This window comes from Conger conger, chromosome 9, assembly GCF_963514075.1.
Source record: "Conger conger chromosome 9, fConCon1.1, whole genome shotgun sequence".
Classification (NCBI taxonomy): Eukaryota; Metazoa; Chordata; class Actinopteri; order Anguilliformes; family Congridae; genus Conger; species Conger conger.
Window position 1 is genome coordinate 40,132,559 of NC_083768.1, and position 144,179 is coordinate 40,276,737.

Sequence of the window (144,179 nt, forward strand, 5' to 3'; positions counted from 1 at the left end):
CACTCTCATGGTCCGCCTAGTTTGTCTCATTCCCCTGTGTATTTATACCTGTCCTTTTCAGTTTCACCTTGCTAGTTTGTCTTGTCCTGTTTTGAGTCCCAAGCCCTTTATTCCTTCCCCCTGTTCTAGCCCCCTTATTCCCGAGCCTTGTTTTCCCGAGCCTTGTTTTCCCGAGCCTGAGCCCTGTTTATTGTTGGATTTCCTGTGTTTGGCCCCTGCCTGATTTTTGGACTCTTCTGTTGGATCTGCTTTTGTACTTTTGCCTGTGGACTGACCCCCTGGTTTTTGATCTCTTGCCTGTTTGTGATTATGCTCTGTCTGCCCCTTCATCTGCTAGTAAACCTGCCATTTTCCACACCCCTGTGTCTGCTTCTGGTTCCTCTGTCCTCCCCGCCGTGACACGTTTTTATTGAACAACACACAGAATGCGTATTATGGCTTTCGTTTCATGATCGTTTTTAGTAATTTTCACTCTCACAAATATCAGTGAGGCATCTTTTTCAGTCCACACATTCCTTTTTCACATTTATTCATAATAGTAAAACATATTAGAATGTGTTACATGGCTGTTTTAGCTATTTTCTTTAGACTTGAGTCAAAAGGGAGAAGGTGGGGCTTTGGGGGAATTTGACACAGTTAATCCCAGGAATTGAATAAAAATGCTTTTACAAGGCCAGCTGGTGAAATAAAGGTCAATTGTATATCATTAGGACAATCTATCTGCACTGTCGTGGGGGAAACAGAGCTTTTCAGAAGACTTTCTCATCTGTATGCAGGTCTACCCTCTCTCACCACCGTCTAACAGCACAGTTCTGCATATGCAGATAACCCACAATTAGAAGCATTTTGCTTACTCTTTCTCATTCCAGAAGTGTGAAAATGCGAAACATGACAAACCCCACCGACATTTAATTTTACATATGAACGTGCAGTGACGTACAGGTTTTGCTGTGTATTTTGTTTGTCAATCCAAAGTAAGAAACGGAGTAAGATAATCACCATTTCGGTGAAGCCAGACTCGATGATTGCAACAGAAGATAGGAAAGTATAATTACCAAGCATGTTAAAATGTTCAGACACAAGGTGTAATTCTTTCATACTTTTACCAAAGTTACCAAGGTAAATGCATACTTCATGGGGAGGAGACGTTGGCCTTTGTCTGACTGATTCCAAGACACTAATGTTACAAGACATCGCTTTACTCAGCCAGATGGTAGTGTGTCCCCTCTGTAGCCTGATGCATAAACATCAGCTATCTGTTCTCAGACTAAATATCATGTTTCCTATGCTAAAAATGACTTTTAGCATAAGAAACTGGCAAAGTGATGATCCAAAACTGTGTGCTGTTTTTAGTTTCTGTTGTACAATTTCTCCCTTGGGGATCAATAAAGTGTGATAACCAGTGTGAGGAGACAGCTCTTCCAAGCATACTTTAAGCTTACTTACTGTAACTACTTACTTACTGAACATCTACTATGTTCTCAACATTTAGAGAAAACTTATGTGCTGATAATTACATTTTGTCCATTGTTTTAATTTTGCATACCTTGTCAAATGTAGACTCAGATCTCTATGAGGTTGGAGCCACTTACCTTATTTGGTCAAACTAATTGCAGAAATAAATATTTAAAATAAAGAGTCTATTCTAGTCAAGACAGTACTTAACAGTAGTTAACCTTAGCCACTAGATTACATGCTGCCCATACAGCACCATACTGTAGTAGTAGTAGTAGTAGTTGTAGAAGTAACAGTAGCAGCAGTAGTACTAGTAGTTACAATAATATTAGTAGTAGTAACAGTTGGAGCAGTAGTAGTAACAGTAACAGTGATAGCAGTAGCATTAGCGGTTGGGTATTTGGTAGTAACACTAGCCCTGGTCTTATTGAAATATTTCTTATTTCTGCACCCTGGCATGGCTGACACATGGGAATGCAGGCGTTTGAGTAGAACACAGACCACAGGGGAGGGCTGCAGCTCCCCCTCCCCACTGCGTCCCCTCCCCGTTCCCTCAGGTGATGGCCTGGGGGGCGGTAGCACTTAGAGGTTAGCAGCACACGCACAGGTACATGCATCCCCAGGGCCCTGAGGTGATTCCCCATTGGGATTTGAAGGCTGCACAGCCAGATTCTCTGGATGTGAGTGTAGCTTTGCTAGGAGGAGTCCTTTTTACCCAGGGGTAACCTTTTTTTGATCAAAAGCCCTTAAGAGTCTTCTCCAGGACTACAACCTCTGTGAATACATCTAAATCTACTGATTTAGAACTAAGCAGCAGATGCCTCCTGGAATTGGATTCTCATTGATTGGTTAACAGTTGTACCCAGCCGCGCATCTGTCCAACACCAGAGGGGTAGAATTCAACGTTATTGCGACTGCTTAAAATGCTTCACCTTGAATTTGCCGACTGCTGTGCTCAAAATGAAAAACTAATTGCTGCAAGGTTATTAAAAGTTTTTAAAGTCAGGACAAAACAAAAGAAGAGGTTGTAATGAATAGAAATAAATGAAAAAAAAAAAAACATATAGAGGTTCAATAAATGTGCTGCTGAAATTCCTTCAGTGAGACTGAATGGATTTGTGTGTTGATTGAATCTGTTAGCTTGCCATTTGTGTGGTTTTGGTTAAGCCAGTGAAGGCATTTAGAGTGAGTTCCTCCCTTTTTGAAGCCACTGAATAGGAGAATAAGAGGGTAGACAGAGGAAAATGGGCTGTGAAAACCAAGCTCTATGAGCGAGATTAGTTTGTTTCGAACAAAAACTAATTTAACATCATCAAGTAAGCGTGGAAATCTGTTTCACACCTTTGATGATTGCAGCCAGCATGAAATGTGGTTTTGTGTTTTATTAAATCATGGTAAATTGGTTTGACCAATTCAATTTCCTCTCAGACAGGCTATAGAAAGAGTAATGGGGATTATGTGTCCGTGGGTCTGTTGGATTGTTTTTGGGTATGCGTTTTTCTGTTGGTATGTGTGTGTGTGCAAGTTCATTATTTCTTCTTGGACAACCGCACTGGACTATACTTTTTTTAAAATTATTTCTCAGAACCACAACTACAAGATAGATGCATTTATATAGTGTTTTTACACACTCAAAGCACTTTACAGTGATTAGAGGGTAAATCCCACCAATGTGTAGGACCCACCTGGGTGATGCATGGCAGCCATTTTCTCAGATATCAGCTGCAGAGTAGAGGGAGGGAACAATTTTTATCCAATGAAATCAGGGGCTGATTAGTTAATAGTTGTCAGAGCCAGGGCTGCAAATTTAGCTAGGTCACCGGGGGACCCCCTACTCTTTGCGATGAGTGCCATGGGATGTGCTGTGATGGGGACACTGTGCTGTAGGAGGCACTCTCGTTCAGATGAGAAGTCCTGACTCATTGTCGTGTCGTTCATCTGAAAGAGAGTGCCTGCTACAGCACAGTGTCCCCATTACAGCATAGGGGAGTATTTGACAAGAGGGAAGACTGCCCCCTACTGGTCCTGTTTACTTATAACTTGGTTTCCCCAGGAGGTCCCCCATCTTAGTATTAAACAAGCTTCTGCTTAGCTTCGGCCATATGGCAAGTGAGTGGTCTGGCTGCTGGCAAACTACTGCCATATTAACACTCCAGGCCTGTATTGACATTTCAAGTCTCTGCTAATACCTCCTCTTTCAGCACGCAAATGTAGTTTAGACCATAATGAATGCGACAAGGTGCATACAGTTGGATTGATGGACATGGGCAGCATGGAACCTAAGTACGGAGTGGTACAACTAACTGAAATGGACCAAGGTGGAAAAATATATGAATTATACAAAAGCGGATTATATTATTAAATCATGATTTCTGTTATATACACTCAGTGACCACTTTATTAGGTAGGCCTGTACACCAGCGTGTTAATGCAAATATTTATTCAGCCAATCATGTGGCAGCAACTAAATGCATAAAAGCATGCAGACATGGCCAAGAGGTTCAACTTTCAGACCAAATGTCAGAATGGGGAAGAAATGTGATCTAAGTGACTTTGACCATGGAATAATTGTTGGTGCAGACAGGGTGGTTTGAGTATCTCAGAGACTGCTGATCTCCTGGGATTTTCAGGCACAACACTCTAGAGTTTGCAGAGAATGTTGCGAAAAACAAAAAATATCCAGTGAGCACCAGTTCTGCAGGCAGAAGCACGTTGTTAATGAGAGAGGTCAGAGGAGAAGGGCCAGACTGGTAGAAGCTGACAGGAAGGTGACAGTAATGTAAATAACCACACATTACAACAGTGGTATGCAGAAGAGCATCTCTAAACACACAACGTGTCAAACCTCTAAGTGGATAGGCTACAGCAGCAGATGACTTAATAAGTCTAAAACATAAGTCATAATAAAATACCTATTGAAGTACTCAGTATTTTCATGTACTGAGTGTACATGAAATTTTGTATATGGAATACCAAGCCAGACATTCAGTGCTCATTGTCTGTTTTGGCCTGGAGAGAAATGATTGAATAAACTGCACGATGTACAGTACAATATCTCATCTCCCTTTGAAATGGGCTCAGCTCCAACAGGCATTCCTTTCTTCTCTTCTGTTCTTTCTCCTCTCTTTCCCTTGTCTATCCTTCAATTGATTACCGAAACGAGACAGCTCGTACGCCCTAAAGCTGTGCGTTTGAATGAATGGCTGGAGCAGAGGACAGCAGAAGAGTCAGCAAACAGGAAAGCTGACCCAGAGCCCGCTTTTCACCGACAATGATACAACCAGCCCATTGTGATAATTAACTACGCCATTTTCCATAACAGTGCAGTCTTTCTCTTCGTCAGGGGGTGCACATTTAATTAGCCTGAGAGAGCCGGGTCTCGTTCTAGACCAGATAATGCCAGGGTGAAAAGAACAAGAACCTCTTCATTGGCCAATTACAGGCAAGGTTATGATTAAGCCAATGGGAGAACACAAATTAATGTTGAAGATGGAACTCCACATATTGACAGATATAATGTATGATATATAGGGAACAGGCAATCCTGTTCAAATGACATCCTCGCGGCTGTGAAACATGTACCATGTTCCACTAATGTATTTTTTGCCCTCATTGTCGGGAATGACCCAGCTCATAATGTTGACATATTGTAGTCATGGGCAAAGTTTTCATTTGATGGCTATAAACAAAAGACAGATCCTGAGAGAGAGTATCTTTTTGGTAATATGTAGGACATTTTCAGTATTATATTTCATGTAATTGGTCTGAGATTTTCAATGTAAATATAAATATAAAATACTAAGAATGTTATATCAATGTTAAACTGTTATTTTCAGTGCATGAGAATTAATTGAAATGTTTATTTATGGTATGTTGCATGAGCTCAACATAAGTGTTATATTTGTGTGCATTGCCTCACACAAGCAATCAACCAGCCAAAAAACATGTTTAATGGTTTTATACCATTTTATGATTTTTTATGAAATGTCTCCTTATTAGCATTGAATATTTTAATACGAAATGATCTATTGCAGCATAAAACCTACAGCAAAGATGAATGATTTAATTTATTTGTTTAACAATATCCCTGCTGGTACTAGTGATTCAGCAGGTAAATAATTGGGATTCTATTCACCAAAAAGTTGAACTGATGAGTCTTCTGCATTTTTTAGCATATTCTTGGAAGGATGTAAAAGTGAGTAGAGATTTGATGGCCTGCTTACTGTGCAATATAACAAAGGTGTGGTTAACAGATATGCCATTATAAGGACAATGTATGTCTGTAAAGTGCCCTGCTACTGCTGGTGCTGGACCGGGCCCTGGCAGTTGAGCGAAGTTGGGCTGTGGCTTCAGGGGGGTGAGGGTGGGGATTTCATGAAGCAGGATTACAGAGTTAGCTGGATAACTACACTGAGTCAAACTCAAATCACTCTCAAATCTGGAAGATGAAGTGAAAAGAGCTGTTCTGGGTTATACTCAGTGCAGTTATCCAACTAACTCAGTAATCCTGCTTCATGAAATCCACACCCTTTTTTTCTGAGACTGTGTGTGTTCTCTTTCAGCATTATTCAGCATGCTGTGATTCATGGATCTCATCTATTAGCAGCTCAAATGAGATTTGGTGAAAAGGAAAAGAAACCGTGGGATGGATCCTTCCTCTGTAAATGAAATAATCACCCGATGCAGACACCCAGATCTACACTGTTTTAATCACCCGATGCAGACACGCAGGTCTACATTGTTCTAATTACCCGATGCAGACACACAGGTCTACACGGTTTTAATCGCCTGATGCAGACACACAGGTCTTCTTTTTATTTCGGAAATGTGTGTCTCTGTTCCTCTTCCATTGTGAATGGCAGCGTTTATGCTGATATTATTATTCTCATTTGCCTTAAATACAATGCAAAACAACATACAAACTAAACAGGCTGTAAAAAGGTACCCAAAAAAGAGTTCTTCAGTAATCACAAGGACAAATCATATAATTGTGAGGAGCAACTCCCCCTTGTAGTTCATAGCTGAACCCATGCAACTGATCCATTTTCCCAGGTAGGTCAAAGGTTATTTAACCTAATGATTGCTTTACACATTATTTAGATAATGAAATCATTCATTGCCACATCTCCAGGCCTGGAAAGTCAAAGATCAGCATGACAGATAGGAGTACACAGCACTAATTAGAGACTCACTCACTGATTATTGCTTTTTTCACTGTCCTGAATATTATCAATATCAATATTCTTTCTTGCCTGTGTGAAAGCGCAGCCATATTAATATTTTGACATCATTTTATATAATAATCCAGGAATCCTGATCAGAATTGTGGTCAACACGGAGTATTGGGCTGTCATGTTCAAGCATGTACTAACTACAATTTACATTTTTAAGCTTAAATTATTTGGGGTACAATTTCCTGGATTAACCAGCGCTGAAATCACAGGTTTAGGGGTTACTCTGAAGCCTCAAAGCAGACAAACTAAATGAGATCCTAACATCTCAGTAATTAATCCTGCCAGTTCTTCGTCCATCTTGAGTTTCTTTTCTCCATTTTTTTCAAATTTTTGTCTCAGAAGACATGAACAGAATAAACATCAGAAATATAATTACACTGAAATTAATTTGTTCAAAGCAAGGCAACACAACATTTAACATCAAAGTGCATATAAATGCAAAGAATATTAGGATGAAAGCCATTTAGATGTGGAAATGGGGACCTTTGCATTTTACATCACAGCTGGGTATTTAGCCAGAAATTCAGTTTAAACACTCTGTTTCTCTGGAGTATCAAACCTGATCTTTATATGGTATTTTTCTTTTTAGAATGAATTTTAATTAATTTGAGCCATTGGGTGCAAAAACACCTTTTTTGTGATGAGTGTCAAAACTTCTGAATGACACATATATATACTTGAATTAAGTGGCCCAGGCCCAAAACTGTTTAACAGCCAGCTGTGGAGTGATGGATTAAAGCTACATATACACTTCACATCCTAAATCCCCCTTGGCAAATAACAGCCCCAAGAGCAGATACACTGTATGGAGATGTTTAAAGTATTAGTTGATAGGAGTATTCATAGATTATCACACTTATGATAGGGGTGGGGTTGGAGGGTTGAGCCAAAATAATTGCTAAACCCAAAGATGCAGGACATAATAAAATATGAACTGAGACTGTTCAGCTGCCAGCCATACAGTAATATCCATATATACTATTGATGATGGAAGAGAATTCTATAGCTACAGATGCTACATTGAAAGTTGACTTATTTTAAGACCATACCATGGATTCCCTCATGGATCTGTCCTTAGCTTTGCCCTCAGCTTTGCCCTCAATTCAATTACAAGCCATTTTTTACCCAGCAGGTTCAGCAGTTACCAAAATGAAGGGCTCATTTTGTTTGGGTTTAACTGCATTTAAAAAAAAATAGGTCAAAGTTAAGGGTAAATGTTCTAAGAATGCAGGCCAACGTGACTCTACAGGGGACATGATTATTAGATGCGCATTAGCTGCAACACATGCTAGCACTTAACCAAAACGCTGCTGAGCAGTGCAAGGTGTTCGACTGAAGCCAGGCTCCACCAGGGTGCAGGCTGGAATTAATTTGCGCTAAAGACGTTCTCTTTGTAGACCTCTTCAGTCTTCCTTAATGGGCCAGGAGGGGAGGAGGGAGAAGTGCCCCCTTTGGGAAAAGAAGGATGCCATTACAGGGCCTGCAGACACACAGGTGGGGTCTGCCTGCCTGCAGCTGCCATAATTTAAAGCTGTTCATGGGGCCAATAGGGGGCAGCGTTAATGAGCGGCCGTCCAATAGCATCGCAGCAGCGGATCAATGCAGCAGTCAATCTCCCGTGAAGAAGCAGTCAATCTCCCGTGAAGAAGAGAAGGCTCAGTATTTAGGCTCTCTGGGAGAATGGTCGCACTGCTGCAGAGGAACGAGAACTTGCACAAAGGTGTGGGGGTCACTCTGAGGCGAGGTCCCAGTGGATCGGATACATATAGGGGTTCACATTCAGCTGCCCTACAGACCGCCCCATGCAGTCCGCCCAGAAATTGTACTGTTACTGTGGAGATAGTGATGAAATTGTAAAATTTCAAAAGAAAGCTCTGTTTTACACATTTATTTAATTTATTTATTTTACTTTATATTCTTATTTAATTCAGTTTTATTAAGTGACCGATTGTACTCAACAAATCCAGCTGAGTCCATGCTGATTTTTCACAGAAAGCAGGAAATGATTCACACTTGAGCTTTTTGAGAGGAGTATTTTTGGCTTCCTTCGAAAAGTAATAAAATGATTTGACATTTTGTCTAGTGCTAGTCAATAATTGTAAATGTTCCCCTAAAAAAACAAGATCTTTAGAAAATGTGGACAATTTAGCTGACACTTTTATCCAAAGAAACTTACAGTTAATTAGACTAAACAGGCGACACTCTCCCCTGGTGCAATGCTGGGTTAAGGGTCTAGCTCAAGGGCCCAACAGCTACTCTGATCTTATTGTGGCTATACCAGGACTTGAACCACCAACCTTTTGGGTCCCACTCCTGTGCCTTAACCACTACCCTAGTTGAGCTTACAGGGTTGGTTGATACCATCCTGCTTTGTCTTTGTTGGAGCATATGCCTGTTTCCTGTTGGTGAGAAGATGTCATGATGACTCATCCCTATTTTAGCATCGCATTTGTCTGAATCACTGAAAGCCGTTTCCACATCTTAAAACTTACCTCTTCCTTTGAACAATCTTTTGGCTGTATATATGCATCATTTGGCTGTATGAACACACATACCCTTTTATAATAATGTATGTACATGATAATGTATAGGAAGCAGGAATGTTGGCATATATTGGGGTATTGTGGAGTGTAATAGGGATGTTGATCTTGAGAAACCATCAGTTGCCACACTTGCATGATGGCAGGATAGGTATACACTGTTTGTTATTGTTCATTAGGGATCCCCCATGGTTTGTCATATTGGTGTCTCTGCCCAATCCCAGTGTTCACTGACTTGTATATATCCGCTGCTTGGCACCTTGGGAGGGTTTTAATGTGAATCTGAAAGGATACTGTATGGCCTCTGAGTCCTACCTCCAAGGCCATTCATGATGGTTCCCAACCTTGTTCCTGTTGATACTGTCCTGTCAGTTCCAATCCATGTTTCACTCCACCGCTGGCAAAGCACACTCCATTCAACAGCTAGAGATCTCAAATTAGTTGAATCAAGTGTACCAAATTAGGGCTGAAATGAAAAGCTACAGGGCGGTACGGTAGAACTGAAGGAACAGGGTCAGGAACCACTGCTTTATGACGTCATGAAGTGCACACTCAGTGAGGGCTTATAGGGAGAATGCAGGGCTCTGAGTCCGGGGCTCCGGACCTCAGTCCTGTTTAAAGGTCCCATTTTGTACACCTTTCTAGTCTTTTATTTTAGATTGTGATGTCCATAAGAAGATGTTTGTGTGGTTTTAAATACAAAAAACAATTTCTATCCAGGTTTACATGTCCATTCTTCAGTGCCTCTCATGAGCTTTACCAAGAACAGGCTGTTTTAGTGAGTATGTCTTTAAGGCTCATTAATATTAATGTCCCTCTGTTCTGATTGGCTGGCTAGCTTTACAAGGAAGCAAGAACGGCATCTGTCCCCAGGCCTTGGATTGCCTATGGCTATAAGGTGGGCTGTGCTGAAGGCGAACATATGCAAATGAGCGTATATGCTTGTTTAAATGCAGTTCTTTAATACGGGCAGTGTATTTATACCACTTTCACAGTGTATTTATACCACCTATAACTCCTTCATAATCCACATAGGCAGGGAAATGTCCTTTTCCACAATATGGGACCTGTAACACAAGCCTGTGGTGCCAGACAACGCTCCACCGGATCTTTCCCATGCTCCACCACAACCGCTAAGAACAATTAAAAAAGACGGACAGCCAGCCAAAGCTCCTCACTAGACTCAAGTGTGACTGCCTTCACCATTAGGGGCATTCCGGCATTCCAGTAAGGAGGGTGGGGGTGGGGGTGGGGGTGGGGGGGAATGAGGGGGATGAGAAAATCAAGAAAAAAGGATAAATGGAACTCCCATTACTGGCTCACTCTGGGCAGCAGCTGCATTCCAACGGGACAGCTGCCTCCTCAGCTGTGCTGTCTGTATGTCCGAAAACATCCGCTGTTAAAAAGACCCCATTTAAACACACAGGGCCCATCTTACCTGCAGGCCTTGGCGTCTGTCTTATGAGGACAAAGGAATCATTTCCTCTATTTCTGATGACTTTTTACTCCTGTTTTACTACTATCTGTTTATTGCTGCTTTATCAGAATTTAGCTTGCGTATATCACTAAATAAGCATTGTACAGAAACAAATGGAACATTCATGCACACTAAATCTACAGCACATTCATTTCAAACACACGTGCAACATAACTACACCATTTAGCTAACAACAAACAGTTGCTAACAATGCCCTCCTTGCTGATGTTGTTCATTTGACAATGGCACATTTATAGGATGGCAGAAATGCCCATGCTAAGTTACAGAAATTCAGCTCTTCCTTCATCTAGAACAAAGCAGAAACATACATTAGCTCCAAAATTAGCATTTTATTTGGAGGGTTGGGATCAGAGATGTCACTTGTATTCTGGTACATAATATTATCCACAAACCTTCTGACAAAAAAACAAAACTTTCCAGTCTTAAAGCTGTTATTAGCAACATTGGTGTCATAACACCCCCCTTTTTTGGTACAAATTCAAACGGTTGTGCTGATTAGACTTTTTTTCACATTTTATTTTTTTTATACAAAAGACTTACCTTCTACTCTTTATATGTCACCCAGTTTTGCAATGTCTTTTTTTTTGTAAATAAATTTTGGAAATACCTTTTTTATAGTGAAAAGATAAAAACATGCAAAAAACCTGTAGTCCAAATTATACATTTACAAGTTCTGAACTTTTTGCACATTGTAGACTACGTTGAAAATGATGAAGAAAGAAAAAAATAAACATTATGTACACACAATTTCTTTACAGTGAAGTAAAAATCAAAGTTTCAGAGGGTGACTAAGGCAAAGAAAGTGGACATGGATTAGAACAAAATACATATGTTTGTGTAAAATACTATACCACTTCAGAAAAACAAAACTTATTCCTCTACAAAATTATGATGTATGACTCCCTTTGCAACCAGCTGCATAAGTTTCAATTTTTTTAGTGAAAAAACTATCTAAAAGTCTAGCGAACTGTACATTGCCATTCTCAGATGTTTCATCCCGTCCAAGCTAACAAATATTCCTTCTTTTTTTTTTTTTTTTTGTCATTTAAATAATTGTTTTCAACAAACAGCAGTATGGTGTAACCAAAAAAAGCATGTAGAAGCATACTGTAGTTTAACATACTCTCTTTAAGTTTTGAAATCACTCCAAACGTCAGTACCATTAAAGCCTTGAACATAAAACTAATCATTCAGATCCAAAGTTGTACAAAAAGGCACATAAACTCCCAGTGCTTCTGTACTGTGAAATTCAAGTGTAACTGAGCGCCCTAAATATCAACCATCCAAACAGAGTCAGTTCTCCCGATGTGCCCCTTCGACCACAAACCGGACAAGCAAGACCGCGTCGAAGCCTCTGACAAGCGGGTGCGCAAGTGGACTGCGTTAAGCCTCTTTTTAAAATTTCCTTTTTTTTATTTTTTATATTCCCATCACCGTTGTTGGATCTCTCTTCGGGAACATGGTTTAATTTACTTTTTTTGTTCCTGTTCCCCCCAAACGAAGCCACATCCTTTTCTGCTCTCTTTTCTTCAACATTTTGTTTGTTAAATTAGTCGTCGCTGCCTCCATACATGTCTGCCAGCTTCCTGAAGCGCGGCCCCCAGTCGTTGAGGTAATCGTAGTCCTGGTCGCCCCCGCTGCTGGAGGAGTTGAGCGAGCTCAGGGAGCCGGCGGTGGAGCCGCTGCCCTCGTAGTCGAACACCAGCAGGGAGTCGTAGGGGGGCGCTGTGGGGTCGTTGTCTGCGGCCTTAAGCCCCTGTAAATGAAGAATGGAAAAAAAGTGAAGATTAAGGTCACTCCGTTCAGAGATTGCGGTCTGCCCCCAAGGAGATATTCCTGGCATATTCCCTCTTTTACCTACATGTGTGAGAAAAGTCATTTCATTGTTTTTTTTAAAAAAATAACCTTTGATTTCAGAGTCAGTACCGTGATATTAAAGCATAAATCTGTCACTGCGGGATAGCTGGTTGGCTGAAATTCTTCGTCCATACGTTATGGACTCCCAATTTTTATCCTGCAATCCTAGTGCGTAATCCTCCGAACACTCAAATACTTCAGGCTTGGCCAGCTACCGACACCATATGCTCATTGATCCACACAGGCACAGGCGCAGATCAGTGCTGTGATTGGACACGGCCAAGGTCAGCAGTGCTAGTACCCCCCCTCAAAGGCAAACACCTCCTCCTCTAAGGAAAAGAGGGTGGTCGCCGATGTGGTGGACTGTGGGATATGAGGTTTGCTGATGGTCTGGACAGTGTGGTGGGCTGTGGGATATGAGGTTTCGCTGATGGTCCAGACAGTGTGGTGGGCTGTGGGATATGAGGTTTCGCTGATGGTCCAGACAGTGTGGTGGACTGTGGGATATGAGGTTTGCTGATGGTCTGGACAGTGTGGTGGGCTGTGGGATATGAGGTTTCGCTGATGGTCCAGACAGTGTGGTGGGCTGTGGGATATGAGGTTTTGCTGATGGTCCAGACAGTGTGTTGGGATATGAGGTTTGCTGATGGTCCGGACAGTGTGTTGGGATATGAGGTTTGCTGATGGTCCGGACAGTGTGTTGGGATATGAGGTTTGCTGATGGTCCGGACAGTGTGTTGGGATATGAGGTTTGCTGATGGTCCGGATAGTGTGTTGGGATATGAGGTTTGCTGATGGTCCGGACAGTGTGTTGGGATATGACGTTTCGCTGATTGTCCAGACAGTGTGGTGGGCTGTGGGATATGAGGTTTGCTGATGGTGTAGCATCTGCTGCTCAAATAGCAGCTGCAGAAGCCCATACGTCAGGAATAATTGCGTGAGATAGACAGTAAAACGGCGAGGGGAACCACTGTTACTCTCCAATATGACATTTATTGCGCAATCACAGGGACTGCGCTTCTATCGCACATGACGCTGCCCTTGTGATTGCGCAATAAAACATCACATTTCACTGCCTGCTTGTGCACTCCATAACGTTTAGTTTTGTGTTCTCCAAGCTGCAGCCACACCTGGGTTAAGCATCAGGGTGCTTATCTTTACACAGGAAGTGCCACATCGACGGAGGGTGGAGAGGGATGGAGAGGTGGAGAGGGATCCCACCACCTGTGAGTGGTGGGATAATGGTGGGTGGCATCCCCATGCCCCAAAATTGGTGGAGCTATCCTGTGTTACCAACGACTCGCTAATTTCAACCAATTATTGACAGCCATGGATTGCAAAGTCTGTAAAAGTGACTAAAGGGACTATATACAGGCGCGGCCTGTAGCGTAGTGGTTAAGGTAAATGACTGGGACAAGCAAGGTCGGTGGTTCTAATCCCAGTCTAGCCACAATAAGATCCGCACAGCCGTTGGGCCCTTGAGCAAGGCCCTTAACCCTGCATTGCTCCAGGGGAGGATTGTCTCCTGCTTAGTCTAATCAGCTGTATGTCGCTCTGGATAAGAGCGTCTGCCAAAATGCCAATAATGTCATGTAATGTAATGTAATGTAATATACAGTAGCTGTGGCATACATCACTGTGCATTACAGCCTTCACAGTGCCTTCAAAATGGTGAGAAACAGAAAAGAAAAAAAACGGTATATATAGGATCAGACACCGAAAAAATGCAAACCAAAACCACTGATGTGCATTCACACATCAGAATTATAATCGACCCTGGTATGAATATGTTCTTTTGTTGATAGCTACTGACTTTCGTAATAGCAGATGTAAGCTAGTCACTGCCAGTATTCAGAAGAAGAGGACAATTCCATTTATAGCAGCTGAGGTGAGAGCAGGGCCACACCTGCCTCGTATAACAAAGACGGATTTAATACAGACTCCTCAGCCACAGATGAGCAGGGGGAAATACAATCAGGCAGAACAGCCAGCCAATTTGCACCGGTGTTCCAGAGCATGAATATGTTTTTAATTCCTCCATTCTCTGATTAAATGTGGCAGTTACATAACTGTTCTCTCTGCACTTAGAGAAATAAATAAATAAATAAGAATCAACACATTAAAGGAGAGGCCTTCTCAGTTTTTGAATTTATTTTACACTCTGCTGCCTCCTGTTAAAATGTTTGCGGGAGAGGGATTGCAGGTGCTAACAGAAGCCATCCCTGTTCTGGCCTGCGTTTTTTAATTTACCTCCGAGTTCACTCATGAGGCTGACCGTCACAAAGACGCATCTCATGATTACATAATATACCGTCATGAACGTGAAGTGTGCGCAGAGAGTGTGGTGCCTGCTCCTCTGTAAAGTAAGGAAATAGCCAGGAATCAGGCATATTCCATTACGCAGCGAGGGGAATTCTCAAGATCTCCAAAGGAAAGGCTGATCTTATTTGTTTTGTCAAAGCTGTCATTGTGTAAAGAGGCAACAGAGATTCAACCATTATTTGTCTATCTCTTGACCCAGAACTGCAAGTGACCCCATCTCATCCCATTTGGTGGGGGGACGAGACAGTGGCGGGTGTCTCTCGGGCGCAAGTGTGGGGGTGGGTGTGGGGTGGTTGGAGCTACCCCCGGGGGTCCTTTTTTCGGGCAAAAAAAAAAATTTCCTCGACTAACCCACCGCAATTCAGAGACTGAATTCTGTGGAGTGGATTTGAAGCCTTTTTTCAATTAAGTGGCAAAGCCGGGATCTACTGTAAGAAGGTGGAGTGGAGGGGAATCAGCTGTGGGTCACGACCCCGCCAGCTCTCTGAGAGCACCGGCAGCTGGATAAAGCTCGCCAGCTGAAGGACCTTCAACTTGCGGCTCACAAGAGCGCCTCATTTTCAAGGAATCAGGAATTGCACGGCAAAGAGAGAGGAGGGGGAGGGCTGCTGTGACTGGGAGTATCCCAGAATGCACCATGAAAGCTGCGGAAATAGCTTTCAGTCCCTCTCCTTTAATTCATCAGTCATCCCCACTAACATCATTTGTGCAGAGTCCAACAGGACTCTAATTAAGATATTACATTCCCCAGTCTAAGGAAATACAAACTAATAAGGACAGGAACAAGGCAGAATACCTGTTACAGAAGGTGTGCCCGGTAGTGGGTCGAACATAAAATAAATAAATAAAACATCTCTGCGATCCTTCGCCATCTTCATGTTTCAGCGTAATTTAATTACAGGATTTATTGGCATCCCTCATTTTAATTAATTCCACCGATAGGTTTAGAATTTCAAAGCAGCCTTTCCTGTCCCCTGCTCACTGCGGAGGGCCCGTGAGGCTGTTCGGCATGCGATCGTTACCTCGTTGATGAATTCGCCAATGTCGCCCGGGTGGGGAGCGGCGGACCGGACGGGGTACTGCGGCTCGGGGTGGATGGGCCTCTCGTCCATACGGCGGATTCCCACGGGCTTGACACCATCGGGCTCCACCGTGTCGGGCTGCTGGAGCTGGCTCAGGTCATAGTCCTGGAAGGGACAAAATGGAGACTCATGAAACTGATGAACTCCAGTGCTGGAGGACCGGTGTAAACCTGCTTTCTGCTCCAACAGACTGTCGTGCCTTAATGCTCTGAACATCGCCGTCTACTAATGCCGGTTCACTCCCATATCAGACTGCTGTAAAATGCCTTCACCCAGCTTAAAAGCACTTTTTTCAGCCGAAGGCTTGATTTTATAAAAACAATATGCAAAAAATGGTAGGTATACATCAGATTAAACTACTAAATTAATTTATTAAATTATTAATGTGGCAGAAAATCCTGAAAGTAACCTTCCCTTTTTGTGCACCAACTAAAAGAGACCAAACTCATACCCTTGGGTGGGGTGGTTTGGGGTGCAAACACACTGTGCTGTTGCGAATAGTGTCGCTATATTGGCGATACATACACTTCAGTTGTCATAGCTAAAATGTGTGTGGGGACTCTGGAGTGCCACTCCATAGTAAACCATTTTCACCAAGGACACATGCAGCGTCTTAACATGTCCTGAATAGAACCCTCAGCGAGTTTCACAGGGAAGGCCTCAGAAGGGAGGTTTATGAGACAGACTGGCATGACATTATCATGTATTTATGGAAGTCCGGGCAGTTTATCAGGGCTATCTTGGGCTGTACAGAGAACAGATGCATATTGATCGGGTGAGTGGCCGTTTCTCATTCTCCTGCAGCTCTTTGATGGGTCTGGAACACTTGTCAAGATGTTGCCTGCGCCTCCTCCAGTTAATTAAATAGAGCCTACCCTTAGACTCATAGCATCTCAGAAGTTAAACAGGTTCATACTTATGGCAGATGTAATATTTCATTTAGCCACTTAGACAGATTAACAGTCAGTTTATACACCAAAAGTGTCCGTGGATTTTGATACAGAGCAGTATGCTACAGTTGCGGTGGTAACCTCCGTCAGAGGGGGTGTTCTTTTAAACTCAAGGCTTTGACTCATTCCCTGCCCACTATGTCTTGTGAAGAGACGGAAACACTGGCCAGACTGCAAGCAGCTGAAGCACGTTGCCCTAATGAATGTCACAGCCTGGTACAAACAATGGCTGAAGGTTGCAATTAAAAAAGCAAACAAACAAAAATAGAAGCTCAGTGCAATTCCCATCCTAGCAGGTGCACACTGCAGGAAATACAAATGCAAACAGCACACTTTTTCTGTGCATCCAACTGATCTACACGTGAACGTATATTTATAATATATAATGGGTCATTATATTTTAAAGTTATATTGTAAGTTATATTTTAGTTACTTTTATTCAGGGGGATCCCAGAAAATGTGTGCAAAACAAAATTGCCTTGCCTTTCAAGTGAAAATCACAAATTCACATGTAAATGTAACATTTTTAGATACAAATTTAAATATTAATGTGTACAGACTTCCATGTGAAAACACCGTATGGTAGACCATATGATGTATTCTGTCGTGTAGGAATCTCCCCCTGTGGCCAGGGCTTTGATTCCCCGCCATGGCACTTCCTGAACTGTAATCCCATCTCTGCTTTCCCCATACGGATAAATACAGAAAGAATGGCAGAGACTGTGCGCTCTCCTTCTTTAAAAAAACTAAACCAAAAAAAAACAAAAACAATGCCTGATTGAAGAAAATTGTGGGGAACACGGCAAGCACCATTAACGAGAGCTAATTTCCTAAATAAACGGAGAGGTCATTTCCTTAAAGATCATAAAACTCCCCCGCTTCCTATGCGCTTGATAAATGTCTGTCACCAGCGTCTCTCGACTCGATTAGTTTTTTTAACCGCCCCTGCTTTCTGACAGAACCCCGCTCCCCTCCCCCCTGAGAATGAGCAATAACCTAAGCAGCCCTGACACCCCCATTACCCACGGTAAAACCCACCCGGCGAGGGACCTCAATTTCACACGCCTTCACAGCCCTCGCAGCGCTCGGCTCAATCAGGACGTTAGAGGCCTACAGCGTGATGGAGGCCTGGCGGAACACCGTCTGACCTGGGCACCTCACTGTCTCTTACGCTGCGGGTCGCGGTATCGCTGAGCGGGGCGATGTTAGCCCAAATGGTACCTGGTCCTCCTCTCCGCCACCCTCCTCGTCGTACTTCAGGATGTTGTCGCGCACGTCGTCCTCGGGGTCGATCAGCAGCTGCTTGGCCTGCCGCTCCTTATCCCTCCTCTTCATCCACACCACGAACAGCAGCACCAGGACTGAGGGAGGGAGAGAGAGAAGATGGAAAAGAGAGATTGGTGTAGGAGGAGAAATAGGAAGGGAGGATAATAGAGAGTGGGAGGAAAAAGAAGGAGGAGAGAAAGAGAATATTAAAGAATAAGAGAAAATGACAGGGAGAGAGAATGATCCAATAGGGGAAGGAAAGAGATAAAATGTTGAGAGCGAGAGAGAGAGAGAGAGAGAGAAAACAATGAATAAACTATTAAATATGAACTATAGATAGAAGTAAACAATTTTTTTTATAATTAAGACTTTTTATCACACGGTCTTGAGTCAGACACTGAGTTTAGGTGATGAGTGATACCAGTTCTATCATTCATAGAACCCATCAGGAGTACAGTTCAGTAGAAATCCACATGGTAGGTCTCTGTTAGGGGTACAGCTCCACTCTGGGGGACAGAGCGCAGGCCACCGCAGGCCCAGGTGCTGGGAAGGTGCTGCGTGTTTGGGGCACTCACTGAGGAGGATGATGATGCAGAGCAGGATGGCGATGATGGCTCCGGTGCCCAGCCCAGCGGCGATGATGCGCTGCACATCCGCACACTCGCCGTTGTGGTCGCACTGACACACCTTCACCCGCAGGTACGAGGTGTTGGACATGGGCAGGCTCCCTGAGTCTGTGATGATGATGGGCACGTCGTATATACCGCTCTCCAGGAAGGCAACCTTCAGACTCAACTGTGCGTAGTCTCCTGTACAGAGAGAGAGAGAGAGAGAGAGAGAGAGAGAGAGATTATTTTTATTTACTGGGTTTATTTGTAATATTTCACATTTATGTAATCTTTTAACATGCTGTGGTTGCTGTTTTTGTCTTCATAATCTTCCTTTCTGACCCACTCTCTTCCTGTCTGTACCATTATTGTGCTGTAAAGAACTGACAGTACAAGGCCAGTGCTGTAACAAACCTCAGCACATCCCCTATCAGCATTCCTACAGTTCATCTCTGCCAGTGGAGGACCTTGCTAGCTTTAATTAACAATGTGCTAAAAGTTTCAATGAGGGGGAATAAACACTTGTGACCTTGATTTAAATGAAGGTGCAATTCCGATTGGGCTCAGAATTGAATTCCAAAGATGAGAAGCAGAGTAACTAGAAGTTCTTCCCAAACTTTTTAATCTGAAGATGAGGAACTACCAAAAAAAACTGCAGTAGCAGAGCCCAGGGCGAGGCCAGGAACATCATGAAGGTCAATGACCAAAATGCTTTCTAGGAAGTAAGCAACACTTTGGTAACTCGACCCTGAACTGAACAGGGAGAAACGGCTTAAGGAGGGCAGTGATATGTGGGTACGCGCTCTGGCTGCTGTGTTCTGATCTAATTGAAGCTGCTGTGATGTAGAGGCTGGAAACATAATGAACAAAGTCCACACAGTCCGACACACCGAGCCAAAACACTCGCAGCAGCTCATATCAGGCCTACTCTGTTCACCCCAATGTTACCATTCAGGTAACAATAAAATAATAACTTTCACACACATTAAATAAGATGTCATCTATGGTTGCTTTGTCCTGTTTTTATCATCTACAGGGCACTGTCCATCACAGACTGCCTCCTTTCCTAAAATGCTCACACATTACCACCCTCGCTGAGGTCATTTGTAGTCTATTCATTCTGTCGCTACACTTCCAGCCAATTAGTGCTATATCGGCTGTAGCTTTACCCATAATGAACTGTACTGTATGAACAACCCTACAATGATTACTCTGTTATCGTCAGTATATTAAATTTAACTGACTCGCTTCGATTAAACACAGCTAAAACTCCACAGCTATCTCCTGATAAGCCTTGTACACACAGACACACACATCCACCACACACATACGCGTACGCACACACAAGCATACAAACACACACACAGTGCGCCTGCAGTCTACAGGTACGCCTTTTGCTCTTAATGTGGTTCCAACACACAAGAGCAATGGTGACTTACACCAGGTAGCACTGTTCAGACCAACAAACCTGAATTAGTTTGTCTCCTGAAATGTCTGCTGTTTGTGTGTCTGGACACATGCCTCAAATGCGCTAAAACGACGAACGAAGTTCCTTATTAATATTAATAATAATGATAATAACAATGATTATTATAGTTAAAAACATAACATTACCACTGACCTACATTGTAATAGCGTAGTGTAAGTGTACCACCATGTACCACGCATGTGCTGGTGTTCAACAGACATGCACTTTTGTTTTAGATTGGCTGTGTCTTCGGAAATAAGCCATCAGTTTGTAATAATCAGAAGGCACGACAAGACTTGAGGAAACTGTGAAGAAATTCAGAAGTAACAGACAAAACCAATGTGTAAAAGTGCTTATCTGTTAAAAGATCATATAGTAATAACAGTATACAGGCAGGTGAAGAGGTAATCTGATTATGCTTGGAGAAATTCACACATTTCAATTCAAACCTGAAAATCACATTGTCATGCTTATCTCCAGCAGTATTTTATTGTGGATTTAGGTTTCAAGCTTATAAATCCCCTGAATAGTTCTTAATAAAGCAGCTTAAAGTAAAGTGGCATGAAATATCCACCCACCCCTCTCTCGAAATCCATGCAGATGTCACCCAGTCTAAATATTTATTCTCTTTGGCTTACATCAGTTTACCAACAGTACACCAGTGACATATCAGGTCTAAAGAAATTCATCACTGAATAGACTTTGCAAAGAAAAAAAAAAAAAACCCTCAAGTATAATCTGATTTATTTTGCTTTTCAGAAGCTCTGTTCCAGGTTCAAGCGGAGGCTACCACTTTTAATGTGGCATACCTGTCACGACTTTAGCACTGAAAATTTACAGAAGCAATTCAAGGTAGGTAACTTCTTCTGGGGGTTGTGAATAACAGATTGTCAGGCTTCACAAATCCCCAAATGGTTGGAGCTGTTATGTACTAACATTGACTGGCTGTCATAAACAAACTACAGCATTTGTCACCGGACTCAACTAATGAACTAATCATGGTCTTCAATCAAGTCTGTGATAAGTAGAATTAGGTGTCTTAGTCCTGGGCTAAAACAAAAACCTGCACTCATATTGGCTCTTTTTAGATAAGATTGGATGCCTTCTACAGGGCATCCAGTACTGTGTCAAGCCTGGACTTGAACACCCTACCCTGGGAGTCTCTGATTCCACAATCTGAGCCCAAGACTATCTCTACAGCCTCGGGAAACGGAAGATAAAGATAATGAGATTACGTTACTGCAATCTGATTGGTTCAACTACATTTTATTTAGTGCTATGTTATACTGCAGTTGCTATGTTTGCTTCAGTCACTGCCTCCTGTTGCAGCTCCACCTACAGGGGATTGTTGTCTGTCAGCGGTAACTGACCCGAGGTTTTTATTTTACACTTATGTCTGCACTTATCTCACAGCATCACCCTGGTCAGGTAACTGTAGGTTTCAATACACAATGACAATTCTTAAATCCTTTGGCAATGTTTCCCCCCACCCCAGTAAGTGCGCAGTATGGGAGTACGGGTAAGTGTGCAGTATGGGAGTAAGGGTAAGTGCGCAGTATGGGAGTATGGACAAGTGTACAGTATGGGTAAGTGTGCAGTATGGTAGTATGGATAAGTGCGCAGTATGGGAGTATGGGTAAGTGTACAGTATGAGTAAGTGCGCAGTATGGGAGTATGGGTAAGTGTACAGTATGGGTAAGTGCGCAGTATGGGAGTATGGGTAAGTTTGCAGTATGGGAGTATGGATAAGAGCACAGTATGGGAGTATGGGTAAGTGCGCAGTATGGGAGTATGGATAAGTGTACAGTATGGGTAAGTGTGCAGTATGGTAGTATGGATAAGTGCACAGTATGGGAGTATGGATAAGTGTACAGTATGGGTAAGTGTGCAGTATGGTAGTATGGATAAGTGCGCAGTATGGGAGTATGGGTAAGTGTACAGTATGGGTAAGTGCGCAGTATGGGAGTATGGGTAAGTGTACAGTATGGGTAAGTGCGCAGTATGGGAGTATGGGTAAGTTTGCAGTATGGGAGTATGGATAAGAGCACAGTATGGGAGTATGGATAAGAGCACAGTATGGGAGTATGGATAAGTGTACAGTATGGGTAAGTGCGCACTACGGGCCTAAGAGAACCCCTGGTCTTACCGCTCAGCCGCGTGACGGTCCAGTTCTTGCGGATGTCGGACGGGTAGAAGGCCAGCTCGAAGGCGAAGGGGCCGGCGTTGGGGTTGAGGTCGTGGTCAATGGCGGTGAGATTGATGGCGTTGGGCTCTGGCTTCTCGCACACTTCCACCAGCGAGGGGAAGATGTGGGGTGCGTTGTCGTTGATGTCCAGCAGGATGATCTGCAGCGTGCCCGTTCCGCTCGCTGGGGGCACACCTGAGGGGGAAGGGGCAGTCACAACGGTCAGCTCAGCCCCTCTGCAACAACGATCTGCAACCAAACCTTGACCATTATCCTCTGCAGCGAAGTCTTCTGTTCTACCAATGAAATACTGTAGGCCTGGATGCAATCAGCATTTATTTGTCCTTAGCTTTGATTTAATTAAAAACCTTATTGTATGTAAAAAATGATCCTCTGTGCAGCCTGTGTGTGAAAACAGACTCAGTTCAACGATTACAGAGACACAATATATCTAATCAGAATCTGATGAGTCCGCCTCGAGTGTGTGTATGTGTGAGTGTATGTGTGCGTGTGTGAGTATATCGATGTGTGTGTGCGTGAGTATGTCGATGTGTGTGCATGTGTGTGTGTGGTATGTCGATGTATGTGTGTGCGTGTGTGTTTGTATATCGATGTGTGTGTGTGTGTGAGTATGCTGGGGTGTGTGTGTGTGTGTGTATGTCAATGAGGGTGTGCGTGTGTGTGTGTATGTCGATGTGTGTGTGTACGTGTGTGTATGTGTGTGTGAGTATGTCGATGTGTGTGTGCGTGTCTAAGTGTGTGTATGTTGATGTATATATGTGCGTGTTTGTGTGTATGTGTGTGTGTGAGTATGTTGATGTGTGCGTGCGTGTGTATGTGTGTGTGTGAGTATGTCGATGTGTGTGTGATTGTGTGTGTGTGTGTGTGAGTATGTCGATGTGTGTGTGCGTGTCTGTGTGCATGTGAGTATGTCGATGTGTGTGCGTGTGTGTATGTGTGTGTGAGTATGTCGATGTGTGTGTGTGTGTGTGTGTGTGCGTGAGTATGTCGGTGAGTGTGTGCGTGTATGTGTGTGTGTGAGTATTTCGATATATGTGTGCGTGTGTGTGTGTGTATGTGTGTGTGTGTGTGTGTATGTGTGTGTGAGTATGTCGATGTGTGTGTGCGTGTCTGTGTGCGTGTGAGTTTGTCGATGTGTGTGTGTGTGTGTGTGTGTGCGTGAGTACGTCGGTAAGTGTGTGCGTGTATGTGTGTGTGTGAGTATTTCGATGTATGTGTGTGTGTGTGTGTGTGTGTGTGTGAGTATGTTGATGTGTGTGTGTGCGTGTGTATGTGTGTGTGTGAGTATGTCGATGTGTGTGTGCGTGTGTGTGTGCGTGAGTATGTCGGTGAGTGTGTGCGTGTGTGTGCGTGAGTACGTCGGTGAGTGTGTGCGTGTATGTGTGTGTGTGAGTATTTCGATATATGTGTGCGTGTGTGTGTGTGTATGTGTGTGTGTGTGTGTGTGTATGTGTGTGTGAGTATGTCGATGTGTGTGCGTGTCTGTGTGCGTGTGAGTTTGTCGATGTGTGTGTGTGTGTGTGTGCGTGAGTACGTCGGTAAGTGTGTGCGTGTATGTGTGTGTGTGAGTATTTCGATGTATGTGTGTGTGTGTGTGTGTGTATGTGTGTGTGAGTATGTCGATGTGTGTGTGTGCGTGTGTATGTGTGTGTGAGTATGTCGATGTGTGTGTGCGTGTGTGTGTGCGTGAGTATGTCGGTGAGTGTGTGCGTGTATGTGTGTGAGTATTTCGATGTATGTGTGCGTGTGTGTGTGTGTATGAGTGTGTGAGTATGTTGATGTGTGTGTGTGTGTGTGTGTGTGCATGTGTGTGTGAGTATGTTGGGGTGTGTGTGTGTGTGTGTGTGTGTGTGAGTATGTCAATGAGCGTGTGTGTGTGTGTGTATGTCGATGTGTGTGTGCATGTCTGTGTGCGTGTGAGTATGTCGATGTGTGTGTGTGTGTGCGTGAGTACGTCGGTAAGTGTGTGCGTGTATGTGTGTGTGTGAGTATTTCGATGTATGTGTGCGTGTGTGTGTGTATGTGTGTGTGAGTATGTCGATGTGTGTGTGTGCGTGTGTATGTGTGTGTGTGTGTGTGAGTATGTCGATGTGTGTGTGCGTGTGTGTGTGCGTGAGTATGTCGGTGAGTGTGTGCGTGTATGTGTGTGTGTGAGTATTTCGATGTATGTGTGCGTGTGTGTGTGTGTATGAGTGTGTGAGTATGTCGATGTGTGTGTGCGTGTGTATGTGTGTGTGTGAGTATGTCGATGTGTGTGTGCGTGTGGGGTGTGGGATGAGTCTAGAGGCATCTGCCTCTGCGATGTGGCTACACGGAGAGAATACTAAAGCCAGTTCAGATGCGGCAGGCGGGTGTGGACGGCTCCTCTGTGCATTCATCCCCAGGACCGCTGCACAAAGGAGCCAGTCATTAGCCAGAGCGGCTGGCTACGCTAAAGCTAGCATGCATCATGCATGTAAACAGGTACGGTACCTGTTAGCCTCACAGACCTACAAGACTCAACGGACCCAACTGCATGTTATTACATGCTATAACACTATCGCTATAGTACAATTATGATAAGCCTAATATAATGAATAATATTACATTATCATTAACATATTACCACTACATAGTGTTTATCATTAAGATGCTACCACTATATTATGACTACCATTACGATGCCACCACTGTATTATGATGAGTATTAACATATCGCCACTGTATTATGTCTATCATTATGATACTGTCACTATATCATGATTACCATTCTGTTCCTACAATTACATCAAGACAAAACTTAATCTTTACATTATTTACATTACAAATTTACATTGTCCATGTATAAAGCTTTCTTTATAGCAAATGTGCTTTGTATACCAAGGCACAATCTGAGAATCAAACATACAATATTGTGGTTTTCAGTAATGCACATTAACTTATATTTCAGACGACCACTTGATTTACAGCTTAACCACCACTGTGTCATATTACCACCTAAATAACACTTTAAAGCATACACCAACAATTAACGATAACATGTCTGTTGTTTCCCCAGTAGGGACCATTAGACAATCTACACAGTGAATGGACACACCCAAGTCCCTTCTAAAGCCATTTGATTCCCTGCAACAGAAATGCACACTGATGGCAGTGTAGTATGATTCAGAGGCTGTAGGACCCATGTAGACTGCTGACACCCCTGAACAAGGAACTTCACCTGAACTGCTTCAGTGAAATAAGCTGTATACAGGTGAGCCACGTACCGGTGTCTGTTGCTAAGAAAGTGGCGATGTAATAGTTGTTTTTCACGTATGGTGACTCCCTGTCCAGCATGGCGATGGTGGATATCTGCCCATTAGCGGGGTCTATCCTGAGCCAGTTTGCTGGATCAGAGAGTTTAGAGTACCTGGAAACCAAAGAAGGAAACAAAAACAACAGACAAAAATGTTATTTTCTTGTGGATCAAAGAAATGAAAAGAAACCCACACACTGACTAAAAAGGAGGAAATACATATAATAAATGCATACAGAAGGAAAAAGATATTTATTCACAACTCATTTAAAAAGTATTTTTCCTTCCTTTATTTATTCTTCTTTGTTTATTGTTCTGGCTTACATACCAGAATTACACCTTTTAGGACTATGTGAAGAACACAAACTTGGCCTACTCTTGTAACTTATGGAAGAAAATATGCTAGCTTTGCCAGTGACATTTGTCGTTTCAAACCAAACTAAAGACGTTGAGGCCGGATACTGGCGGGGGAGGGGCTGGCTTTACCGAATGTTCTGCTGCATGAAGCGGTCGGGGTCCTGGGCGGTGAAGGTGCTGAGCACTGATTCAGCCGGCAGACCCTCCTCCAGCTTCAGGAGCTTGGGGTTGGGCTCGAAGTACGGGCTCTCGTTGACATCGATGACTTTGATGGAGACGGTGGCGGTGGACTGGCGGGGGAGGTGGATGCCTCTGGCCAGGGATGCCTGGTTCTCCGCCACCACGGTGAGCACAAATGTCCTGCTGGTCTCATAGTCGATCGGCTGCCGAGGGGTGAGGGACCAAAACGTTAATGCATGATCGATCGCTGTGGAGAGATAGGATCCCAGACACACACATGCCCATGCACGCGCAAGCACACACACCTGCACACTTACATGTAGCAAGAGCGTCTTTTAAGTTACACTGTAAAAAAAAGTCTTCACAGGTGTCTTAGTCTTATATTTAGACTTAAAATCTTATTTCTATTACTTTATTTGCTAAATGAGCCAAAGAAATTAGGTGCCAATGAGGTGATAAAGTTTGACTCATTTCAAGATTTGTCAATGGGGTGCACAGCTAACAATATCTTATTACAAGACTTAAAACGCTCATTAGGACAGCCATTTTTTTCAGTGCAGTTTATTCCTCACCTTGACGACGGTGACTAGGCCCTCGTTAGTGGTGGGGTCGGTGGGGATGGTGAAGCGTCCTGTAGGGTCTCCACCGGTGATCTTGTACACGGCGTTCCAGGCTTGCGTGTTGGGCTGATCCTTGTCCGTCACGGCAAGGTTGGCCACGGTCACGCCAATCTTGTTCTCGGGCACTTCCCCGTAGAACTGCGCAAAAAACAATACAGCACGCGGTTAAAGCGCAACTAGCTCCACTTACAGCCGCCTGTTTAAAAATCAGTCAAGGGCCAGCTACATCCTTACGCACACTGACAGTTTTTGAAAATGCCGGTGTATGTTGTTGTGCTTAGCATCGTCCTTCAGTTGAGTGGAGTGAATTGAACAAGAGTGAACTGCAAGATGAGCAGCAGGCAGGCTAGCAGGCTACAAAATGTACTGTGTGACCCGCTAATGACCTCTTGACCCTCTCCAGCTCCACTTCAGGCAGAAAACACAGTAAATAAATACAACTGTGCTCAGAATGTACACAATGTGTGTTTTTGTATTAGTGCTGCTGGCAGTGTTGCTATTCCACAGTGTTTGCTTACTGGAGCTTTTGACTTTCCTCTGTAGAACATTGCTGACAATGTGAGGTACAATAAATTATATCCTTCAAAGAAAAACAACGTATCAGTGGATTCACTGTGGTGGCTCTGTGCCTCTCTGTGGCTCTTTGAAGTGACTGGATTCTGCTCAAACGGGGACGAGGTGCCCCAACAGCCTCTGATCCGTCTGTCGTCTTCAAAGATCCGCGCGAGCTCCAAGCGGCTCCACAAAGTCTCCAAAGGTACGCAGATTTATCTTTAGTTTGTTTTATGCTGGAATGAATAAGTAAAAATACAGTGAACAAACAAAAAATAAACATTGTTGTTTACTCACGGTGTCGGCGGTGAACTCTGGAGGGTTATCGTTGATGTCCGTGACTTTGATGACAGCGGTCGCCGTGTTCGACAGCCCGTACATGGGGTTTCCTTCCATGTCGGTGGCTTGAATTATTAAGGTGTACTGTGGCACTTTCTGAAAAGGAGGCCAGAGATAGCGAGAGAGAGAGCGAGACACAGAGAGATAGGTTTGTGTTTTAGCAGGGTTTATTCATTGTGTGTTACGCTGACTTTATCTTTGCTACTGAAAGCTTCATAACAGTCTTTGACATTCTAACCCCCCTCTCATCCTAAGTATTTCACAATGCAGTAGATGCGGGTTATACCGTATACTGCTTTTATTTTAGTTACACCTTATACAAGATACTAGGATAACCTATGATACTTAGCTGAGAGAGAGAGAGAGAGAGAGAGAGAGAGAGAGAAAGAGAAAGAGACCGCGCAATCTGGGGACATGTGGGTGAAAATTAATAACCCTTAAAATGAATAATACGGCCATCTAGCGCAGGATTAGGCCTCGTTTCTCTTCACTGTTCTAATTGCGGACCTGTTTACCTGGGGGCTTTTATGCACATGCAAATAAATAGGTAAATTTCCTCATAAATTTCCATTATGAGCAGGGGTGATAGGAGGAGACAGCGAGGGAGTTCTGGGTTTCTTGTTTGTTTAATAACCCAAGGCCTTCGGAGACAGCGTTTACGGATTTCTCCCTTCCAGCGAAAAAAAAAAACTCCAAAGGTACCAGTTGCTATGGAATTAGGCATAAGGCAAATTATTATAGCTTTCTTTTTTTCACCTGACATCTTTCACCACACTCTGCTACATGCAACACAAAGCCCGAGGTGAAATATATTGAGCTGAACACGCTTACTCAATATTGCATCCCCTGGACATTTCTTCATTATTAATATTATTTATTTATTAATGGGGTTATTTTCTATTCTACAAGCAAGGCAAACCAATTAAATGATGCGCTTTGTCCTCTTCCAGCACAAATGCAGCGTTCGATGATTCACTCAAGCAAATGAGAGTGCGTGGGTCATCTACCATAGTCCTTAATCAGGAAAGGCCGACTCTGGCTCACTGGCTTTGGAACGGATTGAAAACAGAGGCGCAAAATAACCACTCACTTGGTGTATCTGTTATTAATTAATTAATTCATTAAAATAAATGCTGGAGCCTATTCAAATAAACTGCGGGAAAAGGTGATCTTGATCCAGTACAAATATAAACAGAGGGCCTGTAAATGAACAGTGCAACGAATCCGGTCCTGCTTCATTACCACCAAAAGCTACCATCGGTGATTACACAGTTATTGCAAAGGTCTGGCTTCTGTGCTGAAGAAGATACAGGGGAATTTAAATTATACTTAATTCACTTTCTCCATATCTCGATTACATGATTAGCTTTCCTTATAGATTACCCTATAATTGAAGCAGCAATAGCAAAGGTGGTATTAGTAGTAGTAGTAGTAGTAGTAGTAGTAGTAGTAGTAGTAGTAGTAGTAGTAGTAGTAGTAGTAGTAGTAGTAGTAGTAGTAGTAGTAGTAGTAGTAGTAGTAGTAGTAGTAGTAGTAGTAGTAGTATGGCGGGGCAACATGGCTCAGGCAGTAAGAGCAGTTGTCTGGCAGTTGGAGGGTTGCCGGTTCGATCCCCCGCCCGGGCTGTGTCGAAGTGTCCCTGAGCAAGACACCTAACCCCTAAATGCTCCTGACGAGCTGGTCGGCGCCTTGCATGGCAGCCAATCGCCGTTGGTGTGTGAGTGGGTGAATGAGAAGCATTAATTGTACAGCGCTTTGGATAAAGGCGCTATATAAATGCCAACCATTTAGTAGTAGTAGCAGCAGCAGTAGTAGTATCAGTACAGTTGATAGTATTATTAGTAATTGTAGCAGTCACCAGAGCTGTAATCATAGCAGCAGTAGTGGGGGTGATAACAGCAGTAGCGGTAGTGGGGTTAGTTGGGTTAATAGTAGTAGCGGAAGTAGTAATAGTAGTAGCAGCAGTAATATTAGTAGTAACAGTAGTGGCAATAGTCATAGTAGTAGCAGTGGTGGTAGCAAAGCTCCTGACCTTCTGAATGAATGCCCAGTTTTTCCCCTAGCTCCCCCAGCCTGTTTCATTTGGCTTATATTCCACTGGCGAATAGCTGTAGGCCTGTACCTCTCGATCCAGCCCTGCTGCCACCGTAATGATGCCTCCTGTTTGGTTGTTAATGGTGAACATGTTGGAGGTGGGGCTCTCAGGATTCTGGGACAGGATCTTGTAACGCAGCATTCCGTTGGAGGTCTTTGGGTCATCCTTGTCCATCGAGGTGACGGTCATTACGAAGGTCCCTGTATAATAGGACAGAATACAATACAACTTCATTTATCCCCCAAAAGGAAATTTCCTTTGAGCTGGGAAAGAGCGTCTGCTTCACAATCGCAACACAAAGATTTCAATATGAGCATATCACATTCATTTTTAAAATGGACGTTCTTACAATACAGTTCCTTGGGGTGATACATATTTTTTTTTATGCATGAAGCATATTGAATCATTTTTAATCTTGAACTTGTTGAGATGGAGCAAGATGAATCATGTATTTATACAGACAGTGTCGTTCAAAGCTTTTTGTCATACAGAACAGATTTTATGGGGATGTTCAATCTTATTGCGGTACTACATTGTCCTTAATGTTGAATTATTTTTCTACACTTCTCTTTGTTAATCACTGTAAGCACCAAACTTGCAATGACCCTTATAGGCTGCCTGAGAATGTAAAAGCTTGCTCCAGGCAGTTACGCACTATAATTCATTAGTTTCCTGAAGATCCAAAGAAAGGAAACAGCCGTAAAATGGGGCATGGAGCATTATTCAAACCCCGGCTGGTGAGATTGACCGGGGTTCAGTGGATCTCCTTACCGGGCTTGGAGCCTTCCGGTACTGTCCCGTTCCAGATCTGGTGGATGAACTCAGGCCGGTTGTCGTTCATGTCGATGACGTTGATGACGATGTCGATGGGGTTCTCCACCTGGTTGCCATTCAGGTCGACTGCGTGGGCCCTCAACTGCAGGAGGTTGGGAGAACAATACGCAAGTGACCCTTCTGCCTTTTCCCAGCAATGCCAAAGAGGGAGGGGGAGATTGTGAACATGGGCGGCTGTGAGCACCTCTCACGGCTATTTCCAATTCCTTTCGCAGCAATGGAATGTAAAAAAAAAAAAGGTTTCTCCCATGTCTTTCTCTGTTTCTTCAAAGAACAGTTCTGACAGAAATATTCTATCCCTCTCCATGCTGCAGCAGTTCTCACTCACAACCCCCCCTCACCTCCCATTACCCCCAACGTCTATGCTAAACAATAAACTCTGGCTCTCACATTCGGCTATCGTTAGCATAACGTGCATTTCGCGTAATGCATCATAACGTGCCATATATTGTGTAGAATCCCCAAGATAAAAGCAAGTGGCCTAAACACATTATCAAATCTCACTCAATAAAACAGTGTTTCATGCCCATTTCTATGTGTGGTAACTGAAAAAAACTAGTTTTTTCTTCTTGTTCTCTCTATCCCTTCCTCACAGTGGGATAGAAACAGCCAGGGCAGGCACACACTGGTCACAGCTACGGCTATCCCGACCCTTATTTTACACTTTGGGGAGCTGGTGCTACAAAGACTACAAAGGGGTAGCCGGAGGAATGCATGGCGTGGCATGGAGAGGATTACTTCTCGCTGCGGGGGGTGGGGGGTGTGGTGCGACTGGAGCTAACCGAAAATGAACAATCAAACGCAGGCCCTCTGCCCGGCCTCGTATCTCTCGCTCTCCGTCACCACCCCTGCCATGTTCCGTCTCCTGTATGGATCAAGAGCGATTGGGTGTGCCCCCGTTAGAGATTGGGGGGGTGTTCGGCTCTTACGTGAAAGTTGGATATCTGCTCCCGATCTAGCGGGTTTCTCACGGACACTTCTCCCGAAATTGGATTAATAATGAAGATTCCGGTGGGAGGTTGGTCCGCTCCGGGCCCAGTGACGCTGTACCGCAGGGACCGGCTTTTATCGTGATCCGATCGGATCTGAGGGAGACATATCAGAGAGGAGGGGGAGGGAGAAAGAGGGGTGAGGGGGTAGCACTGTAACACAAGCAGTGTGTATTCCTCTTGTGAAAACAGTTGAAATTGAAACCTGTACATAAATTAATTACTGGTGTCAAGCTGGATTAATAGTGGACCCCTGGTGTCCCACAATGCACTAGGCTCTTGTAGGCTAAGCAGCCTCCCGCTGACATAGTAAAAGAGAGGAATTTTTCCCTCAGACTGAGGTTAATTTTTTCCCTCCATTTTATTCTATTTTAACACAGACACGTAAGCTCTGAGCACTTCCCATACTGGGGACCTCTAGCCTTCTCTCCCTCCAACGTCAGCTGAATCGCCGCCATCCGAATTGATTCCAGGGATTAAACGTTTTACAGATATATACAGATGGTGCAGATGACTTCACACATCCAGACAGAAAATCTAATGAAAATGATTTCTCTCTTTCCCCTCCCCCCCTCTTTATGATCCCCCCACCGCCCCCCTCCACTGGTTGCTGGTTGCATAGGCTGTCTATGTTTATGTTCTGCAGCAGGGAAGACCAACTTGCTAGAGTAAGTCTAACTGATACTGGGTGGCCATTTTGAATACATATATACAGTCACTGAGCACTTTATTAGGTATTTATTAGACAGATTTCTTTGGCGTATTGGACTTCTGCTGCTGTAGCCTATCCACTTAGATGTTTGACGCATTGTGTGTTCAGAGATGCTCTTCTGCAAACCACTGTTGTAATGCATGGTTATTTACATTTTTGCAGAAATGCCGCTCATTGGATGTTTTTTGTTTTTCACACCATTCTCTGCAAACTCTAGAGACTGTTGTGCGGGAAACTCCCGGGACATTTCTGAGATACTCAAACCACCCTCTCCGACAGGAACAATCATTCCACGGCCAAAGTCACTTAGATTACATTCTGACATCATGTCTGCACGCTTTTATGTATTTAGTTGCTAATATTTGGATTAACAAGCTGGTGTACAGGTCTACCTAATAAAGTGCTGCTGGAGTGTACCTCCTGTATATCCTCTGCAACATGTCCCTGAATGTAAGGCATCAGTGATGTAGGGATGGCTGTTTCGGGTTAGGGGGTAAGGACTGTGGCCTTACCCTGACGAGCTCCTGGGGAAAGGGTCCCCTGGAGTTTTCGGGGACATTGATGGGGGGGATGACCCAATCTCTCTTCATGCGTTTCAGGCCGCTGCCATCACCTGGCTGCTGCCGTGGAAACAGGATCTCCTGGATCTCCTGAGGTATGTGAAGACAAAATCAATTATAATCCAACATAATAATAATAATAATAATATTATCAGCCCCTTTTTATAAGAGATTTTGAACAGAACAGAATCTGGAATGTACCATACCTGAAATGGAAAAAAACCAAGAGCTGAAAATTTCAAAAAGCATTGAATTGAATGGATTGAATGGAAGATACAGACTCTGAACCTAGCACCGAACCATATGTACCAGCAGTCACAACCCTGAATTACCAGTTTGGATCAGTTTATCATACTTATTTCTGTTTGACAAGCAAGAGGTTAACATAGCTTACCATCCTTGGCATAGTGTCCCAAAATCCTTAATTTCCCTCCACAAAACAACCTCAACTAGGACTACTTCCTCTTTTCTTTCAAAGCCTTGCAAAGTGCTCTCTGAGACTCCCTGTCAGATTCCCTGACAGAAGTGCAACTTCCTGACTTTACAAGAGAACGAGAAAGAAAGGGAATATATATTTTATGCCCTCCGCTTATTATCTTCTTTCTCTCGTAATTCGTACTGGCATGTGGCTGCTGTGATGGGTCTTCAAATCAGCTTCCAGCGCCTTTGTACACGCCGCCCAAAAAAGCAGCCATCTCGTGGCAGTTTGAAGAGCTTCAGCGCTCCAACTCCTCTGATGGAGCCAAACACGGTGCATAGCAGATGCCTTAATCCTCCTCTGACCTCAGCTGGTACACTTTTTAAATAAGATTGATCCAGGCCCAGTGAGAAAATATGTATATATATTCAAAATCCTGGCCCACCAAAATTTGCCTTTATGTTCTTTTTTGGGGGGACTGGATCACAGCAAGATGTTCAGATGAAATGTTGGAGATCATTCTATACAATGCATCTAACCAACGGTCCATTTTGGGTGAAAAATAATAATAAAAACATTTATTTAACTTTATTTATAAACGACTATTTTTAGAAAATTTTTGAAAAAAAAAAGCATTCTGAAGATAAAAACCACTCCAGGGTCTGAAAACAAAGAAAGAAAGTAATTACCTCCTTCTTGACCCGAAACCTTCCCCCATTTACAGTCTTTAAAATGTGTCTGTGCACTAACGCTAATCGTGTTTTTGTTGGTAATTGTGTTTGACCAGATACCAGCAATGGGGGCTGGGAGATATTTATGACCCTATTAAAATGGGCAGGATTAATGCCATAAGTATTTGGGAGCAGTGTCAGGGCTGACAGATGGAAAAGAACCGTTGCAGAGAGGACACATCCATCCCTTTGGGTGTGTACAGTATGCTGTGATTTTGTTTATATCAGATTGCAGGTGAGTGTTCTTGCAGGGGTAAGTAAGAAGTTTAACTACATTAAGGAGAAGCTATGTCAGCCATGCCTTTTAGCACTATATGTTTACATGGTCCTCTTGAGAAACACAACAAGAGAAAAGCCTGTGAGATTATTCATGTGGATCACAGTGTTGATTGGGTAGGTGGTCTTCCAGAGTGAAGGGTGATTGGGATGGTGACGGGGTGGTAGGGGAGGAGAGGCTGCTCACTAATGAAGGGATCGTTATTCACCATCGATTTGAGCTGTCCCAAAGGCCCGTTACTTGCATTTTGTCAATGCAAAACTGTGCTAATGTGATCATGGTCCTTGTGAAGATTTATAACACCACTGTAAAAATATGTGCGAGTGCCAAAAAATAAAACCTTTTCGTAGCTTGTACCACACAACGCAGTGATATTTGGTATGCAATGCAAAAGCCTGCATATCAAGTACTCACATATATACAGTAGGTTCATGATTAATACTTTGCATCTAACATTTGAGATATTCATGATAAAAGCCGTGCATGCTTGTTCTTTATTAATGTGGGTACTGCCTTGTGTTGGCAAGTGGCAGACTCTTTTTTAACAAACGAGCAAGGTGATAAATGATATCATTAAAAGTTGCATACTCACTGCAGTCACTGTAGCAAATGAGAAAACAGAGATAGCGATTCTGTTACTAACTCAAAAGCTTATGGTAGCAGATGCTTAAACTGCTCCAGGAAGTCATTCCCAACTGCATAACTTTTATGGTCGTGCGGATTGGCTTTTAATACCACATTTCAGGTGATCAGCCTTTCTAGGAAGGTTTTCAGAGCCTACCAATCTCTTGTTTTCCATTTGTCATGAAAAGGAACATGACAGGACACCATTTCCTTGCACTTGTTTTTGTGATCCTATTAATGTGTATCGATTTGGAAGCAACAGTAAGTAGCATCAGGATCCTATGAATAGATTAGGACTTGCTGATGATGTCGACCTCAGAGGATGCAGTAGGCTGCTTATCACAGTTTGACAGGGGAAGTTGTTATGAGGGAAGGCTGATGGGATGATGAGGAAGGCAGTCATGAAATGCTGTCACAGTCAATCACTGGACAGTACTGACAGCTGCTGTGGAGGTGTTTGAAAGGAAGCGAGGCAAGGCCAGGAAAGCCCCCGTACTAATACCAGCCTATGGCCACGCCACCCCAGTGACATTCCCCTGCCCAGTCGGTGGCTGAAGCTAAACAAGGCCAGGCTCTGGTAATTCTTGTATGAGGGACTTCCAGGAAAATCAATGTTGGTTTTGGTGGTTGCACCAGCAAGTGGTCTTTGCTCAAGACTAGATAGAATGTCTCAAGTCAAAATTTAGTGATAATGATACTGTTGAATTTGCTGGCTTTTGGGTGACATATTAAAACTAGGTCCCAGGTTACTGGGTATATCCTGTGGCACAAAAAAGTGTGTGTGTGTGGGGGGGGGGGGGGGTACGGGGGTACAAAATTCAAAATATCACTCCCAAAACATTCCCCAAGCTTAACTAGATTCATCACACCCTCCTTCTTCACCTCTGATGCGGTGAGTGGTAAGTGCTCCGTTACAAAATGGCTGACGTACATCAGGGGCTACACAATACCAGTAGCTGACATGAGCTAGCTCATGTTAATGCATGAGACATATGCACACACACAATCGAACCAAGAGGTCAACAAGGCAACTGGCACAAAATGGCTGCCCTGCATCACCCAGACAGATGCCGGAGGGTGAGATGGGCTGCTTCATGTTAATACACGGGACACATGCACACAAACATTGAATCCAAGAGGCCAACAAGTCAACGTGATAGCGTGCTCTCGACTGAATACCGAGGGACACAGGCCAAATCACTGCCTGAGGCTAGCATCCAGTGAGAGGGCTGAAAAAACATGAGGAAGCTAAAGGAAATCCTGTGTGCACTGACCCACTTTGCATCCATTCAATCCTGTCGCAAACCACAGTGCAGTGCATGTTGCGGTTTCAGAAAATCAAATCAACACATTGTGTTCTAATTATCACGCTGTTCGTGTGCATGCATCCATGGAACACCTGCTACAACTTAAGGAAGTGTTGGGTGTGTATGCCGCCAAGAAGTGGGAAAATGGAGTCTGTTTTCTGAAAAAACGCCTAGGGACAAACAAAGACACAAAACAGACAAACAAATCTGTGCAAAGCTGGTCTTACCTGCTGACTTACACCAGGCTTAGAAGATAGCTTCACCTCTGACTTCCACTGTTCCTGAGAGTCAGCATCTCGGGCCTTGATTATCAGAAACATGGTCTGATTGATTGAGATTTGGAAAGTCTTTATGGCATAGACCAGGCCATCAGCCTTTATTCGGAAGTGGACAGGATCGCTGATCTCGAACTGTAGTCGTCTGTTTTTTCCACAGTCAAGGAATCTCACTGGAAACAGAGGAGACACACACATGGAACTGATTAAAAACAAAACTAAGATCAATTTCCAGATATAATGTATATGACTAAATAATCCCTGGCTCATTGGTTACAAGGGCTACATTATTTGTATTCAATTCATGGGGGCAAAATCACAACAAATCAGAGAAGGTTAGCATCAAATTCCTCACCAAAAAAAACATTTGGTCAATCAACTGTTCTCACACCACCTACCTCAGAGGTAAAATATGAAATGGGTGACCTTGCGTCCTAGAGTTATAGCCACTCAAAATATTTTTTGCGTGGTTGGTGAAGATTTGAGGAAGGAGGAATGCCATGAGCTAGATACCCAATCCAAGAAGCATCATTTATGTCAGCCGTGGACACTTCCTAGTGGTATTGATCCCAGCCTTGTTTGCAAAGTGACCTTGCGCAGTGCTGTTTCTTTCTGCCTCCCAGAATGCCAAATGACACTTATGCACTTCCTGAGTGTTTAGTATGCACCAGGTGCAGCGCCTACAAGCTTGTCATGCAAGGAAGGCTTGGAGCACTGCACAGGATCAAAGGTTCGACCTGGAATGCTGTCTGCTGAGTAAGGATCTGCTAACAGAGGAATAATTAATATAATTTCTTCAATTTTCTATTATGCAATAATAAGATAATAAGACTGAGATAATTTAATCTATGAAAGAACCCCCTTCCTTCCCTTAAAACTCCACAAAATGGAGACAAATAAAAAACTAGCCCTAGAAAGGAGACCGAGATAAATCCTTTTTAGGGCCATTCTTAAACATCCCGAAGAGGAAGGTAAACCGATATGAAGCTTCGCTCCTGCTGAATCCCACCTAGCTGAGGAGACATGTTTTGAAGAGGTGCACTGAAGCCTTTCAGTTTTCCCCCTATTTCTCTGCATTTATCTTTTTATATTCTTTCTTTTACAACTGTAGAAATAGAATAAGGGGGGTGGGTTGTATTCTTTGTATTGTCAGAGAGATGGGAAGCCACAGCTTTACTCTCTCAAAGTGAACATAACTGTGCTTCCAGTCTGCTTTATCATACAGGCGCAGAAAAAAACTTGAAAGCCCCCTTAGTTAAAAAATAAATAAAAAAGATTTGTCATCCAGCTGGAAAAGGCACAGTGTTATATGCGGGGATGGCAGTGAGCGAGGCAGAAATGCTGATAAGGCTGATGAAAGGTTGAGTTTAAAAGCATTTGAGTGCACTGCAATTGTGAAAGTACTCTTACAACAGTACTCTTAAGTCCATGCCTTTGGTGTTGTTTATTTATGCGAACAACACAGCAATGCCTTCATGATAATAGATTTTTTTTAAAGTTACTTTTTCATGAATATGAGAAGGCTTAAACTGCACTCCAGTGGAAACACTCACGGTTAAGATTTCCAGGCTCGTTTTTCATGACTATAACTTAAAAGCATTTCAAAATGAATAGCTCCGCCTCCTTGATCCCTGTGGACCACTCAGAAGGTACGAGTGCAATGCACACTAACAAGCCTGCCCACCAACCACTGGGCCTATTTTACTTGGTGATAGAATGTGTATGAATGACTGCAATTTGAATAATTTAACATACAAAGTCACAAAATACACATCTGTCTGTTACTTTTCCTGCAACCGAGGATGGCGTGGAGAGGGAAATTATTTAATGTGGAGAAAGAGCCTGCGTTTAATCCACCAGTCGTATCGCTGGGAATGAGCTGAATTATTCATCGCCCCTCCGAGCAGGAGGAGATAAAGTGGTGCCGTAATTCAGTCAATGTCTAATCCCATTTTCCACATGCCGATACTGCGATTCAAAGAAAAGAAGACTATTTAGGCTACAAGTCCCTCACGCCATCAACACACCATGCCGGACGACAACTTTGATAACAATTAATACATACCGCTCTGTCTGCCAGTTCTAATGAGTCTGTCAATGGCACTTACACCCAGAACATTATTGGAGTAAAAAAAGCTGGAGAGGATTCAGGCTGACTGTGCTAATGGCAGCTGGCAACTTCAAACGAGTAATAATCGCACACGCATGTTACAGTTCAGCTAATGCTCTGACCCCAAATTTGTCCTTGAACTTTAATCATTAATCGACACAGAAATGAAGATTTGACTTATGTACAAAGCTTCTAAATAAATCAATTAAAAGCAACATAGTGTTTGAATAGTGTCCCATTTATAGCCACATATTTGATAAGTTTGTTATTGGGAACACAAGACATTTATACGAAAACACATTTGAGGATACTGCAGCACATTCTTCTTCCAGCATTTAATTTATTTAAATGACCGCCCCCACCCTCCCTACTCTTTTGTTCCTGGTGATGCACTGAATAGGCTTGGCTCTTACCCTTCACTGCATTCATAGCTGCAGCTCTTACACACACCCTGACTACCACTGCTTTGCCTTAGCGATGGTTTATGAGCGCATCCATAATGGTTGCTAAGCGCGTCCTGGCATTGCTGCAGTGTGATCCTCCCCCCACCTTTGTCTGGGCTGTCTGGATATTTCAGTAACAAGCACTGGAGCCAGCTACTCTGAGCACAGCCACCTCGTGCCCTAAAAACTCCTTTTTCTCTCACTTTCTCTCTTTTTTTTTGGTTTAGCAGTTACATTGCTGGAGGGAGAAGACTGGAGTGTTTTCAAAAAGAGAATGAACTCTCCGTCTGTCTGACATTTCTGGGGGAAAAAAACCTGACAGGAAAATACACAAAGTTGGATGATGTGCGTAGGCCGGGTTTGGCCACGCTAAATGTTGTTAGAATCAGGTGAAAAAGTTCGGAAATTTGACAGCATTAACAAGCTCGAGATGGTTTGCATGTGTGACATAAGCTTACTGTCTGGCCCTTAAGCATTGCCGAAAAACTGCCCAGTTGTGCAGTCCTTCCACCAACAATCTAACACACTCACAACGAACACACACATTCCCCAAGGAGAGAGAGAACTCCAACAGCCACAAAAAGGGGTGTTCAAAGTGAGAGAATACCTATACTCCCTATATACACTTTAAAGTTATGCCACAGAAGCTTTAAAAAAAATAAATTTATTTATTGTTTTGTTGCTGTCTTATTATCTTACTATTCTGTCAATTGTCTTCTAGCCTTTTGTTTCGTGAAAGCACTGTGCGTTAGATGTGTTGTAATGGTCAGGGGATAAAGGCCTTTCGGTTCGGGGTGGTAGACAGCCAATGCAGCACTGTGAAAACAGGAACCGCCACCATCAGCAGAAATGGCGATTTAATGCCCAAACCAGAGGCTGAATTACATCTGATTCAGTGGTCTCATTCAGGGCTTAAGCCCCTCCCGTTCACAAACACAAAACTTTGCTAACCTCTCAAGTGCCCTTTGTCTGTGGGGGGAGGTCATGTGATGAACCTGACTAAAATTGCATGGTCGGGGGGGGTGCATGGGGCGGGAATGGGGGGTTGGTGTATTTGTTTCATTCATGGTCCAAACAGACCATGGTAAGCTGCAGGTTTTAGTGCTTTCACAGAAGTGTTTAAGTGATGGTGACCTACGCATTGGGCTCTATTTGGTCAATCAATGTCTCCTCATGTTTGACGTAGGCAATAAAATACAGTTTTTGCTTCTATTTCTCCAAAGCAGTTTCGCAAGATAATTTTTCAGAATGCTAAACTAGTCAATCCCGGTTGGTGGCACTTTCTTTTTAAAAGTCAAAATTTAAAGTTCAGTCATCTCAATACATTTTGAGGGGAAAACATAATAAAAATAAGATAGAAAAGCACTCCAGAGCAGAAACAGCCATTTCTCTACCTTCCCACATAACATGAAAAGGCTTGGAAAAAGTGTTGCTCCTTAAATCTAGATGGGAAAGATCAATCTCTGCAATAAAAATGGATATGCTCTGCCTGTATCATTTTATCCAGACTTCAGCTGAAAAAAAGCCAAATGGACTTTACAGGTGATCCATCAATGAAGTTCTCTGGTCCGTCGGATAGGCCGACCTTTCCTGGTTGCGTCGAATACATTTCTGACGAGTGTGTGCTGAAAAAACATGCAGACTATTCAAACCCAATGCAGCTGCTTGTAGCGTGATTAATCCTGACAAATGCAAAACAAGGGAGCTCAAGTCTCTGGAAATATCAACTTCCTTCACTTTATTTTACCTCGGAGTGCCACGGAGGCACTGAGGAATGAGCCGATCTAACCAAAACTTTTTGAAATGCTGCAGCTTCAAATTCCGAAACCCCCAACGCCATTCCCCACCAAATACAAATATATTCACAGTGAATAGGGGGAAAAAAGAAATGGAATTGTTCCCGTTCTATGAGGCTGCCATCCAACGTTAGCTAATGGCGTGTCAAAGGCACATCGCCCGCTGGTATCCGTGTGCAGAATTCCCCGTTGGAACAATGGCGCTTTGATGAATGTGCTCGACAATTACAAGACGAGCCGAAGGGAATTCACACAAGCGACCCCGCTCTGGCAGAGAGATGTGTGCACTTTCTGCGCTGCCACATTCCGCTTAAAAAACACATGCAAGCAAAAGAAGCAGGAACACAAAAAAGCTCGTAGTTTGGATTGTTTGAGCTCAAATCCTCTGCTATGCTTATGCTATGCTTTTTTCCCCTCCTTCGAGACTCTCAGTTAGACAAGGGGCCTTAACAGCAACCTGGCAACCAAGCTAGCAGCTAAGATGGCAGAAGTTCACTGACTGAGCCTAGACATCCACTGGCTACTAATTAAGTACAACACGGCTTCAAAGAACACATTTCAGAATGTATTGCATCATGTTTTGAGACTATTTGTTTGAAATATAACTGACAAAAAAAGAATATCATCTTTGACATTTCAAACAGGCAACCAGACTTCAAGCCTGTCCCAGCACCAAAAATATTGCATTTATCTGCAAAATGTTCTACATCAAGCATATCCTATATCAGGAAGTGAACATCTGAGTCAGTGGCCTCCAGGGAAACCTGACTCTTTTCTTTCGATGCAAGCAGTGTACACATAGTAAGGAATTATGCATATGCATAATATGAATATGCATTAATGAAAGATACATGCATTTCTCTGTGGCGATCTCTTTGCTCTCCCCACTCCCTTTTAACAAAAAAACATTTTTTATATATAATAAAGATATAAATATACAGTCAGGTCCATAAATATTGGGACATCGGCACAATTCTAATCTTTTTGGCTCTATATACCACCACAATGGATTTGAAATTAAACGAACAAGATGTGCTTTAACTGCTGACTTTCAGCTTTAATTTGAGGGTATTTACATCCAAATCAGGTGGACGGTGTAGGAATTACAACAGTTTCTATATGTGCCTCCCACTTTTTAAGAGACCAAAAGTAATGGGACAAACTAACAATCATAAATCAAACTTTCACTTTTTAATACTTGGTTGCAAATCCTTTGCAGTCAATTACAGCCTGAAGACAGTTTTGTCTTCAGCAAGTGAAATGCATGTTCAATCGGATTCAGGTCAGGTGATTGACTTGGCCATTGCATAACATTCCACTTTGCCTTAAAAAACTCTTTGATTGCTTTCGCAGTATGCTTCGGCTCATTGTCCATCTGCACTGTGAAGCGCCGTCCAATCAGTTCTGAAGCATTTGGCTGAATATGAGCAGATAATATTGCCCGAAACACTTCAGAATTCATCCTGCTGCATTTGTCAGCAGTCACATCATCAATAAATACAAGGGAACCAGTTCCATTGGCAGCCATACATGCCCACGCCATGACACTACTGTAGGGGAAAATTCACAGAACAAAAGATCTTATATGTGGAAAGATACAGAGTGATGTGTATGGATGACGTGTGTGTTAGAGGTGGGGCATCCAGAACTTTATGAGATCTTGTAGTTTCCCACTCTGCCAAGAGCAGGTGCAGGGTGAAGTGAGGACAGGGGACGTCCTGAACTTTGTACAGAGCTGGCAGAGCATAAGGACCTTTGGCGATTTGCCACAATGACGTTGTGGGAGGAGTTAAGATAAGAACAATGTGGGTGATTTGCCAGAATGAGGTTGGAGGTGGAGTTGTAGGAGGAGTAACTGTGTATGAAATGGGTGTAAAAATGGCAGTTCGGGTCCATGTTTTTGGTCCGGCTTTATGCACTAGTGCTAAATAGTCTGATTTTCCTGAACAGCTTGCTGCTGTGGTGTCTTTCCCCCCGTGAAAATGTTTTTCGACAAATTGGAGATTTGGACTACCACCACCATGCTTCACTGATGAGGTGGTATGTTTTGGATCATGAGCAGTTCCTTTCCTTCACCATACTCTTCTCTTCCCATCATTCTGGTACAAGTTGATCTTTGTCTCATCTGTCCATAGGATGTTGTTCCAGAACTGTAAAGGCTTTTTTAGATGTTGTTTGGCAAACTCTAATCTGGTCTTCCTGGTTTTGAGGCTCACCTCAAAGATGGTTTACATCTTGTGGTGAACCCTCTGTATTAATTCTGGTGAAGTATTCTCTTGATTGTTGACTTTGACACACATACACCTACCTCCTGGAGAATGTTCTTGATCTGGCCAACTGTTGTGAAGGGGTTTTTCTTCTTCTGTCATCCACCACAGTTGTTTTCCGTGGTCTTCCGGGTCCTTCGGTGTTGCTGAGCTCACCGGTGCGTTCTTTCTTTTTAAGAATGTTCCAAACAGTTAATTTGGCCACACCTAATGTTTTTGCTATCTCTCTGATGGGTTTGTTTTGATTTTTCAGCCTAATGATGGCTTGCTTCACTGTTAGTGACAGCTCTTTGGATCTCATATTGAGAGTTGACAGCAACAGATTCCAAATGCAAATATCACACTTGAAATGAACTCTAGACCTTTTATCTGCTCCTTGTAAATGAGATCATGAGGGAATAACACACACCTGGCCATGGAACAGCTGAGCAGCCAATTGTCCCATTACTTTTGGTCCCTTAAAAAGTGGGAGGCACATATAGAAACTGTTGTAATTCCTACACCGTTCACCTGATTTGGATGTAAATACCCTCAAATTAAAGCTGAAAGTCTGCAGTTCGTTTAATTTCAAATCCATTGTGGTGGTGTATAGAGCCAAAAAGAGGAGAATTGTGTCAATGTCCCAATATTTATGGACCTGACTGTATACATAAACAGCATGGCAAAAAATCAATAAAGATTTTTCAGAGCTGTTGCTATGAAATTTGCTGCAATGGTACTTTGGCCATTAAACAGCTCTTAACGTAATGCAAACCGTTTACTGTTGTGGCCCAGTCTACAAGACCATGGCACTTCCTTGGACAGATGAGACCCCTGAGGATGTGGACTGTAGTGTAGTGGTTAAGGTAAATGCCTGGGACACACAAGGTCGGTCGTTCTAATCCCGCTGTAGCCACAATAAGATCTGCACAGCCGTTCGGCCCTTGAGCAAGGCCCATAACCCTGCATTGCTCCAGGGGAGGATTGTCTCCTGCTTAGTCTAATCAACTGTACGGCACTCTGGATAAGAGCTTCTGCCAAATGCCAATAATGTAATGTAATGTAATGTAATGTAGACTAGTGCACACCACTTCATAAGCACTGAGTCAGGACAGACTTTTTTGATTGTTCCGTCAAATAAGTCAAAGTCACTAAGCATGAAGGAGTAGGGTGGTGGTTTGCATCCACACACTGCACAGACAAACATAAACGAGCACACACACACGTACACACACAAGGAACATACCCCAAGACATATCAGAGCATGTGAGTACAGAGTACTAGTACAGAGATTGACAGAAAGCCCATGCCTCCCACCCCCACCACCCTTGAGATGTCAAGTCAGTGGACTCCCAAAATGACATCCTGTTCTTTCCATACCAGTAAGCCAATTTCCCCTTTTAAAATCATCATCATCTTTCCTTTCTGGTGGACACATGCCCATTTTCTCTCCTAAGATGGACTGTCACTGCTGAAGCAGGAGCGTTTTTGACGACACTGAGGAGGTAAGAAGGTTGGATCGCCTCAGGCATTAGAGTACACAGGCTTTGATTTCCATCTCCAAACTGGCAGGGACTTCCATTAAATCAACCTGCCACAGATCAATGCTGGGCTTTCTCCAGCTGAGCAAGCCTCCAGGAACCGGTGGTGCAACCTTATTGCTCCAGCTCCCCCCCCCCTTTTTTTCTTTTGACTTCTCTTCACAAGAAAGAAAAAAAAACACTTGTGCTTTTGTCAGTTAGCTACATCAACACCTGGTGAAACTGCACCCGCTCAAATCCAATACAGCAATCCACAACTGTTTTTTCAGACACATTTCTACATGACTGTGTAGGTCAGGTCCTGCTCAACCACTACAGAGACAAGCCTTGTCGGTGATACAAGAGAGCAAACGCACAAAAAAACTCAAGGTTCAACAGGGAAACACCGTACATCGACCTGTGAGAAATGTCAGCTCTGTCTACTGGGAAACAAAGAAAACCTTTTCTGCCTTCTATTTCTCACACTGGCCTCCTTCTGAGGCAAAATGGCATTGTTACTTCAAACAGGCCATAGACAGAGCAATTTTACAATTACTGACAACAGGCCATTTTCAAACTGTTGATTGAATTCAGGGAATGAATGACCCTTACAACTTCCAAATACTGATTTATCAATTTTCACTTTTCACAAAGCACAGCACCATTTCCAGAGCTTAGAATTATAAGACTCATTCGTTAAGATGGAAATGCTCTTTTCTGTTACTACACACCAGATTCAATTCCTGAACTTACTTTTTTCAGTAATGATGATTCAACACAAAGGTCACATAACACAGTTCTAAGAAGTCTTCAAATTATACTACCTGCAGATATAAACCTATAATTTTAAGCTCTCGTTCTGCTACCAAGGATCAGAAGGGGGAAAAAATGGCAGCCATTGTACGATGTCCAGCAAAGTGAACAGAGTGTGGAGGATTACACTCTCACTGGATCGAGACCAGAGGGCTCCAGGAAGATAGCGCTAAGCTACCACAGTCTGCTGTTATCGACAGAAAGGCCTGGGGGGATTTCATTTAGCGAGCAATTACGGCAAAGCTTGATACCGGGGCTAAACGAGTGTTAAACTCCCCAAATTCCACAACATCGACAGCACCATTCTTACCCCCACCCACCCAACACTTTATCTGCCTGTCAGAAGCCCGCTCCCAGATCCTATGTGGAAAATCTTTCTGGATAACTCGGGGCTGGGCGGTGTGTGAGTGGACTCGCTATGCAGCAGTGATCTGGCACCTTTCTAATGTCACCCGCACCCACCCCATCTCTGCTGGTGTTAGTGAGAGAAATGCTCTGGAATACCGTCCCTGGAAGGGGCTAGACTGTCATTTTCACACGCTTTCCTTAACTTATTTATTTTCCAGCTGGATACATGTACAGAACAGCTTGTCAGATTCCTATCATTCGGGCCTGGGTTCAATCCACATATCTATAACTTCTGCTTAGCGTTAGCATTTTGTTCTTCGCAAACATAGTTTGCCGAGCTCTCATCGGTTATCACTGAACACGGAAAAGTATAAAGAAGAAGAAGTCAAAAACGTAACACAATTACAATTACTTGTGAAAGTTAGAAGCTAAGGTCAAATGTTGATTGAATTCTGCCCTTAGTCTGACAGAGAGGGAATTGTATAGACAATGTAGCAGATAGCACTTTGTGTCCGCTTCGCAAAGGTCTGGATTCAATCACAATTTGTCACTACATTTCTCTCACAATTAAATGCATGTGTTAGTTTTGCTCTTCTTCACACACACACACACACACACACACACAGTTTGGTGAGAGGCCACACCTCCAGGACTTAAATCACCAAAATAAAACACATCACACCCACCCGCTACCTTTTGCCTGTGGTCTCCCACCCTGTTTGATTAAAGGTCATCTCCTTTTAATTGCGCATTTCCTGTTTGCTTGTTTTAATGGGCAGCATTTCTCATATCTGTCTAATCTACGGTGGCTCTCCCGAGAGCATATGAAAAAGCAATCTGCGCACTATTAAAAGCCTGAGACTGCCAGGCCCCCGCATACCTCCCTGTAATTAATTCTTCAATAATATGCAGCTTTTCATGCTGAAACTCATCGAGCTTCTCTGTGTCCAGCGTGCAGGAAAAAGCTGTACTGTGCCGTATGATGGGGCATTTACGCCTCTCATGCATTCCCACAGGGACAACAACTGCTTTAGTGACTCAAAACCCTCCCGGAATACACAGTGTAGCATAGAGCTGAAATTCAAACATTTAAACATCTGTACAGGATCCAAACTGACATTTATGGAGCAGACGACTTAAAGCATTGCTTTTACCATAAACATAATTAATATTATCACAGAATCTCAAACCTCATTCAGCTCTGGGAGCCACGAGACTAACTAACTGACTCAACTACAGTTGATTCAGCGTGGGTCTCAAACCACCTCATTGTATATGATTGTACATCATACAGAAATTCACAACCAGGCAAATTAAAACCTGCAAATATATTTGGTCATGAAGCAGGTCATGGACTAAGAATGTGTGAGAACCACTGACTTCACCTGATGAGGTCCTACCCTGGATGGGTAGCAATTGCTAGGCAACGAGACTGAGATAAGACCTTTTTAGCAGACCGTACCAATGGGATGGGTAGGGATATTTTTTGTTTGTTTCATTTTAAAGCCAGTGACATTGCCTGTTGATCTGGAGGATACGCAATGCACAATTAATGATGGACAATAAAAAATGAAAAACAAGAATAATATTGGCCTAGTCTGTTGCGAACAACTCGACCATGGCTAACGCTCTCGTGTAATAGGCTGCTAGCGTAGGCGCAGGAAGTATCTGTGATTATGGCAGCGGCCTGACATTTAAGAGAGCTGGAGAGACGGAAGAAACAGGCAATTTTCATCTTCTTACATGTGCCGAAGTCGGCCTTCATTTACCACTGAGGAGAGAACGCCCTCTTACAAATGGCGGCAATTAACCTTGCTAACATCAATCCGTCATTTCAAACCAGATCCACAACCCTTCGGTCCAGATCTCAACCTCTATGCTGCACAGACGCAATTCCAAATGATTAGTAACGCGGGACTTTGATCTGAAAATGACAGCTCAGAGCTACTCATTCCCAGCTCCCAATAATTTTCTGTCAAATCTCTTCCCCGGACAAAATGAGGGAGAGCTGCGGGTCGTTTCTGAGGGTTCGCCAGGGCAGCACGCACAAAGCCAGGCGTCGGAAGAATTAGTTCCAGTATGGGCCCCGGAGGATTGCCGGAAAAGCTCCATATTACCTGGACGTGACTTGCTTGAATGGAAAACCGCCTTGGAGCGCCGCAGTCTCCAAGTCTCCATCACCTCCCCCTGGGGGGCGGCCATTTTGTTTTCTAAGGCCTTCTGTAACAAAGCCGAAATGCCTGACAATGGCTCCCAGTTGGCCTCCCCCTGCACCAGCATATTAAGTCATGCCCATGTACGGTTCCTCCAGTGCCTTTTTTTCATAAACATGATCCATCAGATCCGTTTGGATGGGCTGATTACAAGCAAAATTGCAAACACCCCTTTAAGCACCTAATTAGGCCTTATCATGTCTGTACAAAATATCCGTCATCTCAGCATCATTGTAAAACCATGGCAGACATCTCACATTAGTGTCATGCAGTCAAAAATCCAATCCAATGGTCGAGGGACAAGTGGGTATTATGGTGGTATAGAATCCCCCCGCCCCCTACAAAATTTTAAAAATGTCACATAAAAAATCCACATCACAATTTGATTGTGGTAATTGTTGTGTGAAACAAGCTTGTGAGTTTTAAATCACACATGCACAGATTGCCTGGCTTATGCATAGTCATAATAGTAATAGCCATAAATGGACTATATGCAGTTTGAGACACTTAAAATTGTAGTCCTACAGAATTCCCTTAATAATGGTAATAAGATCCTTAATTGATGGCTCTCCCCCACCTCATGAGAATGCACCACGGCTCCCCGGACACTCTTTAGCAAGCCTCTTTATTGTAGGATTTCCTTTTGGGATAATAATGTAATAGGTATAATGGTGTAAGAATTAGGTTAGCTGTATAGAGGTAATTACTTTTGTGTACAATACTAATTGTAAGATTAGTCAGTTAACTGTATGCTTATTGGTTACAAATGAGCCTTCTGCGCCTTCTTGCTAGCAATATATTCCGTGAATATTCCGTGGATATTCCGAGCGTTCATGAGTCCAGATTGTTGTATATATTCCTGAGTCTAACACTAATGTTCTCCACTTGTGTAAGAAAAGTATCTCTAATGCTATAATGGTACATAACTAATATTCTGTAAAATTCTGCTTTAAATGCTTAAAGAACATTAATTCCCGTGTAATATAAAATCACTAACTGTTGCATTTTAAAAGATGCATTTAACCACTGTATAAAGTTGGTGAAAGTACTGAAAAAGAAGATCTGGAAAACACATAATAACTTAATCACTTAATGGCCTCACGGCATTCGAAAAGCACATTAAGGAATATTACAACAGAGGTAATAACTGAGATGGTAGTCATCTCAGAAATATTACGATTGTGGTCAAAATGATAGAAAGATCAAACATAAGAAAGAAGGGCATACACATGAGCCTGCACGCATGCACACACACACGCACATACACACGCACGCATGCGCACACACGCAAACACACACACATGCATGCGCACGCACACACACACACACGTGCCTACACGCACACACACACACGTGCGCCTTACACTTACACACACACACACGCACCTGCACACACACACACACACACACCTGCACACACACACACACACACACACGCACGCCTGCACGCACACACACACACACACACACACACACATGCACGCCTACATGCACACACACACACATACGCCTGCACGCACACACACGCGCTTGCACGTACACACACACACACACACATGCATGCCTACATGCACACACACACACACACACGCCTGCACGCACACACACACACACACACACGCATGCGTGCCTGCACACACACACAGACACACACGCCTGCACGCGCACACTCATACGCGCCTGCACGCACACACACACGCATGTGCCTGCACGCACACACACACACACATGCACGCCTGCACGCACACACACACACATGCATGCCTACATGCACACACACACACGCGTGCACGCACACACACGCACCTGCACATACACACACACACACACACACACATGCACGCCTACATGCACACACACACACACGCCTGCATGCACAAACACACACACACACACACATGCGTGCCTGCACACACACACACACACGCCTGCACGCACACACACACACACACACGCGTGCCTGCACACACACACACGCCTGCACGCACACACACACACACACGCGTGCCTGCACACACACACACACACATGTGCGCCTGCACGCAGACACGCACAAGGAAGTGCTGAGTTCAATGTCTTCTCATGGTTACTGTACGTATCCACTGCATATCTCTAGATGTTTTTTCCCAATGAGGACTTTGAGCGGGGTCTCGGGTGTCGGACAGGATAATTGAGAGATGGGGGAGGGGACCCTAAAATGGCCATAACAGGTGAAGGCAATCCACACCGCTGGGGGCCAGAAGGCTATCAGACAGATTTCCATTTTGATCAAGAGAACATGCTGCGGAACAACTGTGATTAAATCCCAACAAGTGGCCCAATTAAGCAACCCATGCTCTTCATTAGCTGTGCTCAGACTCAGCTTCATCATGACCGCAATCATGCATTTTTCACAGTAAAAAAATCATAATGAAAATCATAATGAAACGCCCATACCAGATTTATCATAGGGGTAATTGTGTTTGTCTAAAACCCCACACAACTCGACACTGAAAATGTTATTCAGTTACTTCGATACCAGAGATCAATTTGCTATTAACAGTCTTTTCATATTTAAATCAGAAACTACCAGGCAAGAAACAAGGGAAGATAATTTAACTGCTTAATCAGCTGTTTTAATTGAGGGTTGGTGTCAGGCCACATTGGGGCACAAAAATAAAGGTAAAAGAGACGGCAAGAAAAACCAAAAGGAGTAGGAAAAAGGGAAAAGTAAATTGTTTTGTCAGGATGAATGAATTGTACTAAAACTGTAAATATTGTTGGAATATGATTTAACTATTTTGTTAATTATATCATTTTTGTTAATTTGTTATTATTAATTTTATTTTTGTCATTATTTCCTGTTCACTTTTGTTCAAATTGCATGTATGACCATGATTTTCCTTTCCAACCAAATTTTATTTAATGTTTGTATAAATCAGTATTGTATATTTTCATCTGGAGAAAAAAACGTTGTCCCTCAAAGTGAGAGGGCGGTGGAGGGATTATGATTTTTTTTTTTTTTATTGATCAACTGAATGCTGAATAATAGTGGAAAGAGGCAGGTCTCGCCATTCTACAAGGGAAAAACTCATCCAACATTTTTGTATGTCCATTTCAAAACTGGCAATGCAAAAACTTGAGGGCCTGCTCTTGAGATGCCTCTACCCAGCTATCAAGGTTTAAGCTCCTGAGCGCGTCCATTTCAAAAACCAACAAGCCTTCCAGAAACACAACATGGAAGAACAAGGCTTCCACAATATTTTCATAATTTCTTGCCTGCAATTTATCTTTTAAAAAAAATGGGGTTATTTCTTTTGAATATTTACAAAATTCTAAGTCGGCAAAAGGCCCCTGAAGTTAAAACTGTGTGTTTACCTATTATCAGCAAAACACAGACTTCACAGAAATCTTTATTCAATTTAGCCTTAATGCTTCAGGAGAAGCTGTACAAGCGCATAATATTACCAAATTACAATTTATTCTTCACAGCACTGAAAAGCCCTGCTGAAATTAAGCAGACAGAACCTCTTTGGAGGGTAAATGAAGTGGAAGATAATGGAAAATAAATCTGCCTTTTTCCCCCCCGACAGTAATGAGACATTTTCTGTTGTTTCTTGAGGATAAATTAGCAGTATACAAAGGAATAAAACGTGTATTTCTTTGGAAAGAAACTAGTTTTGCAAACCTATAAAGCCAAGGTTGCTCTTCAAGGGGCAAGATGCGGATGATTAAAGCAAAATGCATATGCTTTCATCTTATTATTTTTGTTTGAATAGAAAAAGTCACCAGTCAAGCTCACAGTTAATTCAAGGGTCACAGCAACACCATGGAACATAATGTGTTCCTGCTCACAAAGCCTCACACTGAATGTTGCACTGCATCCACAGTAAGACAATGGCACTACAACCACTATTAAAATAATGACTACTCACTGCAAACATTATGTCACCTGGAAAACTACCGTAGTTCTTTCTCAGCGATGGCCAAGCCTGTTGTTCCATCGTTGCAAAAGCTACAGACCGCCTTTGATGTCAAACACACAGTCATTTGGAGGACAATGCTAAACTAGACCCCACATCTCTCCATGAGAGTTGCTTTTGATGCATGGTTGACTTTACTTGGGAACTGAAGCCGTTTGACACTTTGCAGCCAAGGATATTCACACAAGCGAGTGACTCGATTTTCTAAAAGAGGAAAGTTTCAGGCTCAAAGACCTACTGTGGCATGACTAAGCTTGCAAGACAAGAGGGTTCCTCCGATCATCACATGAGCTTAGAAGCACCAATTTCAATGCAGGCATCAAAATAATTTTTCTTCAAACTTTTTCAAAATTCAAAAAAGGAAAAATGAAACGAGAAAATGCTTTCTCATAATCCTGTTTTAAGGCATCTTTAAGACTTTATCTTAAAAATGTAGCAAATGGTTTAATCTGACGCCAGTCCCTATTGCAGATGACATGCAGCCTTTATGCTGCCATAATTCAAAGGAATAGACTGTAAACTCACTTAAAAGTTTGTTTTAATAAATATATACTGCACATTAATGTGGGCAGGTTCACAGGATGGCAAGGACCACCGATCAATTTGTCGTACTAAAATCTGATGGTAATCACAGTGACACAGCCCTATTAACGGTAAGCCACACAACGCTGGTTAGTCTGTGGATTCAGATGCTCTAGAACATTCTCTGAAGCCCTTTAATCAGTGAGACAGGGAGAGTTAAGCAGCTGTGGGATTGTTTTGCTCTCTTTCTCGGGCACAATGAAAAGCAGATTAGGGGAATGGGAAAAGAAAATGACCCAAGCCACATCTGTCCTTTAAACCACGGCCGCGTCCGTGTCCTGAACCTTTTTTCCTTTCATAATGTACAGTCCCCACAAACCAAAATGTCTGAAAAAGTCGGCCTTTCCCAAGACGCTGGGAAAGTTTCCTACCATACGTGGGTGGGCAAATGTTAACGTGTGCGTCGGGGGAAGGTTGTCCATACATGTAGGCATCATCGATGTTTGGTGACCCTAAACGGCCAGATGGATTAACCCATCTATTAAAAACAGGCCACTATGTGCAAATGTCTTAAAATGTTAATCCTCCCATCACCCCACAATACAGGATTAAAGTTGGGGGGGGGTAAAATCTGGGAAACACTTCCGTGCATTCTAACATGGTGGGCTCGTAGCTTTGAGCTCAGTACAAATGTCATTACAACTCAACATTGTGCTGTCGCTGTTAGACATGGGAGAGTGAACAAACTGATTTATATCCACAGTTGCAAAGATTCATGCTACTTACAGTAGCAACATGCTTCACATCTTAATTCATGCTAGTCCTCGGTGTAATTACAACCTGGTAAGGAAATGCGAGTTTCTGTTCCCTTACATGAACATTTATTCATGCATAAGTGACATACTTCCTAAAACTAGTAAAAATTCATTAATAAAAAAATCTTGGCAGCCTTTCCACTTTGGTGCACAATAGGAATGTTTTGTACTCATTTCAGACAGCTCACTTTACAACTGTAATAAAACATAATTCTTATGGCTGTATAAAACTTCCCTTACAGTGTTCATTCTCCCAAATGTTAATGGTTCAGCATCTCTACAATATGCTTTAGAAGGCTTGGCTAATCTGTCATTCAGCAGCAGAGTTGGGGCAGTAGAATTGTTTTCAGCTGAAGACTCCAAAGATGAATTGGGGCCGAGTCACTCTGGGAGAATGCAGGCTGTGTTTGGGGCGTCCAGGCCTCCGGGAAAGGCCTTCCCCTTTGGAAAGGGGAACAAAGCCACGGGACCCCGCATTTGACCTGTCCGTGAGCGGACATCCATCAGACTGTCACCTGCATGTCACCAGGCCGTATCATGCTGGCTCCAGGGGGCTTTTTTAGGCTCACACAGAACCGGGAGGAGGGACCGGTGATTCATAATCCCACCAAAGCCACTTTACTGTCATGTTCCTGGCTACTAAAAACAACAAAAGCAGATCAGCGGTTTTCCCTCTAAAACTCCACTTACTCAGACACAATTCCTGATAGTAGGACGTGAGGTTAACCACGGGAAACGCTCACTCATTCCTTGCCCACTTTTAGACACCATAGTATGAGATGTTCCTTTTTACTTAATTCCATGGAAATATACATAGCTAGGACAATATAACCCTCAAACAGGGTGACAGTAAAATGGCCAGTGTTCACTCATACGGAGTTTATTTGAGTCCTCGCTGGCCATAGTGGACTCATATAAACTCTGTAAGAGTTGTTATAACACTGAATGTTTTACTGTGCAGATTCATGGTGCCGCAGTGAATGTGGAGATGTGGAAACTTTAAGCTGTTGTCATGGCCACGGGCTAATGCGAGAGCAGTACGTGAAAAGCGCTGATCCAGATGAGCAGCAGCACAAAAGAGTGGGGGGGGCATGCTGACAATATATGGTTGTGTTTTTATGGTGTTCATCAAGCGTACTCTACACACACAGTCGTCATCCTCCCCCCACAGAGTGAGTCTCTGTGGTCGGAGGTAAGCATTTACAGTCCATTTGTGGTTCAAATGTATGACTGGCTGGGGTTTGGAGAGGAGGCAGGCTTAGGCATTATGATACGATTTTTCTTTGGGACCTTCATAGGGCAGCGTATCCCCCAAGGTAACAGTAAGGTCTGGGAGTTGCGGTTCCGTAATGGTCAGTGTTAAGAATAAAGTACTTGTGTATGACCGTTAGCGTGATGTCAGCATAGCTGCAATCAGCCCACAGAAGCTACATTTAGCAGAAACAGCTCCAACCACTGGAGCCTCCTGTACCCTGCAGCTATACCACCCCCCCCCCCCTTTCTCTGCTTGTACTGAGCGAAAATAGTTCTTATTTAGTCAGATTAAATAAGGTGGTGTCCCATTTTTCTCTATCCCCTGTTACGCTGCTTTGGGATACCAGAATAGCAATACTGGTTTCACAGATTTATGCCAGTCCTTTATATACAAGCTGACAGAGATAGAGAGGGGGAGAGGGACAGAGAGAGGGGGGGGGGGCAGACAGAAAGGCAGAGAGAAAACGGCCCACAGAGGGAGAGAGAGAGAGTGTAAAAGAGGGAGATTGAGAGAAAGAAAGAAGCAGAGAGAGAAAAAGAGAGGCACAGAGCGAGAGAGACAACGCAAAAGAAGGAGACAGGGTGATATGGGAACATTTGCTGACACATGTGATCCTGGCTGCAGTGGCATGGGCACTGTCATGCATAACCTGTTCCAGTTCTGAAATGACACAGCTGCTCACTGACCTAATCACACTGCAGACTTTCCACAGCTCCTCCCTCTCTGCTCTACAATCCATCCCAGCGTGGCCGTTTTCATCCACACACTGCGCTGTAATTGACCTTTTTTCATTCAATTCAATTCAGACTGTATATAAACAATGCCTTTTTTAATCCCTCTTCATCTTATGTTTGTGTTCAGGTTTTTCTCCTGATGCCTACACTTGCAGGAATAAATGTAGAGTGGGGGGTTTGTTCTTTAAGGAACAGATGTGTACCCAGGAAGAACAATAATGTTCTATTTGTGTACTAATAATGCCTTTTACAAGCAAAAGTGGTGCAATTGAACTATATAGTGCTGGCTGGGGGGTACAATTTTATGGAACTATGGGGTACCACCCCAATGACAAGTGTTTTTAAATTTCTAGACACTTTATTGTCAGAACTTCACAGTTGGGGGTAAAGAGCTTTTGTCTGTTCTACACCTCCTCCTTGGAATTCACTTTCAAGCCCTACAGAGGTGCTACTGCAAATTCCCCTTTCTAAGTCTTATTTTATTTTCTTATCTTACACAATTATAACTCTTATATCTTTATCTGAATCATCTTCAAAAGCAGTGCCATGTAAGAGTATTACATTGTAAGGCACTGCATATCCTAAACTGGACTCCAGTGAGAGCAAGAGCCTCTAGCCTCTGATTTATTCAGCATGAAAGGACAGTGATGTAAACCAGCATGCAAGGTTGGCAGCCTACTTTGGTGCACTGACATTTAGTAAAAACACTGGGCCTTTTTAGTTTTAGTATAGCTCTCCCCCCCCCCTCTTTCTCTCTCCCTCTCTCCCCCCCTCTCTCTCTCTCTCCCTCTCTCTCTACCTCCCATACCCTCCCACATGACTCAAAGCATGTGTCTGACAGCATGCCGAAAAGACAATGTGGGTTAGGAGACACAAGCGAAGCCACATCAATCAAACTAAGTCACACACCGGAGGCTGTTTTGACATGACACGTAATATTGAATATGCGAAACGTATAAATAAGGTGTGACATATTCAGTCATTATTCTATGGACTTTTAAAGACTCTCCGGTCCATAACACATAGAAAGAGCTGGAAAATATGTCCGCCCAGCACATGATAAATGCCGCTGCATTACCTAAATTGAATAACATACATCATTCCATACTGCTGGAAATGAAGAATTATTATTGATTCCTGTGGTTGTTCTGTTTAGGACAAATGGAACGAATTTGCATAGTTATGGTGCTGTTATGTCAGCTGTTTTTTCTTCAGCTTTTCCTTTTTTTCTGTACAGTTGCCTTCCAGCAAATGTCAAAATGATATTTTAGAATAGAGGCATTAACAGCTGCAGAAGACAGTTGCGAATACAAATTCAAGCACTCAAGCATGTGCCAGCCACTCTGGGTCCCGAAAGCACGTCACCATTCTGGAAATACTTTTATCGCAAATGTTTGCTTTTCACCCGAGTGAAAGAGGCTGAACACATCACAATGTAAAATGTCAGCCTAATTCTGGTTCAAATGGCATGAATTGAAGACATGGTAATCCACAGCAATCGCTAAATGGGACAATTCCTGGAGTGAGGCTAGCATGTACACACAGTATATCATGATTTCTGATAAAACAAATACTACAATACATTTTCGAACAAGGCACGTTAGCTTATAATTTGAAATGAAATGTGTCAAATACAAAGTAACACATTCAGATGAATAGGCAAAAATCTAATAAAATCAATGTTTGGGAACCGCACGCAATGACATAAAATCAATGTGTCCAACCAAACTCTTTCCCTGGGGTTTATGTTCTCATCCTAACAGACCATTATTATGCTCCAGTTACCAGTGGGCACACTTGCTCTATGATATTTCAAGTATAAATCACAAAGGGCCACATAGCCTTGAAAGCAAAAGTTTTCTTTAACGTCTTTTTTTATAGCTTCTACATAGCACTTCAACTAGCTCCCATCAACGAACAACCAGTTACTGTTTGCCCTATGTGAGAGAACTCGACAGCGAGGACGCAAGAGGACAAACACAGAAAGCCATTATCCCCACCTGCACCCACCCCCCACTAGCACAGAGACCTCCACATATCCATCACCTCTGGGGGAGTAGTGAAACCAACACTTGTTCTCTGTCTTTTACCTGAAACCCAAAAGCATAGTGTTAACCTGCTGTTTCACGGTCTCCCTCCCTCCACAAGGCTATTGAGTTTCTCTAGTGAAAGCCTATATGAGCAGTGAATGCGGACAGAGTTATCCAAGGACTGGGAGGTGTCCCTGAACTATCCACTGCCCTATATTGCATTACATTTCAAATCCCATTCTGGTCTGGAGACAATAACAGTGCGGTTTTTTTTCTCTTTTTTTTCTTCTTTTTGGCAGGGGGGCACGGGGGGATTGGGGGTTGCCGGGATACAATCTCCGGTTACTGTCTTAACAAATGGCAAACAATAAAGTAAAGAATCGTGGAGGAAGGGCTTAGTGACGACCACACACTGACCGGTTTTCTTATCCAGGAATATTAGGCATGCAGAAATGCACAAAAACAGAACCACACAAGCACACACACGAATATGTGCACCCACTAACAAATGCATGCACACATAAACACCAAACGATAACATGCGTGCATACATACACACAGATGCAACCCACACACACACACACACACACACACCCCCACAAAAATTATATGCATTTGTCACTTCTCCCATCTGAAAGCTCTTCTGCATTCTGTGGGATTGGAGGCCAAATGTTAGGCGCATTCTGAGGGCCGTTGCAGTAGTAGTGTGTGTGTGCGTCTGTGTGTGTGAATCTCAGCATTCCTCACCTCGCTTCTTCATTCAGGCATTTAGCTGATGCTTTTATCATTTTTATTATTAAATGAGATCCATTTCTGCAGCCAGATCTTTAACTTGGCTGGACAGCTACAGTGCCCAGCTGAGGATTCGAATCCGTGACCTCTCAGCTGCCCTGAGACACAGGCACAGATGCAGAACTAACGGCACACAGCGCTGAAGAGCACGGGGAACACAGAACAGTCCCACAGACATTCCATACCCAGCAGGCTTGGCGAGTGTGCATGGGCGTACGCAGCCATACTGTCACAGGCTGCAGTGAACTTTCAACACTTTCATATCACGATTAATATCCTGGAATTAACTTGTGATGCTATGTCACTGCCACTATCATACTGTGTGTTCTGCTACCGCACCATATGGGCTTATCGTGCTCAAAGTGCTCTAAACACAGGGTGGTGTCGGGAAGAGAAAAAAAGCGAGTGTGCACTACCACTGATGCGACGCAATTCAGATTTTTACCCCATCTGACACATATTGGACTTAACTGTTCCAACACCAGAAACCCACATGGTATCTGTTTATTTTTTTGTTTATAGATTCAATGCAAGCTTCTTTCTTGTGTGATATTAAATTCTGATACAATTTCAATCACCAGCATCTGACCTGAATTGAACTACACATTAGATTTTTGCATCTCAATAATTGTGTGTAATTGCGGAACCACCTTCTCTTCCTGAACCCCTGCATATACAGCCCTGTTCCTGTTTCACATGATAGCTACACCTGACAAAAGATCACAAGGTGAAACACTGTTGCCATTACTGAATCGGTTTGAAAGCTTTTATTGTATTGTGTGGGTAGCTTTGTTCCTCTTCAAACCTTTATAACAGCAGTTAGTTAGTTACTTTCAATACTTCATTTTTCAATAAAAAAAAATGCCATGTATGATACCAGCAATTCAATGTATTTGCCTTCTGCAATTGCTTCTCTGTATATGTTATTTGCCATTGGTCCCTTCAAATGTGATGATGCACAGGAATTTTAAAGTTGAACATAGAAAGAAGATCAACCGCCTCAATCCAAAAAGCATCTTTTAAATTAGGTTTGAAATGTTGCTCAATATCAACTTGTCAAATGAATTTGCTGACTGTCCCTAGGCAGTCTTCTATTTCCAAAATACGATACCGCTGGTTTATCATTTCAGAAAATGGAGCACTCAATGTGCTCCTAGTGCTATACGCTCAAGCAAACTATGCCACTTTGTTTGTGGGTATGTTTTCATTTAGACAGGGACTCTGGGACTTGGGAGTGTGAACATGTACTGTCCTGACCATCAGTCACTACAGAGGTCAGTAAATCCACAAAAACTGATAAATTAAGGATTGACACCAACCATTGTTTTACATTTCATATTCAAATTAATTAATTAATGTCAAAACAAAGTCATATCTATAGGACACAACAAACCAATATTAAAATAATAAACATTACAGCACCTGCTTAAATCCACTGCTATAATGTAAGAACAGAGTGCAGTGTTGTTAGATTGATTACATCCCCAATAGAGGCTCGATAAAAAGGCAGAACAGCAGAGAAGCAGACTAACACTCCGATGGGCAGGGCGTGACCCTTCCAAAATACAATTCCACTGCAGGAGCAGTTGAGAGGCTTCTTACAGTTTGAAAATCCCCCATTATTGCAAGGCCCATGCCATGAAGGGGATCTATCTGAGGGGATCTATCTGGCTAAGGAGATCAATCTTATTTACAGTATGATTGTGTTTGTAGAACAATACTCACATATATTTAATGAAATAATTGAATTCACAACTAAACGGGTTAGCTCCGTCCCATTTACATTTCAAAAAAGATTTGTTTCTCCCTTTTGGGGTTCATCAAGTTGTACACACACACACACATTTATTACCCGCTTCTTCCATTTTGCAGTTGCAGTTTTGCCTTTTTCCCCCACTGAGTGAATTTCTACAAAAGGTCTTTGTGCTGCAAGCCCATTGATCAGCAGTGTAGCCAGTGCCAAGGTACCAGCACACTGAAGGAGGGGGTGTTGTGCATGTGTGTGTGTGAGTGTGCGTGTGCGCGTGTGTATGCATGTGTATGTGTGTGTGGGTCTGTGTGTGCGTGGGTGTGTGTGTGCATGTGTGTGTGTGTCTCTGTGTGTGAGTGTCTGTGTGCGTGTGTGTGTGGGTGTGTGTGTGCACATGTGTGTGTCTCTGTGTGTGCGTGTGTGGGTGTGTGTGTGTGTGTGTGGGGGGGTGTTGTGGAAGGTGGTGTCAGGAAGAAGGCACAGCAGCTGCAGCAGCAGGGGGCAGGAGGAGCAGGGAAACATTTGCCGTTGCCCTGATGGCATCCTCGTTTAGAGATCATCACCTTCTTGAAACCCACAACAGCTGTGCCCACGCCTGGTCGCCAGACACACAAGCTAAAGCCAACACAAGCCCCACACATCCCCCCAACACAAACCCCACTGACACAAACCCCACTCCCCAACACAAACCCCACTAACACAAACCCCACTCCCCCAACACAAACCCCACTAACACAAACCCCACTCCCCAACACAAACCGCACTAACAAAAACCCCACTCCCCCAACACAAACCCCACTAACACAAACCACACTCCCCCAACACAAACCCCACTAACACAAACCCCACTCATCCCCCCAACACAAACCCCACTGACACAAACCCCACTCCCCAACACAAACCCCACTAACACAAACCCCACTCCCCCAACACAAACCCCACTAACACAAACCCCACTCCCCAACACAAACCGCACTAACAAAAACCCCACTCCCCCAACACAAACCCCACTAACACAAACCACACTCCCCCAACACAAACCCCACTAACACAAACCCCACTCCCCCAACACAAACCCCACTCATCCCCCAAACACACACCCCACTAACACAAACCCCACACATCCCCCAAACCACACCCCACCAACACAAACCCCATTCCTCCAAAAAATCCCACTAACACAAGCCCCACTCCCCCAACACAAACCCCTAACACAAACCCCACACATCCCCCAACACAAACCCCACTAACACAAACCCCACTCCTCCAACACAAACCCCACTAACAGAAACCGCACTCATCCCCCAAACACACACCCCACTAACACGAACCCCACATAGCCCCAAACATACACCCCACTAACACAAACCCCACTCCCCCAACACAAGCCCCACTAACAGAAACCGCACTCATCCCCCAAACACACCCCACTAACACGAACCCCACATATCCCCAAACACACACCCCACTAACACAAACCCCACTCTCCCAAAAAAAAACACTAACACAAGCCCCACTCCCCCAACACAAACCCCACTAACACAAACCCCACTCCCCCAACACAAAGCCCACTAACACAAACCCCACTCCCCCAACACAAACCCCACTAACACAAACCCCACTCCCCCAACACAAACCCCACTAACACAAACCCCACTCCCCCAACACAAACCCCACTAACACAAACCCCACTCCCCAACACAAACCGCACTAACAAAAACCCCACTCCCCCAACACAAACCCCACTAACACAAACCACACTCCCCCAACACACACCCCACTAACACAAACCCCACACATCCCCCAAACCACACCCCACTACCACAAACCCCACTCCCGCAAAAAATCCCACTAACACAAACCCCACTCCCCAACACAAACCCCTAACACAAACCCCACACATCCCCCAACACAAACCCCACTAACACAAACCCCACTCCCCCAACACAAACCCCACTAACACAAACCGCACTCATCCTCCAAACACACACCCCACTAACACGAACCCCACATATCCCCAAACACACACCCCACTAACACAAACCCCACTCCCCCAACACAAACCCCACTAACAGAAACCGCACTCATCCCCCAAACACACACCCCACTAACACGAACCCCACATATCCCCAAACACACACCCCACTAACACAAACCCCATTCTCCCAAAAAAAACCACTAACACAAGCCCCACTCCCCCAACACAAACCCCACAAACACAAACCCCACTCCCCCAACACAAATCCCACTAACAGAAACCCCACTCATCCCCCAAACACACGCCCCACTAACACAAACCCCACACATCCCCCAAACACACACCCCACTAACACGAACCCCACATATCCCCAAACACACACCCCACTAACACAAACCCCACTCTCCCAAAAAAACCCACTAACACAAGCCCCACTCCCCCAACACAAACCCCACAAACACAAACCCCACTCCCCCAACACAAACCCCACTAACACAAACCCCACTCATCCCCCAAACACACACCCCACTAACACAAACCCAACACATCCCCCAAACACACACCCCACTAACACAAACCCCACTCCCCCAAAAAATCCCACTAACACAAGCCCCACTCCCCCAACACAAACCCCACTAACACAAACCCCACTCATCCACCAAAGACAGACCCCACTAACACAAACCCCACTAACAGAAACCCCACTCATCCCCCAAACACACACCCAACTAACACAAACCCCACACATCCCCCAAACACACACCCCACTAACACAAACCCCACTCCCCCAACACAAACCCCACTAACACAAACCCCACTCATCCCCCAAACACATACCACACACAACCCCCAAACACGCAACCCACTAACACAAACCCCACTCTCCCAAAAAAACCCACTGACACAAGCCCCCCTCCCCCAACACAAACCCCACTAACACAAACCCCACTCCCCCAACACAAACCCCCCAACACGATCCCCAACCCCCACTAGCACCCCTGTAACACCCCCCAGGCACTGTAAATAACGCATCAATAAATAAATAAATGAATAAATCTTCATTTCAGCTGTGCAAATTTGTGCCGTTTTTATTTTTCCCCATTCTCATTACAGATCAAGGAAGAAAGGGAAAATAAGTAAGTAAATAAACATTTTGATGCATGATCGCATCAACAAGCGCTAATCTGGAGAAGATGTTTTTAAACACGGTCCTGAAATCAAATTAGCGAGCGCATCCTCCGGCCGCCCTTTGAGACGCGCGCAGTCTGAATAACTCGGAAGCCGTGGCTGGGAGAGAACGCACCTGCCCAACCAAGCGAGCAAGACGTGCTTCATTTGGACGGAGCGTCAGGTACTGCCAGGGCGGAAAGCTGAAGGAGGACGTGTTCCATGGCCGTGGGCCATGTAGCTCGGAGAAGCGAAGCCTGGTTTTTTAGCGGTCTCCCGTCACACTGAGAGAACAGCCCTCCTCTCTCCCCCTCCCTCTCCCTCACTGTTAAAAACATTAAAGACTTTTACTGCCACTGCTGGTCAGGATGGAGACCTTAATGAGGGCCGGTGTCCAACCTGTCTTTTATTAGCCCTTTCTCACACCAGGCCTCAAACCCTCCTGAGACATCTGGCTCTGTCATCTAAGCCGGGCCAGGTCGGGAAGCAGGGAGAGGCTCTTTTGATTTACAGTTTGGTGCATTCCAGCGCCAATCCTCTCTCACCAAGCCAGACCATTAGCCCCAGAATCGACCAGCCGACCGGCCCACTGCGCCAGCGCACATCTGAGCCCCACTTCCTCCCGAGAGCCGCAATTAAACCTCAGCACTAACCCTCCCCCATTACCGTGTCTGCTGCGATCCACAGACAGCCTTTCATGTTCATAACTAAAGCGCAACACGCCATTGACAGTAACAGCAACAAACAGTGGTCGTGTCAAAAACCAAAGTGCATTTTTCTGTTTCCAGTCCGCTAAACTGCCCGCTGTTGGTGCAGCGGGAACCCAGCCAAACAAAAGCACAATGAAGGATCAGGTTAATAAGACAGCGAGCATTCAGAAAGCCTTCAAATTGACTTTACTCTGGTTTAAAAGAGTAAAGGAAAACAGAAAAAAGGACTGTTTTCATATACTGCGTCCGGCACTCGTGGGCTACATGATTGCTAACTGGCATGTAGGGACAATTTCGGTCGCCCCTGACAACCCTTGGCTTGTTCATTTGAGCGCCTCTCTTCAGAGAAGGTGGGGGAGGGGAGTAGAGGAGGGGGGATGGGATGGGCTCTCCCTTTATTAGCTCTCTCCACCCCCCACGCCCCCCCTTTTTCCCCTTTCATAGCAAACACAACAGAGTCAACTGTGTCAAATCCATCAGAAACGGTCAGGGAAATCAATATGGGGCCTGATGGCTTCTCCTCCAACATGAGGCTCCTGCAGTCAACACAAAATCCATAGACTCATAGCCTATAACCACCCCACCACCATGTACTCTGAGTCTCCACCGCACATGGCACGCTTTGCAGTGGTACAACACTGGGTCTACCCACCCACATCATCCATAGTGACCAAACAATGAGTACAATTTCGAATGGAAGAAAAATGATGCTTTCACTCTAAAATTTTCATTTTCAGATGCCTCAGATGGCTCCCAACTGCCTGACAAACTTGAATGCGGGTGAGACGTACAGGAGAGAGAGTAAACACACACAGGTTTGGGAAGACCTTACCTGCTGTGGAGAGGGTTTTACACAAACACGCTAATCTATGCACTGCTCTGAAGTGCATAATGGAGTCTCCGCTTGTCTGAATTCAACAGACGAAAAACTCAAGGATTTTAATCCTGCCCTTCGAATCACCCAGCACACCCCTTTAAATGAACAAACTCGAGAAAGGCTCCCATCTTCCAAGACTGGCAGAAAACAATTATTGTTAATGGGACTGGAAGTCAGTCTCAAGTACAAAGAAGAGCGGCGAGAATCTTCTGGCATGTTCTATTCAGCCGGCTGACGGCTCCAAACAGGTGGCTACTGGCAATTAACACCTCCGGAAGCTTCTCACCTCCCCCCCAGCCATCTCCTGCCCAGTGTGACACACTGCCAAACAAAGGAGACAAGACACCTCGGCCCTGTTAAACCTCGTTTACTCTATTTCACCTGTCTCCAGGAGGGTCAGCCTTTTAACTCTTTAAATACCCCCCTCTGCCACGCTGAAGCCCATTTCCTCCATTTCACTGCGTTAACCCTGTAATTACTCACGGGTTAGAAAGCCAGTTACGACATGATAAAATAATACTATTTCAGTCTTAATTTTTTTTCATCATGAGCTTCGTGTGCATTTCTTTTTGGGCTGAATTTCCCTTTCAAACATTTGGCCAGTTCCCTGGCACATCCAAACCAGGTTACGTTACTTGTGATTAAAAATTTTACAAGCTTGGTTTTTAACTTCTGCATATTGTGAGTATCGAGTGTTACTATTTTAATCCTGGATCAGGCTGAAGCAGCCTATTTCAATCAAATAGTTCCCTTTGTGCTTTTACAAACAGGAGAGAGACATGAGAACGGCGTCAGCAGAAGCATGCGATTGCAGTTCGACCTTGTTAAGCGAAGAAAGGAGTGTTAAATTATGGACTGCAGATGACATTGTCCAAAAGCTTGACATGAATCAGAGAAATCAAGATGCTTTGTTTTTCAGAGGAGAGAGGTTTTATCCTCGATATTCCAGTTACTATGGGGCGTGGCATTTGGTATTCCTGGAAGTGCTCATGACTGAAAACACAAGGGACTGTACAAAGACTAAAAACAGTATGGGCAAAGTGACTGTGACGTCACCCATTGACTTTCCATGGGCTTTTGAAAAGCGTTTTGAAGCAGTAAAAGTGCTTTTTCTGTGGCCATTTTGTACAAATTGAACCCAGGGGCTACACAGTAGGGAAAAGGTGGGGCCCTTATATGGTCACAGTGTGATTGACAGTCCAGGGAGGAAACGGCCATGACATAAGGGGACATCTCATCCTTACTGTTTACTACTCAGAGAACTATCCAATGTTATCCATTACAGATTAATTATCCAGCCACTGAGGAATATGGTTTGAAATGAGACATTTGGATAATGCCCAGAATTTAAAACAAATTTTGTCTAAAACCTCATATAATCTGCTATAATTCATGAGTCTTGGGAAAATGTCAGATTGCCTAATAGCCTCGCAATCAATTGTGGAGCCAGATGGTTACTGACAGCGAATGCGGGCAAAGCAAGAAAACAGGCCGATTGCAACAAACATGATAAATGACACTTATGTCATGTTTCCCCAGTGGCTTTAACAGTAAAGATATTGCTCGACCTAAAATGGAGACCTCAAATGAAAAATACACCAGCCTATGTGACTAATGCACATTAGTGATGTCAAAATTCACAGCGTAAAAAGCAGTGATGTCCAGTGACTAGGCAGTGATGCACAATTTCCCTGAACTGTCCACAAAATATTAAATGAATTATCAAATTGCCCAATCACTTAAAACATTGGCACATGGGGAAACATTAGATTTAAAAACAGCAATTACAACTAACATGTGTTCTTGTGGGTATATTTTGGCATATTTTGTAGTTCTAGCACATTTTGACCGCATTGGTACCAGACTCATAATTAAGCGGGGGGCAAAAGACCCATACTTGAGTCAACTGCCCTGGTGCTAGAGAACAACATCTCTCACTATAACCAGGTTAGCTTCAAAAACAAAGCCAGGCCTTGGCCCCTTGCCCAAAACCAACCACATATTAAGTTCAATTATACATTTTCCATTAAAAAAAAACAATGCAAGGAGAAAGACAAAAATCAAATCAATCACGACCCATTGTTGTCCACTGTGTTCAGCACCACCTCTGTATTTCCACATGATGTCATCCATCCAGTGGGGTGACCGGTTTCACTTAAACCACACCCCGGCTATGACTACGGCCAGAAAATACACACAGCATTAAGTATGCCATTAAACCCGGCCCAGCAGCAACGCTCCGATATGTGGAAAAGCCTCATGCTGCGTGCATGTAAAACAAATTATGGTAAAAAAAGATGTGGGTTAAAAATGTGGGTTAATGGCACTATGTGAAGCATTCATTTGGAAGTTCCTGCAGGACTGGGTGGCTGTGCACTGACAGCAGTCTGCGTTTCTGAACAAAGGGGTTTTCATAGCCCTGGTCAACAATAACGCAGATCCAGTAATGCCGAGACCTAGCTTCTCCAGGCTTTCCCCCACTCCAGTCTTATTGTCTTGTTTATTACCACTACGAAGCAGAGCCAAACTGCGGTTGATCATACATTTTAACTGTCTCGCTTCATTATGGTCATGTTTATCCTAATCGTCACACAGCCCAAGCTGTGTTAGTCTGAAACCACACAACAAGTGGCAGCATTTTGGGTTTGGTTTCAGGGTTTTTGTCTCTGTCGGGTTACGAGAGTTACTTTGGCAGAAAACCCAGCCTAGCTGCCCTGCCTGAGAATAGATGAGATGGCACTCTGAACAAGGCGGGAGATATGCCAGTCTTCGCTTATCCTCATCTGCCCCCAAACCCCCACCATTCTGCCCCAGAACCTCCACCATTCCACTCCAAGCCTTTACCCCTCCACTGTTGTGAATCCACTGCCAAAACATCACCGTTCCCCTCCCAAACAGCCACTGATGTGCACACAATATTTCTGTCCACAAACACAATAGACAACCATACAGATGCAGGCCTGCACAAGGAGCATACAGAAGATGATGTAAATGTACAATGGAAACAGCCTCTTATTACAAAAAGAAAATAACAGATTTATTTAAAACTGAGTCTCTATGATTTACAGTCATATTATTGGAGCACCTGGATGAAATGTGACATACTCTACCAGTATGCTGAAAATACCTTTCAGGGCCATTCTTAGACATGTAAAAGGTATGAGTTCTGTAGCCAATCAGAATCCCAGATTCAGGATAACCTTGGGAAGGGTGAGGCTACACTACCGTCACCAGAGGAGAGGATAGGTCAAAGGCATGATGTTTCTAAAAGTCAAAGTCCCCCCCATGAATTGTTTATGCAAAGCAGAGGTGATGTTGCATGCTTGCTGCTAAGGTATTGGTCTGTCTCTGAGTTTTACACACCACCATGTAGTAAAACCAACATTTTCCACAGGCAAATGCATGAACAGAGTGTAAGCAAATAGTTCTTTTCAGTGATGTTTTAATATAACAGCAACCTTGTACTTTGTCACAAGATATGGGCAAAAAGGAATAAACCTTTTTGGAGCACTTATCAAATGTGTTCTAGACAGGCATTCACAATAAACACTGTTTTCCTATCAAAGCACACTTTGTCTGCCGGCAAAATGGCAAAAGCCATTAAAACTCCGTACAAATCTCACCTTGTGTGCTCCAGAAAATGAACACTGCCTATTACCCTGTTTCTATCTCTCACTGCCAAGACATCTGCATTTCATTAACAGTAATGCTTGCCTTAAACAGAAGCATTCCGATTCTCAAACAGATTGATCATAAATAGAGGTGGCATGCGTGAACAAATGTGGTACTTTACGAAGTTTCCACATTACAAACTGAACAAAGGACAAATTAAAGTGGCTTAAAAACTAGCGGCTAGAAATGCACTGTATATGTAATATGTCTTCAGTTTACATTGTAGGGAAGAAGTAAAAGTTTTTAATAGTGCACTAGAAGTTAAAATTCCAAATGCTCTTATCCTAGCAAGTTGGTTCTCCTTAGCAATAACAATGTGTTACAAAGACTATTTTCATTTGTGTCCCCAAGATGACAAGCATTAGGTAATATTCAGAGATTTGTGTTTGCACTCAAAATCCAAGCTATACGAAGCCTATAAGGGATCGCAAACATTGTCACAGACACTATAAAACAGAACTACAAATAACAGTATGAAATGATAACTGTGTGATCGTTGTGACAGAGCTCAATAATAAATTATTCAATAAATTATATTAAATTCCTTCAATAAATAAATAAACAAAAAATTAATAAATAAAAGCACAATGCAAAAAAATGAAAACTCTTGATTGTGAGCTAATGACACAAGTAATCCAAGACAGTTGATTGACTACACAGTATATATAGCTCACAGTATATATGACAGGTCTTCCAGAGAGCAGGCAAGGGTAGTAAAAGGCCACAATCAAGTCTTATCTCCCTTGACTTTATTCTGCTGTCAACTGGCACCCACTTCTAAAACTTACCCATTTTCAGACACCCCATTAAGATCCTGAGACACTAAGCAGACGAAAATAAACTAAGTGCCTTCTGACTTCATTGTTCTGTTATGCACTCAGTATTAAACAGCTGGAAAATTCTACAAGCCCATCCAAATGGGCAAAGGTGCTGATTAATGTTGGCATCGGCTGAGAATGGCCAAGCCACCATTATGTACAATATACCTAATAAATTCTTCTTGGGTTAACAAGACAGTGATGGCCAAATCAAATCTCACCAGCAGCTGCTGTTCCGTCTTTTGCACAGTGGAAACGTTTTGTATATATTTATTGCCATTTTATGTCAACCATGCCAAAGTACAAAACATCAAATCAGACCCTGGGGGTCAAGTAAATCCAGCTTTCATTGCATGATTCTGCTTTACTCCATGGTTGCCGAATAAAACAATATTTGTTACATACTTTTTAAAATAGTGCTTTGAAAGGCGATGTTTTAAAACCAGGGGTGAGTCAATGAAATGACACAGATGTAAGGTCAGTATGTATTCAGTGGAGTCTGTTTTGAACAGCTCCTTTTCATGAAGACCCAAAGAATTAGCGGTGCACTTAGAAAATAAATAAATAAATAAAGAAATACATATGGCATAGCTGTTCTCCATCTTTACACATCCAACTGAAATACAGACTCCTTTCCAAGGACTTTCAGTTGAGAACAGATTCAAAAACAAACTTTTGGTTTTTTTTTATCAGCAGATAACCTTTACCAGTTTGTGATGGGCTGCTGTTATTTTTTATTTTCTTCAAATGCTCATCATAGTAACTAAAGGCGCACTCGAGACAAACCTCTGTCCTAAAGTTTTATCAAGCAGACTTACGCGTAAAGATTATCTAGGAGTGCTCAACACAAATCGCTTCAGCACTGCGGTAAGATTTGAGCCAAATTTATTGTCCTACGCATTTCATTTCCCCTCCACGGTATATCACTCAAGACAACCATGAAAGGTCAATAACCTTGGCTGATAGTGTTTATACGGTTGGGTTTGCTGTAAATTAATGGAGGCGCTGTTATTTCAAAGGATCTAAGTCGAGCGGGGCATCTCATTTCTTAAAAAGGTCACAATCCTAAATCCATGGGTGCATGGAAACAAAGGCTAATCAATGTAAGATGATGGATGGGTGCCAACTGCCAAAGAACAAGGTGAAATTGTACTGAAAGCCTATTACACATGTACTGCACTACTTTGTGAGCTTGTATTTTTGCAAGCTGGTTTCAAACATTCCTGCCCTAACATGAAAAGCTTCTTTTTCCTGCAAAGCAAGATGCATGCTATTGGAGGGGGAAAGCATTCTATTCTCCCAGTGCTGACTTCATACGGATCAGCAAGCGCATAAGATCCACATTTTTCTTGCGCCGGAAAAAAACTAGGAAATCAAATTCCCACTTCAATCTGGTTTCCATCTCCTCCCTCCTCTCCTTTCCTCTCCTCTCCTCGACACGGAACATTCATGAAGTGGCGCACGCTTCGTTTGCGGGTTTTCCTCTGACAGCCGATTTGGCCGTAAAACGTTTCCTTCAATTATGCAGAGTGACAAATGCGCCACCATCGCACAGCAATGTCAGCTCTTCCCCCCGAGACATGCTATTCCGTTTCCGCTGAGCCAACAGTAATGTGGCGTGTGCAAAGGCTACACACACAACTAGCTTTTTAATGTGGTAGTAAATAACCATGGACCTTGAAATAACTTTGGCGTGACAATTCTCTAAACCCTGCTGCATGCATAGGCCAACACACACACACACACCGAACTGAGCAAACGGGCATGAAAATGACTGGGAGGACAATATGCTTAAAACCACATTTTCAATTTCTGGCCTATTACGACAATTTCCGTTGGGTTAAAGAGTCTGTCCACTTTATTTGGGACTACTAAGGCTGTGGTTTGGAACCCAATGCACGCTGACCTCATACTGTGTCTCTCCATATTGGAGATCTGGAAGAGCATTGTTTTTGTCATGTTACCAAACAGGCTAATGCTAATCCTTTCTAAGTTATATTACATCCCAGTGGGAAACATGTAGCCTACCAAGAAGAATCTGCTTGTGAAACGTATATCACAGATCCCTATCTTAAGGACAAACCATGTGCACTCTCTAGAGAAACAGCAAATATGGAAGCAGTTGCTTAATTAAAATGAGAACTTTAAAAAAATGCGGGCAATCAATCTTCATTCCTGAAACAGAATTTTTGCGTGTATAATTCATTATAATTTTTCTGCAGCCAATTTTATTTTTAGTGTGTAGCCTAAATTGAATCTCCAGTGGCAGTATGCCGATACAGACTTCTCATGAAGAGGGCTGTTAAGCAATCATTTAAAATCATCATATTTCAGGTTACCTTAATCAGCTAAATTAGCAGATTTGATATGAGTGGAATGCTATTGCACTTGGCGAATGTTGGAACACAAGTTTGTTGTCTGATAGGTTCCTTGATCCACAGAAGTGTCTAGTATAATGCACTCACTTAAACCTTTATTGCGGTTAATTAGCTAATTTTGCATTCAAAAACAGCAGCTACAGAGATTGGATTCCAAGTGAATTCCAGGCTACAAAATGGGGACTACAGAAAAAGCATAATTATAATTCATCTCATGAGAGTGATGAGTATGCACTTGGGATGCACATTTGCATGAATTTGATATTTGAATATTCTGTCCCTCCCAAAAATGAATATTCCCCCCCCCCATCACTATCCCACAATAACTGCATAAAACGATGCAATAACTGCAAAAAATATATATCAGCAGGGTTCCAAGGTTCCAACCTTTTTATTTTCATTCTTCCTTTAGTATTTATGTACAGTATACATATATAAGGGAATATTCAACCAATTAAAAAGTTCAGTCAGATGGTAAGTAAAGAAAATATATACTTAAGCTATCCTGCATTCATTTGTAATTGCATGCTCTCAAAGGGCAAATAACCTTCAGAAAAAAAGATAAATCCAAACCAATTATAGGAGTGAATAAATAAACAACACAAATACAGAATACACACCTGACCTGTACAACAGTGAGAGGTGAGGGAGGGATGTGGCCTAGGTGCTGGACTGCCAGGAAGTGCATTAACATAAGTACACTCCGAGACGCTCAAACCCGGAGAGGAGGGGACCAGTTGCGCAGACAGGGATACTTATCCCAGGCCAGCCTGGTGAAAATGCCAGCGCACGGTAATCGGAGACGGAACACAACGAATGCAGACACAGCTTTGGAGGGGCTTCTCTCGGGCCGGGATATTGTCACTGGAACCTGGCTCAAATGTCCATGCAAACTGTTGTTCGGCCCAACTATTGGAGAGATGACATTCTGACCGTCTACTTATGTGTGTGTGTGTGTGTGTGTGTGTGTGTGTGTGCGCGCGCATACATGTGCATGTGTATGTGTGGCTTCCTTCATTTAAAAAAAGGACCACGCCCTTATTCCGTAAACTACGGTACTTGCCTCTCACATAAATCAAGGAAAGTGGTCCTTCTTAGATCAGGGCCATTTGATGTAGACTCCCAATGTAGACCCTTTGGTCATTTATCAGAATACACCAAAAAATTACTATTCCCATGTACACATCATTGTCAGCATAATTAACTATTATGAACAAGAATCTACTTTGGCTGTATCCATGTACAATGCATCCCATCCATGGAAATGCTTCATACATAGTATGTGGAAAATGTGTCCATATGAGCCATTTTGAAAACCCAGGAAGTAGCTCTTGAAGAACACTGGTTCACATTCTAACAGTATTCAGACTCAGTCAGGCTGCCAAGGAAGGATGAGAGCCAAGCGAGAGAGAGAGAGAGAGAGAGAGAGAGAGGGAGAGAGGGAGACAGAGAGAGAGGTGATACCACCTGACACTGAGGATCATGACCAAATTTAGCTCAGTCTCAGTTTTAATCACGAAAAAGAAATGAGTGGGATAAAAGGCCAGGAAACAAAAGCATCCCTCTCCAAGCGGACTCAGCAACGGGTGCAGATTAATACATTACTAAAGCTGAGATTTGGCCCAAGTCAGGAGTCGGGGGAGCGGCCAAAGTAATGAAGGATCCCAACACAACAAAAACAAGTGTGGCAGTGAGCAAAATAAGAGGCTTTGAACCTCTCTGCTCTCAGTGAAGTGCCAGCTAAAGAACAGGGCAGCCTTTGTGTGCCAGGAACCCCAAGAAAAAAATTACATTTTCAGCACAGAGCCAGCAATGTCCCCATCTTCCCAAAACCGGGTTCCTGCTACAAGCTGAAGAACCCCGCAGACTCTTCTCTTTTTATAAATTAAACCTCTCAGTAGCCGGAGCTGACCTATTGTCGACTGGCTGTGGTTGAGTGGCGGTCATGCATGCTGCTGGTTTTTCTGCTGCGTCTGGGATTTTGAGAATGGGGGGGTGGGGGGGCACACACTATTTATATTCAGCCTCATTACATGTAGGGCTCGCCTCACCTTCTGATGGTTACAAAGCCCCCGTACATCTGGGTGCGAAGGCAGTATAACCTGCCATGGTCAACAATTCAACATTATTCCTGACCCCATACTACCACCATGACTCCCACCATATTACACTCTCACACACACACACACACACACAGACACACACACAGATACATAATATTTATATATTGTACATAAGGATTGAAGGATGCACATTCACTTCTTGGCTAAAAGGCCATGGTGATTCTATCATATTATAACCAAAAACAAGACAAAATATGACAGTAGATTACATTATTTTATTTAGCCAATTCTTTTATCCATACAAAGCAGTGCATATGGAACTAAACAAAATAAGACTTCAATGAGGGTGACAGTCTAGAGAAACACCAGAATACCTGTGTTCCCACAGTCAAGACCCAACCCGACTGACGTGTTGTCAGTGAAATCGAGGGGGAATGAACTGGACAAGACAAAATAATTCTGTGGGTCGAGGCTGGTATCTGGGATGGGCTCCACTGGGGAACACAAAGCCTGCTTCTCAACACCCAGCCAGCAGGCCCGGGTCACATGACTCCTGGGCGTGAGCAGCACATGCCCTTGGCACCAGCTGTGGGCTCCAGGCTTGTGTCGCCAGGGCAGTCGCAGCCACTCTGGGCTGTCCGAGGCTAATGTGCAAATAATACGTCAAGGACATATTAATTCTCTCTCCCCCCATCTCTCTTGTCACGCATACATCCTCCATCTCTCTCTCTCGCTTACACACACACCCTTTTTCTCTCAATCTCCCTAACATCCACGCACACACACACATACACTCAATATCTCCCTCTTTTTCCCTCTGTAACTCACACACGTACACCATCTCTCTGTCTCACTCATACACAGACACAGTATCTATCTATTTCCCTTTCTTTCCCTCTCTTAGCTTCTCACTCTCTTTCTCATTCAATTTTTCCAATTCAATTCAAATTTAACTGTACTGGCACAATGTGCCAGAAACTGGTTGTTGTCTTGGAAAGCTTTCTTCGAATAGAAGTAAAACAGTGACAGTATAAAGAAAAAATGCATGCATGTTTTTGCTCAGTTTATAATTTTCTCTCTCGCTGTTTAACTCTCTCTGTCACTCTCTGTTCATCACACGCATACGCACACAGATAGCCAGAGAAACCAAAATCCTGAATCAACATCACTCCATAGCCCTATGTGAGGCTGGCTGAGAGAAAGTTTAAGATAAGCGGGGAGCGGGGGGGTGGTGAGAAGGGGTGGGCTGCATCAACACGATGTAAACGGCTTTATCTGTGAGTCAATCCAGAGGTCTCACGGTTCCCAAAAATGGGAAGACGATGTGCAGACACCCCTGGCTCGATAAGGGACTGATAAAGAAGCAATGGCAGAAAGGTCAAACATCTATAAACTATGGTGCTCCTCCCCCACTAGTCTCAGCACAGATTGCAGCCTTAAAAGGCGCAGGCTGCAGAAATTACACCCAGACCGCTGCGTGCTAGAGCATTATTATTATTATTTCATGGTCATGACAGTCAGAGGAGCGCCGCCAAGCAACGCTCAAAGACGTATGCAGGTGAGCTGGTCTGCTTCCAGAACCGCTGCTCACCGTGCACGAATGCGTTAAGAGAACCAATAGCAAACCCACATGCAATTTAGCATTGGCGGTCGGGCGCGGCTCTTTCCGGAAGATCATAAGAACATTTTTTACAGCGGCCCATAATGCACTGCACACATTCCCCCGCCCAATACCCCATAGCAATGTTTAGCTGGGAATTGGAGCACGGACTTCATTACAACATATTGATCAGGCCAAACAAAGACCCTGGAACTATTGATCTGTTTGAGGAAAAAAAATAAATAACAGAAAATATATAGGGACAGCCTACTGTGGAGTAGCTGAGTGGGTCCTCAGCAAAGGGTCGTATCTGTGGACTGGAAGTTGGAAGTTTGAGATGAGAAATGTATGTTTTCCTAATGCGGCAGACAAATTTGCTCAATGTTCAGCTTATGTCTTACAATCAGGACTGGATCCAACTTACTTAGTCACAGGTTGGGCATTGTTTCATCATCCAAATGGTAGTATGCATTTAACCAATGTATTCAGCTCACACAGAAAACAATCCACGTATAGTTTACCACACTTGTGAGAGGATACACACAAAGACGTAACTTATGCAAAATCCTAGCCATGTAGGCCAACTCAAAGCCTTTGAAAGTTGTTTGTACAAATAACAGTGACGCACTACATTGAGACAGCAGCGTCAAGTTCTGTCATTGTAGTTCTGCAGTCACAGACTCAATGGTCTGAGACTCATGCCTGCACCATTCCTCAGTACATCTTCCTATGAAAAGATGTTCAGTAACTGGAGCAGACGACACATGAGTGTGCCATTTACTCAGACTGAAGCCTGGACACACACACACACACACCCACACACACACTCCGCACGGCCATTCCAGCTGTATTTACCCATGACGTTTTCATGTCCGTTCACATCGCGGTAAAGGAAAACCGCTTCCGTTTTTCTTACAGTCCTTTCCCAAAACCACTTTGGCAATCAGGGAATGAAGCATCCTCTGTGTTTTTCTCAGAGAAATCGGAGCAAGAGTTTACCAGACACACATCTCATTGGTGCATTGTGAGGTTATGTGTGTGAAGCTTTTTCTGGGGCCTTGCATCAGAAAGTGTGCGTGTGTGTGTGTATACACATGCATTTGTGTGTGAAACATGCATGGTCATTGACATTGCATGTTATAAGATCTCTAAGACATGCCTGACATTTAAACATTGTTGTTGGTTTACTGTGGGTTCAAATGTGCATGTGTGAGTGTAAATGTGTGAACAGATAGACTGGCACTGGCATACATTTTCAATCTACGAGATCAATCATTCTGCTGAATCTACTGTAGGATCACCTGAGAATCTACTCCAGGATCAATGCTTGTTTAAAAATAGGCTGTTTTCACTCAGGTTCAAAGTTCCAGCCCAAAACACAGAAAAATGTTACAGCAGGTCTACCAAAGCCCACTTTAGAAAATGAGGTTAACTGGTGTCAGACAGGGCTGAAAACTGCTTTGAAAACATTTCTGACTCAAGGGAGATGTGCCAGGAGTAGCACACGGAGGAGAAGAATTAGAACACAATGCCAACTAATTGGAGATGGGAGTGGTTAGGTTGTTGTTTTTTGTAAAAGAATCATGAGACAAATAAGTTCCTGGTCCTATGATTGATTAGATTTTATTAAGTTTAGTCTACATTGAAGGCAGCAACATTTCTTTAAACCACATAAACATCGGTTCCCAAAAAAATGAAATACAGCACAGCCAAATCCATGTTTCTGTTCGTTTAATAAACGAGAAATACTGTTTTAAGTTTTAGCAATAGCAGCCTCATACAAAATTATTTGTCAAAACAGCAGACAGCAGCTATATCCGTAAAAAGGGGTTTCTGAACCTCTTATAAACAGAGAGCCTGAATGAGGCTAGTGCCAACTGAAGACTGGAGACACTGCCCATGGATAACTACTGCTGTGACCCGGAGTCAGATATGGATTTGGAATACTTTAACTATTTAAATGCCAGCAAATTTTCTTTTAAAGAAATGTGTTGCTAAACAAAATGTTGTGAACCAAAATGGACAACCATATGAAACTGAAATTTTGTTCTGAATATTGATGCAATTAATGCATCTTTAAAGGAATTGTACACTTATCCAAAGGGATATTATCTGAATACTGATTTGACCCAGGTCTGATTCCTGTCCAGTCAGACAGCCTTCTCTTATTCACTTTCACACGAGTAACATGGAACATCGGCATACTAACTTTACTGGCAATGCTACCACCTTCTCTTGTTCACAGAACCGAGTGGCTACTTAGTAAGGTATCAATTATTTACTCTGCTAGCTCTGTTTACTGTTTTAAATGTTGCAGTAGCAAGACACAATAGAGCTGGCTGTCTTAGCAAAGCCAGTTGAGTTCTGGTCCATTGTCTTCCCAGAAGTTGTAAAAGCCAAGTGATGCTGTCGTTTTCAGCTCAGCTCATTTGTTAGCAGGCCAATGAAGGCTAAGCTAACAGTCTGGGTTAGCACGGGTCGGCATGGCAACAAAGAGGGTACAACGACCCGTACCCTGAACCGAGTGAGTCTAGTAGAAGGCCTGGGTCCATCTCATACAGAGGAACAGCTAGTGTGAATTTCCTCAGCTGGGTCCACTGATTTAGAGTTTAGATGGCAGTGGGGAAGATATTAGGTTTGGTATTGTGGGGGATGGAGTGGACAGTGGGGACTATCCTGGGTTTATACAACCACATTTGAAATAGAACTGTGGGGTGGCAGGAGGCAATGAAATAGAATAATCAACATGTTTCCTTGAAACTCTTCATCATTTAAAGCACAGGCCTACTTGATTAGTAAATCTCACATGAGAAACCGGATACAGAGGGAAGGAAAAAGCCAATGCAGGATGGGAAGGGAGGAGAGAGAAGGAGGGGAAAGAAGTGGAAAGGCAGATTGATACTCCAGGAAAGTGTTACAAGTTCAACAAGCTTTTGGGGATTTCCACTGCTCTAGAATTTGAGAACACAGCTTTTTGTGGTAGAGTTGAGTTCTGCCAACTCAGGAGATCCTGTTGCAGAACACTGAACTATAAAAAACACACATACACACACACACAACACGGACATTTACATAAGACTCCAGCACAAATAGAAACAAGGTAAGAAAAATCACATAAGAAAGGATACAAAATACAAATACTGTGTCTAAATGAGGTCAGACAATTTAGATGAAAAGGAATATCTGACTTTCAATTCAAACAATATTCCTAACAAATGTCTGATAACAGAATTGTATATATTTTTCTTTACATTGTCACATACTGTCACATATTAGTCTGTGTGCATACATGAATCTGTCATAGGATTTGCCAGCTAGACTCCTCATATACAATTTTAATAAGTTGATAAATAATAAAAATTGGAATAGCCAAGCATACTGGAGCGACCGTTTTGGCATTGCTCAAAACAGCCTGTGAATTGCGCGGGCATAGTGGTTGTCCACCGGAAATTCTCTTCGTTTCCCCAGCTCAGAGAAAAGTCACAGGGAGTCCCTGTTCAGGCAGTGTGGGAAAGTCAGACCACAGCTATATATGTGTCATACAGCCCTGGGCAACATAGGTGGCTCTCCTCCTCGCAAAGAGCATAACCTCCTTTCTGCATGACTGGTGAGCAGCCCCCCCCAGATAAATAATTACTCCCACTGTTCCTCTCCCATTCTTTCCCAAGCAAACTTTGTCAAATTTGCCTGAATGATTCCATTGAAGAGCAACGAAGCGGTCACCGGTCGTCTAATGGGAGGCCTCTGATTGGTCTGTCCCCTGGCTGACACATTCTCTTCCAGACAAAAATCGTTATTCTCATTTCCACTGCTTGTTTTCCATGACTACACTAATGAAAAAAAGATAGATATTTTTGTTTTATCATTGAATATATATATATATATATATATATATATATATATATATATATATATATTCAATTATACATATCACTAATTATATTATATTAAGAACCAAAGTTTACATTGTTAAAATATGTAAGCGTGGGGTTTGGGTAAAAAAGACACCCTTGGGTAATGGGAATGTCACACAGAACAAGTTCCCTCTAATCAAATCTCCAAGGTAATTTGCTGGAAGCAAGCTGCTCTCATTTTGACATAGTTAATTCTGCACTGTGTGATTAGTAGAGATACTGTAGGTACAATGCCGGATTCTAACAACATCTAACATAACACATTAAATCACACAGAATGTGATTATTTCTAGTCACCGTGCATTTTACACTCAGTCCAGCTTAAATCTTAATCTTCTTGAACTCCTAATGCCCTGCCACGTATTATTTGAAATGAAGTTGTTTGGATATTTTCAGCTGCCAGATGCATTAAGTACAGCACAGTAGGGCTTGGCTTTAACAGGCTGTCATGTCACAGCAGACTACATGAATCTTGAGTGAAATCTTTAGGACACTCCTTGTCTCCCAATGGTATATAAAATTAAAAAAAAAAATACATGACCACATAGTTGGAAAACTTCCTTGACCTGAAAGGAGTTGTGTTTTACTAACCATTCAACATGGATAACAGGAGGCGAGAACACTGAGGGCATCGACAAGAAAATAACTAAAGTAAATCCGGGCCTTATACTAGGTTGAGAGAATTAACATGCCCCGCATGTGTAACTGTAGGAGGTACTTAAAACAATGGGGCCTCCTTAACAAAATCTGGAAACAGCACTATTTTGCATTTTAAAAAGAGCCTTACTCAGATGTACACACACATCACAGCATGAAAACACTCTCTTTTAAAGTGGGGGGAAAAAAACATTCATTAACAGATGAGGTTGCATTAACACTGGTCCAAATCGCATCACAGAAACCTCTTTAAGGGGACATTAGAATGACTGAGGAATCCCCCCGTCCCCCCTCCTCTCTCTCTACCCCCCCTCACCCTCTCCCGTGGAGGGGGAACAAAAGGGGGCCCCGATTACCAGTAGCCACGGGTCATCCACTACTCTAGGAGGAAACTGACTACCTGTAGGATCAAACAGTGGTCATTTACAGGTAAGATGGAAGTGAAAGCACCCAACCCCCCCAACCCCCCCCCCCCCCCTCCACTCCCCTGTCCTCTGACTCAAAGTCTTGTCACACTGTGACATTTTAGCGCCCACTGTGAAATCCAATAGCGCTTGTTATCTTTTGTTGAAATTGCTCAAGGCTCTGCACCCCTCCTCTCTTTCGCATGTGGGTGAGAGCTTTGTTTCTGACAGGCCTTATATGGGCCTTCTGGACCGTTACTTGAATCAGAGTGAGCGGTGGCGCTGGGTAAATACGCACTGGAAGTGACACAGACATCACAATCCACACACTGACACAAGTTCTGACTGTTCAGTAAAACTGCCTTTTTAAAATTCCCATTTAGGAAAAAGAGGGAACAAAATAAAGGTGTATGTTACACTTTACAGTTTGTTTCATCCAGAGAATATTTCACAATTTACATTCTTTATCTATAACCCATGTATGCTGCTGGATATTTAGGGAAGCAGTTTCAGGTTAAATTCCTTGCTCAAGAGTAAAATGGCAGTTGCCCTATTGGGAATGTAACTAATATTGAAGCTGAAAGCACAATCCCCTAACTGTTATATTACTCCTCTGCCTCATTGTGTGAAGAACAATAGGACGGGAGGAGCTTACCATTGACAAATTTAAGGACAAATTTATCAACTTCAGTTTTTTCAGAGGGAAACGTTTATGGCTCTGACAGTTTGTTGGGATTAACAACAGAAAATAAAAGGATGTTGTCTGAAGGCCATCCTTCCAGCCACCTGTGGCCCTCTCTCAGCTGATAAATGTGGCCCTTCTCGAGCTTCATTCGTCTCTGTCCCACTGCCATTTTGTTCTACTCTTTTCTCACCTTTTTTTTTTGTTTGGTTATTTTCCTGGTGGTGGTCAACGAATGCTTTTCTCTGTGTCAATGCAACTGGGTCAATGTCAATGCAACTGTGAAAATAAACACATTTGAACTGATCGGTTCATTTTTTGGTCAGAGACACAAATAAAATGGCTGACAGTGGAAAGAATGAGTTGTGGTTGTCATTGGTTGACACTGCCTTGAAGTAAAGCTGTCATACGCTGAGGTGCCATCTACAAAACTGATTTCGAACTCCCAAAGCATGTGGCAGAGTCTGGAACTACAAAGGTCCAGTAGCAGCAGCATTTTCTGCTGATAATTGTAAACACAGTCCTGGCTTTTTATCTGCTTTAAATACTAACAGGCAGACAGCAACAGCATTTGCAATTATTGAATGGCTATGCTGCACAATTACATTTTACCCACCAACACTCGCACCAGAGAAAGATGGTTTTACTTCTATGTTTAAATATTTATGCAGTTATTAAAACTGGTACCATACATCTAAGGCTTGTAAGTGTCTTATGAAGCACAAGATATGTTCTAAGGGGGCTGATATTTTTCTGCAAATGGATCTTTGTCTACAAAGAGACTTGAAGGGCCTGCTTTTAAATGACCTGACACCTGAAAAAAAAGCAGCGGCATTTACGGATAAGTACGACCGCGGTGCATGAAGATGATGCTGTTTGATGCAACCGCGTCAGATCTATTCAGGGTGGCAAGGCCGCCTTTCGGAATGGGAAGTGATGAGCTCTTGAGTAACTGTCTGCACAGATAATGTGAGTCAATTTTCTTTTTTTAAATAAAAACGGGAACTCAGTCAGATAAAAATACAAGGAGTTCCACAATCTTTTTTCCTTTTTAAAAAGAAATCCATCAACAGAAGATTGGCTCTTGTTTTCAATTAGTCTGCTATGTTCTCTCAACAGTTGGGATATTCCATGGCTAAAGTGAAAACATTGCGGGCTTCTGCAGTTACTTCTGCCATCCATGTGTACGAGGCACTGAGTGAAAGCAGGGGGAGTGGAGCAGAATCTGGTCCGACGAGAGTGGGTTTTATTAGTGCACCAACCACAAAATACCATTCAGATGCCAGCTGAACAACAAAGACCATTGTTCGCATGTGTTCACTATCAATTTTCTAACAGCATACCCGGGTGGCACACATGAACATGCACCAACACACACAGACACACTCACACACACACAGACACACAAACACAGCAAAGACCTAAAAAGAACAAAGCTGTCACAAATGTGCGTAAATGTTTACCGTTGAAGAGAGGCTGTCCCTCAGTCACCCCCCCGGATATGGCTGCGTGGTACACGTCCTCTGTAAATCCAGGTCTGCAGAGGGAGGCTTCTCTGCCTTCCGTGGAGATCTGGGGGTGGGAGATCAAAAATGAGTCATAAATCTTTTCTTTTCACATGTGCTTCACTTTTTGTCTTTTGAGAAAAGCAAAACTGGAAGTGTTTTGGAGTAAGACTGAGCCCCACTTTCTCTTCGAGTTTTGAACAAAAGCATCTGTTGTCTTCAAGGGGACTGCAATTTGGATAATGAGGCCAAAAGGGTTAAGCATTTCGCAAAAGCTGGGGGGTGGGTGGTGGTGGTGGTGGGGGGATTCGCAGATAAACAAGAACAGGGCCCATTTGTCTGCATGGGCTAGCTCTGACGCACTGCACTGTGCCAGCTGATTAGTGGGACGCTCTGAATAAAGAGCCAGGGCTGAGGAAAAGGGAAACTTTGCGTATTGGAGAGCAGGTGAATTCTGCAGTGCTCAATAACATTTATGTCCATACAAAATTATGATCTGGTATAAGTTCCAGTATATGAGTAGGCTGTAGCCTAGTGGTTAAGCTATATGACTGGGACCCAGGAGGTTGGTGGTAAAAGCCCTGGTGTAGGCATTATAAGATCCGCACAGCTGTTAGACCACACATTGCTCCAGGGGGGATTGTCCCCGTCTTAGTCTAACCACCTGTAAATTGCTGTGGATTAAAGCTTCAGCTAACTCAAAAAAAATAATTTTACCTGCTTCCAGATAGTGTACCCTCACTCGCTGATTTAAACAGCCACTATCCTGCATCCCCCCCCCCCCCCATCCAACCCCCACCCCCCATTCCATTGCAAAACTCACAACCTGCATGAATTACTAAGGAATATTCCCTGTAGAGGTATTGTCTTACCTCTGTCAGGTTAATATGGGAATTCTGCTACACAACTCCTGGGCTGAGACACACAAAGACTGCCCCGCCCATGAAGGGATGGGGGAAACCCATGACTGTTTCACATTAGCACATGAACAGAGTGTGCTGAAAAACCATTCAACCTAGCCATAGAAAATTTTTTTCCAGGAAAATACTGATATGTCACTCTCATGAGTATCTGTTATATTAATTTAGAATGAGGTAGATCACATTCAATATAAACTTTATTCAACAGCAAGGATTTCTGGAAAAAATTGATTAGCTAATGTGAAATTTATTATGTATGTGCCAATTGTCTTGTGATATATCTGTACGATACTGTTTACAAACTAAATAACTTCAATGGTTGAAATAATTCCAACCATTTATCAATAAATTTATCAATGCATTTTGCAGACACTTTTATCCAGAGCAATTTCCACAGTTTACAGTCATTTACATATTTACTGAATCATTTCAGGTTACTCAAGGGTGCAAATGACAGTGCTGAACCTATGCTTTGTTGCATCATTTTAAATATAACTGGGACACTAGCATACCGCAATCAAAAGTAAATCCGGAGCAGGTAAAAATCAGATCTGATACACTGTGAGGCATTAACATGCAACCCCACTTCCCCAATACCCTTAATCCTATTTCTTTTGTGGGACCCACAAAGGATGTGGGCTGAGAGTTTCAGAGCTCTGGTGCATTGTGGGTATCCGTGCCACTTGCTATTTTCAATCATTGGAGTTTAAATATGGGGGGTGTATTGTCTAACAGGCCGAAATGAATGAAGCAGTAAAAACAACCATAGCTTCACACAAACGTCAAATTGTACATCAAATACGCAGGGATAGCTACGGTAGTATTTAATATTCAGAATAAACATTCTAAAAACACTGTTGGCTAAATTATAAACGAAAAGAAAAAACCATGATCACCAGTCATACTTCTCAATAATTGGTCGCTTTGCTTTACTGTCGCACGTCTATAAATGCATTCGCTATACCATTCTTATCAGATGGCAAGCAATTGCTCTGCCACATATTGTTGTTTTTATTTATTTTATTTTAATGTCTACACATTTTACTTTGATGGGTTCATAACTTATAAGGCAAGTCCATTATAAGTCAACACAATGGTGCACATTATGATTAGCTTCATAACCCAGTCGTTCGGGATAAAACTGGGTCAATACATCCCTACTAAAGGAAACAACACGGAATACAAGTTTATCAGCGTAAGTCAGATATTAATGTGTAGTGCCGTTAACAGTTCAATACACATTGAAACATCCGTGTGGTTTGCCGTTTAAAAAACAGGCTACACATCACAGGGTCGTTCTTTGGTAAATCAAGCCAGCAAATGGGTTCGTGTTTTGCATTAACTAATGAAATGAAAGGAGTAACGAAATTATTATTCGCTTAATTGGTGTAACGTCACTGTGTTTACAAGTAAAAGCGGAAAGGTCAACTTCCCTTGGGCTCACCTTGTGTCCTTAACAGCGGAAATCATTTATTCGTTATTGTAACCTCTGCATCCGTGGCAAATTGGGTAGCTAGCTGGCTCAACACGGTATCTGCGCATACATAACTTCTGAACAATGCAACTTTAAAAACGTGTCATTTAAGGGTTAGTAATTCAAAATGCGATTATGCTGTACACACTCTCGTTATAAAGAGACTGTTTATTGCCTGTTAGTTTACATATTTCTCATATACACAGCTATTTCCCTTTCTTATAGCATAGCCACAAAGCTAAATGCGCTACAAATGATGCATTGTGCATCATTACGCCATGTGTTTAAATACATTTTCTGTCGGTAAAACGATACTTTATTTCCGAAATTCTATAGCGACCATTACTATTCAAAGCATGAAATGATCTACTTGCCACAGAAAGAGTCGACCGTCAAGCGCAAATATTTGTCACCCTTCTATGTGCTGTTTTCTTTAGCTAAGCTATAGCCACCACATATTCGCAAGTGTTGTACTCTAACCATTAGTATCTTCATATATAGCCTAAATGCAATACATGATTAATACCCTGCAACATAAATGTTCTTCATTTCCATCTCGGGCTGCACGAAACTAGCGAGGTGTAGGCACCGGACATTTAATCTGACAGTTTTCAGTAAAATCGCCACAGAGAACAAGCGAGCGCACACCAGCTCTGTCCAGTTCCAACTCCCAGCATTTCGCAAAAAAAAAACCGTAGAGAAAACATTACCTGAAACGCTGCCAGGAGCGACAACAAAAGCACCCCCGAGCCCTCGTTTGGATACATGGATATGGATTTTATCTCCTCCTTAACGAATCCGTGATAATTATGTATCCTTTTTGGACCGATGCGTTACGACGTTCCGTTCAACAAAGGCGGCAAGGACAGCAGCATGAAGCAGCCTCGTTCCTCTGCTCTCTCCGCTCCGTACTGATACCACAATATGGTACTGAGGCTGCAACTCCCTGTCTCACCCAGCCCAATACCAAAATACTTGAGACACCTCACTGTCTCTCCCTACTGGTCACATCGTCAATTTCACTGAACAACTTGTTTCCCCAATCTTGTTTCCCCTTCCTTGAAACTCCAGAGAGTGAGGTTATGATGACATGTTCACAACCTCGTTTTTGCACTTTTATTAAACTCGTTCTTTTTTCCCACACTAGCCCGTCAGACAGCACACAGAGGCGGCGGCTAATGCGAAATCGTCTTCTACCGTTTCGTTTTGATTAGAGTGGTTTAAAAGGAGTAGAGGGGTGGCTTCATTCGTGGGCTACCAACATCCTTTCTTTTTAATTCCAAAGCATTTAAACTGCAGCCTACCAGTGTTATTGCTGCACTGTGCATATTTGCAATTGTGAATGTATATGTTATGCTTATGAAAGTGTTATGTGTGCTTTTCTAACGTAGCATCAAAAAAACAAATAATCTCGGCAGATTATAATGTGTAAAAATAATTCAAATTGATTTATTGTCAACTGTGCCATTCCAGTGTTGAATTCAAACTTAAATACCCAATTTAGATGTGCACAGACAATATGATGTAGGCTACAGGGATATTTTCTGTTCCTGAATGTGTCCAATTATATTCTGAAAATTCGATCAGCAGGAAAAGTGAGCACTGTATTGAAAATGAAACAATGGTAACTTGTTGTGCGCAAGAAAACACATTTTATTGCATTTCCGGATGAACAGACCCCCCTCCCCTGTAGATAAATACAGATCATCCTGTTGGTTAAACAGATGCAGACAGTGATGGCTCTGCATGCACCTCACTCTCCACACATTGCAAGGAGGTGCTTTGGAAGAAGACTGCATATGGAGGAAAAATGTGGCCTTTCACTGTCACACACACACAGCAGCACCTCTCAGCCAACACTGCCCTTCATCAGATGCCAATGAATGCCGACATACGTGACAGCATCTTTTAATCAACGTGGAGGGCAATTGGCAGGTCATTCGTATAAATCGCATCACCCCACGGAGGTGCGTGCCACTGTGCAGGCAATTAACATTTAACAGGGCTTTCTCCGCTATAGATCACTGTTGTGTGTCAAGGGTATGCTGCTCTTAAGCATAACTGTTAAATAATTGAGGCTAATGGTTGCTATTGTGTGGTTATATGTTAGCACTTCTTTATTACGACCTGGCCCTGAATCAACATGTTGGTGATCCATCTGGGTCAGAGATTCTGACAAACAAACAATGAAACAAATAAATAAATAGTATTTTCTTTGGGAGTTCCTGATGCATGCTGCTGTTCGATATCCCGCTAAGTGGAGTTAGCCCCACCTATCTCATGGCCTTCTCTTTCATTGGCTCTCTCTCTGTCAGTGGCTGTGCTCTCTCTCTCTCTCTCTCTCTCTCTCTCTTACCCCTCTCTCTTCTCTCTCTTCACTTTCAGTCTCTCGCACTCACTCTTATACAGAAATTCTCACATCTCTCTCTTTCTCCCTCTCTCTCTCAGCATCTGGAAGCTGCAGCCTTATAATTACATGTCAATTAGGGAGCAATCACAGTAGCACAGAGGTGGGCATTATATCTCTGTAAGGAAAGTGTGTGTATCTGCGGACTGGTCAGGAAAGAGAGAGCCTTCCTTTCCCGCTGTGTCTCACTCACTGCCCTCAAGCACTGCAGGTACCCTGTAACTGTAAGAAGGTAATCACCCTGCTTTATATAGGTTACTGACTGACCCATTTCCCTCTCTCCTCTTCCTCTTTTGCTCCTTCTGTTTCTTTTTATGCTCATTGTTAACGAGTATTCAAGAAAGAAAATCATTTTATAAGGAATATGCAGTGAACTTCCCTTTCCAGATAGCTGGACACTGGGGTTCACGATGGCATTTAAAGATATAATAAAATAAAAGGAAAAGTATGTGTGCCAGACACGTACAGCCTTGACCTTTAACTATATAAACAACTTTTCATGCAAGGCACATCAAGATTATTCAAAAATGAATCACCTGTCATTTTATTGTATTATTATTATTTTTTTATATACAGTTATTACTGTAATTCTTCACTTATTCAACGTTAGAGGGACATTTGAGAACATTTGTCAGTGTGTAAAGTATATAACTGCTTTCATGCAGGGTAATTAATTCACACTCTGACTGGAAATATGGTTTTTGCTGTCAAAAGACCTTTTCAAAAAGTCTTGGCATTTACTGTACTGTGACTAAGCGCATAGCATTACCACAGCCAGGCTGTTTCACGGTCGTGTACAATATTGTGACAGTGATTCGCTTTCCATACTACTGCCAAAAGGTAAAGTTCTGTCACTGCGGGGGCGTTTCATGAAAGGGATTAGTGAGCTGGCTAACTTTCAAATATATTGTTAGCCAATGCTCTATACTGTTGTCTCAGTGATTTTAGATGAGTACCATAATAGTTCCATTGTCCTGACCATCACAGTTTCGTAAGCAAGCCCCCGTGCAGAGTGCTGATGCATGATTCTTCTGCATGATCAGCTCCTCTCTCAAGTGTTTGCAAACTGACATTATCCTCTTACACAAACCATATATCTCTGCCAAAAAGCACTGGGTCTCATTCATGAAACATTAGTAAATCTATGTTCAGATTTGCACATAAACGTCCACGCTACTAAAAACCTACTCCGGATTCATGAACGCCGCGGGAAACCCAGATCTGATCGTAAACACATGTGTATGATCATGAATGCCAATCTATCGTAAAGTGAAAGCGTGCTCCCGGTAATCAGCAATTAGCATAAATCCCCGCCCATGAATAGACAATGATTGCCATATAAGGAGGTGTAGACGCATCCAGTCGACCTATCAGTCATAATGGCGCAAACAAGGAAAGAGAGAGAAAGAAAAAAATAAATAAATAAAATAAATAAAATAAATAAATAAATAAATAAATAAATAAATAAATAAATTCCGAAGCGGAGATCGAAATCATCTTGGGTGAAATATATTTTATTTTATTTTCTTCTATCAGTAGTGGTGTTGTGACAGGGACAGGCAAAGCGAAGGCCTGGAAGGAGGTGACAAATGCTGTTAATGTTGCCTCTTTAGACAATAGAACCATATCCGAGGTTAAACGTAAATGGTTTGATATGAAACTGGAGGCAAAGAAACGCATAAGCGCACAAAAAAACCATGCATCAGCCACAGGAGGAGGGAGACCTCTCTGTCAGGAATTATACCTGACGGAGACATCGACATGCCTCCACTGGAGACAACATCAAACCCAGATGGTAAGGTGATAATTGTTGTATCATAACACATTCTGAAAACCATCACTGATAGCTTAGTGGTTAGTGTAGTTTAACCTAGGTCGTACAGTCCCACCAAACAAACAGAACATTTGTGGGGGTTTCTCTTCGGATTGAATGAAGTGGAAAGGGGAAACCAGTAATGTTATATTGTTATTATATATATTGTTATATTGGATATCAGTGTCGGAATGTAGAGCTATTTAACATTCATTTCAAGAAAGGATACAGATAACGTATAGCCCACTGCAGTTGTATGCATCGTCTTCAAATTATTTGAATCTTAATAGCCTAAAGCTCTGTTTTATACTGTACAGCTCCAAACAACTCTTCAAGGGTTCTGAATTTCTGTATGTTTACACTAGGACTCGGAACTGTACTGTCCTCTCAGGTTCACTTTTGCACGTGTTCTTGTGTTTGATTTGCACTTTGTTGTACGTCGCTCTGGATAAGAGTGTCTGCTAAATGCCACGTAATGTAACGTAATGTAAAAATAAGTCAGTCTGCAGCCAAAGTAAATTAAACATTTTTCAAATAAGATTTATTTGAATTTGATACTTTCAAATGAAAAAAGAGCCACACATAAAACGAAAATTGTCTCAGATTGTCTCATATTTCTAGCTGGCGAGTGCTCCTCCCACGATGTGGCTCCACCACCTGCTGCCGCCGCTGCTGCTCCTGCTGCACCCAGGTACCGAGGCCGAAGAGGTGATCTGGCTGTCCTTACGGATGAGGTCCTGAGGAATCAAGAAAGTCTACTTGCAGTAGTCAACCAAATCAACACGTCCCTCCAAGATATTAACACCAGCTTGAAGGAAATCTGCAAGGCACTTTTGCGTCCTCAACAATTAAGTGTTATGTTGTCAGTATTGTGTGATGTCTGTGTTTATCCTGGGAAAACACTTATTTACTACAAGATAATCAAGCTACTCTCTTTTACTCTGATAATTAAATATAGCCTATTTGTATACATTTTAAAGCGCATGACCTGAAAATGAACTGAGGTAGCCTACTGAAACAGGATGTTGTATATAAATATAAAACAAAATACAAATTAAACTAACTTTTTGCAAAGCTTGTCGGCCTAAAATGTGCTCAGCTTATTCAGTCTTAGCAACATTTACCTTAAAATTGCTCTACAAGTTGCTGGTGTGTCTGCATAGCAGCCGCATTTCGAGGCCCAAGAGCTGGTTCCGGAGGCAGTCGTTCCTCTGCATTGGGGACTTCAGGCAGGGGAAGGCCCTGTTTAATGGCCACTTTGTGCAGGACACAGCAGGCTAATATTATTTTGCACACCGGGTGCATAAAGAAGGGTACCACCTTTAATGTCCGGGCAGATCCATCTTGCCTTCAAAACCCCGTTTGTGCGCTCCACAACAGCCTGAGTAGCAGCGTGTGCCTCACAGATCAGTTGCACATTAACGGAATGAAAGTTTTTCCGGTTTATGTAAGCAAATGCATCACAAAGAATGTGTAACCTAATCTGGATCTTAAACCTGCTAATTGCCAACTAATTTAACTAAATGTGTTATATTTTTAATTGTTTGTCATGTTCATATCGCGTGTTTCAAAGGCATCTGCGTATTGTTTACATAACAGAGCGCAATATGAAAATGTAAATTTCCAATAGTGACAAGCATTATTTATGTGCATTCTTGAATTTACACAAGCACTACACGTGGTCAGCAGCAGGTGTAGATTTTGTTAGTAGCTACGAAAAGATCGGAGCTACTAAAATATTGATGAATGCCAAAAACCCGTAAATTTCCCTCTACTCACATTTTACACACAAATTTGTTCTGCTCACGTTTCATGAATGAGACCCATTGTGTTTAGGGCAGTAGAGAGGAAAAATGTCTGAGCACAGGACTGTGGGCTTTGTAGTTAGGACAGTGGAACACTGGAGCTCTCCGCTGTCCCGAGATCCCGTCTTACTGACCACCTTAATAACTCCCGACTGGTGAAATTTGTCAGGCAGTGTTGGACAGTAAATTCCAGGAGCTCAGTGAATGGGCACACATTAGGGGATACATTATGTCATGTTCTCCGCCATCCTGGTGCGGATGAAAGAAGGGGGAACCAAGATCTCATAGCTTCTTTCCAGCTGGTTTTCCTGCCCACCAGTTCACTGTGATGCAATCGTTAGCTGTGTACATCTGAGTTACAAATGCTACCACTGCGTGTGCTACATGTGGCTTCAGTTGGTCTCCCTCATGACTACATTATATCTTCCTTCTCAGTGCTGGTTGATTATTTTGGCTCCTTTGTCAGCTCTGATTGATGGCTTTCTCTAGGGTCTTTCAGCGAACTTATCTCTGGTTATGGGTATGCACTTTGTTGTACGTCGCTCTGGATAAGAGCGTCTGCCAAATGCCAATAATGTAATGTAATGTAATGCTTTCTCTCTCTCCCTCTTTCTCTCTTTCTACCCCCCTCTCTCACTGTCTAAACATGTTAGTTTTTGTTTTCTATGAGAGAAAGTCTGTCAGAATAGTTCTTCTCTCATCCAGGGTTGCTCACATGGCTTATGTTTTTGTGTGATCTGTCCATTTAGGCATATATCCTACGAAATGTAAGAAAATAATTTTGCGCAAGGACATTTTGGATAATGTTTTTTATTTATATTGATCCCTTTTTGAAGGGGTCAGCTAACACACACACACACACACACACACAACTGACATATACAAACACCCATAAAAACGTGATACCCAGAAACAATCAACATTGCTAGTCACACCTACATTAGTAGCGCCTTACATCATGACATAAACAGACATGAAAACCAGATCACTGCACACATAACTATAACCCAAAATCAACTGTGGACTTTGAGAGCGTTCTGGCTGTTTCCGCCCAAACAGCAAGGAGGCCACTGCCAAACGGGCAGCCAAGTAGCACGCAGGTGACATGTTGGTTCTTCGCCTGAGCCCGTCCTTATGATGATCCTCACGCCCACCCAAGGGAGCTGCCATATGGCCGCCCTGGTGACGTCACCTTGGAGGATTTATTTGGGGCCGCTGGCCTGTTCCTCCGCCCTGCTCAGGCCGGTATCCAGCATGGGGGTTTGGCAGCCTGTTCTTGTTATCCTGTCTCCCTCCAGGAGTGCACAGGACACCCCTGCCCACACATTTGTCTCATCTGTTGTCATCGGGCGGCTCATGTCCCTACGTGAGATGAAGGAGATCCGTCTTCCATGTTTTTTTTCCCATCTAAAATCAATTTTCCATGCTTATTTCATGTTTTCTCCTCTGCAGTGTTATGCTTCATAAGAATAGCAGTGTTTTTTTCATGAGAGACTGCTGAGAGACATAATTGGGGCAGAACCTACTGCAGACCATGTACATGTGGATGCTAAATCGTCTTGTTTTCACTCAACAGCCAGCTTTAAAGAGATAATTATTAGAAAGCAATGTATTTTTCTTTATTTATTTTTCATTATGTCAGCCTTGGCAGGCGCATGCACAAATGCAATATTTGAACCAATAAAACTGATTTTTTGTGTTCACATATTGCTCACGGCTGTCTGCTCTAGTTTGTGTCTTTGCTGTGGAGAACAATGTCTCCTCAGTTTCTGGGACAATGTAGCTCCGCCCCCTCATCGGGGTTCATAAGGCCTCAGCCAAACTGCGGTCAGTTTCCGGGACGATGTAGCTCCACCCCCTCATCGGGGTTCATAAGGCCTCTGCCAAAATGCAGCCAGTTTCAGGGGCGCGATGATTCGTTTTCTCTCCACGTCCTTTATGGGGTCACTGTCCCAGTCAGTTATTATTTCAACCATTTTCTCCCCCCTGTACACTTGCACTCTCTCACCTTCAGCGTGTCAGTGCACGGGAGTGAGAAAACCATCTCTCTTTGATCTGCCAGGTCTAACCCAGTCCTATTTATCTATCGTTTTCCTCTGAAGAGGACTCCTTGCTCTTATTGAATGGTCTGAAATTCGATTTGGGCCGGCTTGGGAGCGAACGTGTCTGTGCTGCGCTATTAGATTAAGGGGAGAGGAGAAAAGTGTGGTGAGTGTCACACTCCACTGCTTCTCAAACAGCACGTGTGTGTGTGTGTGTGTGTGTCTGTTCTTGACTATTTGTGATGACATTGTGCGGTTGGATCACATAAGCAAGGTTGTCGTCACCGGGTAGCCTTGCCACTGTGCCAGTTAACTGCTTGTACAAACAGAGCTATCCTTCTCCACAGAGGATTCAGCCTTAGAGAGCCCAGCATTCATTTTCAGATGTGTATAAAACATCTCTATGTGCGTTATTTTTCCATATGTGCACTACCAGGTTGTAAGTTTGCCTGCTGTACTACCTAATGTAAATAAATGTACTGTAATGTACTTTTACAGTAACTTAATGGCAGCAGAGTTGCCAGCAATGTACTGAAATTTGACATATTATTGTTTTAAGGTGTAGATTTTGCACCATCATACAGGGCCTCACATAACTGAACCACACTGTGTGCAGTATGTGTGTGAATCAGTAAGTTCTGCTTCCCAAAGTACTGCTGTTACGTTCTGTTGTTCAACATGTACCTGCCCCGGTATCATGACGAGGGAAACACTGCAGCCATTGAACAAGATGCTTAGATTTCATGCTTATTCTTTCAGAGGAAGTCCCATCATCTACTCACAGTCTGAAGCATGTCAAATGACAGGTAACAGTAAATTAGTTCACTGAAAGCAATATCGCAGCATCCTGAAGAATGATTTATTCCAATCACAGAGAAATCTAATGAAATTCAATTTCAATCCTCTTGGGATAATGTCATTCAGTGATTTGTTTCTAGTGCCAGAATCATGAATGCAGATTTATTTGAATGGCAGGAAGGAAGATGTATTTATTGCTATGGCTATTGTCGACATCCATTTCTATTTTGGTTGTGTGTGCATGTTACATTACATTACATTATTGGCATTTAGCAGACGCTCTTATCCAGAGCAACGTACAACAAAGTGCATACCCATAACCAGGGATAAGTTCGCTGAAAGACCCTAGAGGGAAGTACAATTTCAACTGCTATCTGTACAACAAAGATAAGGACGAGGGCCTCTTTTTTTTTTTTTTTTTTTTTTGAGAACAAATAAACAAACAAACAGAGCAAAAGTGACCAAAGTGAACTATCCAAACACTGCTTACCTAGCCAACTAAAAATACCGATACACAAAGCACATCACAGAGACAACAATTAAGGTTCACAGGGAGGTAGGGAGGGACGGGGAGAGGTGCTGCTTGAAGAGGTGCGTCTTCAGCTTGCGCTTGAAGGTGGGGAGAGATTCTACAGTTCTGACCTCAACGGGGAGTTCGTTCCACCACCTTGGAGCCAGAACAGACAGTAGTCGTGAGCGTGAGGTGGAGGTTCGGAGAGGAGGAGGTGCCAAGCGGCCTGTGGAGGCTGAACGAAGAGGTCTGGCAGGGGTGTAGGGTCTGATGATTTTTTGTAGATAAGCTGGGGAAGACCCTTTAACTGCTTGGAAGGCTAGCACCAATGTTTTGAATTTGATGCGAATGCATGTGTGTGTGTTTGTGTGCCTGTGTGTCTACATGTTTAGTATGTCTGTTCTTTTTTTAACATAATGCTCCACAAGATTTCATTTTTTTTTGCTCATATTTCTATCACCCGAGTTAACTACTGCCAGCTTTGATTTGTGTTTGACAGTAACAGTAATAGTATGTGGGTGTGGGTGTACTTCAATGGCTGGTCATAATTATTTCTTCATTATTAAATGATGAAATAATTAATTGAGCAGCAGGAGAGACTTTCTGTATAGATTATATTTTTTATATATTTGTATATTATACATTGTTATATTGCACCTCAGTGTATCTAAAATAACAGCTCACTGTAACACTGTAACAATCACTGTAACAGCTGAGAAACATGTCCGACTTACTTCAAACAGAAAAGGCTCAAATTGTCTAACACAAGTTTAATAACCTCCTGCGCACAGTGCTTTCAGCAACCCAGGCATTAATTGAAAGATTTCAGCATGTTTTGGGGGCGTATGTGTTTGTTTTCTTGGTATGCCAGTGGTTGACTATTAGATTACACTGAACAGCTGATAGACCACAGAGCAATAACCAGCATGTGTCCCTTTAAAACGGTACTCTGGATTATCCTGCCTGCATTTAAATCTGAAAACTCAGGGGATTTGTCTTATTAAGAAAGGCATGGATAACACTTTTATAATTAAAATAATTAACACAAGTAATACAGTAATTAACATAAAAATCATTAACACATATATTAGAAAGCATTATTGATAATGACTTGCATGAACTAAGCCATTACAATACTTTATGCGACAGGGTTGTCAGATTCCAGTCCCAGAGGGCTAGTCTGTGCTCGTTTTGGTGTGTTTCATCACTCAAGTGAATAATTTAAGTCATTGATTGACAAGAGTGTCTATGAGCCTTGTTTCCAAGACTTTAATTGGCTGGTGATTGAAAGGAAACCACACAACACCCACAGACACTGCACCTCTCCAGGACTTGAGTTTGACATTCCGTGGTTGTGTATATAACACAACACATTTTGGGATTGTCAATGGGTTTTTTTTAACATTTGAATCAAGGAGCTGAGCATCCTGTATGTAGTACTTTTCAAGTCAATTAGTTAATAATCTGTTGAATTACACTGAAAGTTTTTCCTTGCCAATTGTTTCTGCTCAAAAAAAAGTATCTCCCAGATGGGAGAGTTTTAGACACCTTGTTGGAGCATGCATTCATTATCTTTATGAGCTAAAAACTTTATTTTAACAGGTGCAAGAATGTTAGCAGGATTGAGAGTGATGACATCTGAATTTTTATTTCGGATATGTGTTTAGTAGAGTGGTGATGGAACTGTGGTGTGACATTGTTTAACATGCCATAGCTTTACTGACTGGTGAACTAGAAACTGATGCTTTATGTGAATTGCATATTATCTGGCCTGTGTTCTGTAGTTGTTCAATGACCTTTGCTATGCACTTACTGTGCTTTGGATCAACGCGTCTGCCAAGTAAATGTAATGTTAGTGAGTTAGGTGCTTGTAGCGTAGTGTACCCACAATAAGATCCGCACAGCTGTTGGGTCATTGAGCAAGGCTCTTAACCCCACATTTCCCCAGGGGGAATTGTCCCATGCTTAGTCTAATCAACTGTAAATTGCTTTGGATAAAAGATGAGTCCTGGCTAATTAGTGAGTTCACCAGGTTCTTACTCAATCAGTTAATATCTCATAAAGATAATGAACTAATAGGCAATTTACACGACAGACAGGGCAATATACACCAAAAGAATCTGGCTTAAATTGCTGACCTGTAAAATACACTATTGTTAACCAAATGCCTGTTTTAGCAGTTCAGCAGTTGTCTCTGTGCTATGTAGCTGGACCTCATTAGCGAGTAAAGCTTCTCTAACCATGTCATCACCATGCCAGCTGCATTCTTTGGCCCCTCCTGCCGATATAAATGGATACTTTTTTTGGGTCTAACATGAGAGTTATACTCATGGATTGTGGGCCTGGAACTCCCCAAAGAGAACAATGGAGAAAATAAAATGCAGCAGTCTGTCTGAAACGATTCTGCCATCTTGATTTAGCACGTGGCCCTGTTTGGGGCCGCAGAAACACAGTAGAGAGGTGGTTTGAAAATGGTTGCTGAGATGAGCAACAGATGAGCAGACCTGCCCATCTAAACAGATTACAATGATTAGCGTTTCCTAATGTGGAACCATTACACAGTCTGATGATTGTCTGCTTGTTGATGGCTTTAGCTCCTTTTTCATCAAGTGTAATTAGGCATGTATTCCTTTTAATGTTCTCCGACAGAATGTAAACAACTTTCCAGAAGTAATTTTCAGCCATTAAGGGGCGTCCACGCCTGTGCCTGTATAGAAAGACCCTGACTGCTATTTTCACCCATGACTAGCAGCTCAAATGGGTCATTCAAATGTATAGACACTAACTGTGATGTTGAAATGTATACGCACTTAACCCTCCTATTATGTTAAGATTTCATGACCGCTTTTATGTTTTGAGTCTAATTGAGCCCAACAGTTTAAATAAACAAACAGTTATTGTAATGTAAATATTTTGACACTTTGGTTGTCGCCTTCTTATCATTTCCAAAATTACTAGCCTTTTATCCATAAATATGAAATCTGTGAGAATCATCTCATTTTAGAGCCTGAGGTACAGTAAGTGAAGGTTTGGCACCTGTGTGGGAAAGTGCCACCAGAATCATCTGCAAGAATTGTGAGATAAAAATAAAAATGGGTCAAAAAAAACCCACACAACACAATGTATGCAAAGTTGGTACAGGACTTAGCATAGCCGTATGTTTAATGCATGTTTACCATTTAACCCCACCAAATTAGAAAATTAGAAAAATTATACAATATCAATATGAAACAAGGTTAATTGATTTTTAAGAGATGTCAAAACCCCAAACATAATAGGAGGGTTAACTGTTTTTAATATAAACAGGGTTCCGCTACTTTGATCTTTCTTTGTTTTAATTTTTAAAAGTTGGATAAAAAAGGTACCTTCTTAATCATTTATAAAAAGCAATAGATGTAAGACTGTCAATACTGTGATAATACTATGAGTACTCCTAATACCACAGTTGGGCACAGTTCCATTTCAATTCAGGAAATTAAATTAAGATAATTTCAGGAATTATAAACTGTGTGTAATAAGTATTTGCACAGTGTGATGTAAATTTACACTGGTTTATTTCTCATGGTCTGTATGTCACAGTCATGTATTTTAAATGATGCTATGCACAACCGTTAATACTGTATACTGGGGGGGAGTGATAATGAGTTGCTTTGTCAAACTGTCTCCAGACTCTTATCACCCAACAGTTCAACCCAAAGTCGGTTTTGTATTTATGCAGTCAGGCCTGGACAGGGCGCTTTGATTGGTTCATGTGCATATTGCTGGTCATCCTGTATTCACAAATAGGCGGCTTTTTGTGAAATCACATGGCCTTGCGGGTTATGGAGAATGCAGCCCAATACTATCCATCCATCCATCCATCCATTATCTGAACCCGCTTATCCTGAACAGGGTCGCAGGGGGCTGGAGCCTATCCCAGCATACATTGGGCGAAAGGCAGGAATACACCCTGGACAGGTCGCCAGTCCATCACAGGACACACACACCATTCACTCACACACTCATACCTATGGGCAATTTAGACTCTCCAATCAGCCTAACATGCATGTCTTTGGACTGTGGGAGGAAACCGGAGTACCTGGAGAAAACCCACGCAGACACGGGGAGAACATGCAAACTCCGCCGACGGGGATTCGAACCCAGGACCTCCTTGCTGTAAGGCGGCAGTGCTACCCACTGCACCATCCGTGCCGCCCGCCCTATACTATAACGAAATGTGCTGTTGTATTATTTGGCTATATGTGGATCTTGTTTGAACTATACAGGCAAATGGAAAGGTCTGGCCTTTGTTTTTGTAATTGTAGGCTTGGATACACATTTTTCAAAATCATGCTTCAGAAGCCTTGAATCTCTCCACAGCTAATTAGTTTCACATAATTTCTCCATTCCTCTTTCTCGCAAGCATAATTTTGAAGCAAAGAAAATGTAATAAGCACTTCTGGAGTAACTTGATAAGGATTTCCCCAATAAAGGCTTATCATCTCAAAGATAATTGCCTCCTTGCATGTGAAGATATTGGATTGCTTTATCTTTGTGGAGTACCTAGCATAAATACAAACAAGAACAATAGTCTGCTTTCTGGGACCCAGAAAGGACTGCAGGTGTCTATTTTCACTGGAAATATGTTGCCTGCAGGCTACTGCGCATGTTAAGTTCCTCATTTGGTAGACTCCAAGGTGTGAAAAGTGTTGGATCGTTATCATATTCTGTAAAAAAGGGATAAAATACTGCATCATACAATTAAGAAAAAAAGCTCTCCAGGCCATTAGTACAGTTTCTCTATTTGACTTCATAAGCAGGCTATTATTCCATCCAATTCATTTAAAATCTACTCACGCACATGCGCCTACATACACACACATACACACACACACACACACACACACACACACACACACATATAGCTGTGATTCTATCCAGTTTTCAGGGTTTCTGTAAATCCCACTCTTGTGGACATGCATGCATTGCTAAAGTGGCAAAACTTAGTTTTTCTTAACTTTTAATGAGTTTATCAGCAGCAAAATGAAAGCATGAAAACAATGTTCAAAAGAATGAGAGGAATCTTGATTTGCAATTTATTGGATTTAATTAATCTGCATCATTCTGCAATCATTTTCATTTCATGGGTTTACAAGAACAGATAAATGCTGTTGCAAACACATTGAGCTGTTGATGATTTGTATTATTTTTAAAATCACAGCAGGATTACATCAACTGCATTGACAAGGAACACTTAATATCACATATTTAATTGATTTACAGAGGTCGTTGGGTTTAATCCTTACTGGCACACAACACAGCTGGTTCAGAGCAATATGCTTGAGTGATCCATTTTGTGTCGCAGATGATATCTGGAGATTCACCCAATTAACATCTCTGAAAAAGGCTGCTCTGAAAAGATAATGGCTTCAAAACTGGGTTTATGCGAATATTTGATTAGATTTTTTTTTAAAATGCTTTCTATATATATATACAGTATATATATATATATATATATATATATATATATATATCTCAACATTTAAGAGTATTTAAGAGGTTTTGTAAGCTGCACAGTCGCAGTCTGAATTGAGCTGGTAATTCACTGAACTTTCATTAAACCAGAGCGGTCAACTGAGAACTCGAGGCCACTTTCTAACTTGATCTCTCCTACCATCACTGTTCTCAGACAAACATACAAAAATTAGGGCCCTGAGAATACTTTTCAACTTTAAAGGTGACAGTTTCTCTCAAAAGGGCAATTTTCCTCAAAGTGGAGTTTGACATATCCTTTTACGGGGATCTGAGGGGAAGGAACAATATGAGCAACCTTTGAAAGCGGAGAAACCTGGACCCATTCCCGTCCGGCAGAGTGGTTGAAATGTGACCTAAATTACCAGGCCACACTGCCCCAGTGACAGCCTGAGGATACAGGGAAGGCAGGATGTTATTGTGAAGCCGATCACCTATATGGGGGCACTATCAGGTGACCAGATGCCAGGGATTAACACTCCTAATCACCGGATACATTCATTAATGTTGCAGTGGGTCAGGACCCCACATTTAATCATCTCCTCCAAAGGGCTGCAGCACAGTGTGCCCACAGCTAAAACAGAGAGTCCAGAGAGATGACTGCCCCTTTCTGCTTCACTGTCACCAATTCCCTCAACAAGCTGCTTCTCACAGATTGGTCTCCCAAGAAAGGCATAACCAATGCCAGCCCCAATTATCTTCAGCTCTTCTGCATGGAAAACCCTCAGGGTAATATGGCTACTACCAGAAATAAAACCCCAGCCAAACTCCCCACACATTGCAGAAGCTGCCCTGGACTATGGATCAGGAATTTACAGGCAGAATTGTGGTGTTGATGTTACAATGTTGTCTCAAATGATTGCTGCTCTCATCAGCGAAGCCATGCTCGGTCATCTTATCCACCAACGGAGGGCCAACCTTCTCTCCAAAGCGCTTTGTGCTACATTCTCTTTGTTGTTGTTTGTTTTCTTGGCACCTAATCACAGGGCATTGATTAATCTTCCCTGGTACTGTGCTGCTATGATGATGCTGACCCCTCCAAAACCCTGCGCTGCTGACTTTAATGACCCCTGTTCTCCCAGACACCCACTTACAGGCACTGCATTAGTCACTGTACGAGCAGCTGTTTAAGCCAATGTAAAAAAAAAAAAGGCTAATGTTAATTCAATTCCATATTTGAAAAATTTTCAAGGGTTAGATATTTATAAGGTGTGGGTCACAGGAAACACATTCTCATTGGCTGGGTTATGGGCTTGAAAAGTTTAGGAACCACTGAGTTTATGATTGGTTCATGTGCATATTGCTGGTCATCCTGCTGGCCAGACACATTCCGGTCACCATGTCCTCTCCCACGGTGGTTTCCCTGGTTACAGGTTGCCAGGGGTGACATGAAGAAGAGGGGAGGGACTGCTGTCATAAAATGGCAGACAGTGATCACCCCAAGCTATGTTTTATTATAGAAGAGAAAAGAAAAAGAAAAGCCACCGACGCAGGGCTGTTCTCTGTAGATTACCTTACAGCTGTTTTTCATAACGTATAGCTGTTACTGGAGATTTAAATGTTATTCCGATTTTTGTTTTGAAAAAGTATTTTAAAAAGAACCACAGTTGGACATGGTGACCACAGGCCAACTCCATGGCAGATTAATAAGTGCTTGGCACCTCCAAACCAAATCCTCTCCTCCCTTTATATCTCTGGAGCAGTGTGTCCCATGAATGATATATGGTGTCTACCCTGTCTAGTTTGTGGTGCTGGTTTTATGTGTGCTGCATGCTGGGATAGGCTTGGGCTGTTATGATCCAGGCCAGTTTGATCTATGGAGGGTCTTCTTTTGCACCTGCCCCACCTAACCTGCTACATCAGCAGAAAGCATACACAGTGGAGGTGCTTTCATGAAATATGAATGTGTGTGTGTGAATATCTTGGTGTGTATGCATGTGTCTGAATGTATGAGTGTGTCTGAATGTGTGTATGCATACGCATTAGCATGTGTCTGAATATAAGTGGGTCTGTATGTGTATGTCTGTCTGTGTGTGTGCATGTGTGTGTCTGAATGTGTGAGTGTATATGTGTGTGGGTCTGTGTATATGTGTGTACATTTTTGTGCATGTCTGTGAAAGAGAGAGAGAGCGGTATATACACACATACACAGTGGTGTGTGCGTATATGTAGGGCGGACTGTAGCGTAGTGGTCAAGGTACGTGACTGGGACCCACAAGGTTGGAGGTTTGATCCCCGGTGTAGCCACAATAAGATCCGCACAACCCTGGGCCCTTGAGGAAGGCCCTTAACCCTGCATTGCTCCAGGGGAGGGTTGTCTCCTGCTTAGTCTAATCAACTGTACATCACTCTGGATAAGTCTGCCAAATGCGATTAATGTAATGTAATATGTCTGTGTGTGTGTGTGTGTGTGTGATAGAGTGTAAGAGTATAATAATAGAGAATGCACAAAAGATGCGAAGGATGGCATTTCACACAGAGCACCACTTTGCATTTCATACTCTTACAGCACCCTCCGCCCCCACCCCCCCCTTCCTAATTTCTGTTCTCCTTTCTACCATGAAAATGCAATGGCCCCTCTGACTCAACATCAGGGCTGGAAACACCAGCTGCAGTGTTCATTAAAAATATAACTGGAAAATGATCTGAAAATAGAAACATAAATTACCTTATGTTGTGTGTACTCAGATATAAGTGAAGCCAGATGTGACAGATGGTTAAGCTTCACCCTTTACTAAAACCACAATGTACACATTTCCTGAAAGCTATAGCTTTTATGCCCCTCTGTGTTTTCCAATGTCAGAAGAATTATTAGAAATATAACTCTGGTAAAATCATTAAATTAACTGAATCACCCTTTCAAGTTAAGGTTGATTTATCACTTGTTTATGAAGAAAGATTACCTTAACTTTATTTATTTTTTTCCTTTTGTGCTTTTCACAGGATTACAAGGTCGAAAGATCAGGAATTAAGCACTACTGTGTGTAATCTAACGTGAGTGGGTTAACAGAACAATGCCCTCCCTGCATTAAGACAGATTACTCTGTGCTTTATGTGGAAAAGGTTGCTTCAACCTTTAACTCAAATGCATTTCTTAATGCCTACAACCACAAAGTCCCTATTAAAGTGTGACATTAAGATCCAAGGAGTGAGGCAAATGTCCCAGCACCTTATTAACTCAGAATCCTTGAAAGTCAAAAATTACCTTCTGGTTAATTCATCATTAAGTCCCTATTTAAAGTTCACCTTGGGGCAAACTTCAGCATGGCCTCACCTTGATGGTGCCGGGCAGGGGAGCAAAAGCAGGATTAATTTTGGGGGGGGGGGGGGGGGGGTCTTTCTGGGAAACAGAGAAGCTAATAGAAAAATGGAATCACGTCAGAAGCCAAAAGGGGAATGTCAGCTCAGGGCATGACAGAGAGTGAGATTGAGAGAGAGAGAGAGAGAGAGAAAGATGTGGAAGGTGCTTGATAATGAGAAGTGACAGAAAGCGTCTTCAGACTGTCACATGTTTAAGACTGTGGTGGTAAGAATGACGAAGTGCGGGCTCCAACGCATGTCAGCTCCCATTAAACGCTGGCCTTGGGAAGGGCTTCGCATCTCTGGGGGGAAACGGGTTTCTGCTCCTGATCAATGTCTTCACCGGCCCGATTCGTGGCTCATGGTGAGGGCAGCTGCCAGGAAAGTCCTCTGTACTCTGTGACCAAGCACACCCCCAGCCTCGACCACACCAACTGAACCTCACCAAACAAATCCAGCAGGGAGTGCAGCAATATATATATATATTTTTTTTTTAAATTATATATTTACTGCTAACGAAGGTTAAACATTGTCACGTTTCAGGTCTGTCTTGCCATGTTTTATGTTTATTTTATTTTGTCTTAGTCACTAATTGTCTTATCATGTATTATGTTAGTCTAGGTTCGTCATGTTGTTTAGTTTGTTTCTTGTTACGATTTATTTTCTTGTCATGTCTAGTTATGTTTCGTTACGATTTATTTTACCTTGTTATGTTGAGTGCTTATCGTCTTAGTTCGTTTAGTGTTATGTTTTGATTTATGTTTATTGTTACGTAGACTGGTCACGGTTTAAACATACACTTTTACATGTCCTTCCGCAAACCTTGCGTTCCGCCTTTCTCGCTCTCTCTTTCTGTCATTCACACCCTAATTGTTTCTATTTGTCTATTTACTAAAACTACTAACGCTAGATCAGGATTGGGTAGAACTAACAAACTAATTATGTGTTCATGTTACCTTACGTTTCTCGTGCATGTTGTTTACTAATTTACTAATGCTAGGGCAGGATAGGTTTATTACTAACGATTACTAATTACCTTGTTAAACTTGTCATCCATCGCACCTGTTTTCTATTTTCTTGCTGCGCTCTAATTGTCTACACCTGTCTACACCTGCATTTATATGCCAGTCGCGTTACTGTTTATTGCTAAATTGTCTGCCTCTTGTTCGTCAAAGCAACTCTTGAGCATTACCGTCATAGATTACACGTTAAGATCCAAGCCTGTTTACCGACCACTGTTTATTGATTTCTGTTTCGTTGACCATCGTTTGTTTTTTGACCACGTCCTCGCCTACCGTCTTTGTACCTTTGCCTCGCTGATTGTTTTATGGTTTCGACTTCTGCATTGCCCTCGACTACGACCCTGCCTGCCGTCCGCCTGTACTTCTGCCCTGCTGACAGCTCTCCTGCTACCGGACCTCCCTGCACGTCTACCGACTACGAGTTTGCCTCTTCCATCGGCACCATGCTTTTTGTTTGTTTATCTTTTGTTTGGCTGGATCTCCGTGTATGGACTTTGCTTGTTCCATCTCTCTCTCTCTCTCTCTCTCTCTCGCTTTTACACACACACACACACACACACACACACACACACACACACAGGGGGAGGCTCCCAACGTTTTTGTGTTTTGTGTAGCACCCACCTTGGCAATGCATGGCAGCCATTTTGCACCATAACACTCACCACACCTCAGCTGAGGTAGAGAGAGAGGGAATTACTTAGCAAGTTACACTACGGCAAAATTCTGCTGTAAATACGCCAATCCAGAATGAAGCAAGCTAATTAATTTGCTGCTGATTGGTATGGATTCTTCAGCTAATGAATCTCCTACTTCCAAATGAAGTAAAGCAAAATAAAAAATGAGAGCAACAATGGGTGAGGACCCTAGTCTCTTCAATTTCAAACTCACCATGCATGACTGCACAGTTCTGCAAATTAAAAAACAGTAAATCTTTAGGACAAGATTTACTTCTTAAAGATGCAAGTGAGTACTTACCCACCTAGATAACACGCTATCGGTCCTGCCACTGCAGCAGCTATTTGCAAGTTGCTGAGCGAACAGCAGTCCAGTGACAGTCTGATAGCTACTGGACTCTTGGGGGTAGTCAGGTGATGGGTGAAAATGGAGTGGGTGGCACCTGAACTCCATTTGTGTAGTTCCACTTCAAACACCGGCCTTAACAAGCACAGCCCACCGAGATTGACTGGGCATTCAGGAGCTCAAGAGGGGGCTGACCTTTCAACACTGAACACTGTAATACTGCTCTTAATATGGCTTATATCATGTAACTTTTACTGCTTCTACAATTAAAGATCAGTTACTGCAGTCACCTTGCTCTCAGTACAACCAATAAAAATGGTTCATTTGTTGGTCTGTAAGCTGGGGCAGGACTTGTTTTAGTGAACTCCATACCTGCGTGCACTTCTCCACCTTTGACTGGAACCTGGGCCAGAGTCTAAAGGACCAGAGAGCTGTTGAAACGGGGACACTTATGGATCAAACAGATAAAAATCACAGGGGAGCTATAAAGTGAGTTTATGTTCTCATCCTAAAATAGAGCCAGGGAGAAGAGCATTCAGCGTTAAATCAACTCTGACAGATTATGTTTCATTCATCCATTGTGGACTTACATAAACCCTGTTAGTTAAATTAACACAACATTTTACTGCACGGTTATTGGACACTGTATATCAGGTGATGAGAATTCTCTCTCATTCCTTTTTTAGTGAAGGTCATATATCAAAACCTCCACCTACTAAGGTTATATGGCCTGTAAATGTCCACTGCCCATTAGCACAGGCAGTTGGTGCAGAGGTACACCACACATAGTGAATGATATATAAAAACAACCTATTTTTTACTTTTCATTTTGTACACACTTTGTCATGTAGGCTATACAGATCAAATTAACAGAAAAATACTTGGGAATAGAGAAATGCTAGTAGATAGTGAATATTACACTTCCAGAAAAGACGGTTCCAAAAGGAACTCTGTGATTCCATAGAAGAACCCTATTGAGCTCAAGCATTCTTTGTCGGGCAAAGTGGTTCTTTGCCTTGAAGCTTTCAGCTTCACACCTATGATAGAGGGTTCCATAAATAACTAAAATGGGTTCCTCTATGGAGACAAGCCAAATAACCATCTTTCCTGATGATGTATGGGTGAATTCATTGAACAGTACTTGTGTGTCTGCTATGTTGTCTCATGCTGTATAACATACATAGATTGGTGGCTTATGCTTTATAATAATATTTATGCATTAAGAAGCCTATTCCTTATGTACATATTTATAGACCTTTAATAATGGTTTATAAAGGCTTTATTACTACAATGATAATAAGACAGTACAGTCACTTGTCTCTTCATGATTCATTTGAGTTTGGATTAAATGGGGTTAATTATAATGAACTACAGCAAAATAAGGTTTTGACTGCTAAATTGATATATACGGACTGATTCCCACATATGTTTGGCCATGCAAGTATAATGGTTCAGGAAACTGAACTCAAAGGTTCTGGTTTAATTCCCAGCCAGGGTGCTGCCATTGTGCACAGGGTGCTTAACCTGAACTATTTCAGGAAAAATATCCAGCTTTGGAATGATTTTAACAATCATTCTTTTGCTCTAGAAAATTACATTATGCAATAGACCTCATTTCAGATAAAAACTTGATCAAGGATGTCTGGGATTACATGGAGAGCCGGAAGATGCCAAGACAGCCAAAGTCTTCAGAAGAACTGTGGCAAGTTCTCTCATATGTCTGTCTCCCATATAACTACCAACCGAGACTACGGGACAGTGTACCTGAGAAGGAAGACTGATGCCATTGTAAAGGCAATGTGTGGTCACAACAAATATTGATTTTATGTAGTTTTTAACTGTTTACAGCTCTTGTCAGAGTGTAAGGCAGAAGAACCAATAGCAACCAGGAAGCATGCCAAATAAAGTTCTCTTTATTCCAACAAAGATAGTCCAGACAGAAATGGATAAATCGCCAGCAGACAGTTGCAATAAGGGTTATCCAAGACGGTGTCGAAGTCACAAGCAAAAGTTTGTTAATCAGCTGGCAGTCCAACCAGACAGAGGTACAAAAGGCGATCCAGGAAAACGAAAATATCAAAACAGAGACGAAATCAATAATCAGTAAACAAAAGACAGGGTACACGAAAAGGGTTGATACACGGGTAAGGCAAGCAAATAAACACTGGAGAGTGTAAATTCATAACAATCTTGCAATGAGACAAAGAAAATAGAGGGGTATAAATACACAGTAGAATTAACGAAAATGACAAACAGCTGAACCGAATGAATGACGAGCAGAACTATGAAAAGCAACAAGGGACAAAAAACACAAAAACACCAAGGACATAGACATCTAATGAAATGAGAGGAATAACAGGCAGAACAGCCTGTCTTTATAGTACATTCAAAAAAAAATTATATTTAGAAACTTCATGTCTTATTTTTAAGTATCTTGAATGTATAGATTTTTTTTACATGTTCCCAAGAGTTAGGTTTATTCCATACATTATTCTATCATGACTTTCTATCTGCTTTATGGAATACAGTGTATGATTTAAGCAGCCTGAACTATTGATGAAAGAACAGAAAGAGATATAAGGGGATAATTAAAATACAAAACTGAACAGGGTATCTCTTTCTTGGTTTGCAAGATTAAAACCACTTTTTCACTATCCTTGGATCATTAGTGATCGAGGAAGATGGGCCAACATCGATTTGGACATGCTCAGCATCGACAGACATTTTATAAGACTTGCAGATTATTCATTGAGAGCAGGGCTGGGCAAGGAGGGGCATATTTCTGGACATAATGGAAACTTCAGTTCTATTTATCTGAATCATTTGTTTATTGTTTATAATTACAGTTAAATTTACTGATAAATTCAGAAATGACAGCTGAAGACAAGTTTAGTATAGTTTGTATATAAAAGGTTTTATTCTTCTGTGGGTGAATTGGCATATGTGTTTATAGTTTATTCACTTTCTGAAGCAGGTACACACCAGCCCTACAGAAACCACCTTGTGGTCAGACACTCAATGAACACTCAATGAGTGAGTCTGGCATGATGTGAATGTGAAATGTGTTGAATGTTTTAGAAACCATACAGCATGGCAGGCAGTAGCCTAGTGTGACACTGCCACAGTTCCCCTAATCACTGCATATTGAGACAAAAACAAACCTTTATGGATCTCGTAATAATCAGCTGAGTACTCAAAGAGCCCACCGCAGTCCACAGGCAGACTGATATGTTATATGGCATCGGCTCCTGTCTTAGATAAGGGATAATTAGGCATTCAGTCTATTGCAACCTTCCAGAAAGGGAAACAAATGTACTCACACACTGAGACATGCACATACACACCCATACACAGAAACACACACTCACACACACACACACACACACACACACACACATTTGCAACTTGCAAACACAAACACCCAAAAGGGGGGATGACAAGACACAACCTCTCGCACTCATTCATTCGTTTAGAGTTACTATTAACTGTCTTGCTAATCCAGCAAATCATATACATATACAGTCAGGTCCAAAAATATTGGGACATTGACACAATTCTCATATTTTTGGCTCTATACACCACCACAATGGATTTGAAATGAGACAAACAAGATGTGCATTAACTGCAGACTTTCAGCTTCAATTTGAGGGTATTTACATCCAAATCAGGTGAACGGTGTAGGAATTACAACAGTTTCTATAGGTGCCTCCCACTTTTTTTTAAACACAAACGGTTACCTTTCAGAAGAGATCAGACTTATGTAGTCAAAAGGGTTCAAGAATACTAACCATTATATTTTCATTTTTCAAGCTTGTGTTAAGAAAAGGGGATGATATTTAAGGGGTTAAATATAGCCTTTGACTTGTAATTAGCAAAACTTTACAGAAATCCAGAATCATTAGATTGCACAGTCTATGTTTATCATCTGGTACATTATTGCTTTAATTATGACACATTAATAAAATAATTAGTAATACACTGGAAATTATACATTTCAAGTTGAGTGATCTGAATCCATCTGAAGCATGGTGATTAAATACCTGAATTAAAATGAGGTATTGATTTGAAATGTATATTTTGGGGGGATGAGAAGGAATAAGGAGAATCCAGAACATTCAGTGAAACCTGGTTTGTTTCTTTCATCCGTTAAGCGAGGGTAGGTGAGGTGAGTCACTGAACTGATTGATTGGACTGTCCTGCGCTTGGCGACACAGTGTCCTTCACACACTTAAATCAGAAAATATGGGATCGTGTCAGGTGTAGACTCGATTGTGAGCGGGGCCCTACGGTTCTGGTTCTGAAGGGGCTGCGCTCATAGACGATCGATAGAAAGCTCTTGAGAAAAAAAAAGCTACATTTTTTTAGTGAAAGGACGCTTCACCAATTTAATCAGCAAGGTGTTCTCCAAACGCTGCAATGAGAGACTACAGAAACAAAGTATGGACACGCCTGTAACCAACAAACAGAATTCTGCTCCTTTCTTTCCACAGTATCTTATACAAGTACACAACTGCTGAGAGTCCAAGGGAGAGAGATGTAAAAACTGCATATTTAAATGCGGAATCGAATTAGATGGGTATGAACTCCCCCCACAATTACAATCTCCACTATGTACTACTAGTGTGTGGAGAACCAGGAGTCCTGGACAACTAGAAATAATACATCATTTTCATTATCTAAATAGGCATTGTGTTTCTGAAAGGGTAATTAAGACAAACTAAAATCCCACGCAATGTTGCTTCCAAGAGGTACAATACAAAGATCTCCTGTTAATGAAATTTGCTTAACTGTCAAGCAAATTTCACTTTGCGCTTGCAGGCCTTTTTTTCCACTGCTGCTAAAGAGATTATGTCCGAATGTCTGCTTTCCTATCTTTTAATGTATTACAGTCTGAGGAAATGACTTCCTGGAGCCATGCTTGATTTTGTTTCCTTCATTGTTTTTTAATGGGGTTGTTCAGGACATTGCTGCAAAAGAAGGAGATCCATATGCACTCGTAAGCAGCCGACCACAATAGTTACAGCAAACAAAACAAAACCAGCAATGTTTTTGCTTTTTCCTTCTTCATTATCTGACAGTTTTGTCCCAGACAGTGGGATTGGCTCAGCACGATGGCTATTTTAACCGAAAAGGAAGTATGTCAAAATGTATCAGGTAAATTAGCGTATCAATTTTCAGTGCTATCGATTTCCTGTGCGTCTGGGGTCCCGGGCATGGCCAGGAGTCCTTGTTGCTTTGTGCCGCCATCATTAATCTCATTTAGATCATCATGCAAAGGAAGAAGGCCTGTCCACCAAGTAGGGGTGGGGGGTCAAAGTTCAGACCACTTTTTCCACTATGTGAAGGAACCCTGGCAACAGACATACTACATAATAGTTGAACTAGAGAAATGCCTTTCAATCAACTGACAGGCCTATGAATCAGCTATTAGATTAGCATAGCGCCGCACCTTTGCAGATCATTGGTTTTGATTGCTAATACCTCCAAACGTCAGGGGGACCTGACTCTGCCAGTAAGCAGGAAATATCTGAAAAAAAGTTTTTTTTTTTCTTTCTTGACCACTGTTTTTCAAATAAGCAGCACAGTCCTCCCCTCCTTTCTCTGAAACTGGAGACTTCCTCATTTCAGTATTCATCGGAAAAAAATTAATACCCCTTAAACACCAAGTGAAATAAAGTGGTTATACTTTTTCCTTTCTTCAGCTCTCTTTCCATTAAAAGTCCCATCAACCACCCTGCCCACTGGCAGAGCAATATGCACAGATACAAAAAATATATACTGTGAATATATACTGTGATTAATTTCAGCAAAATACATGCACTCTTCTGTCTGCACATTAGACTATATTCAACACAAAGACTACGTTTAAAGTGAGATAATGTCATAATGGTTGGCAAAAGCTGGAAAAGACAGGAAATTCAGCCCAAAAACTAAGTTTTTAAGAAGAGATAATGATTGGCAAATGCGGAAGAAAACAAAAAGGAAATTCAAAGACAGGAAGCACCGAGAACATTATCTTGACCTACGCACTGACAAGGCTTCCAACACACAATGCATTAATACCTGCTATAAGGTACTGTAACTATGGTGATCTACTTCAAACAACATGTACCACTGGGCAGGCTGCTGAGGATTCAATCAAATATTCTCTTTGAATCAACTTTGAATCTTTGAATCATAGATTATTTTCAGAGGAACGCAGGAGTTGATTAATTTCTAGAAATCAATATTTGGATTATATTTTGTAATTTGTTGCTATATGTACTTAAAATGTACCAATTGCGTGTCTTCTTTCTAGTAATTAATGCTCTGAAGAAGAAAAAAAATCACTGTCACATTCAAGGCATTACAATGAAAATAATAGAGTCATAGAGGAATATCAGCACTCCCCAGCACTTGCACCTGATTATCATTCGTATATTTGTTAGTATATTTGAGCCTGTCTGTCCTTTTCAGTTCTTGTGGTTAGTTCGTTATTTCTATACCTCTGCCCTGTTTGGACTGAACTTTGCCTGTGTTTTGAATTACGCTCTGTCTGCCCCTTTATTTGCCGGCTTCAAAATGTTCTATGTTTGCTATGTTGGACGGTGATGTCACAGGTGTTTGCCAGTTTAGACAAGAGACAGATGCCCATGCTAAGGGCTGGTCACCGAAAATGGGGCATGGACTCAGGCTTGGGAGGGGCAGAGAACCCGCATGGCCCATCTGCTGGGGTGCAGGGGGACCGAGGGTGAGAGCGGCATAGCGGGGGACTGGGGAGAGGAGGGGTGAAAGGAAGGAAGAGAGAGAGAGAAAGATCACAGAGCAGGCCGACTTCCTGCTCGTGAGTCGCCCACCAATTTGTCTGACGTGAACAAATTATTCAACTTAACCAGTGCTGTACCAGCTGATGCTCTCCATTATACAAGTGTACTCAATGTTTAATATAAAAATGACAGACAGGGATAAAGAATCAAAGGGGAACGGGGAGGAAGCCTGAAGGCTATGCCAGCCAAGCACGGACAGCAGTTTGACAGCAGAAGTTAAGTTACTTGGACAAGACGATTAACCCTACAGTCTAGAGCATGACCTTCTAGAAAATGTTTCTAAAACACTCAGAGTTCAGCCTGAGAAACAGGGAAAATATGATAGCTACTTGCAAATTGGAACTAAGGATCAAATATGCCTCTGTGTGTGTGTGTGTGTGCATGATCGCGCGTGTGTGAGCATGATCGCATGTGTGAGTGTGTGTGTGTGTGTGTGTGTGTGTGAGAGAGAGAGAGAGTACATGTGTGCGTGTGTGTGTGCACGCAAAAGTGTTCATTTGTGTATTTGTATCTTTGGAATGGTAATGTTGACTCATAATGATTCATAAATGCATATGTTACATACTGAAAAAGCCTGATATTCATAGCTATATTTAGACAAATTATCTAATTAAAAAGGAGGAAGTTAAAACTAATCTAATCATCTGTGTAAAGACATGGCAATTAAAAAAGAAATGTGTGACAAATCCTGTTTATAATAGAAAGGTAGCGCGTAGAATGTATTATAAGAAAAACTGTAAGGTCTAGATACAACTGCCACAGGCAGGAAACCCAAAGGACCTTTCAAAGATAGAATACGTTTTTACAAAACTGACACGTTTCCCTTCTGTTCACTGAGAGTGATTACACAATCCTGAATTTCTTTGTTTGTGTGCGATAATGAACACACACTTGTACAGTTGTTCCAAAAATAACCAAAGCCATTATAATTCCTGATTTTTCTGTGAAAAAAAACAAACAAAAAAATCAGATGCCACTACATTTTTGGCCTTCAAATATGATTTACTGTTCTACAATGAACGTCTAAATGATTATGTTTAGCCTGTTTTTTTTCAAAGGTCAGCCTTTGCTTGTTGAAGAAAGACACTTTCTCTCAAACAGCCTTTCAGAATACACAGCATCTCAGTGATACTGAGAGCAGCAGGCTATGAGACACAAAACAGATAAAACTAATATTGAGTGATATTACTTATGTTCGAAACATTGCAAGGACTCATGGTTTTTCACCATGAGTGTGGTCGTCACTGAAGTTTATCAAAAACAGTGTATTTATATACACCAATGAGCCTAAACATTATCACCACTGACAGATGAAGCGATTAATGTTGATTATGTCATGTTTCATGCTTGTCATGTCATGTTTTATGTTTAATTATTGTCTTGGTTATCTTATTGTCATGTGACGTATTATGTTAGTCTTGTCATTTAAAATATAGTTTATTGTCATAGTTTTGCAAACTTGTTATGTCACAATTTATGTTTCATGTTATGTTGTACTGTTCATTGATTAGCATACACTTTTTTGTGTCTTTCTGCAAATCTTGCATTCCTGCTTTCTCTCTCTCCCTTTCTGTCACTCACATCCTAATTGTTTTAATTTCCCTTGTCTTCTTACTAATCTACTAACTTCAGATCAGGATTGGGTAATACTAACATTCTAACTATGTGTTCATGTTACCTTACGTTTCTTGTGCATGTCATTTACTAATTTACTGACGCTAGGCAGGATAGGTTTATTACTAACGATTACTAATTACCTCGTTAACTTGTCAATCCTCCACACCTGATTTCCATTCTCTCATGCTCTCAAACTAATTGTCTACACCTGCATATAAAACTCAGTTTCACATCATGTCTTTGCGAAATTGTTGCCCCCTGTTCATCAGTGCACCTCTTTAGCATTTTTGTCAAGCCATTTGTCTGCCCTTTACGATCCAAGCCTGTTTATTGACCAAAGATTATTGACTTCTGTTTTGTTGACCATTGCCTGCCTGAACCACCGTCATCGACCCTGAGCCTGCCTACCATCCGCCTGTACTTCTGCCCCGCTGACAGCTTTCCTGGCTACCAGACTTTTTGCATGGTGTACCGATTACGAGACTGCCTTCTCCCTCAGTACTGCACTTTGGTTTTGGCTGGATTTTACGTGTACGAACATTGCTTGTTTTTTTGACTACACTCTCTGTCGGGACTTTATTACACCCCTGTTTCTGAGTCGTGCATTTTGGGTCCAATGGTTCTGGGCGGAATGTGTCACAACACACAGTGGATTGCACCCTGCTGCGTATGAGGCTGTGTAGCCACAGACTGGTCAAAGTGCCCATGCTAGCCCCTGTCCACTGTTGAAAGTGCCAACAATGGGCACGTAAGCATCGCAACTCGACCTAGGAGCAATGGGAGGTTTCCAAGACACATTTTCTCTTACATCATGTGGACAGCCACGTATGTGCTCAATGTTTACCTGGGGAAGAGATGGCACCAGGATGCGCTGAGGGAAGACAAGCCGGCGGAGAAAGTGTGAAACCCAAACATTGTTGCTGACCCTTCATGGCAACGGTATTCCCCAATGGCAGTGGCCTCTTTCAGCAGGATAATGCTCCCTGCCATGACGCACAAATTGCTCAGGAATGGTTTGATCTCAATCCGATCAAGCATCTGTGGGATGCGCTGGAACAACAAGTCCGATCCATGGTGGCTACACCTCCCAACTTACAGGACTTAAAGGATCTGCTTAATGTCTTGGTGCCAGATACCACAGGGCACCTTCAGAGGTCTTGTAGAGTCCATGCCTCGGTGGGTCAGAGCTGCATTAGGCATAATGTTTTGGCTCGTCAATGGTAAATGCTTGCAAAAATGCTATGCACTGCCACATGGATTAAATATAATAGGATTGAATACATCTCTAAATGTATTCAGTAAAAGATCTTTGATTTCCTTTTTTCCCATTGATTTATATCTAAATCTTTCTAAATCAAGGTTCTGCTTCTGGTCATTTTCCTTAAGTAGCTTTTATTTGAGATTTGAGGTATGTTTGCTTTGGGGGGTGGGAATGTGGTTTAATTAAGCCAGTCAGATTCCTCTCTGCATGGAGTTTTCATGTTTCCCCATGCTTGTGTGGGGTTCCTCTGGGTACTCCGGTTTCCTCCCACCCCAAAAGACATGCATTTGAGGTTAGCTATACTCCTGCCATTTATTGGTCACTGGCATTTGAATGCAATAAAGTATATCCTATCTTCTGTGCTTTCTTATCATATGTTGAAGAACAGAAAAGGCAGCAGCTCATGATATCCCACAATGCTCTGTGTCTGTTATCCAGCTGGCAGCCTATCAGAAGGAGGCTGCAGGATTAAAGGGTGAGCTCCATGTGTAAAATCATTTCACATGATCATTTCCCCTGACTCCCTCCAGAAGGCTTAATGTACTTGTGAGTACTCAAACTAAGATCAGCACAGGTTCTCTCAAGGCAAGTCATTTCATGCAGCTGATCCACTGGGTATTAATGGTAATATCTCCACTATTTTTTTTTTACCTTTTTAATTTGTAATAAAAATAAATAAATAATTCCTTAGAATAGAATCAATACTTGTGTCCTTTGACAGTAGTAGCAGTACTAACAGTCCTCAACTCTGACCAACTTAAATGCATGTTTGACTTTTGTGTTAAAAACACAGTTGATTTTGTTAGTGAATTGCTATTGCTGAATGAGATAGATAGACATGTCTGAGTAAAATCAAGGATAAATTATTGAATTTTCGGCCTACTCTTCGGTTAGAACAAATTTCACATGGTAGCATTTTGTAGCATTCATGTATTCAGAGATGCAGGTATGCCATGCTTTCACACACTGTCAGTTGACAAATGTTGGTTTATCTCTGGAATACAATTTGCCATCTGTATTTTTCCCTCAATGTGTGAAAGTGTTCATTTACTTTGCATTCACGCTCTTCCCTCCTGTCCCATTAAACCCATGCCTGGTGAGCGAAAGAGCAGTAAAATGGCTGATTCACCACCGTTTCACAGAGGAACAGGCCATTCTGCCCGCAAATGCACATAAGCATCTACGTTCACATTCAAATGTCAGCAGATTGTTGGCAATGTATTATTTATTCACATATACACAAGGGGGATTTGAATTTCTCCTTTTTACCTCCCCCTCTAGGCTTCTCAGACAACTCTACCTGAACTGCAGTTCTGGTGATGACAAGATGAACAAAACACATTATGTATGCATTCCCCACTGTGACCAACTCAACTCCAGTGAACTGAGAACTTTGCATTCTAAATGTTTAAAAGTATACAGTTCCCCACAGTGTTAATTAACCCTTTTGCAGCCCTGCAATATAAACTTCAGATCCCATTCTTACTTAATGTATCAATATCAGACTTGGCCCATTGCCACTTAGCAGTTTCTCAGACATCGGAAAAGACACTCAAGGATGTGTCTAAAAGGGAAATGATTGTATTTCTCCATGAATGTGCCTGTAAAACAGATCTGTTTATAGACTATTCACACTATATGACTATTTAACCATTGTACTAGTGTTTTTCCAGTTTTCAAATTATTTTAATCATATGATACACACTCACACACATACAGTATGTATGTACTTTCATAATGTACTTCCTTGTTTATAGCTGTAATTGCAGTTTTTTTGTAGCTTTTATACATATGCAGTACATAAGCATAATGCATAATCATGAATACATTGTCTCCTGCCTTCCTAACCAAATTTGATTCTTCAGTATGTGTCATCATGACAAACACTTTTACAATGGTCTTGGTTCAAAGAAAATCAGTAGCTATTAGTTGGGAGATTCATGTATAAACCATGACTTCTGGCTTACCATAAACTGCATATCAATTCTACAGCATTGTGTAGCCTCATTAGCTTTTTGTAGGCTTTATAGATTCATTTAAAATATCTTTTATTTCCAGGAATTCATTACTCTGTCCTTTCTCTATGCAGCCTGGACTCCACTGGGGCCTAATTACCATACACAAGTCTTCGTGTTAATTGTTTTGATCTCAAATGAGTGCATTGCGTTTCTCAATATAATCTTTCCAGTTGACGTGTTTACTAGTAGAGAGGAGAATTGATGCCGTTATCAGGCAGATAAGCCTCCTGTACTGGGACTGAGTATCACAGAGGTTTATTTATCTACACAATCCGAGACAACGCTAATATCCCAGGGCTTCACGGTCGGTCGAAAGTGCGAGAAACAATCTAAACTAATGGCATTAAATGGCTCACAATTTAAGTATGCACTGTTTCAGAAATTTCTCTTTGTGGGGGCCATTTTGCAGCCATTCTCTGAGCCTTAATCAACCACGAGGGGACTTGTATCACCATGCCAACTGCGCAACACAGCGGCACCGAGGGACCAGGCAAATGAGTAATGTTGTGGAGCAATGGCTTTGATTGAAATGGCCCATTGAACTGCTTGCGGTTTCTTCTTCTAGTTTTCTGCTTGATGGAGCCACAGGCCTGCCCCAGTGCCACAGCCCCCTCCTGGTGGCTGCAGTACCTGCCATACAGGACTGCGCAAGTGGTGCAGACACAGTATAAGAGCCCTGGAGAATCATTGGCAATCGGCAACCAGTTTGGCCTAACCCAGCCAGTGAACACACAGTGCCTACTGGCTGGTTTGCTGACCACTGTGCAGACGGTGGACCACTAGTGGGCAGTGTTCAGATCAGCTCTGCAGTGGTCCTCTGGTGGATACTTGAGGTGAGGTAGTTAAGATAAGGATTGGCTGTTAAAGAATGCCAAATAGCTGGTGAATGGTCCAGCCACTAGACTGCTATGCAGCAATTACCAAAATTCTGGCAGACTGAAAGCTGGCAGAGATAATGTTCTGGGGCCTCATTTATAAATGTTGCGTATGCACAAAATAATGCGTACGCCACTTTCTAAGCAAACTTTGGCATTTATAAAAAACGAACTTGACGGGAAAATGTGCGGTCCTCCACGGAAACTCTGACCCATGCGTACGCACATTAACTGGAGAAATGAGAAACTGCGACTCCGACGGCAATGGGATGAAACGAGAGAAATGGTGTGAAATTGATACCACTGTGTAAAATAAATCGAAATATTACCTCACACGTATCATATATGAAGAGTTAATTTGCAAAAACGGATAAAAGTCTCTCTTACAACGAATAAACAATTGCCCAAACAATATGATTTAGGATGATAAATATAAAAATAATCCCTCAAATATATAGACAAATTGTTAAACAATACTTCCAGCAGTATTGTTTGAGAAATGTATTCTCATAAATAATATGGTGAACAGTCGGACAAATTACGCTGCACTGATGCCGTTTACAATGCGTCAGTTGGGCAGATACGAGTGTATAGTTTCATATATTATTATCATATTCATATATTATTTAGGCGGCACGGATGGTGCAGTGGGTAGCACTGCCGCCTCACAGCAAGGAGGTCCTGGGTTCGAATCCCCGTCGGCCTCTCTGTGCGGAGTATGCATGTTCTCCCCGTGTCTGCGTGGGTTTCCTCCGGGTACTCCGGCTTCCTCCCACAGTCCAAAGACATGCAGGTTCGGCTGATTGGAGAGTCTAAATTGCCCATAGGTATGAGTGTGTGAGTGAATGGTGTGTGTGCCCTGCGATGGACTGGCGACCTGTCCAGGGTGTATTCCTGCCTTTCGCCCAATGTATGCTGGGATAGGCTCCAGCCCCCCTGCAACCCTGTTCAGGATAAGCGGGTTAAGATAATGGATGGATGGATGGATGGATGGATGGATGGATGGATGGATATTATGTTTTATAATGTGTTTATTGTTATGGATTTTTGTTCATTTTATCTCTTAATTTTGTAACTGTTTTCAATGGTGCTAGACAAATAACGTGTATTATTATCATTATTATTATTATTATTATTATTATTATCATCGTCATCATCACATTTGTTGTGCAGAACTGTTCGTCATTTACAATCAATCAGGATAATTCCCACACCTGTAGCTTTTCAGAGGCAATCAAATGGCTGAAATCCCTTTTCTTGGCCTTCTTTTCAGCGTTTGCCATTGTCATCTTCGTGAAATGCATATTCATTAAGGGTGTTTCACTGCCTATTTATAGGCAACTGTGGGCGGGACATGAAGCTGGCAATGGTGCGCCACATTTAGAGTTGATTGTGTTTTATAAAGGAAAACTGGCATGCGTGTGCGTGTGCACTGTTTTATAAATCAGAATATTTTTGTGCGTACGCACATCCTGGGTTTCATGCGTACGCAACCTTTTGACGTGAATCCTATGCACAGTTTTATAAATGAGGCCCCTGATGTTCTGGTGTTTGCTTAGCGGAAAAAGAAACCCAGGACACATGATTTAACTGTTAAATCGGCTACTTAAACTGGTGGTTGAAGAGAGACTCCCCCTCATCACTGTGAAGTGCTTGTAGTGTAAGAGAAGCACCATTACATTACATTACATTACATTACATTGCATTGCAAAGCATTTAGCAGACACTCTTATCCAGAGCGACATACAACGAAGTGCAGATCAAACACAGGAACAAGTGTGAAGAGGACCCGAGAGGACAGTACGGTTTTGAGTTCTAGCGTGACCAGATACAATTGTCATGACTGAAAAGTCCAGGTGCAGCAAGGGGGAGGTGCCAGGTGTCCCGAAGTAGTGGAACGGAGGGGTCTTGCTGGTGTATATGTCTTGATAAGTGATTGAATATATACAGGGGCTGATCCCTTAACTGCCTGGTATGCGAGCACCAAAGTTTTACACTTGATGCAAGCTATAACAGGCAGCCAGTGAAGGTCGCTGAGCAGGGGGGTGACATGTGAATGTCTGGGAACATTGAATACCAGACGGGCTGCAGTGTACTGGATCAGTTGTAGGGGTCTTATGGCGGATGCTGGAAGGCCAGCCAGCAGAGAATTGCAGTAGTCCAGGCAGGATAGGACCATTGTTTGTACAAGGAGCTGAGTGGAGTAGGGGGTGAGGAAGGGTCGGATTCTCCGGATGTTGTACAGGAAGAACCTGCATGCCCGGGTGACTATAGCGATGTTCTCGGAGAATGACAGCCTGTTGTCCATCACCACTCTGAGGTTTCCTTCACTGGAGGTCACTGTGGTATCCCCTAGTGAGATGGAAAAAATTGGAGAATGGAGATGAAGAGCAGGGATGAAGATTACCTCCTTCTTACCTGGGTTGAGCTTTAGATGGTGGTTGCCCATCCAGCTCTGGATGTCTCTCAGGCAGGTGGAGATATGGGTAGGGACCTGTGTGTTGGATGGGGGGAAGGAGAGAAAGAGTTGGGTGTCATCGGCATAACAATGATATGGCATGCTGTTCTAATGGAGAAGAGGAGGGGACCGAGGCCTGAGCCCTGGGGGACTCCTGTAACAAGGGGGCGAGGGGTTGACACTCTTCCAGCCCAGGTCACCTGGGAGGACCAGGTATTTCCACCATATATTAAATGGCAGGCATTATATTATCATTTAAAAAACAATTTTTATAAAAGCAACCTGACACCCAGGTGAGCTTAAGACATATTATTGGCCGATAAAGTGGAGCATCTCCTCTCTTCCTCCTATGGCCAGCTTCCTGTCCCTTCTCTTCAGGGCAGCCATTTTAAAAGAACTAAACAGCAGCCGTTCCGTCTTTTTTCTTGTGTATCAACAAATTGCTAAAAGGACAATATCTAGCCTTGTAGGCTTTGTGGCTGTTTCAAAGAGGTGGATCGCCGGTAACCAGGGGCATAGCTAAGAATTGTGGGACACCTGAAAGAATATTGCTCTGCCCCCACCTCCATGTTTGTGCCCCCACCCTGTAGAATCATCACCACCTTTCACCGCAGGAGCAATGACCCTGCACGTAACTGTATTTCAGGACTGCAGCGGTCTAAACATTGAAAGGTGAACGGCATCTTTGTGGTCTTTAAAAATGAAAGGACAGACTTTAGTGGGTTTGAGAATGGTTCAATAGGCTCCATCTTGCACATTACACTGCAATGGATTCTTCTTGATTCCTTTTGATAAAACCATGAATGCGCCAAAGGCCTCTGGAGTGGCACAGTGATGAAGTGGCCCTGCGGTCTTACCGTGATCTTTTGACCGTGTTTTAAATGTCATTACCAAGGTATAAGACGACAAATCCATGTACTGTACAGAGCTTTGACCCTGCTTTAAGAGATGTGTTGACCAAGGTTTCCAATTTTTTTTTAAGAAAACCCAAGTTTACATCCAGATATTAAAGTTGTTTTTCCATAATTGAAAAATATGACAGATATTATATTTGGTTGGATGTTTAAAGCATATAATCTCGACCACCAGCAGTGCAACAGCATGCTGTAAGTGAAAGAGGTGTGCAACAGACACAGCACACACTCACAGAGAATTAGTTCCGCTTACCTGGACCAACCACATTTTAATCAGGAGCCAAAAGGCTGATGGTACAATCTGCTTGTACGTATGGTGTATTGGAACTGAATAGAATTCTCAGGCTGTTTTCAATAGGGAAAGAAAAAGAAGGAGGCAAGTCATTCATACTACATTCAGTCTACACTAATTGAATTTCACACTGATTCAGGGAACAAATTTAGGACTGCATTTCCATGTGAAGGAAGTCATGCAGATGCACTATGTTAAATAGCTTTTATTGTTAGACACACACACACAGAGATACACTGACCACAAAAAATGAATATATGCATTATGGTGGGCAGCATAGATGGTGCAGTGGGTAGCACTGCCGCCTCACAGCAAGGAGGTCCTGGGTTCGAATCCTGGTCGGCCGGGGCCTCTCTGTGTGGAGTTTGCATGTTCTCCCCGTGTCTGCGTGGGTTTCCTCCGGGTACTCCGGTTTCCTCCCACAGTCCAAAGACATGCAGGTTTGGCTGATTGGAGACTCTCAACTGCCCGTGGGTATGAGTGTGTGAGTGAATGGTGTGTGTGCCCTGCAATGGACTAGCGATCTCCAGCCCCCCTGCAACCCTGTTCAGGATTAGCGGGTTAAGATAATGGATGGATGGATGGATATGCATTGTGAAGCGTGAAAATTATTACATTCATGTACAGTGGCGTCCAAAAGTCTGAGACAACATTAAAAATCTTCAGGGTTTCTTTCATGTAAGCCTGGGAATAAACATGATAACAGGATAACAGTGTCTTTTACAAAGACTCAAAAGGTATACCATACTAAAGTTGTTTACTTTTCTAGTTGTGTTCCCCGAACAATCCCTTAAGGCGGTTGCATAAGGGATAGCTTTTACGTGCAATGTTGCTAGGCCCATCAACTCACTCTATGATCGATTATTCACTCCATGCAGCGACTGCTTGACTGCGTTATGAGAGAAAGTAGTGTTCTTTATGAATAAAACACTGCAGGAATACTTAAAAATATTGCATTCATCACGGGTGGGAATTTATTCATATAATTTGTAAGAAACCTGAGACGTGGGGGGTTTGGACCCAAAATGCACGACTCAGAAACAGTAGTGTAGTAAAGTCCCGTCAGGGCTTTATTTGGGGAATATCCAGAGAGCATAGTCAAAAACAAGCAATGTTCATACACGTAAATATCCAGCCAGAAAACCAATGCGCAGTACCTAGGGAGAAGGCAGTCTCGTAGTCGGTACACCATGCGGGAGGTCCGGTAGCCAGGAAAGCTGTCAGCAGGGCAGAAGTACAGGCGGACGGTAGGCAGGCTCAGGGTCAATGACGGTGCAAGAGTCAAGACCGAAGTCTGCTCCGCGGGGCAAAAGCACAAAAACAGCAGGCAAAGTCGTGGTACAGGCAGGCGATGGACAACATCAGGTGTGGAGGATTGACAAGTTAACAAGGTAATTAGTAATCGTTAGTAATAAACCTATCCTGCCCTAGCATTAGTAAATTAGTAAATGACATGCACAAGAAACGTAAGGTAACATGAACACATGATTAGAATGTTAGTATTACCCAATCCTGATCTAGCATTAGTAGGTTAGTAAATAGACAAGGGAAATTGAAACAATTAGGGTGTGACAGAAAAGGAGAGAGAAAAAGCAGGAATGCAAGGTTTGCAGAAAGACACGAAAATTGTATGCTAAATCAATGAACAGTACAACATAACATGGAACATAAATTGTGACATAACAAGTTTGCAAAACTATGACAATAAACTATATAACATGACATGGCAAGACTAACAATTAAATTGTAACAATAACTAAACATGAAACCTAAAAACGTGGTGATACGAGACTAACATAATATGTGACATGACAATGTCATAACCAAGACAATAACTAAACATAAAACATGACATGACAAACATGAAACGTGACAAAACCCCCCAAATACACCAAAAGGCGGAAGTATCCGAGAGGTGAAGGAAACGCGTGTAGTCTGACCAATGCTACTGGAACAGGGTTAATTTAATTTTGTTCTTGTTTATCTGACTCCAAAAGATAAGTTCAACTGCTCTTCTGTTCTAACAGTTCAACAAAAGGAACTGCAAATGTCCGCCAATAGTGTGGCTCTATAAGATCGCTATCTATTTGTATAGACGCGGACGTACCTGTGGCATGTATAGCCTACAATGATACACTTAGTATGTATCTTGTGACGGCACTGGTGTATAGGCGAGTGACTACGAGGTGCAGGTATCCTAGGTTGTCTATGTGTGTTCGGACTCTAAACTGCTAAGTGTGCAGTGGTGTAAGCCAAGAGGATGCAAGTTCAAATGAATACAATTTATTCAATAATGTGCAATGCAGAAATATAATTACGTGGAAAGGTGCGATATTAATTTATTTATTTATTTTTATTTGACCTTTATTTATACAGGGAAGTCCCTTGAGAGCAAGCTCTCATTTTCAAGGGTGCCCTGTTTACAAAAAACGTATATAAAAGATACAGGTTGCAACAGACAAGATAAGAGCAGACAAAAAATAAGTTATAAACAAACAGATAATAAGTGATAAGACACTAAAAATCAGGTAAAACACGAGCAGTTCTCAATCATGGTACCCACGAGGAGCACTCTAAAAGAGTCTAGAGAAACAAAACGATCCAATTTTAGAGTGTCCTGGAGCCTATTCCACTTATCCGGAGCATAGTGAGAAAAAGCAGACTTTCCATATTCTGTCCTCACGCGCGGAATGAGCAATCTGATGTGTGACTGCGAGCGTGTTCGGCAACTCATAGAGTTGTGAATGAGGAGCGAGGATAAATATGATGGGAGTTTACCAATTAGAGCTTTATAGATGAATAGAAGCGAATGTAGCTCTCTTCGTGCAGTTAGGGACGACCAACCCAATTTTTCGTACAAAACACATCGGTGAGTAAGAAAACCATCACCCGTTACAAAGTGCAGAGCACTATGATACACAGCATCAAGCAGCTTCAAAATGGCTGGAGAAGCATGCATATACACAATATCACCATAATCAAAAACAGACATAATTTGGGACTGAACAATGGATTTCCTGGTTTGAAGAGAAAAACAGGATTTATTCCTGTAAAGAAAGCCAATTTTAACCCTCAGCTTCTTTATAAGATGTTCAATATGTGTGCGAAAAGAGAGCTTGGTATCCAGCGAAATACCCAGATATTTAAATGAGTCGACACAATCAATTAGTTCTCCCTGCAGAGAGTGGAGAGAAAGGCTATTGTTAACAATTGACGATCGAGAGAAAAACATCCATTTAGTTTTGTTTGAGTTTAAGACTAATTTGAGATCATGCAGAGATCGTTGGAATGTGTCGAAGGCTGACTGCAGGCTTGCAGCTGCCTGAGCTGGGGTGGGACCAAAGCAATAAATTATTGTATCGTCCGCATAATAATGGACATTAGTGTGTACAGAAGGGAAAAGAATATTATTTATATAAAGAGTGAATAAAATTGGACCAGTAATGGACCCTTGTGGGACACCCTTAACAACAGATAAAGAGCTGGATCTAAGATTGCCAGCAACAACTGACTGCTTTCTCCCAGACAAGTAGTTAGAGAACCAACTAAGAGAAAGGTCATCCAGGCCAATGGAAGCTAACATACTTAACAAAATACCATGATCAACAGTGTCGAAGGCCTTAGACAGGTCGACAAAGAGGGCAGCACAATGTTGGCGATTATCAAGACCATTCACAATATCATTAATGACGAGGGAAGTGGCAGTAACAGTGCTATGACCGGGTCTGAATCCTGATTGGTGTGAGTGTAGGATATTGTATGCGTCTAAAAAAGCCCGCAGCTGTTCAATTGCCAGGGTTTCTAAAACCTTAGCTAGGCAGCACAGTCTAGAGATGGGACGATAATTGTTTAGGTCACTGGTGTCACCCCCTTTAAGCAGGGGCACGACCTGCGCGGACTTCCAGACCGTTGGGATTTCACCGGAGATAAAAGTTAGATTAAAAATGTGAGCAAGCGGGGAGGCGACCAGGTGAGCACTGAGACGCAAAAGATAAGGGGCTATGTCATCCTCACCCTTAGACTTTTTAATATTCAGATGGGAGAGTGCCATGAAAACTTCATAGTCACTAACCGGTCTAAAAGAGAATCTATTAGCAGGAGGGGGGGGGACCGAGAGGTTTTCGGCCAATGACGGGTCATGGACGTGTCCCTGCGAGACCGTATTGGCTGATAGCCTATCGAATAGAAGGCCAGAAGCTACAAAATGTTGGTTAAATGCGTCGCACATTATTGATTTGTCTGAAATTACATCATTCTCATAGCTAATTTGAGGTGGGAGAGTAGAGGTGGATCCAGATTTAAGTGATTTTACAGTTTTCCAAAAACTGGCTGAGTTTCCTTGGGCATTTGCAAATGAAGATAAATAGAAATCAGATTTGGCTTTCCTGACTATACTAGTACTTTTATTCCGCATTTTCCTGAAATGTAACCAGTCTGTCGGATTACCAGTAGATCTGGCAGTAGTCCAGGCGGAGTCTCTGAGTTGAAGGGTTTCGATGACTTCCTCAGAGATCCAGGGACTAGAGCGATTTTTTACTCTGAGATTTTTATAAGGAGCATGCTTATTAGTGATGGAATTAAAAATATGGGAGAAGTGGTCAGAAGCTAACTCGGGATCAGGGATTAAGCATAATTTATCTAAATCAGAGTGGGATAAATCATGTAGGAAGCCTTGTTCTATAAAATCTTTAAAATTACGCTTTGTGATGAGGTGACCATTGGATTTATTAGCTTTGACTAATCTAACACAAGCTATAGGGCAGTGGTCGCTAATGCCTGGTGCAAACACCCCGCACTGAGGATATTTAAATGGCCTATTAGTTAATATGATATCAATTAGGGTGGATCTAGATGGAGATTTGGCATTTGGTCTTGTGGGGTGTAAAATAAGTTGAGATAGATCTAAATCTAAGCAGAGCTGTTTAAGACTAGTAGAGCTATCAGAGAGCCAGTCCATGTTTAAATCGCCCAGCACCACCAATTCGGAAGAGGCATACATAGATAACACCTTCCCCAACTCATCTAATGCTGATGTTGGCGCAGAGGGTGGGCGATAAACACCAGCAACCACAATATGGACGTCACCACCCAAACAAACATCTAAAGCTAAACACTCAAAACATTTCGGAACGGTGGAGGACACAAGGACCCGTACGGCTAGGTGTTCCCTGACAAATATAGCCACTCCGCCTCCTTTAGCTCTCCTATCAGATCTAAACAAATTAAAACCGGCAATAGAAACATCCGAGTTGGAAATTTTCCCAGACAGGCCAGGATAGGCCAGGATAGGCCGACAGTCCGGCGATCACCTCAACAGTCCCGCCGCAGCATACCGGAAGATACTGCAAATCAGCCAGCAGACCTCCACCGAAGCAGACCAGAGGAGCCAGCAACCCAGACACCAGGCCAATCGCCGCCAGTGCGGGACCGCCACGGCCCGCCGAAGAAAGCAGCGCAGGTGGAGGGAAGTCCAAGCTAGCTGCTGGGCTAGCTGGGCTAGCTGGGCCAGGGTTTAGCTCAACGTCACCGGCCAAGAGGAGTAGCAGCGTCAGCCAGATGAATCCAACAGAAGAGCTCGACGTAGGGACCCCATCCTTACTAGCTGATGATGGGGCTCTGGCACGGCCAATATCCAAGAACCCGGAGAACAGCAGATATTGGCTACCTGCAGTCGGGAAGTAGATTCCCTCCCCATCGTCAGGCAAGAAGTGACAGCGTGACGAGCAAGCGATCAGGCAAAAGATTAAAACAATGACAATCACGCATCTTTGTGGAAAAGTTAAAATAGGAGGCAATCCGCAGTTGAAACGCTGAAAAGTAGGGCGATTAAGACGTTTAAAACGTTTAAAAGTTTGACTCGCTTGAGCAGTGGACGCTGCGGTCGCCATCTTGATTACCCACAACGACGTGATTGATGGCTATATGCGAACGGTGCGCAGGAGGTTGTATTAGCGAGTCTCCTCGAACCATTCTACGTTCCCCTCTATATGTTATCTCTGTATGTCCAACAAACCTGGTTAACCTTTGTATTACAGCTGGATGCTGACTCACAGGTAACTTGCATTACCTGTGGTTTATTCCTATAAGATCTTTATTCAGCAACCAGTGTACTACACCACTAATGACACCAAACTATTTCCCACATCATCATTAAAGACACCAAACACCCATGGTTTATACAGTGCTAATTCAACTCATCAGTTCTGGGAGCATTCCACTGAGGTGGCAGAATTGCGCAGAGGCAGCACGATGATGGGAGCAATAGTCCTGTATTGACGAGCAGTCTTTTCATCAAACCTTGCTGACCTTGTGTAAAATGCCCTACAATTAAAAACTTACAAACTAAATTATCCTACCGTATGTATAATTTTCGCCAAATTATTACGGTTTGTGATACGTTTGTGGCTACACCACCTAGCAATACGCCTTCATAGGCATGTCATATTTTATTATACATTATTTTAATATATTTGGCATGGTGCCTTAAATGGCGGCACGGATGGTGCAGTGGGTAGCACTGCCGCCTCACAGCAAGGAGGTTCTGGGTTCGAATCCCCGTCGGCCGGGGCCTCTCTGTGCGGAGTTTGCATGTTCTCCCCGTGTCTGCGTGGGTTTCCTCCGGGTACTCCGGTTTCCTCCCACAGTTCAAAGACATGCATGTTAGGCTGATTGGAGAGTCTAAATTGCCCATAGGTATGAGTGTGTGAGTGAATGGTGTGTGTGCCCTGAGATAGACTGGCGACCCGTCCAGGGTGTATTCCTGCCTTTCGCCCAATGTATGCTGGGATAGGCTCCAGCCCCCCTGCGACCCTGTTCAGGATAAGCGGGTTCAGATAATGGATGGATGGATGGATGGTGCCTTAAATGACTTTGCAATCAGGGTTGATTTGCCAGAAGTACCATCACATTACTGGTGTAATTCAATATTTTCTCTGATCAGCTGGTGTTTTCAATAAAATCATACCAAGCAAAATGCACCAACACGAACAACAACATGAGAAAAGAAAAAAAAACAAAAACAAAGAAAGAAGCGGTCACACAGCTTTGAAATGGAGATATTGTTAGAGGACATGGCACTGAATAAAGAAACTACGGTTTCCAACAAAGAAAGAACTATGGTTAAACATCGTTCCAACCCACAGAGAGAGCGGGAAATCTTCAGTTTAAAAATATAATTTAAAAGGCAATTAGGCAACATGTTCAATAAAGAGCATCCTTCGTGATGTACATGGAAACAGTGTGGTATTTTAGTAATATTATTAGCCAACTACAACTGTAGAATTATTAGTGTACATATTGCTTAACAGATTGAGATGTAACTAAGAATTGATTTCAGAGGCTTGCGGTCGTAACAGTGGTGGCCACTAGTGGAGTGAGCTGAAAACATCGATAAGGTATCGCTAAGAGCAGAGATGTGTCAGTGACTCGGACTCAAGTCACACTTGAGTCGCACATACAAACAATTTTGGACGAGGCCCAGTTGAGTCCGGAGTCCGTGTATGTCATCAAAGGACTCTTGAACAATAAGAGTCTGCCAAATGGCATCATGAAAATGACAAAGGGAATAGCCAATTTGAATTATCTATATGAAAGATATTCCTTAGTTAAAACACACCCAATGTTGTTTCACGTGCCATACCATGCGCCTTTTAGTTGCAATCATAGCAATACCCTATGCCACAGGTGTCAAACTCCAGTCCTGGAGGGCCGTAGTGTCTGCTGGTTTTTGGGGGTGTTCTGGGTACATTCAAGTCATTGATTGGTTAAAGTATCCACACACCTTGTTCTCAAGGCCTTAATTGGCCTTAATTGGCAGCTGATTGAAAGAAAACCACAAAAACCCACAGACACTGTGGCCCCCTGGGAATTCAGTTTGACACCCCTGCCCTACGCTGTATTTCATGGAGCATAGCTTGCTGAGATTAGTTACAGTTCAGGTTGTGGCCTTTGAGTTTAAATAATTCAGGCTCATCAAGCCAAATAAAATGATTGCACCACTGATCCCAACTGATGTGTTGGCCAAATTATGTATTTCAGACTCAGTATAATGATAATCACTGTTTAATCAGCATAACAGAAGTACATATTTTCTTATTTTGTTGACTGCTGAGTTGTTGCTATGCTTGCTTGCATTACCTGTGGTTGATCTTGAAAACCTATGCAAGCTAGTGAACCACAAGCGTAAGGTACAGTAATGTTAAAAGAAATTTCTTCAGGTTCGCTTGAAAAGCCCAATGCATTTTCATTGTCAACGAAGTTGTAATGGAATTTTGATCTGGAGCCGGTCAAGGGTGGCACTATTTTACAAACCTTTCAGTATGGTCTTTAAGATCTATATGTAAGCAGGACAGCAAGTTATTTTGAATGTCTTGTTAGGTGACATTATGTACTAGTTGCGTGGGCATTGTTTGGTATTCCAGTGTCATACAAATCTTTCAAGAGGGCTTGTTTGTAATTGACGTTAACGTTTAAAGTTTCTGTAGAACCCGAGTTTGACATGTACTGTAGTTGCAGGCGGTTTTGTAAAGATCTATAATTTCACTATGCAATAGTGCAATGGCATTCAAGGTTTCCCTATAGCATAATGTAGATGTAGTCCCAAAATCATAGTTCCTGATTTCTTGCATAAACAATATCTAGCCTGAAATAAAACCAAAGGCAGACAGTGTGTCAATATAATTAGTACTGTACAGAATCTGTTTGTTGTTATTAGTATGTTCGTGCTATCTACAACATGAACTAGAGAAAAAAAAAACCAGAAATAAGAAAAAGTGAGACTGAGAAGGATTTGTGGGAAACCGGAAAATTCCGAAACCACCCAAATGGTGCAGCATGCAGACAGGGGAGTGATATATACTTAGCTATACTATACTATACTTAGTATACTTAGTATACTTAGCTAAAAACGTTTCGGGGAAACACGCTGAAACATTAAGGTCCAGCTTAGTGTGTAACTTACGAACATCGTAACGTTAAGAAGCCTTTCGAAAATGCAGCCTAGAATTTTCAGGATTTTGAAGTTACTTCAAAGCTTTGCAAGAATTACTCAAAGACCAAAGAAGAGCAAGGAGTGCTGGACAATCCACAATCACCTGACCTCAAACCCACTGAACATTGCCATTAAAGCAAAGGGTGGACACACAAAATACCAAGAAATTATGAAATTAATGTCATTTTTCATCTTTTCACTCAAATTGTTATGCTGAAAATGTAGTTAGTAATGAGTTTGTAAATTAGAAAATAATGCAAAATATAAGCATTTTCACTAGTGGTCTCAGACTTTTGGACCCCACTGTATGTGCTTTTATATATGCCTCATATTATATATTCTGTGTAATGTGTTACATATGTGTTTTGGAGATCTACTAACCGTTTTCATTTCAACCATAATTTAGCAAACCTGACTCTACTATTTAGCAGCTCAAGGCAGATCTTTAGCTGTTGAATGAGGTGTGCTTTGTTACGGTTAGAGTGAAACCAACAGGATTTTCAGTAATAGAGTTGGATGCCACTGTTATAGGATATACTGCTGTTACATATTATACATAGGATATATGATGTACTACAATATATACATAGATAAACATCAATTAATACATCCTGACAGACAGAGTGAAGAGATAATTCTTCACTTTTGGATTCAATGGAGGACTTTCTCTGTATTCTTTTCGACCAGAGTTGGTCTGCATCATTATGTGGCTTGATGGTAAAATGTGGCCATTGTGCTGTTGTTAGCAATTCTACTCCCTTTCTCTGTTTCATAGAATAAGGCAATAGATGTGGAAATGTCATGACTTGGGGCTACATCGTACTCATCTCGATATGGCTCATAACACCATTAAACTTTAGCATCAATCTTCACTTTGCTACACCGTAGATCAAAGTAATAGACTATGGGATTTATATGGATTTTTTTCTTTTTTTCCTGATGTGGTCTGCAGTTAGAAGCTTCAGGGCAGGTTGGGAAGTTAGCACTGATGATCAGAATGGTGTTGCCCTGCTTTGTATTTCTCCCTCTGCGTAAATAGATCTGTAGCCAAAATGCCACTGTTAAAAGGCAGGAAAATTGTTATGGGTGAATAATAGCTCTTTCAGTTGTTTTTGTATCTGATTCATATCTTCATTGGTAAAGATGGGAATTTGAAACTGGACATTCTGTCACGTTTCATGTTTGTCACGTCATGTTTCATGTTTAGTTATTGTCTTTGTTACGTTATTGTCATGTCACGTATTATGTTAGTCTAGTCTTGCCATGTTTTTATGTTTTATTTCTTGTTACGTTTCATTGTCTTGTCATGTTATGTTTCATGTTTAGTTCTTGTTACCATTCATTTCTTAATCTTGCCATGTCATGTTATATAGTTTATAGTTATGTCATGATTTATGTTTGTTTCATGTTATGTGGTTCTGTTCATTTTTTAGCATACACTTTTTCGTCTTTCTGCAAACCTTGCATTCCTGCTTTCTCTCTCTCCCTTTCTGTCACTCATACCCTAATTGTTTAAATTTCCCTTGTCTTCTTACTAATCTACTAACTTTAGATCAGGATTGGGTAATACTAGTTACCTTATGTTTCTTATGCATGTAATTTACTAATTTACTAACGCTAGGGCAGGATAGGTTTATTGCTAACGATTACTAATTACCTCGTTAGCTTGTCAATCCTCCACACCTGATTTCCATTCTCATGCTGCTCTCAAGCTAATTGTCTACACCTGTACACCTGCATATGTAGGGTCCTCGCATGGGCCGCCAAATAACATAGGGATTTTACTCTCTACGAAACCGGGGCGCCAATTAATGTTATATAGCAGTATAACTGCAAAAAGTAATCAGTCTCATAAAATTACTGTTATCAGAAATATCTAACCACAAATTTAGTCTTTTAATTAATAATTAAAATAACCAATATTAATGATTAAACATACCGATAACCTGAAGGTTGGAAGTTATTCGAAAGACTGCTTTAACTCGGCTCTCATGTCTATGTGACGCCAAAACAGAAACCGGGTTTCATAAAATATATTTATTAAACAAACGGACAAACACAGAACAGATACCCTACTAACTTCCCGTTAGTTTAAGTTATTAGGGTGTGTGTGGGTGTGTGTGGGCGTGCGCAAGCGCGCGTGTCGTTTGAACAAAGGAAAGTAAAGTGGGTGTGTTAGTTATTGTTAGCTGTGAGAAGACTACTTGCGTAGTTTACTCTATATATGCGCAAAAGACAGCAAATCAATTCACGTATATATATATATATATATATATATATATAGCTAACAAAATAAATTCCAATGATAAGACGGCAAATATGGAAACACAGATTCACAAAAACAGTTAAGACTAGACTAAACACTGGCTATGCCTGAATGTTTGTTGTCTTACGAGTCCATACGCATTGGATCCAAAAGACGCGCTGTCCTTATAGGAGCCGCAATGGTGCTGTGAATGATGTCCTGGAGAGGTGCGGAAAGCTGGGGTGTTCCTGTTGAAGAACTTCTTGTTTCTTCTTCAATATTATAACCGTTTCGATGCTGGTACTTCGATTTGCGTTTCAGGAAAGAATTTTGAGGGTGTAAGACCAGTTCAGCTCTTTATTCGTGGTTCCAGGTAGTGTGTACGTTTTCCTGAGCTTTCACCAATCTTACACACTGATATTGAAACATGGCACAGTTTAAGTACAATTTCTAAACAAAGGGGGATCTAGCCAGGAGGAAGTTCCTCTTCTTTACACATTATAATTTCTATTCACCTGGGTATGAGGTTGAGGAATGGCGGAGGGCCAGGCGCGACTAAGGGTAATCCCTTGTAAGCGGGCACGCGAACGTGTCCGCCACTAAACCCCGGGAGGGAGAGGAAACAGAACACAACTCGGAGACAGCTCCGATCAAATAAAGAAAATAAAACAACCCTTAAAAACCAGGGCGAATAACACAACCAAAATGAGGGCTAAAAGGCGAGCCCTGTAACCCCAGACCGGGGGTCCCAAAATAAAAGTACAACCTAGTATAAAAGACTAGGTAAAAATAAACAACCGTGAGTCGCAGCTCCGGAAAACGCACAAACCAAAATACATACCGGGGACAACGCCTCTCACCCACAGGCTCACACGAGCCGAAAACAAAAGAGAAAAAAACAAACGAACCTACAGGAAGGCGTTTGCAGTGTACGCACACAACGAGCAGAACACCTTCCTTACCTTTTTTTTTTAATGCCAAAACCCAGAACCAGCACAATACCTGACTCATTTGACAGTGAGTCTACCGTGTGCTTACTAGCTTGGTGGCAGAGCGAACAGTGACACCAAAGCGTCGACCGATGGTCAAAGAGGGCTTTAAATACCTTCTGGAGGTAGACTAGCCCTAATGGTTGGCACTAATGAGCACCAGGTGAAAATAATAAACCCCTGGTGGCCACAACCGGTACTACCTCCCAACCCTGACACTGGGGTTGCATTCCAATGGCTCTCGGCTCCTAAGTTTTGGGGTAGAGTTTGCATTTGAAAAAGGGTACTTAACACCCAGACAGAGACAGTGGAGTGGAGACGTACAGGTTTTTACTATTGAGAATGTGAATAAATATATTACTAAGACAACACCAAAATCTAACACCGTCTTAGCCGCGCATTGTCGTCTGGTCCGCTCGGTTGCTGGAAGGATGTTCGCTGGTCCTTTTTCCGGGTGGAAAAGTTTGTTGCTGTTGTTCGTTGGTGAGCTTTGCAGGGGTAAACTGATGTAGTGTTCCGCGTACACCAGTTTCCACTCGCTATAGGCCACGAAGTTACCGCAAGGTAACTAGGTGTGTCCGTAGGCCTGGTAGTGTGCTGTGCAGCATTTAGCATTCAGTCTTGGAGCAGATGAGCAGAAGCGAATGGCCAAAAAGGGTGCATCGAAAATAAGAGGAAAAGAAAGATCCCGAGATCTTGCTCTTATACGGGAAAGTTTATTGCTCCCGCCATTACGGGATTGGCTGAACCAAGCTAGACGTCATGCGGGGTGGACGTCACGGAATTGTCCTGTGGGATTGTGGGAGGTGTGGATCCTACACATATAAAGCTCAGTTTCATGTCTTGTCTTTGCAAAATTGTTGCCTCCTGTTCGTCAGTGCATCTCTTTAGCGTTTTTGTCAAGCCATTGTCTACTCATTACGATCCAAGCCTGTTTATTGACCAAAGATTATTGACTTGTTTTTTTGACCATTGCCTGCCTGTGCCACGACTTTTACGCCGTCATCGACCCTGAGCCTGCCTACCGTCCGCCTGTACTTCTGCCCCGCTGACAGCTTTCCTGGCTACCAGACTTTTTGCATGGTGTAGTGATTACGAGACTGCCTTCTCCCTCGGTACTGTACTTTGGTTTTGGCTGGATTTCACGTGTATGAACATTGCTTGTTTTTTGACTACGCTCACTGGACTTTCCCTGAATTGTAGGGGAAAATTCACAGAACGAAAGATCTCCCTCCTAAAAGCATGATAACCAATCACAAGTCAAAATCAGACTCCGCCTTAGTGAGCAGGCTGGTTCCTCCAAAACTCTCGACGATGTGTGCTAAAAGTTTATCAATATATCTGTATTAAAGTATGATATGTACCCTGTATAGTTTCAAACTGATTAACTGCTAAATTGTGCTAGGATTACACAGTGAGCCCAGCCAGCTGGCAGGGGGGGGGCCTGTCTTGAACTGTGTAGACCAAACTGTCAAGGACACGGGCAGAGCAAGATATGACTGTACAGCTGATTTCTCCGGGACTCTCGATGTTTTATGCCAGAAGTGTATCTATTTGACCTAGAACATTAATTATAGCTGAGCTTATGAAAACGCAAGAAACCACAGTGAAAACTGTTGAAATGAGAGCAAAGAATGCTACGTACATTTACTCCCTTAGAAGAGAATAATTAATCAAATGTTTAGTATTTCTGTATATTAGAAAAGTATATTAGAAGTGAATATTAATGAAATGTTTAGTTTGTCTGTATATTTTCAATGATTACTGCTGCTTAGTTTGTCTTATAAAGCGAAAGATACAGAGTGACGTGTATGGATGACGTGTTAGAGGGAGGGCATCCAGAACTTTATGAGGTCTGGTAGTTTGCCAAGAGCAGGTGCGGGGTGAAGTGAGGACACGTAGTTGGCAGAATGCCCTGAACTTTGTACAGAGTTGGCAGAGCATAAGGACCGTTGGCAATTTGCCACAATGACGTTGTGGGAGGAGCGTTGGGAGGAGTTACGATAAGAAAAGTGTGGGTGATTTGCCAGAATGAGGTTTGAGGAGGAGTTGTAGGTGGAGTAACTGTGTATAAAATGGGTGTACAAATGCCAGTCGGGGTTCAGTTCTGGAGAGCTGATCCGGCTTTATGCACGTGTGCTAATAAAGTCTGATTTTCCTGAAGATCTTGCTGCCTGGTGTCGTCTTTTCCCTCGCGAAGATGTTTTTCGACAAATTGAAGATTTGGACTCCGTCGTTTCCTAGACACGACAGAATAAATGGAGGTAGATGAGAACTGGAAGAGTTGCTTGGAGTTTGTTGTTACATGAAGATATAACACACTTTTCCAGGAGATAGTCAATTCCATTCAGTTAAATTGAGAGTCAGCAAATTGATTTCCTGCTTTTTGCCCGGTTGGTGTTTTCTGTGTTTTCCGTTTCCTCTGAAAAATATACTATATCCTGGTCACTGTGACAGTGCAACTGTGAGAATCTGTTAAAGTGCATTTTGAGTGATTCATTGATTGAAGAGTTGCATTGCAAGCAGCACACTGTATTTCACTCACAGTAATGTCACTGCCATACAAATACATATGATGTGTGATAAAAAAACTTTGCTTTGTATTCCACATTGAAGCTTTGATAATGTAGATTGATATAGATTGATACAGATACAATGAGCCATATAGGAAATATTGGGAAATGCATTTGTAAAAGTGATCAGGAATCATCTATGACATGCTCTTCATCTCCTCATTTGGACTTTGTTAAGAGCTGTAGCTCACACTCCCCTTTCATTTGCCCACATGCTTGCCTGAATTATACCTGATTTAGAAAGATTGAGATCAATTACAATTATGCTCATGTACTGCTTTGTTTTTCATAAAATGTTTTATTTTATTTTATTGTGACTACTACAGCACATGTAGGCCAAGCAAAAACTATAAATGAATAAAATAGATAAAATAAATAAATTGCACATCCAGTCATTGCCAGTCATGAAAGCACATTACAGCTCATGACAAGCATTATTTCACTGTCATGAAGTGTAATGGCATCTTTTGCAAGCTGTAATATGCTGTCATAACCAGTTATGACAGGTGTTATGCCACACCTGTAACATTTACATTTCACAGCGTTTTGCAGTCACTTTATAATAAACTAAAATACAATCCATTGACCAGGGTACAATGAGAGCACCCATGCTGGGAATCAACCCATTGCTTTTTGAGCTATAAGCCCGGTTCTCTAGCCATTCTCTAACAAAGTACATCACTGCTCAAGTACAGGATGCATGCTTTGTTAGGTTTCGTGTTTTCTATGTATTGTGTTCTAAGTTGTTAGTATTTCCGTGTTTTTGTTACCTCTGTGCACACCGTAGCCACCCTGTCAGTTCATTCACTTCATTCATTTGTTTCACCTGTTTCACTTCCTGATTGTTTCCCACACCTCACTGCCATTCCATTTTGTTACCTGTGTTATTTAAACCCCTTTGTTTGTCCAGTTCCCTGCCAGATTGTTATGTGTCAATTCCATATACCACGATTATGTTTTGGATTATCCTTGATATACCTGTTTGCTGGAGTTTTGACCCATTGCTTGGACTTCGTACTATGAACTGCCTTATCCCTGCTGAATCTGTTTGCTGGTTATTGACCCTTGCCTCTCCAACCTGCATCTTGCACCTGCGTCTCGACCTGCAAAGACTTGTATTATAAACTCTACACCTTGGTCTTGCATCTGGGTCGCTTGTTCTACGGACCTATTATGCTATTGGCCTGTAGCTCCAGTAAAGTGTTACTAACCTTACAGTATAACCATAAGCGGTCAGCATTTTGTATGTTCAATACAAATATGTGAGCTACACTATATGTTATTACTTATCAATGACTCAAAAATTAAGAATTTTACACCTCATTATGAACTTGTTGACATTGCATGTACTTGTCTTACTTATAAAAGAATTAATTTGAGAAATTAATGGATGTTCAGCACAAAACTCGCCCTCATTAATTTCTGTTGCATTCCACTGGGATAAAAGCTGTCCCCGGCAGGAGAAAATTGTGAGTCAATGTTTCTGCAGACGCCGGGTCAGAAGCTAATGGAGAGTGAGTCATTCATTACTGCCTGTTTTTCTAACACAAAATTCATATCATGTGCATCACATACGATGGTGTAGATAATTATGTTAAAGCCAGTGTCAAACTGACATCAGGTCTTTACGTAATCATTTGTCTCTATTAATGCGTGTACTACTACAAGTGTAGTTTCTTAGCTAACTCATTGATTTACTTGATTTAAAAATGTTCAGGCATCTGGGAAAAAAAAGCAATGATGGTGACAATGGTGACAACTATTCAACAAAGCAATTATTTTTCACACGCAACCCCCCCCCCCCCCCCACACACACACACACACACACACACGCACACACACCCACACACCATACACACAGACTGTATTAATGCCCATATGGCATTATTTAGAATACATGCCATAAAGGTACAAATGGTAAGATCTTTGTGTTAAAACATGGTTAAAAGACCATTGTAAATCTATTCCTATCATTGAAAAGGCTCACTGACATGTTGACTCACCCTCTGCATGTGTTTATAGCCCTTAAATTTTTGTTTCAAAATATGCAGTTTACGGGCTGACACTGTGTACAAAAACACTGTATACAGTAGCTGTACAATAATTAAAGCTCATTGGTTGAGAATTGCCACCGGCAATGGCGTGGGGGGTTTCAACGTCAGCACATTCACAGAAAAGGGGGAGGGATAAACAATGTTGTGGTGAGCGTGTTTGTTGCTGCAATTCCTCTCCGAAATTACCTATATATATTAAGTCTAGGCAAACTATTATTATTTTTATTATGATCATTATGATTATTATTTTTATTATTTGATACATAAAGGAAATGTCTGATACATTAAGTTTAGTCTATTGAGACATACACACTCTTTAAATGAGCTGATGAGGAAGGAGTAGAACCTGCGGAGAGAGAGAGACAGTTTGGTTTGATGCCAGATATCAATCAAGGAGTCAGTCATAAGCAATGTTTAAGGGAGATTTATCACTCTAGCCTAGGGTGCAGGGAAAGAACATAACAGAGGAGCAGCCTTTAAGTGCTGTGTAAATAGATTTACTTTGATTTGACCTTTTCATGTCCCTCCACATTCAATTCAATTTGATTTTGTGCATGTGTATGTGTGTGTGTGTGTGTTCTAGAGATGTTCACATGTTATCAAATGCAAGTCTGAGTCAAGTCTCAAGTCTCTGAGCTAGAGTCCAAGTCAAGTCTTAAGTCTCCAGAATGGTGCAGCCTAAACAACAGTATGGCTATAGAAATTCATCACAATTCCTATGCTAATTGAAGATATATAAACCCAAAGTGTAGAAGACATATTTGGTCACCACACAGATCTCTTCCTGCTTGGCTTATATGTCTGTGTGGATGACTTCCCGCCACCTGAAGCTTAACCTTGGCAAGACTGAGCTTCTCTACATCCCTGCTAAGTCCTCTCTGACAATCGACCTGTCACTGATTGTTGAGGACTTTGTAGATCCTCCTCCCATATGGCCAAGATTCTTGGGGTGACTCTTGAGGTGGTTATCTCTTACTCTTGATAACCACCTCACCCTCGCTCCACATGTATCCTCCACTGCCGGAACCTGCAGGTTCTTTCTCTAATATACACTGTATCCGTCATCTCCTGACAGAGAAAGCCACCCAGCTCCTAGTCCAGGCGCTCGTCATTTCCCGTCTGGATTGCTGCGACTCCCTCCTGGTCGGTCTCCCAGCTTGTGCCATCAAGCTCCTCCAGCTGGTCTAGAATGCTGCAGCCCGCCGGACCACCAGTCAGCCCAGGTCAGCTCATGTCACCTGTAGGTTCCAAAGGGTAATTCAAATCAGTCTCATTTAATTATTTCTATTTAGCTATGTTATTAATAACGGACTCAATAGTAATGATTGAATAAATCAAAACAGTCATACAGTTGAATTAATAATATTAATTCAATAAGAACTTATATGAATTTGAAGTAGGCTAAAATATAGTTCTTGAATAGCTAGCTGGCTTAGTTTAGTGTTGGAACAACATTGAGGCGGACAACCAGTTACAATAAAAGGGTATTTATTGAACACAGATTTTAATTATAAACACAGCTAAGTAAAAAAGGGTGTGACGGAAAAGTAATGTGTCGAAGAGGAAAGGAAGATGGAGGACAAAGGAATGTGCTTCCATGTATGCATGCGTCGAGGGAACAAGGGAAGGAGACAAAGGAAAAGAGGAAAAGCGCGTGTACGTGAGTACACATGGCTGGCAAAGAGGATGGGGAAAGGAATTTGTAGAGAATATAGCTGGGGCCTTAAAATGGTGGACTATGGTTATAGCGCGTAATGGCTATAACTAGTTGAAATTGAGTAGTCATAGACAAATGAATGTAATCAACAAGGGTACTTTCGCGGATTTGCGGTATTTAATTCAATTAATTCAGAAAAATTAGTTGACCTAATTTTAAAATAGTTTGACTGACTATAAGGCCAGAGAGCCTATTCCTATAGGCTATTCTCTAGTGGTTAGTTGTAAGGAAAAGAGAGCGTAGAATGTAATTGTGAGTTTGTGTGCTTTTAGATAATAACGTGTCTGTTATGACTTGCAGATAAGGACCCAGGTGCAGACCAGATGCAGTTGGCAAAAAATAATTTATTATTTTCCTCCAGAGCAGACAAGACAAAAAGGCCAAACTCAAGAATCCAAAAAGGTAAAGCACAAGAAATCCCAAATCAGAAAAGTTACTTTAAACAGAGAACCAAAAATATTCTCAAAAAATCAAAGCTCAGAAAAATCACAAAACAGCAGATCAAAAATATTATCAAAAATCCAAACTCAGAAAATTACTTTTAAACAGAGAACCAAAAATATTCAGGCAGAGCACGAGAGAGCAGAGCACGAGAGCGCAGAGCAAAAACAAGCAGAGCAAAAACAAGCAGAGTATCTCACCAGACTCTCGGGTACGATCTGACAAAGCTAAACTAAAGGGATGAACATAAATAGCAGAGAGGAACAACTCATTGGCAGGGAGAAAACAAGGAACAGGGAAAAATCAATCAGGACAACGAGCATACTAATGAACAGAGCAGGTGTGGCAGACAGAGGCAGGTGAGGGTGGGGTTCAGGACAAAGAAAACAATAGCACATGGCAAAGCAGACAAAAACACAGTCCAGTAGGGCGGCCAGAGTCCATACAGAATCCTAACAGCGTCAGTTAAAAACAATTTAAACAAAGTTACACAAACAAGTAATCTAGTAGTTATAATGGATGACAAAAATAACAAGACTATGCCAAGATGCGCAGCCTTACTTGAGGGTATATCCAACGATATTAACCCAGTCTCAAAACAGCTGATCTGCAGTCCGACCATCGTCGGTGGGAAAGTCTCTTGTCTGGAGAGTCTGGGATGCTCCAGGGAATGAACGCTATCTAGGTACCATTGTCCCGGGGGAAGAGCGTCTCTGGCGGGACCAGGGAAATCCATCTCTGGCCTGATCAGGGGAAGGCGTCCTCGACTCACGCGTGGGTGGAGATGGAAGAGAGGCCGGTCGTCTTCTGGCTCCAAAGTTGATTAAAACTGCACAAGGTATGTGCGATCTCCGATAAAGTATCGGGTCCTTGCAAGTATTCGCGAGGTATAAATTCAGAACTAGCAGGCCCAATGAATAGAACCGTGATCAGGGGTTCAGTAGCAAAGGGAATGTTCTAAAATTAATTAGGTGGGGGGTCTCTTTTGGAACAAACAGCACGGGGTGGCCGTAGGTTAGAAAGAGACCGTTAGATTCGTGCCTGAGGCTTTTCTGAGGTGCAGCAATTTCATATTTCCGGCTGTTACTGTATTGGTTAAATGTCCATTAAAATTACAGTGGGAGGCAGCGCGGAGTGCGTCATCAATGACAGACCAAGGTGTTTCCCTGTTTGAAAAAGTTCTTACATTGGCCCCATAATCCCCCCTTGGCCTTAGGACAAGCTCAAATCAGTCCTGAGGACACACAGTTGGTCAAAAGTCCATTCACAGTACATGACAGGCTTGCAACATCTGGGCAAAGATTACAGACTGCTAGCATCTGGGCAATTGAGGTAGGCTATACATATGATATACTAGACAGAGAAACAAAACAAAGGTACATATCAAAATACATTTTTGACTATTGGTTGCATATTCCCTGAGATTATATGTGTTGGTACACAAAGGTATGCAGTTCTAGGACTGGGTGAGGTGTGTAGAGAGTTATTGTCCCTATCACTCAAAACAGTCTCATGGAGTCCTGGGTGGAAGAGGAAGAACAACACAGTGCTTGCGTTAAATCTGTCAGGGACTCTGATGAGGGAGTCAATCCTAGTGTGTAAGGTTTGAATGTGTACTTGTGTCATCCTGCCAGAACCCTACATTGAGGGCAGACTTAATGTGACTTAAGGTGACTTAAGATGATATACGTGTTGCTTCTCTATAATCAGTAGGTAAGAATGAATCCTACCTCTAGGTTTTCTGGATGGATGGCTATAGGGATGGTACTACCCAAATGGGCCAAATAGACCTGTGAAGTTTGAACTGTGGTGGTGGTAGCAGACTGTACAATATTGTCAACCATACTAAGGGGTACAAGGTATGAAGGGATTGTTCCCCCATTCAGGCTATTCACTGAGGAGCTGACTTCCATTTGGAGGCCGATCATAAGATCCCTGACCATATGCACCACAGAGGTTTTGGTCTCTACGATATGGGACAGCTTGCTGAGGGCATCGATGCTATTATTCAAGAGTGCTGAATTCATGTTGACCGTAAGGACGGTACTTTGTAATGTCCGACCTACGCCCTGTAACTGCTGCTGTTGGACGGACAGTTTCTGCTGTATCTCTGGTATCTCCCGCCTCAAGTCGCTCACCTGCCTTTTGATTGTGCTCAGACTAACCAGAGTTAGCAGCAGAGAGACCGACTGACAACAACGACCCACTCGCAGGAACTGCAGTTAACAACCCCCCTCGGAATCGCTTCTGACACTTTGTCCCATCAGAGGGGAGCTCCTTAGGCATATTTACGTGTTTCTGGTACAAGTCCTGAGAGTCAAGGTGGACATAGACCCTTTGGGTGAAGAGGTGGCAATTCACAAGGAGAAGTCCAGGAGCATCCCAAGGATCCACCCAAGATGCATATAGGTTAAAAAGGGATTCGTGTCTGGATACGGAAAGGTATATGAGGGGTTAGTTGCATGTTCCATTAACGGTTAGGGAACCCATCGACCAGTTAGTCATGAGACCCCGCCCCCCCCCCCACCCTTGGACAGGTGGAGGGTTGTATAGCCTAAACTGGTTAGCAGGGACCCACTTATAGGCCAGAGTTTGGTTTGGCTTTAGTAAGGAATGCCATACTTTTTGAGAGGGCAGCTAAAGTGTCCTTTATGAAAGCCAGTTCTGACTTCCACTGGAGAGGGGCTAGAGGCTAGAGAGGGGCTCTGTTCTCCCCTCCCTATTTCTAGGTTGTTTGTTTCGGCGGGGATCACGACCCTTGTGTTCCCTCTGTTCCCCGTCCCTACCCATGTAGGCCGACTCGAATGGTAGTCACTCCGTTCCCCTTGGGCATCCCTTGGTTGACAATCACCACCCCTCTTTGACTGCCTGTCCTTCCACCCCCTTGTAGCATTGTCGTGGCATGAAGGCCGGTTTTGCTGGGCACGGGAGTGAGAGGGTCTGGACAAAGGAACTTCAGAGCCCTCCAGTTCCAATGAAACCCCTGTGGGAGCTTGAAGTACGAAGTACTTGAAGTACTTCTACAAGACCTGGCCCATTTCTTCCCTGAAAGAATGCATGTCGCAACCTGTTATAGAATTCCCTTGGGTGTTCGTTGCGACCATGCTTGATTTGTATGGTTGCCGATGTTTCATCAGCAAATGGAGAATACTCCTCCATTAGAGCTCTGCTGAGTCAAGAATAACTATCACGGGTTGAGGAAGGCTGGGACTCTATGAAAGCATGGATGGTTCTGGAAGTGGTCTCCCAGATCAGCTTGATTTTCTCTCTCTGAGTCGCACCAGGTAAGATGGAGAGACTATGTGTGATTTCTCTGAGGTAATCCTCAACATTGTGATCCTGCTTTTCTAGGTCAAATCTCTCAATATCTTTGGCTAATGCTTCAAGCTGTTTTAAGCAGGGGCCGTCAGTGAAATATGTGGTTTGCCAATGTCGGTAAGTAGCTTCGTGATCGCAATCAGAGTGGCTGGACTCTTCTTCCCGCTGAGTGGTTAGGGTTTGGGAGCGAGAACCATGCACCCTACGCCTAGGGGGTGATGCCGAGTACCCCCTACGAGGTTCCCGATAGGATACCTTTGATTCCCTACCATGCGGGGAATCAAAATCGTGATACGGCATTTCTGCCTTCCTCTGAGGTGGTGAAGCAGAAACACGGCGAGGAGATAAAGCGGGTCCTGTGCTCTTGACAAGAGAGACGAGATAGTCGGCCTCAGAATAATCCGTGGGAAGACGGCCAGTAGCAGTTAGCTTAGGTTTGGGCCTATGCTTTGCGCGAGTCCCAAGGTTTCCCAGTTCCGGGTGGGGAGCTGCCCTACAAGGAGGAGCCACTGAGGTAGCAGGCCACCTAGAGCCAGCAGGCTTGGAGGTAAGGACCTCCGGTACCCCTGTACGGGAAAATTCACT

At 42.5% G+C, this 144,179-nt stretch overlaps 1 protein-coding gene across 1 annotated transcript; it reads right to left on the reverse strand.

The window, feature by feature from the left end:
- Window positions 1-11,041: 11,041 nt before the first annotated feature.
- LOC133136532 (cadherin-2-like) lies at window positions 11,042-85,700 on the reverse strand. Its single transcript, XM_061254103.1, has 16 exons — window positions 85,509-85,700; window positions 82,363-82,471; window positions 36,583-36,803; window positions 32,951-33,088; window positions 31,667-31,822; window positions 30,675-30,819; window positions 29,931-30,103; window positions 27,767-27,904; window positions 26,870-27,055; window positions 26,247-26,500; window positions 25,732-25,874; window positions 22,427-22,660; window positions 18,780-19,013; window positions 18,160-18,299; window positions 15,929-16,093; window positions 11,042-12,483 (listed from the first exon to the last, which is right to left on the reverse strand). Exons 1-16 carry the CDS (start codon window positions 85,563-85,565, stop codon window positions 12,277-12,279), a joined length of 2,700 nt encoding a protein of 899 aa, XP_061110087.1. The 5' UTR covers window positions 85,566-85,700; the 3' UTR covers window positions 11,042-12,276.
- Between the last annotated feature and the right edge of the window lie 58,479 nt (window positions 85,701-144,179).

What these genes read in the sequence shown, in the direction of transcription:
- LOC133136532 (XM_061254103.1), bottom strand. Translation starts at nt 85,565, where the DNA reads ATGTATCCAAACGAGGGCTCGGGGGTGCTTTTGTTGTCGCTCCTGGCA. An exon ending in GGGACAGCCTCTCTTCAACG is followed by an intron (nt 36,804 to 82,362) that starts GTAAACATTTAC and finishes CTCTGTTTCCAG; the next exon opens with TGAGATTCCTTGACTGTGGA. An exon ending in TTCCCCAGGAGCTCGTCAGG is followed by an intron (nt 31,823 to 32,950) that starts GTAAGGCCACAG and finishes TGTCTCCCTCAG; the next exon opens with ATCCGATCGGATCACGATAA.